The following is a 144,179-nucleotide window of genomic DNA, read 5'->3' on the forward strand; positions in this document are numbered from 1 at the left end:
ATTTGTTAGAAAAGGTTCTTCAGCTCATCTCACTTGAAAAAGCAAAAGGCTGGACTCCAGAGAGGAAAACCTTTTCATGTAAAATTTGCAACAAGAGATTTTCAGACGGAATAGACATGTAAGAGTACATGCTGTTGAGAAACAACAGCATGTACTCTTAGAAGTCTAATCTCTAGTTAAAGAATTAACCAGCGATAAGATCAGTATGAGAGAGGACACGAGAGGGTTGTTGGAAGAGGCAAGAGTGAAGAGTGAGAAAGTGAAAGTCATTAGTATTTTACATCGATATGGATAAAAATAAATTAAGAGGAAGGGCTAAGATGGAAAACGATTCAATGCGTTTTCTGTGTAGACGGAATGGAGCGAGTTTCTGGATATGTAGTGTGAGTTTGAGGGAAGATTGGATTTGTATAAGAGGGACAGCCTACACCTGAATTCGTTTGGTATCAGGAGTCTTGAAAAACTAATACCTAGTCTGAGAGCTAACACAGACTGTGAGGGAAAAAAAAAGTTGGAAGTAAAAGAAATAACGAATAGGAAAGAATAACCCTTCTAAATGCAGATGAAGTGAAGGATAGAGATGAAGAAGAGCTTGTTCACCTAATGAGTGCCCATTTTATTCAAATTATCAACCTGGTGTACCTAACATTGAGCTCAATGCTACCTCTTCAATGCTATTTCACTGAATAAAAAAAAAACTCAATGTGTATGAGGAAGAGGTATTAGAGCTGTTGCAAAAAGTGAATAAGAATGCAGCAATACGGATTGATGGGATATCAGCACGTGCGCTAAAAAAGTGTTCAGCTGAAATGACTATTCCTTTGACCTGGCTGTTTAGGATGTTATAACAATCTTACAATTGATCTAGTCAAGCGGAATGGATACAACATGATACTTTTTGGATTTTACTAAAGCTTTTGACATAACGCAGCATGGTAGACTGTTGCATAAATTGGATACTATAGGTTTGGATTATAGAATATTAGAGTGGATAAGAATGTGGTTGACTGACAGATAACAAAATGTGGTATACGGGGTATATGAGTCTGCAAGGTTTAAGGTAACTTGGGGTGTATCACAAGGATCAGTGCTTGGTCCACTGTTATTCAATCCGTATATTAATTACATCAGGAAGGATTTGACAAGCGATATACAGCTACTTCCCGATAATGAAAGATAGGTAGGGTAATCAGGAATGCTACTGGTATGTAGTACTTACAAAATGATTCGAATAGGCTGGAACGGTTGGCGTGGGGAAATGAATGTTAGTTCAATGTCAGTAAAAGAAAAGTCATTCACTGTGAGTTGATTAGATATGCAATGTCGAATTGCACTCATGAGCAGTTGATTTAGAGATACCTATCTAGTAGCGGGCTGTGCAGTGTCATGGATCAGTTTGGCTCCCCCAACGCTTCTGGTGCTTTGTGGAGTCCATGCCACACCGCATCGCCGCCATCATCGAGACGAAAGGGGGTGCTATCCGCTACTATGTAGGTATCTCTAATTCAACTGCTCATGAGTGACTAATTGGAATCTAATCAGGCCGCAGTAAATGACTTTTCTTTTACTGACATTGAACTAACATCCATTTTCCCATGCCAACAATTCCAGCCTATTCGAATCATTCTGTAAGTACTACATATCAGCAGGTCCCTGTATCGTTCGTCGGTGAGTGACAGTGGTAGATGTACCAGAGGGACACATTTCATCCCACGGTTTCATCTTGCTCCCTATAAGGGAATAAATTTGGTTGTTTTTTTTTTTGCATTAATATCTAATCACAATAAGAAACACAAACGGATGACTAGTTGTCAGGTGACTGATCCTTCCCTGTTGAACCACCTACTGAACAAATGGTTTAAGATGTAATCATCTAGTTAAAAAATAAAAACAATTAAACAACTACTGAATTTTATTCCCTTATAGGGAGCAAGAACTGGTCAAAGTAAGTATTTGAAATAAGTGCCACCAGTCAGGGGACTAAAATCGAACAACTTTGTTTTTCGAACACTGCTTTTTTTAATAGTTAATTAATGCCAGTACCAACTTGTACACGGAGATGAGCTGTCCACACTTCGTGCAAATGGCAAAGAAATTAATCAGCGATTTCTTGAGGAAATGTCAGACATATTTTTCACTGTTTTCTGAAAATGAATTTTTAAAATTGATTCTACTTCACCTTTTTGCATTTTATCATCAGGTAGGTAGATTATCTAATCCTATCTCAATGGCTTTAACAGGCCTTTAAGGCACAAAACCTTCCAAGCATGCTTGGATTTCGTAACAAGTACGAGGATAGGATGGTCACCCCTATACCTCTAGGCATCCCTCTCTCTACAAGTAGCAAGGTTTCTCTTAGGAAAAAAAAGAAAGAAAACTGTTATTTGATAACATTCACAATATTAGAATAATTTTTAACGTGGCTCAAAATATTAGAATAATGCGAAAAAATGCACACAAATTACAGTCAAAAGGAAACTGCATGATAATTAGTACTCTGGTGCATTCTATTGCTATTATTACTATTACGTGACACCTCCAGGGAGTCGAAAGGCTCATCGAGGGAAGACACCTACTCTACAAGCCTGTCTCCAGATACTTAATCCACCAACTGCAACTACACCATCTACCTCCCGCCACCACCACCACTAGTATTTAAACAGACAACCACAAACATATATGCCCATTGCCGGATTCGAACCTGTAGCCTATTGGCTGAAGAGCGAATACACTAACCACTCGGCCAACCAGGCCGTGCATTCCCCTAAACTTTTATGACCGTTCTTAAACTGTTTGGCATATTGCTTACTAGCGGTTCCCAGTCTTTTTTTTTTTTTTTAATAAAACATGCCCATACGGTCGGCAGACTAGAAACAAGTTCATTTTTGTCTCTTGGAGCAACTTCTTGAAAACGTTTCTTCATAATTCCCCGCAAATTTTCGATGGGGTTTAAATCTGGTGAGCTTGCCAGCAAAGGAATTATACTGATTTGCCTTTCTTTAGGCCATCTAGTAGCATTCTTGGAAGTGTCACAAAAAGCTAAATCATGCTTAGAACAATAACTCTAACCTATTCCACTATCTATTTCTTAAAGTGAACTTTCTACTGTCGAAATACCGCAATAGTGAGGTTATTCTTTTTCTTGCACACGTCCGAGTCCACAACTCCTATTGGCGCGCCTCCAGTTTCTTCGATCAAGCAGCTAGGGATGTTTACGAGGGTGGTCTGAAAAGTTCTCGGTCTAACAATGAAAAAAACGAATTTATAATTTCAAAAGTATTTCTATTTTTCAACATAGTCTCCCTACATTTATTCCAGCGATGCGCCAGCTCCATACTCCTCTAGTGATTCTAAGTAATATCTGCAAAATACCCCTCTACCGCTGCAATCACCTCTTGATTCGAAGAAACATGCTGGCCAGCGAGGAAAAGTTTTAAATTTGGGAAGAAATAGAAGTCAGACGGAGCAAAATCTGGGGAATAGGGTGGATGATCCAAAAATGCACTGTCCTGATGAAAGATGATATTTTTTTGCAAACAGGATCGTTTCTCGCGAATTTTTTCGTCTGGTCTGGTTAAAAGATATCTGAAAAGTATTTCCCGGTCATTGTTTTACCATTTCAAAAATAATTAATAAACAAAATGCCTTTAGCATCCGAAAATACCGATGCAATGACTTTGTCTTCTTTGGCGCTGAACAACCGGCTTCTATCCACTGTTTTGAGTGCTGTCTGGATTCTGGTGTGTAATGGTGGTCCAAGTCTCATCTATAGTAATAAATCATCATCATCATCATCATCATACGTATCAAGGATTTAGGCCTAGCATGGCCTGTTCCGGCATTAGAAGTCATCGTTGAATCGTTTAAGAGGACGTCCTGGTTTTCTTTTTCCTAATGGCTTGTACTTTAAGGCTTATTTTGGTAATCTTTCTGTTTTCATTCTTTGAACTTGTTCCATCCATTTATGTTTATATTTTTTAATTTTTTAAATTAATAGTAATAAATCGACGCACAAAATCAGATTTATTCTTGTTAAAACGCTCCAAGCACTGTTCAGAAATTTTCATGAGAGTCCGTTTATGATCTGCTGTGAACAAGCGTGGCACCCATCTTGCAGAAGGCGTTTTCATTTGCAAAATATATCCTACACGTTCTTTTGAAATGCCTGTAGACTCATCAATTTCACGCATTTTGACTCGCCTGTTACCCATTACCAAATCGAGCACTGATCAATGATTTCTGGTGTTAAACTTTTTGTACCTCCTTCACGTAGATCATCTTCAAGGCAAGTACGGCCACGTTTAAACTCGGTAGCCTATTTATTAATTGTCGAAAGCGAAGGAGAAGAGTGTCAGTAAACATTTGTGAACTTCGAATGAATTTCGTTTGGATTTAAACTTTCTTTTACAGAGAATTTTATAACCGCACGAACTGAATTTTATCTATTTCAAGAGATACAGACAACACGTTTGCTTCAGACAGCTGTATGAAAAAAAAAAAAAAACTTGATAGAACGACTTGCAATTTCACATGGATGCTGGTAGATGCTAAGATGTGCTAACTTATAAAAAAATCTTGCTGATAGTTTTGCTATCTATGGTCGAGGCCGAGACCATTTCAGACCATCCACATAAGTGTTGTCACCAGCAATATCCTATTTCATATCATCAATCTTCCTACCAGAATACCTGAAAATCCTCCACCAATTTGCCAACACACTTGACCTTTACTAACAAGCTCCCCTTCCAGGTATACTCTAATTGCTAGTTATCGTCTTGGAAATTCGGCAATACAAGTGAGCTATCTGGTAAGACCTCCATGAATTCTATTTCCCGCTTTCTTTCCTCTGGCCCGTCTGCTGATTCAGTTCTTCTGATCAAAACACCTGTTCAGACGTGTAACAGAAATCATCCTCACAAGAATGAAGGATTTCCTCTCTAATTGCACTTCAAATTCTCAGCCACCATAAGCGTTGGTTCTGAAAAAAGTGTGTCAATGCTGTAAAAGAAAACTTGTGCTTACCATGAATGGCTCAAGAAGAAATCTCCCGTTGTCCAATCTTTCCGTACTATTGCTCTAAACAGTTGTAAAAGAATCATCGATAAGTCCATGTCGAACTTTGAAAGGTCCAAATACTGCAAATTGGCCTGATGTTCAAATGGCAGTCCATTTGTCTGGTCCCTTGTCAAAGCCACTGGGCGCAACATATTCCCAACGAGGTTCCCTCTACTCTCACATCCGGATGGCAGTGTAGCTAGCTCACCTGAAGATAAGATCAAATTACTGGCATCACTTCTCTCTTCAAATTCCTGCACTGATGACCTGCAGAAAGTTCCTTTAAGTCCACCAACAATGGCTGCCTTCATGGCTTCAGGAACATAACTTGAACATAAACATGGAATCTAGCCCTGATGGTATCCCACCTATTGTGCTAAAAATTGTGCCCCAGAACTAACACCTATCCTGTATCGCTGCTTCATCTATCTTATTCAGCTGCGATCTACCCTACAACATGGAAACAGTTTCACATTCAATCCATCCCAAGGAAATGTGACAAAAGTAAAAATACGATTGATCTCAATTCTGTTCTCTCTAAAATTATGGAAGTCATCAGCAACCAACTCTTGAACTGCCTAGACGTTAACGAACTAATCAGTAGCCTGCAATATGGATTCTGCTAACCGAGATCTACATCTCGTCTTCCTTCTTTGTTTCGCTATTCAGAGCACAGATAAATTTGTAAAAATTCACATGGTTGCGCTTGACATTTCATAGACATTTGATAGAGTTTGACTCAGATGCGTACTTAACAAACCGCCATTCTATGGTCTCTCCTCCTCACACCGCAACTATATCACTCACTTTCTCTTCGGTCGCTCGTTACATATCATGGTGGATGGTTTATTCTCCTCAGATTTCACTAACAATGTTGGAGCACCCCAGAGTGCTGATCTTTCACCTGCTCTCTTACTCCTGTATATACAGGGTGTTCGGGATAAATTTGACATATTTATAATTAATTATATTTTTCCGTAAGTTACATGTATTAACACACACTTCTCTTCATTTAAAAGTTTGGACCCTTCTTCATTCATATACAAGATGTCAGAAAGGATGGATAGCTGGAACCCACCTGAATCATGGAAGAGAATAACTTGTATCATGATGATTCGTGCCCGCCATCAAAATAAGGATATTACGACTGCTGCCCAATGCTCCCTGAATACAGTAAAAACAATCAGGCATGAACTAGAGACTTGCAATGGTGACTACGAGGATGTAGCAAGAAGAAAGATCCCTAGCAGACGATCTGATTGCGTTCGTACAGCAGAATTCCTCGCAAATCTGCAGGAACAAGTGTTGAAGAACCCTGGCATTGGAATTCGGGCTTTGTTCGTGGAGTTGCTAACTGTAGTCAAGCCCTGGATAACAAGGGTAGCCAATGGTAGGCCGTATGTATGGCAGCAGGATTCGACCCCTTGCCACACCTCTGGGAAAAGTCAAAAATGGTTGTCTGAAAATTTCTACGACTTCACCAGTCCAAATGTTTGGCCTCCAAACTCCCCAGACCTTAACCCCATGGATTATTTTGTATGGGGCGCAGTTGAAAAAGACACCAATCGCACTTCCAGTAATACAAAAGCCCAGTTAATGGATAAAATTAAAACAGTTTTTGCGGCCCTTCCCAGGGAGACTGTAGCATCAGCTTGTTCGTGGTTCCGAAGCAGAATTGAAGCTGTGATCGATGCTAATGGTGGTTATTTTGAGTAAATCTTGTTGATAGTATTGTAATTAACTCTGCCTGTAATGTTTTTTGTCAATTCATTAAATTTAATAGATACAAAGAAGATTTTCTTTTTCCTTACGAAACTGTCAAATTTAACCCCAACACCCTGTAAATGAAGTGGTCTCTCAGATTTCCAATCCTTCCATAGCTTTGTCGATGACATTACACTCCATTCCTCCTTTTCATTCCACAAACCTTGTAGTGTTCAAGTATTAGCATCCTCAACATCTACCATGACCAGTGACATGAACTTGAATCTCCTAGCTGTACCAGAGTGTAGCAAGGATAACTGTGTAAACTTCAATGTCACAAAAACTCAGTTCTGTGTGATCTCTTGTAAGATCCATCTTGCATCGCTCCCCCTTACCTTCAGTAATATGGAGATATCAAACATGATGAGAATCTTCTTGAACTAACCTGCCCAGACGATCTCTCTTGGCAAATCTTCATTTCTACGGTAGCTTCTGCACCCTCAAAAATCTTGGTTTATTTTTTTGCACAAGACAATACTTCACACCTTCACAGCTGCTAACTCTATGCAAAGCCCAAATCTGTCCGGCAATGGAATATTCCTCCTGTATTTGGGGTGGTGCACCAAAATCCTCTGTAATATTGTTCGATTCTATTCAGATGAGAGCAATCCGAGTTACTAATGATCTCTTTCACATGTCCACTTTAATCCCTCTTTCTCTCTCAGATGTTCAGTTTTTGCCTCGTACCTCTTCTACAAATACTTTCCTAAACAATACTCTGCTGAATTTGCCACAGTTATTCTTCCACTCTCCTCCAAAATCATTAAAGAATAACCACTGCTAACTAACACTCTTTTGCAGTCCATCTTGAACTGACGTCACCGCCTCCTCCTGCATTCCATCTCATTCTATCCTTTGGAACAGCCTCCTTCACCTTCTCCAAAGATTACAACCCTCAGCTATTCTTGCAACATGTGAACAGATTCGTCCATTCTTCTCATCCTCTTGTCCAAAAACGGCAGTAATGTGTTGTTTGTCTTGTGGCCTTTCATGTGTGCATTAGATATAAAAAAAAATCTAGCGGAATTAAATTTAATGGGCGGTTCTCATTCGCAACAACTACTTCCCACATCAGATTCCACCCATCCCCCATTCTCGTAGCAAACAATCTGAAACTTACATCCCAACTAACTACACTCTTGCTTAACTTCAAACGCTGATCTCTTTCTCCTCTCTTAGGAACTTTTTCCACAAACCTGAAAGCATCTAGCCAGGTTTGTGGAAAAAGCAAATATAAATAAATTAATAAATATATTTATGTATCGAGAAAATTGGGAGTGCTGCAGTTCCGCAGTGCCTATGCATGAGCCGCCTCTGTCCGTATACCACGTTTTGTATCCGTCAGTCAACCATGCATTTATCCACGCTAATATTTTATAATCCAAACCCATATTCTCTAGATTATGAGCCTTAGCAAAATCCAAAAGTATCAACATTATTATAGAATGTAAGCCATTTGCTAAAAGATGATCTTCCCTTAGTAAACCCATGCTATTCATTGCAGAAAAGAGATAGACTGTCAACCTATTTCTGAATGCGAGCCCTAAAGATTTTTTCCAAAATCTTCACCACCACTCCTGAGATACTAATTGGTCGACAGTTAGATACACACCATCCGTGTGCAGTGGGATTACCATACATTCTTTCCACTCCTGTGGAATCTTCCCTGTTCTGAGACTCAAATTACATCTCCTGGGCAAAGGAATAGTCAGTTCAGCTGAACACTTTTAGCACCCGTGCTGAAATCCCATCAGTTCCTCTTGTTGAATTCTTATTCAGTTTGTGTGACAACTCTAATACCTCCTCGTCATACATATGAGTTTCTTCATTCAGTGAAGAAGTAGCAGTGAACTCAACATTGCATACACCAGGTTGATAGCTTTTAGCAAAATGGACACTCATTTGTTGAACAACCTCTTCTGCATCTGTCCCTTTCATATCATCTGAATTCAGAAGAGTTATTCTTTTATATTCATTCTTTCTTTTACTTGCAGCATAACGATAGAATTCTTGTCGATTGTCTTTAGCATGCAGAGCTAGTTACTTACTCAGACTAGCTTTCCGTACAACAATTATGACTCTTCCGGCCTGCTGATTGTAATTGTCATGACGGACATCATTCTTATGCAGACGGTATTCCTTCCGCATCATCCGTTTCTTACCAATCTTTTGCTTAATTAGATTACACATCCATTTGACTTCTACCCTATTTATTTGGAATCTCGGGACACATTCTGATATTGCATCATGTTAATATTTTTTAAATGCTTCCCATGTACTGCGATATAAAAATAAACACAGTTCAGTAACAAACAGTCTCATTTCGGGGAGAACATCTTCCTTCAGTCTTCACATTGATCTTCCTATAGGTAGCTACATAAGAAGTAACATTAATTGCTCCACAAAGCAAATATACCCGTACCGCGAAAAAGAATCTCAGTAAGTCCTTTACGCTCCTCACCGCTTACTTTGCAAGGGTTGGGCCTGTAGGATTGGTGATATTAAAATATGCTGCAATAATTTTAAATAGCTGACGTTTGCAAAACAACATTTAATTAGGAAATGGTTATTCACAGAATAGTTTAAGGAAAAGTAGAATACGCAAGAACAAGCAGAACTAAAGATGAAAACGAAGTAGCTCATGTATTGGCATTGAAGGAATCCGCAACATGTTCGAAAGTAAATAACTACTTTTATTTACACGACAAGAATGGAGCATCATAAGATAACAAGGCAAGAATAACAATCAGAAGAATAATTTAAACGAATTCTGTGAAAAGTACGAATAGTTTTAAATGATGCTATTTAAAATGGTTCCTAATACTTAATTTGACCTGTTCCCCTTAATATTAAATGCATTTTTTAAATCAAACTCTTATCCAAATAACATCTGGTTTTGCATTTTAATATTTGGGGAAGATTACTATTGAATAATAAATTGTACTGAATTTATTATTCAATGGTAATGGTTTTCCCATTCTTGTGACTATAATTAAAAATAGCTCTTCGTCAATTCTCTAAAAGTTGACACACGTTCTCAGATTGAAAGGACAGGGCTTCACAACGCTGACACTTGAGAAGACATATTACATAACAATACAGTCAGTTTTATTCGAGTACGCATTTAGTATTCAGCAAATGTAGTTTGCACACTGCACAGGCATGCATAGTTTGCATATGCTAAAATTAACACGATTGCTTTTTTCTAACAGATGGCAATTCAAATGATGACATTCTAGCGAGTTTCGTTTTGCAGATATTTTTCTAAAGACAGCAGCAGCAGAAACAAAAACACTTTATTATTATTATTTAGCAAATATCATCATGTTTAGCAAGCATCGGGATGCGAAAGAAGATTCCAATAAGTTATCTGGGTCTCCATATTTTATTTTTATTTTAATTTTTATTTTTTGGAAGCATAAGCAGTTTATTGTGCTTATTGCAACTGCATTTACCATGGAACATCACTTGCAATGGTATGATCTAGTGGAATGAAAAAGTGGGTTGTTAATTGGCAATCTGAAGAGTCATCCGTGCATTCAGTTAGCCATGTGAATCCAGAGCTGTTTGCTCCAGTAGAATGCGAGGTCGACAGGTTTCAGTTAATGCGGTTTATTGGACTTCCATTAAAAAAAAAGGAAAAACAACGGAAAATGTGATTGTTGATTTAATTGTGCTCCAAATTGTATTCCAGCAATCAGTCCTCGAATAAGAGACATGCCATCAATGCAAATCAGAATCTCGTCTTTCATCATCCTTCAGTAGCATCACCTGCCCTCCTGTTAAATCAAATATGCTTTCTACTCCTTTGAATGAAACATTTGGGAATGGGTCCTCACAATTATAGAGAAAAGATGCTTAGCTCTGGAGAAAACGAAGCCAACAGAAACGATATAGGCTAGAAGAATCTAGTTTCAGTCACTTCACATTAAATTTCAGCTCATTCAGAGTGAGACTTCCATTCTTAGAAGAGACTTACATCATTCAGAAGATACCACCAGTGATTCATAGATGAGCTCTGCAGAAACATCAGTCATCGGGATGTAATCCAGTGTGCATTCATGTAGAGGTGAAAGATCTTTGCCAGAATTTGCTGATCCAAGCACATATTCTTGCAGCGTCAATGTGAAACACAGTGAAATACTAGTGAAACTTCGATAAACACTGTAAGCAATACAAACGATTTTATAGCTGAAACTACATTTGTAGGCAGAAAGACTGATTTGTTCGTTCATTAGTTTTGGTGTCACAAATACTGCTTCAGTGATATAATTTCGTACGGATACAGTACAGGATAAAGCACACTTAAAATAAGCAAGACCATTTCCCTGGTGTACTATTCATCTGTCTCCAAATCCTAGTTCAGCAAAGCCTGTGAAGCAACGGTTTTTCTTTCACTGGTAAAATGTGGAGTTGTACACTTTCGGTTCAAAAGGGTTCAACTTTCATACACTATCTACCAAAAATTGTCCGGACACCCCTGTTATTCGAAGCTTATGGAACTTTCCAGGTTTGTTAATACCATAAACAGCGGAGTATATCATCGTAGCAGTTGAATACAGGTGGTGTGGCAACACGTCATGAACTCAGTGACTTCGAGAGGTGTCATCGTGGACTCTCACATTCTTGACATGCCCATACGTGCCATTGCCGCACGTATGAATATGTCAAAATGACTGACATGAACAGAAGGGTGGCACACAAAAACCGGCTAAAATCGGCAAAAACCATCCGCGATGAGTTCTAGAGCACCAGTAACACCATGGTGAGCACTAATACTGTACAAAAGCGAACTCCATTTACCTGCTTTCGACGGAAGAGCAACGGCACACAAGCCGAACATTAGATAAACTTACAAGGCGGCTCTTCTGGCCTGGTGCAAAGAGCGTGTGAACTGGACGGTTTACCAGTGGAAACGGTACTTTGGAGCGATGAATCAAGATTCACCTGTTTCTAGTCTAATGGCAGGGTGTGGGTGTGGAGGCAGCCTGGCGAACACTTGTTACCACAGTGTGTTGTAGCCACAGTAAAGTTTGGTGTTAGAGGAATAATGGGACCACTGGTCTTTGTTCGTGGTTCCACGAAGTACCTTGATATTCTGGATAATCAGGTGCTGCCTACATTGTGGAGATTTTATGGAATGGACCCATGTTGCTATCAAGATGATAATACTCTTGCCACAAAGTTGTAGTTGTGATGGAACAGTATGAAGAGATGAGTGTTAAATGACTGCCTGGCCTGTGCAGAGTCCTGACCTGAACCTCACCGAACACCTGTGCGGCGATTATTTTCCAAAGCAGCACGTCCTTTATCTGTAGCTGAACTCCCATTCCTCAGCTTTCATGGAGGAATGGGAGACAAATACCACACATAGAGACAGATGTCTGCTGCACATTGGTGGAAAGCCTCCCTCAAAGGGTGCAGAAGGAGAACAAAGCCAATGGTGGGCATACCCAATATTAGGTTTCGCCTGGTGGTATAAACTGTAAATTGCTAGTTTGTAGACAATTACTGGTAGATAGTGTATCATATGAAGGAAGTTTCACTTCTGGATATTTATCAGCCTACGAATATGTGTTCGTGGCTGAGAGGAATCCGAATTTCAGAGAAGCCTATTACAAAAATGAGCAAATTAGCAGAGAAGGTTATTTGGATGTTTACATACGTGCTGATTAGTAGGGATAAAGTAGTCATTATTCCTGTTTAAAATGTTTGATACACCCACATCTGGTGAAAAGTTTCAGCATTATTCCACGTATCAAAAGGAGATGGTATCACTGGAATTCGAAGCTGTGAGTTAAGACTGTGGATTTATCAAATCCTGACTCTCAGAGACGGGCGAAAGGTACTACTGTATGCAGAGGCACGCCAAGGGTATTTGTCGCCCTGGTGCAAACTTTTATCGGCCGCCCCTAATATTGCATTATATAATCCAAATTAGATATTAGCTACATAAAATGCCACCCTATCAATGTTGCCGCCCGGGTGCGGTGCATCCCTAGCACCCTCGGGTTGGCGCGGCCTGACTGTATGATCTTCCCTTTAAGAATTGTTACAGGATCTGCCTCAGTAGGATAGCTTAAGTTCGAAAACGTTTCTCTTAATCCACTTATATTTGATGTTCTTTTGCGGTTAGCAAGTATGTCGTGTCAAGTAATACATCAATTTTCAGATCAAGGTCGGAAATCTTTAATAATGTACTAAACACTTGCCTGCTGTACTTACCCTCTCATAATTGTGGAGTTTCTCTCCTCTCGTTGATTTAATCTCGAAGACAGTAAATTTGAAAGTGTAATTATTTCACTTATGTTCACCAACAGTGTTTTCAGGTGCCTTCCACTTCAATTATCAACAGTTCCAAAAACGAAGACAGTTATTAAATATTACATACACATAATATGTTATTATTACATTATATATTACATTATCATTCTGCTTCGGATTAAAATTATCTCCAATAGATGTCGCACATAAGTGTATAATTATCAATTCGATGGGTTTTTTTCTTGAAGAGGATCAATTTTTCGATGATTTCGAGCACTATTTCAATAAGTAATTTTCTTTAAGTGACGTTTATTTCTAACTCCGCTTACGATAAGAACTCTGTTCATTGGAATTTGTGAATATCTGCGACGAATACAACTCTTGAAATGGTGACATTTTTTGCGTACTTTGAAATATGCAGCAAGCATACAACGTTCGAATTCGCAATTTATATTTTATTATAAAAAACATATTATAATGCTGTATGATACAGTAATCTATTGTAATATTATATAACTAACTAGAGTATGCGGCATTACTCTTTAGAATATTCTAAACTTTGATTATAACATGCATGTGTATATATACCTTTATATGCAAATGACAAAATGTTATAATAGCATTCATATTAAAAGATAAACATAATTCTCAAGAAAAATGTGCCTGATCGTCTTTTCCATTTCTTAACAGTAAAAAACCTTTCGTGTTTTTTTCGTATTTCATAGGAATAAATAATAAAACTGTTGATAATAAAAGTATTGTACCTAAGTAAAGAAAACAGCAATTGCTAATCAATTAATGGTTTCAAAATACTCACTTCATTTCCTCCGTCTGTTCGAGGTCTCCTGGTACAATACTTTCGGAAGTCGATTCAAGTGGTTGAATACTCGTTCACAGAAATATTTCACGAAAAGTCCAACTTACAGCAGCTCTTCTTTGGTTGGAAATTATGCAGTACGCCTAGAAAACACTTCATGTGTATTGTTGTAATTTACGTTATTGAATCCCGTGATATCTTTAGACGGTACAAGTCTGCAGACTTCAGCTAAATCCCTCTGCTTCTCGTCTTCACTTAAGAATTTGACTATCTACAAATCGAATTGTTTCTTCTTAACAGATGGCATTCTTTTAAATTTCCACCAGGTCCTCTACTTTGTATCTTCTGTATTTAAATATTTCTTTCTTTCTTTCTTCCGTATTTCCGACTTTCTGGTTTAGTAGCTTAGAACCTCTTTTATCAATAACGAATAACTGGCAATTCTCTTTGTCTTTTTTTTATTATTATTTTACCTTCCAATATGTTTACAATCCATCTGTTATGTCTCCATACATTTCCCAGGAATTTCATCTTCCTTTTTTTGATCGGCTTTTTGAATACTCGGATTCTGTTTTACTTCACGCGAGAATTCTTCGTCGGTTTTCTTTGTCTCCAAATTACTCCAATTCTACCAATAGTAATTTGCGATCTCTTCACTATTTTTCTAGTCTTCTGCTGTAATAACCCAACTCTCGCAACCATGTAAAAAATCGCCCTAAACAAACGTCTCTATAAACCTTTTTGGTAAGGCTTTACATATCTTACTTGGAATAAATGATCGCTTTTCTCTTATTCTTCTTGTGACATAGCAAATCTTCTTTTTCGTATTTTCTGCTCACATTCTCCATTTTCTTGAACAGTTTACTCAAGATATATGAATTATTTTGCTTTTTCAATATTCTTATGTCTAATCACTATTTTAACTATCGAACTTTTGTTTTGACATTGCCACCATTAATTTTTGTTCTTGTTGTTTATCTTAAGTCTGTCAACAGAGAAACATCATCCATCTTAAATAACACTGGTTTTAAATCTGTTCATTCACAACTAATACAGCTATTGCATGCAGAGCATTTCATACGTGTACTCTGCCTGCCGTCATATGTTTTCAATTCTGGTCGGTAACTGGAATCAAACTTTATTTTTCGCTTAGAGCGGCCTTGCACTAGAATGCAAATACCTGCTGTGACCGATACACGCGATATTATACGCATGCTACGAATCTTTATTGCATTCAGAATGTAAATGTTATTACCAGTTTTTCTGTCTACTCCCTGAAAGAAGCTCATGACATATTGAGCGAAACATACACGAATAATAAATTGCATTTACTTCTCTCTTACAGGCGTGAAGCCGTTATTCAAAAATTCTAGAAATAAATATTTATTAAAATAAAGAGCCAAAAGGGTTCATTTAGGCAATGCAAAATTATATAAATCAAGTGGATATTAAATCTAGCATTATTTCAAAGCTGAATGTCGAAATTATGAAAGTTTAGTAAGAAAGTTGACCACAGAGATGACGGAAATACTTTATTTTAGCAAATACTCTACGCATGTCCGAGAGTTCGCTTACCAAAAATGCACCACTCGGACACTTCGCTTTCCTCAGTACTGAAGAAGGGATTTTGCTCTCTTAAGGGTTCTCTGAGGAGAACCAACCGTTTGAAACAGCTGTCAGGACAGTGAAACCTTATCAAAATGGACAAATAAAAGAGTTTTATATGGATGCTTGGGCAAGCAATCATGTCTGCTATATGGTCTGCGCTGGGGTAACTCGTAAATATCGCAAATGGGAAAAAGTAATGACCAGTTCCATAAGGAGGGTGTGGAGAAAGAGGCGCCCGCCACGGGCGCAATTAGGTTTGGGGCGCAGAACATAAAAAATAATAAATAAATATATATATATATAAGTATGTTATTTTATATTGTATTTTTAAATACGCCGCTTTAGACACACAAATTCTGCAATACAATGGAATTCATTTTGATGGGGTTTACAGTAAGTATTTAGTATATTGCATTTAGTAAAATTTCACTTGGCACATTTAAATTTTTCAAAATTTTTGTAATTTTTGGGTTAGGAGGCACAAGTTAGACACTTGTCACATGCGCTTCATATGCTCGTTACTGTACTGCTCAACATAATCTTTCCTCATTAAAAGTATTTATTTTATTTTATATATGTTGTGTCGTGTCTTCTGTTTCTATACTACTTATGAATTAGCTGTCACATAAGGTGGGAATATCCTATAGCTCTGGGAATCACAGCTGTTGTGAACGCAATGCGAACGAAGTATTGCTCGGTCGGAACGAGCGCTACTTCGTTTTGCTCGAGCCGGACCAAAGGAGATCATGTATTGGCGATCACTGCAGATGCTCAGTCATAGGTTGTATGCAATGCGTAGTGTGTATTCTCAGATCGTCTATTTAACTCTCCCCCGTACCCAATATTAAATCTGGAGTGCCCCCTCAGAGGATAAATATTACAAACCTTTTAGTGAAGAGGTGATTAAAATGTTAGTTAAAGACCGAACTAAAAAATGGCTATATCAGAATATGGTATGTTATGTGGGCATTATGTCTGTTTACAGGGGATAGATTTGGTAAAATGAATAAGAAGATGGCTGCCAGAGAGAAATCAAAGAGTAATGTACGGTGGTATGTCGCAAAAGCTCTCTTTCATATTTCAGTGAGCAGCCCAAATCCTGTTTAATTTTTCCATTAACAGTACTGAAGGTAATTTAATGAGTGATATTTAGTTCTATGCTGATAATGCTAATTTGAGGATGGCATGAGTAAGTGAAACAGACATAGATCTCATGACATAGATATTCCCTCAATAAAGTCCAGTCTGTTATCTCTCCACAATGGTTTTGACTTCTGTAGGGCCACAGTTGACTTAGCAATTCGGTATTTAATGTGTTTTTGAGCGACCATCTTGACTCATCGTGCTTTTTAGATAAGTGCACTTGTTTACATTTTCAATTTGTATCTTTAAGGATTCAATTTGAGGTTATCATTGTCTTTGTTTTTTGCAAGTTTATGTAAAATCCATATTTTTTTAATGTTCCGAAAACATGGCTGTTATCTCTTGTAATTCCTTTTTTACTTTCTGCCAGAAGATCGATATCGTCTGCAAAACTTAATTTGTTTATTTTTAGTCCGACAAATACTAATCCATTTTCATATTCATGAAGAGATTCATCTATGACATATTCCAGAAAACAATTAAAGAGGGGAAAAGATACATCCCTGTCTTAATCCCCTTTCTGCCTGGAACTGTTCACTGCTGTAATTTTTAATTTCAATTCTCATTTCAGATGAGGAATAAAGATATTTAATAATCCTAATGATTTTATTGTCTTTGCCATATACTTTTCTAATGTTTTCGGCCATATTGAGTCAAAAGCTTTCTGAAGGTCTATACAGTAATGACAGATTATTTTGTTATGTTTTATGTATTTTTAACCTACTGTATGTGTATGTATTGTAAAATATGGTCGATTGTACTTCTGAACTTTCGAAAAGTTGCTTGTTCATCTGACAGTCTGCTTTCTATTTTCTTTTCGATTCTTGACAATAATATTTTTAACAGAATTTTGCTTGGATGGCTAATAGGGTTTATTGTTTTATAGTTGCTAGATTTATTGCTATTTCCTTTTTTAGGAATAGCTCCATACATCCTGAAATAAATTTAGCAAGGTGCTATGATGATGTCATCTCCTTTGCGTAGCAGTTCCACTGTAACGCCATCAATTCCCGGTGATTTTTCTGTTTTTGAGGAACTAACTTCTACAATGACTTCTTTTAATATTGGGTAATCTCCTTCCTCTGAACCTACTGGCAAAATTCCCACCAAAATATTAGTCAGTTGGGGGTCCTTTAGAAAAAGCTTGGTTGTGTAACATTTCCATCTTTCAACTATTTTCTGGGTATCCGTGATAAGAGTTCCATCTTCTTCTATACTCCAATTAATTGCAGTAAAAGGTTTGGTTAATTTATTGATAATAAAAAAAAATCAGCTAACGCCTATTTGTTCCCGTTTAGGGAGTAGGCAAGGCCGTTTACCCTATCTAACTTTGGAGACTGAGTGGGCAGTTCAATCTCCACTGGTAGCCAATCAGAGAGATAGCTGACCCAAGGCTATCACTGATTCATCTGTACGCAGTGAAGAAGGCGGCAAGCTGGTGCCGCCTTTGAAAAGCATTTTTAGGATTATTTTTATTTAGATCTTCTATATTTATGCATCCCTGTAGTATCCAAAGGTTTCTAGCATGTTTGATTTCTCTTTTTAATAATCTTAGTAATATTCTGGTACTGCTCTCTGTTGTCAACACTATTAATATGAGATTTTAAATTTCTTCTTTTGTTGCATAAGTCTAAAATATTTTGGTTATCCATGGTTTATTGACTTTCCTTTTGTATCCAAGAATTTCTTCGGCTGTTTCAGTTAACTTTTGCGAGACGTATTTGGTTTCAGATTCGATATTATATTTTTTGAAGCTTGTGTCAAAAATTTGTTTTAATTTGTGTTGAAATGATGTATTTATTTGGGGTCTTTTAATTTTTGTACATTATACCTTTTACGAGTTGATTTTGTAAGTAATATTTCCCTCATTGTCATATTCATATTTGCAATAACCATATTGTGGTCATTGCTAGTGTCAGCTCCAGGAAATGATCTGGTTCTTGTGAGGTTGATGGAGTTTTTAAATTTTGTGCTTACAAGGATAGGTTGATTTGTTTGTGTGTTTTACTATCAGGGGAAGTCCATGTCCATCTTCTGGAAGGTTTGTGAGAAAACAGTGTTAGTAATGGTGAGTTCATTTGGTGAGGCAAAATTGATCATTTCAAAACCTCTTTCGTTTGTCTTCCCATACGGTCCAACAAATGGGAGAATATCTTTACCGATGTCTGTTCCAATTTTGGCATTCTAATCGCCCTGTATAATCAAAAGGTCATTTCTATTCGCTCCGGTGATTGTTGCATTAAATTGACCATAAAACTCCTCTAAATCGGAATCCTCATAGCCTCTGTTTGGGACATAGACTATATGATGGTGATATTTAGTGGTTTTCCTCTTAGGTGGAGTACAGCAATTCTGCTATTCATAGTATTAAATTCCATGACAGAATTTCGTTATGTTTTGTGTATCAAAAACCCAACCCCTTCTTTTCCACTGTAATCACATCCAGAGTAAAGAAGCAAATGTTCTTCATCTGTTGTTAGCTCTCCTGTTTCGGGCCCATCAAATTTCACAAAATCCAACATAACAGTCCATTCGTATCATTTTAGTTCATGCTGTAGTAGTTTGAGTTGAACTAATTGTAGTAGAGTCCTATCATTCCAAGTTCTGGTCATTAAATAGTTCCAGAGTCTGAATACGGATCAAGTTTTTTCATTATTTTTTTCACAGATAGTGATAGCATTTGTCACTAACTTCTCATTTCTACCCCTGGAGCTGCTTTCAAACAGCAACGTGGACCTTTTTGAACCGGGCGACGTCAGAGCCAGCATGGTATGCTGTGTTAAATCCATTGCCATGAATGTCTAATGGGCAGTAAATTAAGGCAGATGGTGCCCATCTCCTTTTCTGTCTTCCTGCTAGCTTTACCTGGCATAGTGGGAGGGCTTTCACACCTTTAGTAGCCCTACCAGGAGTAATAATACTACCGACGTGTTTCGCCCATCCCGCTCAGGGCATTTTCATTTCGTTTCCATAATACCGGTTTTATTATTTGGTAATGCAGTGATTGTGATATGTTAATAAATGAAATAATGCTGAAATTTTAATAATTGATCCTAAAACACGTGACAATTACTGTCGACTGTAAATGTTTCCAAAATAGAAAACATTATGAACTTTTTTAAACAGTCTCTTGAATCTCATCAGATACTTTTAGCCGATGTAAGTTTTAAATAATGGCCAACACTTCTTCGAATGGTTCTGCTGCACTTCTATAAATAGGTTGGATCATGTACAAAATGTTGTGGGTATGCTGTCATTTCAAATGAAACTAAACAATAGGGTAATAAAAATTTGCATACCAATAGAGCATCATGAGAGAAATGAATGAGAAACAAAATTTGAATTTGAAGTGATTATAAATGGGATAAGAAATTAGGTAAATGGCTATCATAACATAATTATATCCGTATTTAAATAAACCGATCAGGATACTCTGATCAGTTCATTTAGGTGAAGTTTCCTCAAGGAAGTTTCTGTTAAATTTCGATGAAAAAAAGTCAATGAGGAAGTACAGGCCTTACTTGGAAGTAGAGAACCGACTGTGTGTGTGATTACTTGATCTAATTTGCTTTTTTAGAATTAGATTTCAGTTATACCCCCAGAGAAACACCGTCATATCCGAAACCTATTTATTATAATTTTTAAAAAAGCTTATACATTAAGATGAGCATTTGTTAAAAGCAGTTATGTTATTAAAATATTCTCACAACTTCACAAAAATAACTGCATTTTATTAAATTTTAGAAAGTGAACCACCTCAGCAGAAATTGTTTAGCAATTACAATTTGTAATTCACATTTAAGCCATCCCTAGTACAAAAACAGACTAGAATCAGACTATATAATGTCTTGTCAAAACGAACTCCACTATACGGAAGCAAAACATGGACCATAAAAAGGAAAGATGAGAAACGAATTCAAACTGCAGAAATGAAGTTCCTTAGAAAAACAACTGGATATACCAAGTGGGGCCACAAAACAAATGAAGAAATCTTACAGTCCCTTAAAATAAAACCAATTAATTACTACTTAAGACAGCAGAAACAAAAATGGCTAGAACATTTAAATCGAATGGACAACAGACTACCAAAAATATTATATAGATACAAAATAAGTGCAAAAAGAAGAATCGGACAACGAAGAAAGAGATGGCATGAGACCGGAACAGACTATTTAGCCTAAATTCCATGTTAGGAAGAAGAATTCACATTTTATGCATAATAAATTGTCTGCAAAGCAGATGAATATAATTCTCATTTCAAATAAAATTAAAAAACAAAACAAAAAAAAACTTGGAACATATGAAATGGTAGTGAAAATATAAAAATAAAAAAATAAAATAATGAAAATGATAAAACTAATTAACTAAACTTTTATTCATTCAAAAAGTCACTGAAAAAAGTCCTCTTTGATATTTATAACGAAAAAATCTAAAACGCCTACATTGAAGTTGCGTACTGCTGTATACTAGTTGCTGCTCTTTCTCGACTTTCATTACTTTCGTGTTCTAACTAGTCTGACGGTCTTTAAACATATGAATCTCAAAGGATGGATGGGTAGTTTGGCTACACATCAAAAAGGTTTGGCAGAAACTTGTCATGGTTACTAGATATTGGCATGTATAAAATTCACCCGAGAGTTCTCACAGAAAAAAGTAATCAGAGTGATCTGACATATTTGTCATCTTCCTAGTGCCTCGTATGAGAAAAACTAAGTTCTTCAAATACTTCTTTGAAACAGCTTTTTGTTCTCTTTTCATCGTCAAGTGCGAAGCCATCGATTTAATTAAACATGAAGGGATCCGACCGAATACCTGAAAAAAAAAGAAAAGAAAAATCGTATCGGTTAGTGAAACAGTGTATCCATTCCTTCAAGAGAATTTTAATTCGAAATTAGTAGAAAAAATTAAGCAAAAAAAAAAAAAGTGAACCCTTGAACTGACTTAGGAAAACCCCTGCTTGGTATCAGCAGGTTCAGATAAAGAACCTTTCTTCAACACATAACACTAAACAATGTCTACAAGTGATCAATTTTTGTGCGATATTAAAATCCATTCAGTTCGCACTGTTTTGATAAATTTACGATGAATTTTCCTTCAGGCTCCATTACTTATTTTCGAAAAAAAATATAAACCTATTCACAACGGATACTTTTATGTTGTGCTTAAAAGGGAGACTTAGATAAATGCAATTATATAATTGTACATATCAAAGACCACTCACTAGCTATGTTGAATTCTTCAGTGGGTCACCAGATGTTCCTTTCGCAAAAATGTTTTCCGCACGTTGGAGAAATGAAAGGGTTCTCATCAGTATGTACTCTTAAGTGTCTTTTCAGACTCGAACTGTCAGAAAACCGCTAGTTGTAAATTTCAGAGGAAAAAAAGTTTTTCTCTGGTGCGAAAACTTTCGTGTCATTTCAGGTGATACGAGTCGAAAAATTTTTTGACAGATTTTGCATGCAAAGGAGTAAACTGTGCTGTGCCTTTTCATGATTTTTAAGATCCTTATTCAGAAAATTCTTTCCATCACACACGAAAAAAAGGTTTTCTTTAGTCAGATAATAGCGTTTTTCGCGCTTTTTAAGGGACTGTAAAGCCGAAAACAGAGCTACACATGAGACAAGATTTCTCACCAGTATGTCTTTCCTAATTTCGAATTAAAATTCTCTTGAAGGAATGGATACACTGTTTCACTAAGTATGTGAAAACCTCTTGTTGCAAATTTCGAATGGCAACAGTTTCTCTCTAGTGTGAACATATTCGTGTCTTTTCAGGTTAAACAAGGCGAGGAATTTCTCGTAGCAGATTTTGCATCCAAAGGAGCAATATATGGTGTGCGTTTTAATGTGTTCTTTTTTTTAAGATAGCCTGATTCAGAAAATTCTTTGCCACATTTTACACGTAAAAAGCTTTTCATCAATCAGATGGTAGCGTTTTGAATGCTTTTAAGGGAATTCTATAGCCGAAAACCTAGCGCTACTCACGGGACTAGTGAAAGGATTCTCACCAGTGCACTCTTAGACTCTTATATGTATTTTCAGATCCCAATTGTTTGAACATTTCTAGCTGCAAATTTAGCTTAGTAAAGGTTTCTCACCAGTATGCACTCTTAGATGTCTTTTCAGACTCGAACTGCCAGAAAATTTCTTGTTGCAAATTTCGCATAGAAAAGGTTTCTCACCAGTATGCACTCTTAGATGTCTTTTCAGATTACAACTGTCTGAAAACCTCTGGTTGCAAATTTCGCAAAGAAAAGGTTTCTCACCAGTATGAATTCTTATATGTCTTTCGATACTCGAACTATTTGAAAACGTCTTGTGGCATATTTCACATAGAAAAGATTTCTCACCAGTATGAATTCTTCGATGCTTTTCCAGACTACAACTGACTGAAAACTTTTTGTTGCAAATTTCGCATAGAAATGGTTTCTCACCAGTATGAACTCTTAGATGACTTTTCACACTCGAACTATCTGAAAACTTCTTGTTGCAAATTTCGCATTGAAAAGGTTTCTCACCACTATGAACTCTTATATGTCTTTTCAGACTCGAGCTGCCCGAAAATTTCTTGTTACAAAGTTTGCATAGAAAAGGATTCTCACCACTATGAACTCTTAGATGTATCTTCAGACTCGAACTACCTGAAAACGTCTTGCTGCAAATTTCGCATAGAAAAGGATTCTCACCAGTATGAACTCTTAGATGTATTTTCAGATCCCAACTGTTTGAAAACTTCTTGTTGCAAATTTCACATAGAAAAGGTTTCTCACCAGTATGCACTCTTAGATGTCTTTTCAGACTCGAACTGCATGAAAACTTCTTGTTGCAAATTTCACATAGAGAAAGATTCTCAGCAGTATGAACTCTCAGATGTGTTTTCAGTTCCGAATTGTTTGAAAACTTCTTGCTGCAAATTTTGCATTGAAAAGGTTTCTCAGTAGTATGTACTCTTAGATGACTTTTTAGACTCGAACAATCTGAAAACTTCTTGTTGCAAATTTGGCATAGAAAAGGTTTCTCACCAGTATGAATTCTTAAATGTCTTTTCAGACTCGAACTCCCAGAAAATGTCTTGTTGCAAATTTCGCAGAGAAAAGGATTCTCATTATTATGAACTCTTTGATTTATTTTCAGATATGAACTGCCAGAAAACTTCTTGCTGCAAATTTCGCATAGAAAGGGATTTTCATCAGTATGCATTCTTAGATGTCTTTTCAGACGCGAACTGCCTGAAAAACAACTTGTTGCAAATTTCGCATAGAGAAAGATTGTCAGCAGTATGAACTCTTAGATGACTTTTCAGACTCGAACTGCCGGAAAACCTCGTTGCAAATTTCGCATGGAAACGGTTTTTCTCTGCTGTGAATTCTTTCGTGTCTTTTCAGATTAAACGAGTAGAGGAATTTTTCGTGACCGATTTCGCATGCAAAGGAGCTATCTGTAGTGTCTTTTCATGATAGCCTGATTCAGAAAATTGTTTGTCACTTTTTTGACAAGTAAAAGCTTTTCATCAATCAGATAGTAGCGTTTTTGGTGCTTTTCATGGGATTGCAAAGCCGAAAATGTACAGCTACACACACAGGACTAGTGAAAGGATTCACACCAGTAGACAGTCTTATATGACTTTTCAGACTCGGACTGTCTGAAAACCTCATGTTGCAAATTTCACATGGAAATGATTTCTCTTTGTTGTGAACTTTTGTGACTTCTCAGGTGAGGCTAGTCGAAGAATTTCTTTTAACAGATTTCGGATGTAAAAAACTAATCATCTTAAATGTGCCTTTTGATGTGGTTTTTATGATTGAGAATATTGTTTGCTACGTATTTTGTACGAAAAAACTTTTCAGTCAGTGCATTGAGATCTTGGTGTCTTTTAAGGGATCCATAGAGTTGAAAACGGAGCTACACATGATAATTGGAAAGGTTTTCTTCAGTGTGAGATCTGAGATGCTTTTAAGGCTGTCTATAGCCATGTGATTTCCTAGAAATTTCACACTCAAACGGCTTATCTTTCCCACGAACCGCTCTGAAACAAAAGCTTTCTTTTACCATAAAATGTTCTGTCACATATTTCATAAAAGGTTTCTCCTGCAAGTGAACACCAACTATTTGGCATGTTTCTGAGAGAGAGAGAGAGCAAATGTCTTGTGGCATATTTGGGATTAAAAAGGCCTCTCGTTCGTGAGAACGGAGTTTTAAGGAATGCCGTCGAGGAAAATGATTTGCTGCTCACATCACAAAAAACACGTCTTTCTCTGGTAGGAACTTTGCAGATTGATTTGTGATCGGCTGTATGCCTGGTAATTTAATCAGGAAATGTTTGTAGCGTTGCTGAAGTTCCACAAATTCAGCTCAAAGGAACTAAAATTTTTAGTTCTTTTGAGCTGAAGGAAAGAAGGAAAATTTTTTATTCGGAAAAACAAAAACGTTTCCCAGTATATGAGCCAGTTTTATATATTTTTGAAGACAGGACTGTAAGCGATATGTTTTCTTGCATTGTTTGCCCTTGAAACGGTGTTCTAATGCGCGAAGCACAAATTTGTGTATCTTCAAATAATATAAACTCGAAAACCACCTCACGCATATTTCACATGTCAACAGATTTTCATTGCAGTTCACTGTAGACTTGTACTTCTTCCGGTGCGTAAAATAATATAAGGTCTTGTAATTTTCACATGAAGACAGCTTCTCGACTGAGTGCGTTTTCAGATGCTGTCGAAGATTTGCTGAATCGAAAAATTCTGACGTCGTACAGAAGGAATGTTTTTCCTTCTTCCACGTGCATTTTCTGGTGCCATTTTAGGTTGTCATGAAGATGAAAGTTTTGCTACATTTTTAGCATGACTGTTTACCCCTGGAGTCTTACTATTCGATTGCTCTGAATTGTCCCGTGCGTTTTAAGTTGATCTGATCGCTTAAAGGATTTGTGGCATTCTTTGCACATAGATTTTTTTTTGTTTATCCGACTGATTATGTGCGTGTTCTGATGTCCGTTTAGATTATTCTGATATACAAACTACATCTTGAATGACGTACAAACGACATACTTTTCCTGATTTTCATCTCAGTTAAGATATTTCAATAGGAAATGTGATTGAACCGTCTTCACTGTTGCAGGAGGAAAATTACTAATTGCTTTTTGAATTTGGGTCGTCAATTTCATTTTCATTTTGATGCCTTTCCGTTACACCACTAGAAGTACAAACCTCTTCGGAATTATTTGATTTTTATTTCGCAAATCCAGCATGAAATGTTTCCTACAACTTAATAGTCTTCATACATTGCTGCTTATCAGCTTGGTTTTAATGCATTAGAAGGCAAAATGTCTCATGGCAGTAAACTTATTCACAATCTATAAAGAAAAACGATGTAATTAATGCTAAATTAAAACTCCATTTAGTAAATAAAATATTCTCAAAATATTATCTAATATTTAATCGCAATTAATATATGAATTTTAATCAAGAAATTTAATATTTTTAATGAATAGTGGAAAAAACATAACGGTAAAATTTACAGTGGAAAATAATAGATTATTATTGTTCTTTAAAATGATTGTGTTAACAAATCTGATTTTGTTTCCCAAATGCATCATGACAATATAATAAGCTGAGCAGAGAGCCATGAGATTATTATATTCTTAAGTTGAACATGTCCTCAGGAATAACACTAAGGAAGAAGTTAGTTATGGACGTACTTCTTGCACACATGGAAACTGTAACATAATGGTCAAAGTTTAAAAATGGCTTTTCACTCCAGGAGAGAATTTCTTAAAAATTCCACTTTATTCAGTTGGTCATGTGTGAATTATTACTAGACGAGCAATTGTGATTTACAGCTGTAGGTAGCATGAACAGCCATTCTTCTATTGATATTATTTCCTTCTTTACATCATTCTAAGGGATTATCTCTGTGGAAATGCAGAATTTCCTCCTCCTCCTGATCACCCTATTTTGGTTTTCCTCTTCCGATTAATGTAAACACTTCCGCTAAGGATGTATTTCGGCTGTCCTCTTCCTCTTTTCTAGGTTTCTTCCCTTCCAACACGTCTATAATCCATTCATTGTATCCTCATGTGTGCCAGATGATTGTCTTGAATACTTGACTCTTTTATTTCTTGCAAAATGTATTCGTTAGTTTTCTTTTCTCTATGTCTTTACTAATCTTACTTGTTTTAAATGATTTTGTTTCTTTAATACTTCGACCTCAACCACTCTACACTGTTTTTAAATCCTGTTGATTCTCAGCTAATACTTTCCTAGAAATCAAATATTAGCCATAACCTATCAAGCAGGAATCTGGGAAGACAAAATCTGCAGACAAAAAACAATTCTTACAATTTCAGCAGGTATTTCATGTTCTCTGCATGGTATGCGTCTTCAACTTATTCCTTCTTTCTCTCTTTCTACTATCTCTCTGTTACTAGTAACTTTACTCTTTTTTTTTTTTTTTAATCTCGTCCTGTGCATTTTTGTTTCGGGAAAGTCTGGAGGAGTGAGCAGCAATTATTCGATATTCCTTATCAGCACTTTTTTCACATTTTAGTTTATATTTAACTTCGTTGTTACTTTATCCAATTCTCCTTTGCTGTTTTCTTGAAACCTTCTTTAATTTTGCTTCTTCGCCTTCCTTGCTTTTCACAGATTTTCTTTTACTTGCCATTTTTTCGTTCTTCTACTAACTGAAGTAATACAAGGGTTTCGCAGTAGAAGTTTTGTGAATCTTAACACTTTGTGTGCTGATCTTTTATTTATTTCTTTAGGTTTTGAATAACTTGCAAGAGAAAACTAAACATAATTTATTACTTCATTATATTTCGCTCAATATGTCAAGGTTGTTCAGGGAGAAGACAGAAAAATTGGTAAAAACATTTAAATTCTCGATACAAGAATGATTCATACAGCATGTGTATAATATCACATGTGTGGGTCGCAGCTATCCAGTAGAAGGAAACACTATTAGAGTTAAGAGGCGTGGGAATAGATATATAATTAAGAAATATTAATAAATTCATTTAGAAATAAATAATTAAATTCATTTAGAAATAAATAATTAAATTCATTTAGAAATAATTACATAAAACATTAAAAATTACACCCAATTAACATAAATCATTTCTCGCAACTTACAAACAGGCATACAGTCTTTCCAATTAAGATTAGGACGGTCGCATAGAGCTTCACTTGATTAAAAAAAAAAAAAAAAATCAAATTTGAACTCCCTGTTGTGTAGCATCTTTTACGGTTCCAGCGAACTCTATATCTAGTGTCGATTGCCTGAATCTTCAAAATCCAAACATCTTATATAAGCATGATGTTCTTCGATTCTAATAGTATAAAAATGGCCAATCTCTCCATATAAGCAAATATGACAAGAACAGGGTGTTTCATAAACACCTGCCAATGATAAAGATGATAATATATCTTTGATAGGTTGTACAAAAAATACAACTTCTTGGCTGGCTGGTTTGAAGGTGATGCACAAATGATATCTGTGGAAGTTCCTTGCTGTTTGTTCAGATGTTCCTTTAAGGAAGAGAATGAGAATCCTTTTAACATTAGATTGTAATCTGGAAAGGGGCGATAACTATCAAATAATTTCTCTATCAAGGGCTCGCTCTGTCTATTAAGTAATAATGTTTCTTCCTAGTGGATAGATGCGATCGACACACGTGATATTATACGCATGCTGCACGACTCATACTTATATTCCGAATTTAAATGTTACCAGCTTTACTTGTCTTCTCCCTGAAAGAAGCTCATGATATATTTATTGAGCGAAATATATAGAAGTAATAAATTAAAATTAGTTTTCTTTTATATGTCAGAAGCCGGTATTTAAAAAAAAAATGTATATAGAATATTTAACACGTATGTCTCTATTAAACAATTTGCAAGTTAATTTTATTTATTTCATTGACGTTCAGTCTTGTCCACTGTTATTTATGCAATATCTTTTTGAAATTCATTTTTTATATAAGGGTTGCAGTATTTCAATATTCAATTTTATTCTCTGCATATTCAATGTATTTTCTCATTTTCTTGATATTTTGTCATAACGAATGTTCAGTCACTCTCTATTTCAGCTCCTTGATGCTATAGTATGATTTGAGTTCGTTTCGTATCAATTCTTGGCCAGTAGGTAATTAATCTGTTTTCGTGGAAGATCTTTTGGCGATTTCCATGTATAGCGTCTTCGTTTCGTTATTTCAAAAAGCGTATTGCCAACTATAGAGTCAATAATTTATAGAAATGTGAGTCATTTTCCTCTTACATTCTCCCAAATCCTTCTTTTATTTCATATTCAGTGAAATTTCACATCCTCTGCAACCACTACATTCAGTACAACAAAAAATTGCATTGTACTGACATATAAATAAGCATGTAGCAAGGACCACTTACAATCTCTAAAATTATCAAGCATTCTAAGATTCGTAGATCTAATATGAATCCACGCATGAATTATCACACTATGACCGAAAAGTGTATCTGTAAAAAAGAGTTTCGTTCGAAACCTTTATTTGTTAAGAGAAATGAAATGCTTTTGGCTTTTGAGCTTCTTGTAGTTAATGTTTACTGGAATAAAATACAAATGTTTCTCCAAAGCAAGTTTTAGAGATTCACGAGGGTCTCGAATACCTGTTGATAAGAGTTATTAACATTCATAATATAAAGAGTTTTATCTTTAAAACTAATCTGTGTTCATTATCAGTGGGCTGCATGTGGTGATACAATTATATTCCCCTTCCCGCGTGCTGTTTTTCATGTTGCTCCTACCTACGAAAAGCTAGAGAGAAGACAATCTGAAGTGGAACAGAAACAAATGCTTGGATACGAACAACAAGTGTTCTAATGCTTGAATCCTACCAGAGACATGAGGTCTAGACACCATAAAGATGTCGATTTAGCATTACACGTGGATGAGGATCTTCGTGAATGTTGCTCAATGGGAGAAGATTCACAACTCGATTGTTGTTTGAATGCTTACAGGACGAGCAACTTCAATAATACAGTTAGGTCTACTAGTGAGGAAGAGAAATGCCTGCTGTTCGGATATTCATGTGAACCACAGCAAGCATTGCAGAGCTATGGGAAGGGTATTTGCATTCAATGCGCAAGACCGCCCGAAGCAAGGTAAAGCATGATTCCAGTTACCGACCAGAATTGAACTGATTAAGTAGGTAGAGTACACATATGAAATGCTCTGTATACATAGCTGTATTAACTGTGATTGAACAGATTTAAAGCCGATGTTCTTTAAGATGAATGATGTCTATGTTTACGGAATTAAGATAAACACAACAAAAACAACAAAAAGAAAAATTAATAAGTGGTGAAAATGTGAAAAGAACCAACGACGATAGTCAAATAGATAGATAAAGCACGATTAAATTTAACTGAAGTCTGCAAACTTTTGCCATTTAAAGATATTATGGGATTCAACAACTTAAATTATAAAGATATACAGGAAGTGCATAATTTCGAACTAATCGAGGATTGCTGTAAGTTGGAATTCTTATGAAATATTATTTCTGTGAAATAGTAGTCAAGGCTTTCACATAATCAATTTCCAAAAAAGTATCGTACCAGAAGATACCTCGAACAGATGAGATTGAAGAAGAACACCAAGTGAGTATTTAGAAACTCAACTGATTAGTAATGGTCGTTTTCTTTACTTAGGCACAATACTTTTATTATCAAGTGTTTTACTATTTATTCGTATGAAGTACGAAAAAAAAACACGTCCAGTGCATTCATTGCCAGCCTAGGGATTCTGGCGCGCCGACGTAATTTTAAGTTGTTCATCCCTTGCCTTTTTAATGTACTTAACATTTCGAGGTTAAAAATCCAAACATATATTTTTATGTGAAATTGTACTTTGAAAAATACATATATTATCCTCCTACCTGGCCAGGACATCTATATCCGTCCAGTAAAATTAGACATGATGCATGCTGCCTGCTGAAAGAACATGGATAAATTTGTTCGTCATGTTTATTTGAATGCGCGATAGTCCTTGACACTTAAGAGAAAATTTAACTAGCTTAACTCGCGATCATAGCTGTCTCAGTTGCCTATAACAAGAAACGCAGTTCCTTGTTCTATGCTGGGTAACTGGACTATTAGTTATATTGGATACACTAGAAATACAGTATAGAAATTATTTTATCTTTGTTTTCTCCTCTTATTGTGCAATTTTTAGTACCAGAACAAAATCAGATATCCATCATACTTTCTTCACTTAAATACTGCATCACCTTGGAGAAGCACTGTCATTTTTAATTATTTCTTCTAATTTTGCCTAGTCACTTAGTCGGCAATACATTTTATTTGTTCTCGAAGAACTTAATTGAAAATTAAAAAAAAAAAAAAATCTAAATATTTTTGAAAGAAAAAAAAAACGGCCTGTTCACGTTCCAGATTTTGTTATTTTTATTTCTGTTCAAAATCAAATTTCTAAGGATACTTCACAGATTGCCTGAAGGATTCGCCTTGACCACTTTGCTTTATTGATAATAATAAGAAAATCTTTAATTATATCAAATGTGAAGCGTACATGCTGTGAAAAGTGTGAAATGAGAAATTAGAAGAAAGTAGACATTCATAACTCATTTACTACGAGTGGTTTTGTCAGCGGTAGGATGGTTGGAATTCTTCCAAACAAACAAACATAAAATTTTAATAAATTCCGTATAGGACATGTCTCAGATAATTTCATCATATGTATATTTATTTACGCTGCTTCCACCCAAGAACGGTTAACAACGTGGCATGCATATTTCCATACATAATAGTAGTGCAAGGTAAAATCAAAAGTAAAGTTCAAACCTTATTTATTGCAATAAATTTTGCTTGATAGCATTTTTTTTCCAGAATATTTTAAAACAACTGTTTAACACAAGCGCGGAATAGGGCAGGTAGTCTCCCCACCCTAAAAAAAAAAGAAAGAAAAGAAAAGCTGAACGCTTCTGCAAACACATGCACTATTTTTTGTAAAAAAAAATAACTTTTTGATAATAAAATTGAAATTGTGGTTATTACAAATTAAGAAATTATTTTAAATAAATATTGTATCAGACACTATAAGAAATCTCGGAATTTCTATTTTGAATATAATTGAAAACAAAATAAGCCTGCTGATGTATTACGCACTACTGCTTGAGGCTCTTTAGTAACACTTCTAAAGAAGTCGGCTTTCTTTCGCAGCAGCTTTTAGCTTTTAAAAACAGCTAAGGAAATTATTGTTAAGACAAAAGTTATTTCCAAGCAGTAAAACTCGTCATGTTTGGAATTGTTTTAAGAAAAGGAAAAAAAAAAAAAAACGAACACTATTGAACTTTCTTTTTTCGTTCCATAGATGTAAACTATTTTTAAATGATGAAAATATAGAATATAGAATAGAATTTCTAAAACTTAGAAATAATGTCCACAAACAGCTGAACAAATGATTGTAGAGTGCAGAATAAAAAGTTGGGAATTAGAAGTATCTGCTTCGGTGGTTGCATCAATATTACTGGCTTACTTCTTTTATCAAACAGTAAAATGAAGTAATATTGAATACTGTCTGTGAAAACTTTCAAATCACTAGAAAAGTAAGAGTAGTTATTTATAATTTAGTTCAAGGAGTAACATTCTTTGAATTGTAAAGTCATAGGTTAAATTTTGAATATACTTACCTCCGTAAGAAAGAAGTACACATTCGTGATGTGTTTATCAGTCAACAATTCGAACAATTCGATGATTTACAAACATAGAGCCGGATACACGTGCGCACCTGACGTCATAAAAAGAAATTCAGTAGTATAGTAAGGGCGCCCCCTGTAAACCGACACCCCGGGCGAACTCTCGGCTTGTCTAGTGTTTCCACCAGCCCTAGACTACACAAACATGACCTGAAATATCCTGGCGCTTAACGAATTTGGTGAACTGCAATAAATTTTATTTTGACCAGACGGAAAAGTCCATCGAATTACGTCTTGAAGAACATAAAAGTGACGTCACAGTATATGAGTTGGTGCTCTGTCAAACCATACCTGTTGAATGAGTCCTGCATGTAAAAAAAAAGTCGGTAGTGTAAGGACGCCCTCTGGAACGATCACCCCGGATGAATGCTTGGCTCGTCCTAGTGCTTTCGCTAGATCTATACTATGCATAGCGAAAAACAACTTGCAGTTTTTGCAAAATGTTATTAAAAGTCGCAGTATTTGTTGCAATATATTTAGTGCATATCCACATTTAATAAAGGTTAATATTAAATGTGGTTTTATTTTATTTTTCTACTCACTTCAGCGCTCTTTGAAGAAGACACCCCGATGTGACGCATCACCTGCTTAACGTGTAAACCGGATCTGTAGTTATGCGCAACATCTATATACAGTGGACCGTCACCGAAAGAAATGCGATCTCAAAAACTTCAGTTATGCGCAACATCTATATACAGTGGACCGTCACCGAAAGAAATGCGATCTCAAAAACTTCACCCATAAAAATAAGTCAAACAAACAAAAAAATAAATAAAATAAAAAATAAAAATATCATAAAAAAACCAACTAAACATCATATATAAACACTAATTATTACAAAAAAAAAAAAAAAATTCACATCTGCTTCACCAAACATCCAAGGCCTACACAGCAATATAAACCATGTGTACCACAATCTACGGTCGTCTTAATCAGAATTACTGTTCCTGTCAAAACCCCAACTTCCAACCTCAACTGCTACTGTCCACTCCAACTTCTCGGACTAGCCATTACACAGCTCTTTTCATCACAAGGGCAGCACCTGTGCACTCAACAGAACCGACACACCATGCCAGAGTGGAAATCCTTAATTAGCTACTGTTGATCTGCCGTGGCTCAAAATTTCTCTAACAAATCAAAATGCACTTTTCATATGCTCTCTATCGCTCTCCAAAGTGTCAACCGCTCTGTCTAGAGCTGTAACCTCTGCCGTCGCAAACCGCAATAGTAATGCCATCCTTCTTGGAGACTTAAAATCCACAAATTGAATTGGCCCCAGTTTCTCCGGTGTTTTGGATCAAGCAGGCAGAGATGTTATGTTTGCCATCACCAATGAATACCTCAGATCATCAATCTACTTACCAGAATACCTGACAACCCCTCCAATTTGCCAACACAATTCACTTCTTCATAACAAGCTCCTTTCCAGGTATACTGTGCTTGCCAGTTCTTCTCTTTGTACATACAAGATTGCCATCTGGTAGGAACTCCATGAATTCTAATCCTCCCTCTCTCCCCTGGATCATCTACAGCTTCAGCTCTTCTGATCAAAACACCAGCTCAGACTGAATAACAGAAATCATCCTCACAGGAATGAAGGCTTTCATCTCATATTCCACTCCACATTCTAAGCCACCATAATGTCTGGTGCTCAAAAAAAAAAAAAAAAAAAAAAAAAAAGTGAATAAATACTGTAAAAAAAATATCTCTGCATATCGCGAATGGGTCAAGACGAAATCTTCTGTTGCCCAATCTGCCTGTACTATAGTTCGCAACAGTCGTAAAAGAATCATCACCAAATCGAAGTTAAACTCTGAACGGGTCAAATGCTGCAAACTCGCCTCCTGCCAAATGGCAGTCGGTCTTTCTGGTCTGTTACCAAGCCTATTGAGAGCAATAGCCTTCTTAACAATAACCCCCAATAGCAAAATGCAGTCTTATTAATGATTTTTTAAACTGGGATAATCACTTACTTATCCCTGTTGTCAGTGTGTTCTTCAACAACAATATCACCAGATGTGATTTTTGGCAACCCCTTTGCAATATGCCCTCAAAAGTTCTCTGTCCACAATAACTCCCATGACCCTTGCCTCATCAACTTCTTGCAGTTCAGTTCCATTAATATACCAAACAGCATATGAGCTCATCCTCCCTAAGTGTCCTTACACATACACCATCACCTTACACTTAGCCACGTTAAACTGACAGCCTTTTACCTTAGTCCATACTGTCAGTCTTTTAAATTCATTCTGCAAGATATCTACATCATCTGAATGGACTATCGCTCTTCCCAATTTTGCGTCATCAGCAAAAACAAGTGGATATTTCCTTTCGATTATTTCCAATATTAGTAATGTAGAAATTAAACAACAGAGGACCAAGCACTGAGCCCTGAGGGACATTAGTCACCCGCCTTCTTCTGGACTCAGCTCCATAAAAAACTCTTTGATATCTATCCACCAGCCACCCTCTATTATGGTCATATTCTTTCATTAGTATAATAGTAAATGAAATAAATTGTGTTCTTCTCTTTGTAGATTAGTGTACATTAAAACAAAACGCAACTTTTATTTTATTTGATATATTATAAATTTCATTTTTCTTATTGAGCACTTCAAAGTTGAATAAAAATTTATGCACATCATATCAGGCCAAGCGCAACACTGACTCCAAGTTCTTTCTTACCAGGGTCATCATACGCACTGGCCATCTTCGTCGACGTGGTTGGTGAGCCACAGGCAGCTCACCAACCACGTGGCCTTTGCTTTTTCGGAAGTTATTTGTTCGTGTTGCGGGCGCATCCATTTTGCAATAAATGAAAATTTTCTGTCTTAGATACTATATGTATGCTGCTTGTGTTCGTTCCGTTTTGATGCATGTTAGATTTCAATTTTCCACTGTATGGAAACCGATGGCTACTATATAACCCACTACATCCATAATAGTAATAAGATGTTGTGAACATGCGGCAGATAGTGTGTCGGCTGCAATTTCCCTCCAGCGAACTTACCTTAACATTACGTATGATACGGCCGCTTGGTTTACAGGCTTTATGTGTGGTGGCAGTATGTAGAAAACGAGAAGCCAATACGCTTAATTTTTGTACGTTATTTGTGTTATGTTGGTTTAATTGATATCCATTCCAGTATGCATATACGTACGTACACTTCCAGAATGGATAAACGAACATCTAGCAGGCATTATTCAACTAGCGAACCGTTTACCTCCACCAGAATTGTACGTCACCTTGACGTTAATGCATAACCTCTATTTCTTCCAGTAATGTCACATCCGGCTGAGAACGGAGACGAGGTGCCCTCTCACGCAGTTATGCGTCCGCTGAGATCTCCAGTCCACTGCCATGTTAACGAAATGACTGTTTGGAAGGAAAGAGTCCGATTTTTGAAATGGAATAATTCAGAATGTGCTGATGATCTATAATTTTCTTTAAATGCGCTATTATAATTAAAAGTTGAGGGACTACGTGATAAACAAAATTTTAAATTTAATGAAATTTCGTAGCTGCACTGGTATCAGGGCTATGGAAGTTTGCATGCATTTCCACTTCGGTTTTTTTGTCTTATGATATTTTCCTGCAAGACTTTCCCTCGGCCTTGCGCAGTAAAAATGACAGTTATTGTTACAGTCAGAGTTTACGCATCTTATAATAGTCTTGTTATCAACGGCTATTTTCTCGCATACTTTGCAGGGTATCGCATTTCTAGGATTAGCACTCCCCTCATACGTACGTCAGAAGGTTACTGCAATACTCGAGTTGAAAGTCTTTTTCATACACTGGTAGAATACGATAAGGGACACATAATTATCAATTATATCACTATAGGATAGTTGATAAGACATGACACAAGTAAAATTTACTTACTAATTCGCAATTAACCACTTTATAAATGTATAAATCGGGAGAGAGACACTTTTCATAGCGCCTCACTAATAATGTGCTTCACGATGCTTAAATTGAGGACTTCATTACATTCCTGACAAACGACATCGACTTGTTTATTCCACTGCTATGCGCGACACCTCTCGGAATTAAATTTAATCGGAGGCAGAACAGTAATGTAATATAAAGGGAAAACAAATATGTATAATGTGAAGTGATTAATTCCTCGATGTTGGATTAGTATTGTCTCCTCGATGTAATTGAAGTGGAAGATCTTGAAGAAACTGGTGATAGGAATAATTGCACTTTCATTTTTCGCGTGTTCGGGATGGTCTGAAATTCCATCATTTACCAGAGGGCAGGTGAGAGAACAAGAAATCGTTTCCTATATTACTCGAACTCTAGCGAAATTGACGATTAAAATTCGTCAAAATTCAGTGAACAAAAATTACCGAATTGTGAACTGTTTATGCAAATTCTTTACATAAATAATTCTTACATAATTTCTTATTCATAATAAATTTAAATTTGGATTATAAGACTGTTCGAAATTAGCATAAACTTGTTTGTAGTTATGAATTCTTTTGAAGAATTCATAACTACAAACAAGAAATGACTTGTTTATTATATTGTTGTGCAACATCTATACAATGGACCACAACCCAAAGAAAATGTGATTTTATTGAGGATCTCAAAAATTCTCCCACAAAAGTAGTTAAAAACCCTAAAAAGCAAAACAAAAAATCCGACATTAAAAAGACATTACATATCCAAGAAAACAATCCAACAATACTAATTCTTCAAAAAAAAAAAAAAAAATCAGCTAATGCCTATTTGTTCCCGCATAGGGAGTAGGCGGGGCCGTTTACCCTATCTAATGTTAACACTAATTCTTACCTTCACCAAATATCCGTGGCCTAAATAAAGAGCAATACAAATGACGTGTTCTAAGGGGCGATTGAGGAAGGGGAAACCCACACGAATAAATAAATAAACGATGTGCGCCACACCTATGGTCATCGAATACAGAATTACTATTCCTATCAGGAATCCAACTGGCAAGCTCAACTGCAACTGTCCACCTCTACTGTCCCAACTACTGATTAAACAGCTCGTTTTGTCACAAGGGCTGAACTTGAGCATTCACCAGAACCGACATCCAATGCAGACTGGAAATCCTGGATTCGCTACCATCTGATCTGCCTTAGCTCAAAATTTCTGTACCCAATCAACCTTTTCTTTTCGTATGCTCTCTTATCGCTCTTCAAACTCAGTCAACCACTGTAACCTGTTCAATTATCTCTTTTTAAAGGTGAACTTTCTACAGTTGAAACACCATAATAGTGAAATTATCTTTCTTGAATACTTCCAACTCCACATCTCATATTGGCTCGCCTCCAGTGTCACTGATGAAGCAGGCATGGATGTTTAAGCGTGTTTTCACCAGCAATATCCACGAATGGCTCAAGACGAATCTCCTGTTACCCACTCAGCCAGTTCTACAGCTCGGAACAGATCATCAATTTTCCTACCAGAATACCTTACAATCTCCCCACCTCTAATTTGCCAACACACTTGACCTCTTCCTAATAAGCTCCCATCCAGGTATCCTGGATGGGAGCTTATTAGGTCAAGTGTGGTTAACTGCCAACCACAGGTTGGCAGTTATTCTCTTGGTAAATCGTCACTATAAGGGTGGTATCTTATAGGACATTCATGAATTCTATTCCTCTCTCCCCTTGGTTCATCTACTGCTTCACTTCTTCTTAACAAAACACCTGCTCAGATCCCAATAACAGAAATTATCTTCATAGGAATGAAAGATTTCATCTCTTATTCCACTCCAAATTCTTGCCACCATCAATGCCTTGGTTCTTCAAAAATGTGTCAATGCTGTAAAAGAAAATCCTGTGCTTACCAAGAATGGCTCAAAATGAAGTCTCCTGTTGACATTCTACTTGCAATACAGCTCTCATCAATTGTAAAAGAACATTCACCAAGTGCACATCAGATTTTGAAAGGGTCAAATGTTGAAAACTGGTCTTCTGCACAAATGGCATTCCCTTCATTTGGTCCCTAGCCAAGGCCAAATGGGTGCAACTTCTGCCCACTGTGGTTTTCTCTACTTTCACATCTGGATGGCACTGTAGTTAGCTCACCTGAAGACAAGATCAAACTACTGACATCATTCAACTCTTCCAATTCCTGCACTGATGACCAGAAGAAAGTTCCCTTAACTCCATCAACAAGAGCTCCGTGCATGCCTTCCATACTCTTATGACAAAAAGAAATCCCAAGAATCTTTAATAACATGAACACACACAAGGAATCTGGACCTGATGGTATCCCACCTATTGTTAAATAATTGTGCCCCAGAACTACCACATATCCTGTATCGCTGCTTCAATCTATCCAATGCGGTTGCCATTTAAACTACAACAAGTTCACCCCAAAGAAATGTGATAAAAGTGAACCGATGATTGCTTTCACTTCTGCTCTCTAAAATTATGAAGGTGATCAACAACCAAGTTTTGAATCACCTAGACATACACCAACTAATCAGTGATCATCAGTATGGATTCTGCTGCTCACGATCTAGAGCTGATCTTTCTTTCTTTCACTGTTCCGCTGTGGACTCAGACAATAGATACATTTGGAGAAACTCACATAGTTCCTCTTGACATTTCAAAGGCATTTGATTGAGCTTAGATCAGGAGAGTTCTTAACAAAATGCTATCCTATGGTCTACCTTCCTCACGATGCAACTGGATCACTAAATTTCTCTTTGTTCACTCACTACATGGTATGGTGGACAATTTATTCTCTTCAGATTTCTCAACAATGTGGGAGTACTCCAGGGTTCTAATCTTTCACCCACTTTCTTACTCTTGTATATATATATAAATGAATAGGTCTCAGATTTCCAATACTTCCATAGCTTTGCCGATGACAGTACACTGCCTTCTTCCTTTTCATTCGACAACCCTTGTAGTGCTCAAGTATTAGCATCCTCAACATCTACCATGACCAGTGACATGAACTCTATATATCTGAAAATAGTGTGGGTTCGACGGCCGATTTTTGAGTTTACGGGACGAAAAACCCGCTAGCCCATGCCAGAGATCGACTAACTCTGGAACTGGTCGAGAAAAGGCTTAGAAAAACTTCCTCTAGTCGGCGACTAGATTCGAAGGCCTTTCGTCGTGCGGTCAAGCGCTGTAGAGCGCAAACGCCACTTCTACTGAGCTACACAGGTTCTTCACACAAAATCTCAATGGGGTTTAAATCTGGTAAGTTTATCAGCCATTGATTTTCCTTTCTTTGAAGCCATCTACAAGCGCTATTGGAAGTGACAAGAAGCTGAATCTTGCTGAAAAATGAAATCACCATCATATAAATTTTTAAGTGCTTTCTGTTACCAGCATCAGAAGATTTATCTGATGGCGATTTCCTTTTTCACCAAGATGGTACACTTTGGAATTGACTCATTCATTCACAATACATGGCCTACCTGGACCGTCCGTGGTCACACAAGCTCTTGGCCATGACAGAGGTGCTGCAAATTTCATCAAACGTTTCAGCATTCTTTATCAAATGCTTCTTTTTTAAGACGCCAAACGGGTATCCTTTGATGGCCATGTAGTATCTTAGAAAGTTTTAAGTGTAATTTTGCTATATTTTACACTGCACCACATTCTTTACTCAAAGAACAAAGGAAATTATCATTTTACATAGTGCTATACAACCTCAATGCTTTAGTATCAACTTCTGCAACATCAGTGATTACCTAATTTAACGTGTGAACTGTGAATCTCTGTTAAAGCTCGCGTGTCCGCCCCGTTATCGAATTCTTGTTTCCACGAAATTTTAATATCTAAATTTAAATCTTTTAGTCTAAGAGGTGCCAGGATAAAATCTTCAGACTTTGAGAAATTTAGTTCTGTTCTTTCCGTTTCTACTTTTCTCTTTTCTTTTTCCGCTTTTCTTTTTTTTTTTTTTTTTATTGTATTTGAAGCTACGTATATCTTTTTTCATCCCCATTATGACAAAAAATAAATAAATAAAATAAAGTATCTATTGAACACAAATTTGTCAAGACAAAAAGTAATTGTAAATAAAATTAATAATTCCTTAAAAGAAATGCATAAATTCTCCTTTGATTTGTAAAGCCATAGATTAAATTTCGAATCTACTTGCCTCAGTGTGAATTAACTACACATTCACGGTGTGTTTAGCAATCAAAATTTTGACGATTTACGAAACCACGCATGAGGTCTATTCCTCAAAGATCGCCTAAATGTCACTTCGTAATAGAGATTAAGCCGGATACATGTACTCGCCTCAGGTCCTAACCGGCGAATGCATGCTGCATATAATAAAGAAAGTCAGTAGTGTAAGGTTCAATTTGTTATACGATGCTGGCGAGCTCCAGACTCAATTGCTTCTGCCAACTCTCTATCAAAATCTATATATCAAAAAAAATTGCAGTTTTTACTAAATGTTACTAAAATTAGCAGTATTTAATACAATCTATTTAGTGCATATCCACATTTATTTAATGTGGATATGCGCTAATATTAAAACATGTTCTTATTTTATTCTTCCTACTCATTTCAGCGGCCTTTGAAGGCGGCGCCGCGATGCATCATCTGCTTACCGTGTTATGCCGACCCTGCACAGAAACAATTTCATCACATAAAAGTAGCTTTTTCCAGTCCTCTTGACCCTACAAAGTCTTTGCTTACACCATCGCATTCTAGTCGCCTTTTGCTTGAAAGTCATGAAGGGCTTCGTCTTAGGCACACGTGATTTAAGACCCAATTTTTGAATTTGTCCCAACATCGCAGATTTAGACACATTCTCACCTAGTTCTTGCCATCGCCTATGAAAATACCTCACGCTTTAGAAACGGTTTTTACTCGACATTCTTCAAACACCTCTCTCTCATCTATTGATGTAGTTATTACCATTCGATCGCTTCAACAGCAGTCGAAAGGTAATAATTAAGTTTGAAATTTCGTTATTATTTTAGTAATAAGTAGAGGTAATAACGAAAGGTTTGTGAACTCCGGCGATTAGAATACTATTTTAATACTCTACTCACGCTTGCTTGACTGCATATAAATTCCTTAGCTAAAATCTGTGGAGTTTGGCCTTCAAACAGAGACACAGTACGAAACTTCTTAGCTTCCGATATGTCACTCGTTTGATCCCTGTTTAGCAAACGATTCCTCACACACTATTCATCCCGCAGCTTAGAAATAAATGCTATTTCTATGCTCTTCTCAAAACCGATCGAAGAAATTTGGAATATTTAATACTTTGAATCACATTAAATTTCCAATGTTTTGAATGTTTTCAAATAAACATTATCTTGTAATTTAAATTATATGTATATATTTTTATGAAGAATTGAATGACTAGAACGGAGATTTAAGTAAAAAGGTTTTAATATGAAAACTACTAGTTTCGGCCTGTAACAGCTTTCATCAGGTGACATAAAAGAAAAAACACTGAATGTTAAAAGACTATGAACAACATAGTCTCTATACATAATTAGCATGAAAACGTTGTAGTTGTATTTAAAGCTGTTCTTTCGTTTGTTGCATTGTTGGGAGACTGCGTGCTTGCAGCATCACGTGAACGCCAGTACATGATTACAGCTGAATGACTACCTGGGAACTTGTAGCTCCCAGATAGTAATTAAATATAACTACAATGTTTCATGCTAATTATGTATAGAGACTCTCTATGTTGATAGTCTTTTAACCTTTAGTGTTTTTCTTTCTTTTATAATGTCACTTGAAGGCTGTTGCAGGCCGAAACTAGTAGTGTTTTTATTAAAACTTTTTTTACTTAAATCTCAGTTCGAGTCATTCAATTCTTCATAAAAGTATGTTAACCAAGTTAATGATCATTCTTTCATATATATATATATATATATATATATATATATATATGAAAGAATGGTTATATATTGTACCAAGTAAGTAGATTTAGACGATGCTAATGAATATTTTGTAATAATTATTCTTTGCAATAAAGTAGAATTGCAAATCATTCAACACATTTTCTTTGAATATTCTAATTTATTGATGGAGGTGTGGAACCTGTGGGTGACTTAAGTAGTGACTGTTATGTTTATAACAATCACTACTTAACGTAGTTGAATGAAGACAGTCTGCTTATGTGACATGCTATGGTTATTTGGTTAGGATTGAAGTAGTGAACAGCGCAACTGGAGTTTTAACTTTAGTACTTTGCAGTCAGTTTGAGAGGGGTATTTTCATGTCTTTCCATAAAACCAGTTTTATTATTTTATAATGCAATGATTTTAATATATATTAATAAATGAAATGTCTGAAATTTTAATAATTGACCTTATCAAATGTTTCCATATGAAAATTTTGAAACGTTCTATTGAAACTCATTCTATACTTTTTGCCAATGCAAGTTATAATAATGGCCAACACTTCTTCGAATGGTTCTGCTGCACTTAAAAAGTTGGATCGTCTACGAAACCATGTGGGGGGAAGAAAAATTTGCATACAGATAGAGCATCATGAGAGAAATAAATGAGAAAAGAATTGAATTTAAAGTGATTATAAATTAGGTAAATCGCTGTCACAAATATCAGAGAATACTCTGATCAGTTCATTTAGGTTAAGTTTCCTAAAGGAAGTTGAAAGTAAAATTTCCGTGAACAAAAGTCGTGGAGATAAGTACAAGTCTTATTTTGAAGTAGAAAAAAGGCAGTGTATGTGTGATTACTTTATCTAATTTGCTTTTTTAGAATTGAATTTGTTATATCCCTGGACACACACATTGCCATATTCGAAAAACCTCTTTATTTTATATATTTTTAAAAAGCTTATACATTAAAACGAGTATTTGTTAAAAGCAATTATGTTATTAAAATATTCTCACAACTTTACAAAAAGAACTGTATTTTATTAAATTTCACAAAGTGAACCACCTCATCAGAAATCGCTTAGCAATCACAATTTGTAATTCGCATTTTATGCATAATAAATTGTCTGCAAAGCAGAAAATAACGATTTTCATTTCACAATAATTTGAAAAACGAGAAGCATATGAAATAGTAGTGTACACTAAAATAAAAAAGCCAATAATGAATACAATAAAACTAATTAACTAAAATTTCATCCAAAAAGTCCTCTGATATTTATGATGAAAAAATCTAAAACGCATACAGTGAACTTGCACATTCCCGTATACTAGCTGCTGCTGTCTTCCCATTTTCATTAATTTCGTGTTCATACCTACTCAGACGGTCTTGAAATGTGAAATTCAAAGGACGATGGGTGGCATGGCTGCACATTAAAAAGCTTGGGCGGAAACACTTTATGGTTACTAGATATTAGCATGTACAAAATTCAACCGAGAGTTCTCACACAAGAAAATAACCAGTGATCTGAAATAAATTTTCATCTGCCCTCGTACGAGAAAAACCAAGCTCTTGAACTAGTTCTCTGAAACAGATTTTTGTTCTCTTTTCATCGTCAATTGCAAAGACATCGATTTAATTTAAACATGCGAGGAACCGACCGGATAAAAAAAATATCTCAGATAGTCGGTTAGGAAAACAGTGTATCTATTCCTTCAAGAGTAAATTTTATTTCGAAGGTAGTAGCAAAAATTAGGCAACAAAAAAAAATAGTGACCCTTGAAGTGACTTCGTAAAATCCCTGCTTGGTGTCAGCAGGTTCCTGGTAACACATAGCACTAAACAGTGGTCTACAAAAGTTCAATTTTTGTGTTTTAATAAACCCATTCAGTTCAAACTGTTCTAAAATATTTGCGACGATTTTTAAAACTCAACTAACACTAGAGTTTTAAAATATGTATTATTTTCGAAAAATAAAAAAAATAAGGAACCCATTCAAAAGGAATACTTTTAAGTTGTGCACAAAAGGGAGACTTGGAAAAACGCAAATATAATTGTACATATGACAAGGAGACATATTCATCCACCATTCATTAGCTGTGTTGAATTCTTCAATGGGTCACCAGATGTTCCTTTCGCGAGAATGTTTCCCTGCAAGTTAGATAAGTGCAATGTTTCTCACCTGCAAGTACTCTTGTGTTTTCAAATGCAAACTCTGTGAAACCTCTTGCTGCAAATTTCACATGGAAAAAGTTTCTCTGGTGTGAACATTACCGTGTCTTTTCAGGTAAGCCCAGTCAAAATTTCTTCTAACAGATTTTGCATGCAAAATATTAATCTCCGGTGTGAATTTTCATGTGATTTCTAAGATAGCTTATTCAGAGAATTGTTTCCTACATATTTCACACGAAAAAAGCTTTTCTTTAGTCAGATGGTGGCATTTCTGTTGCTTTTTAAGGGAGCTTAGCGTTGAACACATGAAAATTGAAAGGTTTCTCATCAGCATGTATTCTTAGATGTCTTTTCAGACTCGAAATGACTGAAAACCGTTTGTTGCAAATTTTGCATAGAAAACGTTTCAGTGGTGTGAACACTTTGGTGTCTTTTCAGTTTCGAGCTGTCTGAAAACTTCTTGTTCCAAATTTCGCATGAAAAACGTTTCTCATCAGAATGAACTCTTAGATGTTTTTCCAGACTTGAACTGTTTGAAAACTTCTTGTTGCAAATTTCACATAGAAAATATTTCTCACCAGTATGAATTTTTCGATGTTTTTCCAGATACGAACTGATTAAAAACTTCTTGTTACAAATTTCACATAGAAAAGATTTCTCACCAGTATGAATTTTTCGATGTTTTTCCAGATACGAACTGTCTGAAAACTTCTTGTTGCAAATTTCACATAGAAAAGGTGTTTCACCAGTATGAACTCTTAGATGACGTTTTAGATTCGAAGACACTGAAAACTTCTTGTTGCAAATTTCGCATAGAAACGGTTTTTCACAAGTATGAACTCTTAGATGACTTTTCAGATTCGAACTGTCTGAAAACTTCTTGTTGCAAATTTCGCATAGAAAAGGTTTCTCACCAGAATGAATTTTTAGATGATTTTTCAGATTCGAAACGACTGAAAAAGTCTGGTTGCAAATTTCGCATAGAAAAGGCTTCTCACCAGTATGAATTCTTAGATGACTTTTCAGACTTGTACTGTGTGAAAATCTCCTGTTGCAAATTTCGCATGGAAACGGTTTCTCGCCGGTGTGAACGCGTTGATGACTTTTCAGACCCCAACTGTGTGAAAACATCATGTTGCAAATTTCGCATAGAAAACGTTTCTCACGAGTATGAACGCTTAGATGAGTTTTCAGATTCGAGCTGTTTGCAAACTTCCTGTTGCAAATTTCGCATAGGAAAGGTTTCTCACCAGTATGAATTCTTCGATGTATTTCCAGTCTCGAACTGCCTGAAAACGTCTTGTTGCAAAATTCGCAGAGGAAAGGTTTCTCACCAGAATGAACTCTTTTATGTATTTTCACTCTCGAAATGTTTGGAAACTTCATGTTGCAAATTTCGCATGCAAAAGATTTCTCATGTTCCATGATGACGTGCAAAATTCTTTTCACTATTTTCATCTCAGTTAAGATATTTCAAAAGGAAATGTGATCGAGTCGGATTCTTCATTGTAGGAGGAGAATAACTCATTGCTTTTTGAATTTTGTCGTCTATTCCGTTCTCATTTTGAAGATTTTCCCTTATGCGACTAGAAGTGCAATCTCCTCGGAATTATTTGATTTTTATTTTGCAAATACAGCATGAAATGTTTCCAACAGCTTAACAGTCTTCAAACATTGCAGGTTATTCAGCTTGGTTTTTAGGCAATAGTATGGAAAATATCTCATATCAGGAATCCTATTAACAATCTGTAAAGAAAAACGAGGTAATTAATGCTAAATTAAAATTCCATTTAGTAAATAAATATTCTCAACATATTAAGTAATATTTAATAGGAAGTATCGCATGAATTTTATCTAAAAATTTATTATTTGTAATGAATAGTGGAGACAAAAAATAACGCTAAAAGTTTCAATGGACAATAACAGTGAGTATTATCGCTCTTTAAAATGGAGTAAGAAAAGCTGATTTCGTTTGCCAAAGGCATCATGAAAAAATAATAAGCTAAGCAGAGAGCCATTGGGTCGGATTAAAATCAAAAGTTGAATATGACCTCAGGACAACTAAGCATGAACTTAAATATGAACGTATTTCTTAAAAAACATGGAAAGTGCAAAATTATAGTCAACGTTCAAAGATGACTTTTCAATCTGGGAGTGAATTTCTTAAGAAATATCACTTTATTATCAGACGAGCAATTGTGATTTACAGTTGTAACACGAACAGCCATTCTCTGGTTCATATTATTCTGTCCTTATTTCTTCAGATTTCCTTCTCTTCATCATTCTAAGGGATAATGAATGTATATTTCGGTTGTCTTCTTTTCTCCCCAACACATTTATAATCAATCATTGACTCATCATATGATCATATGTGCCAGGAAATGACCAAGTGTCATTCGTTAGTTTTGTTTTCTCTATATCTTTACTAATCTTACTTGTATTAAATGATTTTTTCTTTTCTTTAAACTTCTTTTGCCATAGGAATTCTAGTTCATTTTATCACCACACATCATCCGTCATCTTGGATAAGCCTCTAAGATATGACTTATTTTACTGGATTATTTTTACCTCTAATTATAATTTTATCTTCTAAAGTGGTGGCCGGTGAAAATTTTAAGTGGGGATGCTGCATATACAAAAAAAACTTTTTTTTCCTAAACAGTAACGAATTTATTAATAAATAAATTTACATATTACAAATTGCTGTATTAAAAATATTTCATCCCACCACAAACATACACCAATAATAAAAGTTTTGTATCAATAGCAATGACAAGTGCAAATGAATATCGTCGTTAGATCGCAGTGCATGTTTCGTGTAATGACAATTGAAAAAATATAATTCTTTTCATATTTTCAACAGTGACACTCATCATAAATCAGCCTTGCATCTATAATAAATATGTTATTTTAACAAAATAAAATAAGATTTACGAAAATTAGTTCACCACGCACACACCAATAATAAACGTTTCATATCTCACAGAAATAAGGCACGTAAGCATACTAAAAATACACTGCTGTTTGAGCAGTTACAGTTGGGAATGACGTAACGTGCAATGACAAGCGCAAACGAATATCGGCATTAGATTGCAGTGCATTTGTTTAGTAATCTAAAACGTTAATCGAACACCAATTAACTATTCAATGAATGTCAAAACATAAGCTGCAACCTTTAACATGTACTGCATTTATATAATGTTGTAAGCACTGTTATTATTTATAAACACAAACAAAATTTAATTTTTTCATTTTTTCCTTGGGGGTCTGCAGTGTTGCAGTGCTTATGTGCCGCCACTGATCTTTTACTTCTTTTTGACACTGTCAGCATTAATTTAGTTTGTGTTTTATTCATTTAAAGCCAATGATCAGATACTACCTCATCCATTCTTTTGCAACTAGTTTAAAATTTGTTTTAATAATGTTTTAAAACTTGTTGAATCTCTGCTAATACAGTTAACTTTCCTAGAAAATAAATACTTTCTAATCCGAATCTATCCAGAAGGAATCTGGGAAGACGATATCAGGCAGGCGCAACACAACAGTTCTTACAACTTCAACAGGTGTTTCATCTGTTGCAGATCACTTTTCCAGATAACAAATTCATTCTTCTCATTAAATTTCTTCATGCAGTTTCTCTGGCCCAAGATTTCTTGTTTGGCAATTTCACTATTCATGTTTTGCTCACTGTATGGGTCTTCACGATATTTCCTCTTTCTACTATCTTTCTGTTACCAGCATGTTTCTTTTCTTTTCATCTCATTCTTTACTTTTTGGTTTTGGGTCGAACTGGAGGTTAGAGGGCCAATCATTCGATATTCCTCATCAACATTCAATTTATATTTAATTTCTTTATGATACTTTATCCAATTCTCCTTTGCTTTTTTCTTTAAGTCTTCTTTATCCTTGCTTTTCACAATTTTCTTTTACTTGCCCTTTTGTTTGTTCTTCCATTAACTGAAGTTACTTATTTGTAGAATATGAGGATTTCGCTTTGGTAATTTTGTAAATCTTAACAATTTGTGTGCCGATTTTTATTTATCTCTATAGATTTTGAATAATCTGCAAGAGAAAACTAAATATAATTTATTATCTCTTTATATTTCGCTCAATATGTCATGTCAGGAGAGGACAGAAAAGCTGGCAACATTTAAATCCCGAGTTCCTGCAAACTGGACCCGAGAACACACAGGATACAGACGTAGGATATAGTACGGCAAGGAAGACAATGGGAAACCACCTTGCTCATAGTCACTTCACTAGTATAGTAGCATAGCTGCCCCTAACATCCGTATGGATGAAAGGAAACTAAATCATAATCAAGATACAGGTTGAACCCTTTTCAACGGAAGTTACACAACTGCACATACAGTGAACATTGTAATGTTCACCCGATTTTGGCATATTCAATTCATTTTGTAATATCTGTTTTATTTACTCTTCTCATCCTCAAATTAGCATTATCAGCAAACAAATCAATGTTACTCTATGGAGAAATTAAACAGGAATGGACTGTTCTCTGGAATGTGGAAGAATAGAGCTTTTCGAACCACTGGTCACCAACTTAATCATTGACTACACATCACCATGCATTACTCTTTGATTTCTCTTAGACAACCATCTTCCTGTCCATTATGCCAAACACTAATCCATGCCCGCTATAACATACCATATTCGGATATAAACGTTTTTGAATTCTGTCTTTAACTTTTTAAGCTGTAATAACCTCTCCACTAAAAGGTCTGCAATTTTCAGCCTCCGGTGTTGATTTGCATTTAACCTCCCAACTGGTCCAGGAGGATGAAATAGCTAGTTCACCCTAGCTTTTTTCATGGATCAAAATTTCATCGGCATACTACCTTTTATGATGCCATTACCTCCCATTTCCCTTAATCCCACTGTGGCTATTTAAAAGTCATTAGTGGAGGAACTGTTGGTGAAGGACCTTTGTTTGTACTGTTACTTGGAATTTCCTTCACCTCCTTCATTGTCCTAAGATATTTGATTTTTTTTCCACCTCAATTGATTTATTGTGTATTCCCAAAAACTGAAACGTATTTCACATGTGCGAAATAATCAATCCTGAAATGACCACCGATCAGCCTTTGCAATCAATCTATTTAGTAATAGTAAATTTACTGCCTTTTATTCTTCAAATAAGTGCAAAGAAAAAATTGTACTGATTGTTCTTTCACTTTACTTACAATGTAGAAACCATTTTTTTCTCGAATTTTCAAATGTTTCCATTGAAAATATTTTGTCAAATATTTATATATTTAAATTTAAATAATGTTTACTGAAATAAAGACGACTTTATGCTTTATTTCCTAGCAAAATATCATTATATGGATCATCACATTTCAGTTTTAGAAACGATTTTTTTTTTTTGGTTTTTCGGAACAACAAATGATGTTAAATTGCATTGATCAGTTTCCAATTGCGAGTCCTTTTAGTATCAAAATTTATATCCAATGATATCCACTGCAGATATGTTGAAAATATAAAATGAAAGATATCATAGTTGGATGATTTAAAATTTATGCTCACTTTGAAAATTTTCTAATCCCCCCCATCCCCTGTTATCCTTTCCTGGAATTCAATTTCATCATCAAATTCCTGCCATGTACCCTCAAGGGGTGTACAGGATATGATAGTCATCATCATACGTATCCAGGATTTAGGCCTAGTATGGCCTGTTTCGGCCTTAGAAGTCATCGTTGAATCGTTTAAGAGGACGTCCTGGTTTTCTTTTTCCTAATGGCTTGTTTTGGTAATCTTTGTGTTTTCATTCTTTGAACGTGTTCCATCCATTTATGTTTATATTTTTTAATTTTTTCAATTACTGGTTCTTGGTTTAATTCTTTCATAATATCTTCGTTTCTTTTGTGATCAAATAGGGTATACTTTGCAGTTTTTCTCATAAACTTCATTTCTGCTGTTGTTAATTCTTGTTTGTCTTTTTGTTTTATTGTCCAGATTTCGCTTCCATACATTAAGACCGGTAGGGCTAATGTATTGTATACTTTTAGTCTGGTTTGTTTTTGAACTAGGTTTAGATTAAATATAGTTAATTACACCTGTTATTTTTAAATATTTTGCAATTTTTACGTTTATATCTTTTTCATTTTCATAAGTGATCATGCATCCTAGGTAGTTAAATGAATTCACCTGTTCTAAGATCTTGTTATCTAATACTATTTTAGTTCTTGCTGGATCTTGTCCTTTAAAGGCCATAGTTTTTGATTTTTCCGTTGATATTATCATACCATAATCTTTGGATATCTCATTTAGATTTAAAATAGCTTTCTGTAAGTTATCTTCAGAATTTGTAATTATTATTTGGTCGTCTGCAAAGAGGAGAGTGTTTAAGTTAACTGTAGGTGAAAGTTTAATTCCTTGATGTAAATTTTTACTCCATTTTATTATTATTTCATTTAAGTAGATATTAAAAAGAGTTGCTGAGAGGGGACATCCCTGTCGGACACCTTGGTTTATCTCTCTTGTATATGATAGTACTACATGAAAATAATTACATCATTACTAACTTCCTATCTACAATTTTCCTCCAAATCAGTTTGTTACTTGTCAAGACTCCAACATTATCAGATCTTATATTTCTATTGTCTAAATCACTTTGTGCCATATCAATTCACCTATACCTTGGTCTTCCTCTGGGTCGTTTTGCTGCCAACCTGGCAGAGAACACTTGTTTTGCTAATCTTTCCTTGCCCATTCTGTTTAAGTGACCATACCACCTGAGATTAGCTCTGCTAACGCATTCCTGGATGCTGACAATGCCAAGTTCTTTCCTAATATCCTCGTTTTTAATATGATTGCCATTGATACCATCTGTTCACGCCTATAATCTTTCTCAGGACTCTCATATCTGCCGTCTCTAGTCTTTGGTCAAGTGTTTTATTTCTGATCCAGCTCTCAGATCCATAAGTTAAAACTGGTTTGAACACTGTCTTGTATACAGCTAATTTAGTGTTCCGACTAATTTCTCTCTTATTCCATATGAATTTATTCAATTGACTTACCACCATACCATCTTTGCTGATTCTGTTGTTTATTTCTATATTTAATTTACCATCTTCAGTAAAAATCGTGCCTAAGTAGCTGAAATGTTTTACTTGTTCCACAGGTTCTCCATTCACAACACAGTTGACATTTTCAATGATTCTGCCTATTTTCATTGTCTTTTTATTGCTGACCTTCATACCATATCTATTACAACAGCTATTCAATTTAGTCAGAATCTTGCAGACTTGTAGCGGATTTATTTAGAAATATAACATCATCAGCATAAAGCAAAGAACTGACATTAACATCTCCAATTTTGATATCACAATTTCAACAATTTTGATTCAATTTCATAACTACTCTAAATTTCTACAGGTTTGAAAGCTTTTCGAGACAGTACTCAAAATCCATTACTTCAATTACCGTTTTGCAAAAGAAGTAAGGCAATAATATTGCTGTACCATGAAGCTTCTAATTCTGTACTATTTCTTTGCAATCAAAAATCGGTCTGTTCTACTGTCTGCTGAAATTATTTGAAATACTATGCCATATATTCACTATGTAAAACTGTTTATATACATACTACACAAAAGAAAGTTCAGTACTATTATTTTTGTTTATTTTTTTTAAAAAAAAATATATTATTACTATTTCTACGGCTGCTGCTATTTCTGAAATAATCTAAGTCTTAGAAATACTTGATTAATTCTCTTAACGGGAGGGAGTGCTAAAGGCTTATATTACTCTCACTGCTACTGAGAAAGAAAGAGAACACTTCGCCAGAAGTCATACTAAAGTGCCTCATGCTGTACATCAAGAATGTCCCATTTCGTTTTCAGTTGGTGATTAGCAAACATCCTGAACAGAGAAATACTGACATTTCTTTTACAGGCTGATACTGTATTTATGCTAAAATAATTTCTTAATTTATACTGATCAGTTTCACTTTTATTATCGAACAATTATAAATTAATTGATAAAATTATCTTGAAAAAAGAAGATTTGAATTATTTTTAAATTAAAGGAGCATATGAATTACATATTATTATTTGGGGGAGGGAGGGAGGGGGGCTATAGGCCTATTTCGCTCTGCATACATTTCAGAGAATTTATTTTATAAATCGTTTGCAAGACAACTGATACAAACGTAGATCCCTTGAGGAACATATCCATTCATTTTATTGTAAAATAGTAGCAAAAGTTTTAGGTACTTTAACAATGCCATGGATCAAAGCTAGAAGAAAATGTCATTTTATCTGTTGTTAGAACACTTGCATAAATAATTTTTTTCTGACATGATTTCTATATTAGTCATAATGTAATCAATTTAGATTTTTCCCTCAGTATTCTCCCATCTTATTTGCACTGATTTCTTCTTTGTACTACAAGAAAAAAAATCAGATAACAGAAGAAATATGTAGTTTTATGTCATTTGTAGAATAACAGTGAATTTATATATTAATTTCACCTCACTTTTACCCATATCACATAATTTCCTGATTTATAATAATCAGGAAATATGTATATTTTCTGATTTATAACTTGCTAAGTTATAATAATCAACAGGTAGTTATTGTATCCAAATATTCAACTTATGTGGAACAATTACTAGAAAAAAATAAAAAAATTAAATAAAAATTTCACCTATGTTTCATAACATCTTTCGGATGTGCGACAGTGAGGCAAGGGTGGGGTTAAACTGTCGAAGGCAAAATAAAGTTCAGTTCTTAAAAAACATGGAAATGAAATTTCACATTGATGCATGTACACAGAACCGGCGAAAGCGGGCATGCAGAGCATGCGGGTGCCGCTATGAAGGGGGCACTGCCACCGGGGCATCGTTCATAAGTTCATTTTCAAGAAACAAAATTTTTATCATGAAAACAAAAAATTCTTAGAATGATCAGTATTAAAATAAATAAGGCCAGACTCACCGAATAAAAATTAAAAAAAAATTGTATATTGCCGCCTCTTTGATCAGCCAGTTGTTTACAATTTTGCAGCAAGCAGGCTAAATGCTGCGTAAAGAATGTTGTGTCTACTGCAGTCTATCTAAAGTGAAATGGTGAACAGGTTTTATGTGCAGAAACGAATTTTCGTACAAAACATTTATTGCTAGTTAACCAGTCATATGGTATGCATCTCAGTAGGCTACTGACAGTAGTGCATTGTGGACTATTATTTCATCTCTGTGTCGTGTTGTGTAATAATTTCTTGTGGTTATAAAATAGAAATGGAATCAAAAATTTAAAAACGTTATCCGGTGCACAAAATCGTAAGAATCATGCTGCAAAAGAAGCAGATGTTAAGAAACAAACTGGGGATCTTAATAAATTTGTTAAAATATTAAAATATTCTGATGCAGATTGTAACCAACTCGATATATCAGAAATCAGAGTTGAAGAACTGTGCACAAATGCAAAAGTAGACATTTATAATTCATTTACTATGAGTGCCATTGCAGAAAAAAAGGGGAGGGGGTTAGAATACTACCAAATAAAGAAAATTTTAACCAATTCTGTATAGGACACATCTCAGATAATTTCATCTTATGTATATTTATTTACGTTGCTTCCACTCATGAAAGTTTAACAACATGCCATACATATTTCCATACATCGTTGCAGTGCAAGGTAAAATAAAAAGTAATGTTCACACCTGATTTATTGCAATAAATATTGCTTCATAGCATTCTTTTCCCAGAATATTTTAAAACAATTGTTTAACACAAGCGCAGAACAGGGCATGTCCCCCCACCCCAAAAAAAAGTGAACGCTTTTACAACACATCCAACTATTATTTTTTTAATTTCAAATACTTCTTTCTTCTTTAAAGAACTGCATCAAATAATTTATAAATTTTCAATAACAAAAGAAGTCTACTGATGTATTACGCAACACTGCTTGAGGTTCTTTAGTGTCACTTGTAAATAAGTCGTCTTTCTTTCGCAGCAGCTTTTAGCCTTTACCTGCAGCAAAGATTATTGTTAAGACAAAAGTTATTTCATGCAGCAGTAAAAGTCATCATATTTGGAATGTTTCTTTCTTTTTAAAAAAAACAAAAAAAAAAAACTAACACTCTGAACTTTTTTTTTTTTTTTGTTGCGTAGATGTAAACCTTATTTAAATGGTGAAAATATAGAACAGAATTTCTAAAACTGAGAATAATGTGAACATACCAATTGATTGTAGAGTGCAAAAAAGTAAGCAATTAGAAGTATCTGCTTCAGCAGGTATGAAAATATTACTGACTTACTGCTTTTATCTAACAGTAAAATGAAGTAACAGATATTGAAAACTGTCTGAAAACATTCAAACCAGTAGAAAATTAGTATAGTTATTTAAAATTCAGTTCCAGGAGTAACATTATGAAATAAATTTATTGAACCAAAAATTTGGTAAGACATAAAAAAATAAACATAAATAAAAAAAAAAATTAAAGCAATGCATACATTCTTCTATTTATTGCTAGTTAACCAGTCATGGTATGCATCTCAGTAGGCTACTGACAGTAGTGCATTGTGGACTATTATTTCATCTCTGTGTCGTGTTGTGTAATAATTTCTTGTGGTTATAAAATAGAAATGGAATCAAAAATTTAAAAACGTTATCCGGTGCACAAAATCGTAAGAATCATGCTGCAAAAGAAGCAGATGTTAAGAAACAAACTGGGGATCTTAATAAATTTGTTAAAATATTAAAATATTCTGATGCAGATTGTAACCAACTCGATATATCAGAAATCAGAGTTGAAGAACTGTGCACATCATCCAGTTTGCATGAAAGTACTATTGCAACTATTGAACAAGATAATAAGATGCATGATTTAAGTGAAAAACAGAAGATTTAGTTGTAGTTTACCACGAAACTAACACATTGTTAGTCTCTGTAAATCTAGATCCAGGTGAATGGGGAAATATTGATGAGAACTTAAAGATGTTTTAATTGAAATGGGGCCTGTTCAAAAGAAAAATATAACATATCCCAAGATACATATGGTCATAAATTTGGCAATACGAATTATAATAGAAAAATGGAAAACAGTGAGCTCGTGCCAAGAACATGGCTCGTTTATTCTGAAACTTTAAATTCTGTTTTTTCTTTTGTCGCAAACCTTTCGCACCTACTGAATCAAGTAGTCTTGTAGAAGGTTATAACGATTGGAGAAATGTAAGTACAACTTTGCATAGACATGAGACTAGTTTAACTCACATGAAAAATTTCTGAAAATGCAAGTAAATTGAAAAAAATTTAAAAAACAAAACTACTATTGATTGCCACTCTCAATGGAAAAGGAACATTGGACGAGTGTTTCAGGCCACTTGATTGAAATTATAAAATTCCTTGGTAGCCAAAATTTAGCTTTTTGCAGATCATCTGATAAATTATATGAAAGGAATAACGGCAATTTTTTAAAATTAGTCGAACTGTTTGCGAAGTTTGATCCCATTATGGAAAATCATGTTAAAAGGACCTCACAACGAAACAACAGAGTACACTATTTGAGTAAAGACAGTCAAAATGAAATATTGAAAACTTTAAGTAACACAATCAGGGATACAATTTTATTATCAATTCGAAAATTTAAATATTATTCCATAATTTTAGACTGCACACCTGATGTAAGAAAAACAGAACAAATGACCATTATTATTTGCTTTGTTTCTTGTGACAATGGGTCAAGATCAGGGAAAACTTTTCAGGTTTTGCAGATATATCAGATTCCACAGGATATGGTTTAGGTGCAACAATAATGGACTCCAAAATTTGCTTTAAAACAAAAATCCTCGAGCTTTTTACGTGCCATGTGCTGCTCATATTCTAAATTTAATCATTAACGATGCAGTCAAAGTGAATGCAGATACAATTAGTTTCTTTGCAATTATTCAAGAAATATACAATTTCTTTTCATTTTCTTACAAACATTGGGCAATCCTTTTAAAGTTCGTAAAAAATTAACATTGAAACAGCCATCAATAACGCAATGGGAAAGTAAAATTAACAATCCACCCCCTATGAAATCAGTTACGAGAAATTTACGATGCTATTTTTGAAATTTTAAATAACGAAAATTTTAATAAACTCACCATGAAGCACAAACATTATGTGCTAAAATAAAGGACTATGCATTTACTTAACAGAATAAACCCTGTGAGTAAAATGCTTCAAGACAAAAATATGAACATTACACTTGCTTTAGAATTTATCAAAAACTTAAAAACATTCTTACAAGAGTATCAATCAGATACAAATTTTAAAGAAGTTCTAAAACAGCAAAAGAACTGAGTGAAGAGGTGGATGGAGAACAAGAATTTAAAACTGGTACAGATGTCTGACAAAGAAAGAAGACACGACAATTTGACTACGAGCATCATGACAAAACGGCACAATTGCCAGAAGTTAAATTTAGAGTGAATGTTTTATACACTTCTACACATTGCAATGTGTTCATTAATAGAACGTTTTGAACAACTAAAAACATATTACGATAATTTCAATTTCTTGTATATATTACTACAAATTAATAATGAAGATATACGAAAAATTTGTGACGATTTAGAGATTCTCTTGAAGGACGGTGACAGTAAAGACGTAAATGCAATAGAACTATATGAGGAGTTATGTGCTTTCCGGGATGTTTTTCGGAAGGATACTTTAAATATTCAAAAGCCTTTCGATATTCTTAATTTTATTGTGTCCAATAATTTATCTTTCCCTAACTTTTCAATTGCTTTAAGAATACTATTAACCTTACCGTTAGTGCAGCGAACGGTGAACGTTCCTTTTCCAAGTTGAAATTGATTAAAACCTACTTAAGAACAAGTATGTCACAAAAAAGCTTGTTAGTTTGGCTTTAATAGCTATTGAAAATGATATATGCGGAATTAGATGTTAAGACCATTATTTCTAATTTTATGAATATGAAATCAAAAACCTTAAAATTTTAATTAAAAAAATTTCATGTATATTTATGTAATTTAATTTTTTTTCTGTAATTCTGTAAAGATGTTATTTTTTGAATACTTATATTAAATGTTCTAATTATTTCTGAATTCTTTTCTTATTTTCTCATCTATCTTGAGTTTCTTTTATTTTCCTAAAAGATAGTTCCACTTATAAAAAATTATTACACGTTACTAAGAATTTAGTAACTTGTAAAATGCAGGAATTTTTTTTAACTTTAGTTCAAATAAATTTTAACTTTAATTAAAATTCATTTTAATTTTGTTAGCAATTCGGGTCGGTGAGAAGGCTATAATCCCTGTATCATTATTCAACGATTAAAGTGAAGTGGCTTTATCAAAATTTTCTTTAACTTTTGAGAATTTTTTGAATATTCGGGTTTCTAACGATTATCCTGCCTAGTAAACACCCCCGGTTCGTTACATTAACGAACCAACGTTGATGTGGCTGTTCTGTCAAAATTTATTTAAGAAATTTCAAATCATTTAAATTTTTATTATTGTAAAAGAATTACACATGCCCGGATCGTTACAGGGGTGCTTAGATAGACATTGCATGCAGGTGGCAAAGACCCTAGCGCCGGCTCTGCATGTGCATATACATATTTTGAATGATAGAATATAAGCAAAAGTATCATTTACTTTAAAACTGGAGCATAATCTCTGAACTAGCAAAAAATATATACATATCAATTGAAATCATAACCGTTCATTTCATTTTGTAATAACCAATTATACAGGGAAACCAACAAGGTGAAAGTGCAAAAAATACTAAACTATGATATAAAGGAAAAAAATTAAAGTTAGTAATGATTTAAGAATTTCATATTATTCTCTATAAAGCAAAGTCGCCCAAGCATGTCCCTTCAGAAAATCTGTGCTATTGTTTGATTATATTATATATATTGTTTAATTTATACATAAATGACATAGGATGTGAAGAAAGACATTCAGTTGCTTGCTGATGCAAAATTAGGTAGCACAATAATTAACCAAGCTGATGTAGAAAGCTCAAGAGGATGAGCTATACAGGGTGGGTCAAAGTTCCACATACAAACACTGAGGGGAGGTTGAGAATATCAAAATCAACCATATTCACATAGGAAAGCATGACCTAAAATGCCCCCGGAAGGTACTAACAGGGACACAAAGATACAGAAATAACACAAGGCAATAAGTAGTGTAAAAACTTTATTAGGCGTAACTGAACAGTTCAATAGTAGTTGAATACATATTATGGTTTCACATCTGGTGTTGAAACGTAAAACATGCGTAAAACGGCGCATGTTCTTCGTACCACATTGAAAATTGAATGATGAAGTCCAGATTGCTCACCTAGGTGGTGCTGTTTGCCAGCACTCTGTTTCATGTGGCATTTCCAGTCATGCTTTCCTATGTGAATCACATGGTTGATTTTGATGTTCTCTACTTCCCCTCACAGTTTGTATGTGGAATTTTGAACCACCCTGTTTAAGCTGGCAATATGAGCAAAAGATAACAGGTATCAGTTCGATGTTGAAAAGTATCAAGTTACGCATTTTGGAATTAAAAAATTACAAGCAATGTATTGCATTGACAGAACTGTACCACAAGAGATTGAATGGGCATGTTCTTGGGAATGTTGGTGGAGAGGGAGTTGAAGTTCAGAGGTCATCGTAAACCCTTCTAGTGTTTTCTGAAATAGTGCAAGTTGTACGGTCAGTTTTCCATCCAGAATTTCATGGAAGGAAAAAATCCTATTTGCCTGTGATGAAAGCCAACTATCTGAAGAACACTTTCAAAAAAGGTATAAAAAACCTTACTCAGCTATTAGAATCTTCCATTGTAGTCATTGACTGCGATAGAGTTCTGGGACCCCGAGGCAATTTTAAGCTGTGCACCTGTTAGGTATTTTTAATGTACTTGAAATTTAACGGTTAAAAAATGCAGATGTATATTTTTATGTAAAATTGTATTTTCAAAAATATATATTAACCTCCCACCTGGCTAGGATGTCTAATACGTAAAGCAAAATCTAGACACGATGCATGCCATCTTTTGAAAGTACATGGATAAATTTGGCCTTCATTTCCATTAGAAGTAGCGATAATCCTTCACACTGAGGAAAACAGTAAACCAGATTATCTCGTGATCATAGCTGTGTCCCAGTTGTCTATAACAAGAAAAACAGTTCTCTGTTCAATGCTGGGTAACTGGTCTGTTATATTGGATAGACAAAAAATATAGAAATTTTATTTTAGTTTACCCTTTTTATTGTACAGTTTCTAATGCCAGAACAAAATCAGAGATCTTACATTCTTTCTTCACTTAAATACTGCTTCACCTTGGATAACCAACCATTTTTAATTATTTCTTCTAATTTTGTCTAATCGCTTTCTTGACAATAAATTTTATTTGTTCTCGAACTTAATTCAAGATAATTATTTGAAATATTTTGAAAGAAAAAAAAATCGGCCAATTGACTGGAGGAAGTGCTTTGACGACTTTGCTTTACACATAATAATATGAAAATCTAATCATCTCACATGTGAAGTGTACATTCTCTGGAAAGTGTGAAATGCAAAAGTAGACATTTATAATTCATTTACTATGAGTGCCATTGCAGAAAAAACGGGGAGGGGGTTAGAATACTACCAAATAAAGAAAATTTTAACCAATTCTGTATAGGACACATCTCAGATAATTTCATCTTATGTATATTTATTTACGTTGCTTCCACTCATGAAAGTTTAACAACATGCCATACATATTTCCATACATCGTTGCAGTGCAAGGTAAAATAAAAAGTAATGTTCACACCTGATTTATTGCAATAAATATTGCTTCATAGCATTCTTTTCCCAGAATATTTTAAAACAATTGTTTAACACAAGCGCAGAACAGGGCATGTCCCCCCACCCCAAAAAAAAGTGAACGCTTTTACAACACATCCAACTATTATTTTTTTAATTTCAAATACTTCTTTCTTCTTTAAAGAACTGCATCAAATAATTTATAAATTTTCAATAACAAAAGAAGTCTACTGATGTATTACGCAACACTGCTTGAGGTTCTTTAGTGTCACTTGTAAATAAGTCGTCTTTCTTTCGCAGCAGCTTTTAGCCCTTTACCTGCAGCAAAGATTATTGTTAAGACAAAAGTTATTTCATGCAGCAGTAAAAGTCATCATATTTGGAATGTTTCTTTCTTTTTAAAAAAAACAAAAAAAAAAACTAACACTCTGAACTTTTTTTTTTTTTTTTTTTGTTGCGTAGATGTAAACCTTATTTAAATGGTGAAAATATAGAACAGAATTTCTAAAACTGAGAATAATGTGAACATACCAATTGATTGTAGAGTGCAAAAAAGTAAGCAATTAGAAGTATCTGCTTCAGCAGGTATGAAAATATTACTGACTTACTGCTTTTATCTAACAGTAAAATGAAGTAACAGATATTGAAAACTGTCTGAAAACATTCAAACCAGTAGAAAATTAGTATAGTTATTTAAAATTCAGTTCCAGGAGTAACATTATGAAATAAATTTATTGAACCAAAAATTTGGTAAGACATAAAAAAATAAACATAAATAAAAAAAAAAATTAAAGCAATGCATACATTCTTCTATTTGTGAAGTCATAGGTTAAAATTTTAATATACTTACCTCTGTAAGAAAGAACAGAACTGCACATTCCTGGTGTGTTTAGCAGTCAACAATTAGATGATTTACAAACAGAGCCAGATACATGTGGGCACATATGTCCTAACTGGCAAAATGTGGACGGCACGTATAACAAGAAATTCAGTAGTGTAAGTGCGCCCCTGTAAACCGACGTCTCAGTCAAAAGGTCAGCGTCCAGTGTTTCTGCAAGATGTTATCAAAAGTTGCAGTATTAATTACAATTATACTGTAAAAATGTAATGATATCTAACTATAAATTACGAACTACAGTAATTATTATTAATATAGTGTACAAAAAAAAAAGTTGTATATCATTGTAAAAAAAACAGATCAATATATTTGTAAACTCATAATATATCCTCATAATTTTAGTAATAAAAATTACTGAGGTTTTTAATAGAAATCTAATGTGGATCTTCGTAAAATAACATGTTGGAATGCCGCTGAAGACGAATATTCTGTATATGTAAATATTTTTGAGATCAATATATATATATATATAAATATATTATTATTATTGGCATCTCCATGAAGTCAGAAGACTCATCGCAGGAGACCCAAACTATCCACACATCTATCATACTTCTTGAACTCATTCAAAGACGAAACACTCAAAACGAAGTCAGAGAAAGCATTTGATTCATTCAGGACTCTCCAATAGAGGAATACTGCCCTCACATCATTGTTATCCACAGTCGTACTTAATTTCCACGGATGACCTCTTGTTCTTCCACAATCCCACTGGTGAAATACTTCTGTCCACCCATCATATAAAAACCTTTTATGGATTGATTCAGGAAAAATATGTCAAGGAGATATGTTTTTATCATATTCTTTCTTCTCCGTATATCGAACTAACCTCTGTACTGCACAAATTCTCAATCTATCAATGTACTGAGCATTTTTTTTCGTCCACTCACCAAACTGCTCACTCCACTCTGAATCTTTTCTTTCCCTTCCTCTCTCCAAGTAATTCAGAATACCATACCTGAGCACAGTAATCCAGATGTGGAGGAATTAAGAACTTCTTTATCTCTGGATGTTAGTGTGTTCTTCAATAACTAAATAAAGTTATGAGCTAGATGGACACCTTATCAATACACCCTCTGAACTTCAACTCTCTATCCACTATCACCCCCAAAGTCCCTGGCCTCATCAATCTCTTGGAGTACAGTTCCATCAATGTGGTGCACAGCTTGTAATCTTTTAATCCCAAAATGCACAACTTGACACTTTTCTGCTTTGAACTGAAATCCTTTATCTTTTTCACATATTGCCAGCTTATTTAAATCCTCCTGCAAGCTCTGTAGATTAGCTTGATTAAACACTGCCTTCCCCAACTTGTAATCATAATCAAACATCTGAATATCTTACTTCAGATCATTTCTTCTATCGTTTATTTACAAATGGAACAATAATATTCCATGCACAGAGCCTTGAAGCATACTACTGGTGACCTGCTTCATGGATTCTAATTCTCCATACAATGCTTTTGGTGTCTGTAGACGAGACATTCTAGTATCCACATCACCAGTTTAATATGTTTCAAGTTGTTCTTACTTGTGTGACAATATTCCATGGGGTGTCCTACCAGAACATTAACAAAATCCAGCAGTATTACGTGTTGCCATTTTCCTTGTCCAACTGAGCTGTTACTCCATTAAACAAAGTTAATAAATATCGGGTTGTGAGACTTTAATTTTTAAGCAATTAATTTTAAAGATATTCTTATATGCAAAGTTCGGTAAAAAAAAAAATCATAGAAACAGTTCTTATCTGCACTAAAAGCTTGATTTCTTTATCGTCTGACATATCTCTCTCTTTGCTGTTGCAGAATGGTATTCAGAGAACCTCCTTGGAAACCTTCATATCTGTAGTGAAACTAGTTCTCTGGGGAAGTTTTAAGTATGATATCAATAAAGATTAAAGCGATGGTTAGTCGTGAAGACCATTACATCTTTCTTACCTCATTTCTCTGATTGGATTCAAGCATTGGGACACTTGTTATTCATATCCAAATTTTTATATCCGCTCCGCTTTAAATTATCATCTCTTATCACCAAGAGTGTGTCCATCTGCCAAAAGGTTTGCTGGTAATTTAAACAATCAAGCATATAGCAATTGGCTATTCTTGAAATTCCATTTCCTTTTCTGTTTATACTGAACTTGAAAAAATATCTCCAACCAAATTATCGAGATATCTAAAAACTGATTTTCAAAGAACCAAAAGCAGGAGCCTTAAAATGTGTCCAGATGGCAATTTTGATTTGCGACCACTGACCAAGATAAACTGGTCTGAAACATTGATCAACGTTCCTGTTTTGCACTCGAATGAATCTCTTTTATTTTTACTGCAAAATGCAAAAATCTGCCTTTTTACTTTACGTGTCGTTCCTCATTGACGATCTTGTAATGTCCTGTTAACATCAAACAATTTCAACCTTTGATTTTTTGGTTTCAAATGTTAGGTGGAAGATGAATTTCATGGACCAGGACATTATTTGCCATCTTCAATAATTATGGCTAAATTCACTTGAAAATTTTTGGCTGCTTCTTCATCTGCTGCTGCAACCTCGCTTGTAATCTTCACTTCATGAAGTGCATTCCTTTTTAAAAACCCGGTTAACCATCCTTCGCTAGCCAAAAAATTTTTTTAGCAGCCTGGGAAATGGAAGTAGATGCTCCAATTGCTTCATCTGTTCATAAAACCGAAGAGTTCTTTTTTTTGTTTAATTAAATAACCATTTATAAGAATTCTTATTTGAGTCAATTCTTCAATCCAAATTATGAGTGCTCGTTCCTTTTTTCCTAATAAAGGATCTCTTGAGTACGATGATAATTTGGCACTTAGTTTTGTGTCAGAAATGCCAGATTTTCTTATTGCAACTTCATTCTTTTTGATTGCTGTTATAGTAGATTCACCTAAATTAAAATATTTACCAACTGCCGTATATCTCTCTCTTTTTGCTAAGCGATGTAAAATTGCAGTTTTAATTTCCAAAGAAACTGCATTTCTTTGGTGCTTTTTTTTCTCCATTGGGCCAAATTAAATCTTTAAAATAAAAATTAGCAAAATTTAGACTGTTGATAATGAAAAGACAAACATCACTCACGTGCAAAATTAAACCTAACAGATTCAAAATTGAACTCTCTGAAGTTTAATTTTACACATTACTCATGTTATGCCAGAATGTGCTACAACACGCTGTTCACTATGTGCAATGGTACATACATTTTGAAGTTATGCACCACATAACTTAAAATCCGCATAAAAAGAGACCCGAGTGTACATTATTTTTCATTAAAAAAAAAATAATACTAGTAGTTCTCACTTTACGAATTCCCCTTAATGAATTTTTATCTTTATGCATTTAACCCACCCACAGTTGACTGTCATGGAGAGGTGAATGGAGATGTAGGTGAAGTATGTTGGAACCTTGGTCTTCCAGAAGGGCCACCCTAGGCATGAAGGCTACATCAATATTCCTGGCTAATGTGGGAGGTGTCTGGTGATTGGACTAGCAACTTGTCATTGGATGTAAAATAATACTGCTCAAGAAACCAAGACAAATATGAATCAGATGGGAAAATTGGACATCGATCGGAAACGGAAAAGAATACCATAAGGAATAATAAAACTAGCAACATGGAATGTAAGAGCATTTAATGGAAAAGGGGAAGAACTTATTCAAGAAATAACCAAAAGGCACATTAAAATATGCAGCATAACAGAAACAAAAGCAAAAAAAAAAATGAAAATTAAAATAACAAAATAGAGCTGAAGCTGGAGTAGGAATAGTAATATATAAAGAGTTAAAATAAATATAGAAGCATATATATAAGAAACAAAATTAATAGTCAGGATAAAAACAAAGTGGTAAAATAAATATAATTACAGTAGAAAAAGTATAATATAAGAAAATAAATATAATTTCTCCAGAAGAAGAGAAAAAAAAAAAAAAAACAGAAGCTTTTATGAAATAAAACCAAATGAAAAATTAATTATAATGGGAGACTTAAATGCAAGAGGAAATATACCAATACATGGAATTATGCAAAGATTTAATGAAGAAACTGACACAATTCTGTGCAAATAAGTAAAAAATAATGAATATATTTTATTCACATAAAATAACATTTGGAAACACAAGAGAACCAGAAGAAATAAAGATTATATTATATGCATATATGCAATAAAGTAATACATCTGTTCAGAAATGGCAGAGGTTTGCGTTAACATCAGCAGAAAGTTACCATAACCTGTTAATATATAAACTACAACTTATATGTAATATGTAAACAAGAAATGGCTGAAAATAAAATTTAAAGTGAAATTATTAAAAGAAAAAGCATTATACTACAATAGATTGAAACAAAAGTTCCAAGATAACTCACTAAGCAGCGAACAACATCTAGAAGATAAATGGAAGATTTTTAAAACAAATTTAACTGAAATAGCAACAGATGTATTAGAGGTAAAAAAAAAAAAAAAAACATGGACTCCATGGTTTAACGAAGAAATAAAAATATTTAGAAAAGGAAAGCTGAATAGTTGAAATAAACGTAGAACTAGGTAAAAAAAACAAACCAAGAAGAAATAAATACAACAGAGAAGAAAATTAAAATAACAGAAATGGAAAATGCAATTAAAAAACTGAAGAATAGGAAATCACCAGGTCTGCATAATATTAATAAGGAATTATTAAAAAAGGTAAAGAAATTATAACTCAGAGTTTAGATATACTATATAATCAAATAATAAAAGCATAAAAAAAAATCCAGTAGAATGCGAAAAAAGGTATAATATAATATAATACCAATATTTAAAAAAGGAGATTAAAAAAAATATAGAAAATTATCTTTTTCTCTTCCACTCATGAGGTTTAGTTCCTCAAAGACGAATCTGCGATTTCTTTTTGTCTGCTCTCTTTTTATAAAGTTCTATTATAGTTTAAGTGGATGCTCACTTGAATGTTGTCAATCCATTTCTTTCTTGGTCTTCCTCTGCCAGGCTGTCCTTTGAGTCTACCATTTAATAAGTTGGGTATTCTTGAAACATGCCCAAACCAGCTTAACTGGCTCTTTTTAGTGCAGTAATTATTGTTTCTTTAAAGTTAAGTTCTTCTCTGACTTTTACATTTGTTTTTCTTTCAGTGCAGTTGGTTCTATTGATTTTTCTTAGGCATTTCATTTCAAAAGCATCGAGTTTATCCATTTCTTTCTTTCTTAAGATCCAGCATTCTGAGCCATAGAGTACTGTGGGAATTATCATTGTTTTATATCTTTATAATAAATTTAGTTTAATCCTTTATCAAAGTGTGTTTATCCATTTGTACCACCTTACCCCAGTCCTGAAGATACTTTCAGGTGCAAACTTTGTTTGCTCACACTTGGATAAAGGATTAAACTAAATTTATTATACTCTAACCAGGTGAAAAATAAACTTTCAACGTTTTATATCTTTAATTTGAGTTCCCTGCTTAATCTTTTATTGTTTCATATTTCTTTGTAGTCTGCCCATTGTTATCCATTCATTACTGATTAGGTGTTTGATGGTTTCGAAATAGTCTAGATCTTCAGTGATCATTGATCCTAGGTAATTGAACTGCTTTACTTGTTCTATATTGTTTCCTATTTTCATTTGGATTGCTTCCCTTTTTCTTCCTACTACCATTAGTTTTGTTTTACTAAAATTGATTTTCATATCATATTTGTTACTTGTTTGATGCAGCTTGGTCAGGATATTTTCTAATTTTTCTTTGCTGTCTGTAGTGATACCTATATCATTAGCATACTTTAAATGTGTTATATTTCTTCCATTTACCATTATGTCTTCATATCTGTAGTCCATGTACTACTTCTAGGTACAGCTAGAATAAATATGGTACAATGAACAGCTGAGCAAAACTCCTTTTTTAATTGCTATTTGAACTGTTTTTATATTTCACTATTGCTTGTGTTTCTGAATAGTAATTCTTGATACAATTTAATAGGTATTTGTCGAACCCTCTGTTTTTTTAGAACTTTAATGAGTTTGTTTCTGTTTATTGAGTCAAAAGCTTGTTTGAAGTTGATAAACAGCAGTAATTTTTTTATTTCTGCCTCTCATAAGATCTGCTAATTTGTTTAACGTGAAAATTGCAACTGTTGTGCTTCTGCTATTTCTAAATCACATCTGATCTTCTTCCATCTGTTCTTCATAGAAATGTTTAACTGTGTTTTCAAGAATCCTGATGAATATTTTATAGCAGTGGCTTAGAAGGGTGATAGGTTTATATTTAGAGCAGGATCTGACATCTCCTTTTTTGTGGATGGTGTGATCTAGCCTGTTCTCCATTCTGTTGGTAAACTTTCGTTAGTATTTTGTTGAAGTTTCCTTAGATAATTTATTATGCTTTCTCCCCCCCCTTTTTTTTTTTTTTAGAGGAGACTATGCCTGCTGCTTTATTATTTTTCATTTGTTCAATTGCTCTATGTATTTCTTCATTTAGAATGTCTTTTGTGTCAGACGTTTTTTTCAGGGTTGAACGCAGCTTGATCAATGTTTTCATCATCAAATTCCTCCAATGTACCCTCAAGGGGTGTACAGGATATGATAGTATTACATGAAAAATTTACTTCATTATTAACTTCCTATCTACAATTTTCCTTCAAATCAGTCTGTTACTTGTCAAGACACAAACATTATTAGATCTTTTTCAACCTTTTTTGAGGTCTCATCAGTGAGTGGCTAGACTTGGATGATATCAAAGTTTAAGTGAAAAGAACTTGCATACCTACACTATACGAATGCCAGAAAAGTGTGCCCATATATATTATATTAATAATATAATATATGGGCACACCTTTCTGGCATTCGTATAGTGAAGGTATGCAAGTTCTTTTCACTTAAACTTTGATATCATCCAGATATCAGATCTTATATTTTTATCTTCTAAGGCACTTTGTAACGTATCAATCCACCTATATCTTGGTCTTCCTCTGGGTCGTTTTCTCTGCCAGGTTGGCAGAGAAAACTTGTTTTGCTAATCTTTCCTTGCCCATACCACCTGAGATTAGCTCTGCTAATGCATTCCTGGATGATAACAATGTCAAGTTCTTTCTTAATATCCTCGTTTTTAATATGATATTGCCATTGATGCCATCTGTTCATGCCTCTATTCTTTCTCAGGACACTCATATCTGCAGACTCTAGTCTTTGGTGAAGAGTTTTATTTCTGACCCAGCTCTCAGATCCATAAGTTAAAACTGGTTTGAACACTGTCTTGTATACAGCTAATTTGGTGTTCCGACTAATTTCTCTCTTATTCCATATGAATTTATTCAATTGACTTCCTACCATACAGCTTTGTTTACTCTGTTATCTATTTCGATATTTAATTTACCATCTTCACTAAAAAACGTGCCCAAGTAGTTGAAATGTTTTACTTGTTCTACAGGTTCTCCATTCAAAAAGCAATTGACAATTTTAACGATTCTGCCTATTTTCTTTTTATTGTTGACCTTCATACCATATCTATTACAACAGTTATTCAATTTAATCAGGGAATCTTGCAAGCACGTAGTGGATTTATTTAGAAGCATAACATCGTTCGCATAAAGCAAAGAGCTGACATTAACATCTATTTTGATATCAGGTTTAATATCACTTTCCTTCATAATGTGATCCATATAGATAATGAATAACAAAGGGGGATCATGTACATCCTTGTCTCACACCAGATTTAACATTAAACCATCTTCCTGTGCTTCCTTCAATTCTAACTGCTGAGTTACAACTCAAATAAAGACTAAGTATTACTTGATATAATGCCCCATTGACACCATATAAATGTAGAGTCTTGAACAGCTTCTCTCTTGGCACCTTGTCATATGCCTTTTCCAGATCAACAAAACTTAACTACAGATCTTTGTTATACTCCCATGCTTTCTCGACTATTTGTCGTAAAGTGAAGATCTGATCCTGACAGCCTCTATTTGGCCTGAATCCAGCTTCGTCTTCACCAAGCTTTTCTTCCACAATTCTTCTCAAATGTTTCTGAAGTATACTAGGATAAATCTTACCATGAACACTCAGTAGAGAAATACCTCTGTAATTCTTATATTCAGTTTTATTTCCCTTTTTATATATGGGTATATGAGAACTCTACTCCAATCATCAGGAATGGAATTCATTCCTCTGTCCAGGCCTTCTGATCTATGTGGTGCAGCCACTGTAAGACTTTTATACCACCATACTTCAGCATTTCTGGTCGAATATCATCTACTCCTGCTGCCTTTTCACATTTCAAGCCTTTGATGGATTTTTCTATTTCAAGTATGGATATGTATTCCTGATTGCATTCCTCTTGAATGCTATCTACAACCATGCTGTCACTGCTTGTTTCATTTAGCAATTTTTTAAAGTAATTAATTACTCCATACTTCAAGGATATCTTTTTCTCCCTTATATATCTTTTCATTTTGCATTTATCATCTCTAACTCCTTTTACAACACTCTTTACTCCATTTCTAAGCTTCTTCAACAATCTTCAGAATATTTTGCCACTTCTTGATATTTTTTTTCTATGTTCTTACCAAAGTCCTCCCATGACTTTTTTTAGCTAATTTTACACAATGTTTAGCTTTCTTACATTTGTCTCTGTATTCTCTAAGAGCACATGCTGACTTATTTGCCAAGAACGTTTGATATGCTTTCTTCTTTTCCTTCACTGCCTCTTTAACTTCTTGTGTCCACCATGGAGTTCTGATTTTTCAATCTTTGCAGCCTACCTCACCACATGCCTCTCTGGCTGAATCAATCAGGGTTTTCTTCAAGGCTTGCCACTGACTCTAAGATTTGGTCCCTGTTCTCAAACTCTTTCATCTTTTCTTCAATAATCTTTGTGTATTTTAGTCTACAGTTCACACCTGAGAGCTGTTCAACTTTTATTTGCTTTAAAACTTTCTTACATGTTATTCTTTTCAATATGAAATTCAATTATTTCCTGCTCAAGACTAAACGGTGATCACTTCCAATTTCAAATACTCTGTACACTCTGGTGTCCTGCACCAAGAAGAAAACATCACTATCAACAATAACATAGTCAATGAGACTTTTCTTATTCCTTGCCTCTTCTCTCCATGTGAATTTGTGCACACATTTGAGTTGGAACATGGTGTTGGTAATAACCAGTCCATGTCCTGAGCAGAAATCCAACAGGTATTTGCCATTATTATTAGCTTTGCTCTTTTCTCCAAATTTTCCCAAAATATTTTTGTATGTCTGACAGTCATTTCCAACTCTGCTATTTAGATCCCCAACAAGGACCAAGTTTTCCTTTTTTATTGTGTCAGCTGCTTTTTCAAGAGCCTCAAAAAATTCCTCCACTTCTACCTTAGTAGAACCTTCTGTGGAACCATAGCACAAATCAATCTAATTGTCCAGTTCCCCATTCTGATATTTGCCCACATCACTCTACTTGAGACTGCCTGCCATTCAAGAAGATTAGCCTCGTATTTAGTGTTGAATACTATGGCTACTCCTTTTCCTTGATTGCCATTGCCTGGATATAACATTTTGTATTTATTGCTCAGAAAAATCTCACCAGTTTTTGTCTTTTTTGTTTCAGTCACCTCTATTATGTCGATCTGCTACTTAACTAATTCCTCAGCTAGCTCCATTTCTTTGCCATTCAGGCTTCTTATGTTGATAGTACCGATCTTTAAATCGGTTGATGTTGAGTTGGGGTGTGTTTTCAATTAGTTCCAGTAGCAGACTTTTTTGCTATTTGCCCTGATGAGAACAAAGAGGCCTTGCTTAACAAGGTAACGCCCCAGCTGGTATGAAATTTTGTCATGTTGTACGATTATTTTGTATTTTGGTTTATGCCAAAAAGAATACAATTTGGTTAGTTAAATCCCAAATTGCCTGCCCATTTCTCGTTCGTTCAGTATCCAGGTAGATACCCGACAGGGTGCACCATGAGAAGGTGAGGATTGGGCATTAGGTCAGAAGCCATGGTAGGTTCTCTGCATTCCTTTAAAGGCCATGTGGAGGTCTTCTCTGAGTTATACAGCTTTGACCCTTAAGCATTAATGTTTTCATCAGCTGCAAATGTTTTTATAAAATGATTAGTCCATATTTCTTTTATTGTTTCATTGCTAATTGTTGTGGTTCCATCTTGTTGCAATATTAAAACTGGGTTGGATGAGTATGCTCTGGTTCTGTCTTTAACTATTTCATAAATGGTCTTAGATCATCATACATTGCTGCTGTTTCTTCTAAATATGTGATTTCTGCTAATCTGAATTTTTTTGTCATATTCTTTTTTCAAATTTTTGTATAATATTCTATATTCATTATTTTCTTTTGAGAGGTTACTTTTGAGTATTATTTTTCTCTCCCATAGATCCAAAATCTCTGGTGTCAGCCAATCTTTATTTACTCTTGTCTGATAGCACAGGTGTTTTGTTGCTGTTTCTTAAATAATTTCTTTACCTTTTTTCCCCAAGACTCCAGGAACTGTATCTAAAGCAACATTATTTAATTTTTCTTTCAGTGATCTCTGATAGGTAGATCTGGTCAAGCTATCATTGAATTTTGATATCTTGTTTTGTGTTTGGTGGTTTATTCTCTTTCTTTTGAAACTGATTTTTAGTTTGGCTGATAGTAGTTCATGGTCTGTATCCATGTCAATCTTTTTTAATATTTTGACATTTTGGAAGGAATCTTTCCATTTCTTATTAACAATTGTATAGTCTATACAGTTCTTGATTTCATTGTTTCGTGATGACCAGCAGTAATTGTATTTTGACATTTTGGAAGGAATCTTTCCATTTCTTATTAACAATTGTATAGTCTATACAGTTCTTTATTTCATTGTTTGGTGATGACCAGCAGTAATTGTATTGTTGCATGTGGTAGAATAAGGTATTTGTGATTAACAGTTGATTTATTTTCCAAAAAATAATCAAGTCCTCTCCTCTTTCATTCATCTGTCTATGACCAAATTTTCCCATTAGTTATGTTTTATCTTCAGAGTACTGACTGATCTTTTCATTAAAAAAAAGTACAGGATATCTCTTGTACTTATTTACTTGATTTCTTCTAGCAGTTGTTCAAGAAATTGTTCTTGATGTCATAAAACAAGGAGACTCCTTAAGTCCAACAATATTCAATATAATAATGGATGAAAAATACAAAAAGTTAAAAAATGCAAAAAAAAAAAAAAAAAATTAAAATAAAATAAATAAATAGAAATGCAAAAAAAAAAAAAAGAATAATAAGACTTTATATGTTATGCAGACAATGTAATATTAATTGCAGAAAATAAAACCCATTCACAAATATTACTACATGCATTTAATAAAGCAACAAAATTATATAATATGAAGATATCAAAAACTAAAATGAAATGAAATGATTGACACTATCACAAGAACCACAAAGATGTAAATTAAATAGGAAGGTACTATTATAGAACAAATAACACATTACAACTATTTAGGAATACAGCTGAACTCAGAAGGAATACCATATCTAGAAGTCTTAGAACAAGTTGTGAACGCTGCAAGAATATGAGGATGCTTGAATGAAACAGAATGGAAAAATAATCATCTTAGAGTACAGAAAACAACCAGAATATACTATGCCATATAATTGAGAAACAATAGCAGGCACTATGAAAACAACAGAAATGTTGAACACAGGTGAAATGAATATATTAAGAAAAATAGTAAACAAAACTAGACTAGATAAGATAAAAAATACAGATAAGAAAACATGAAATACAAGCAATAAACAATTGGCTTTCAATCCGAAGAATAAAAGGGATTGAACATGTGTAGAGAAGTGAAGAAAGAATAATAAAACAAGTCTACAGTTGGAAACCAAAGAATAAAAGACGAACAGGAAGACCTAGAAAAAGATACCATTAAAAGAAGATGAAGTCATGGTCGCAACAGATATCTAATGCATGAAGAAAAAGATAATCATGTAATGAATGAACCTAAGCCATTCACGAGCCTTAACGACGCGAGTGTGTTATTTATAGTTTTCTTCAATTACTCCTGAATTTTTATTGTTTTCTTTTTAACTTACCATTTCACTCTTCCATCAATGTCAAAAAGAAGCAACAGCACAAAACCAAATAATGAGAAAAAGAAAAGCACATTAGAGACAAAATACGAAATTATCACCAGCAATCAAGAAGGGAAAATGCCAGAGGAGTGGGTGAAATCAATATTAGTAACATTATACAAGAAAGGATATAAGCTAGAATGTAAAAATTATAGAACAATTGTCTTGATAAGTCACCTTGGTAAAGTGATGATGATCATATTCACAGAAAGATTGAGAACACAACTGGAAGCATACCTTGCATACTTTTGCATTATGGGAGATACTGGGATAGGAGTGTTGGTAGCTTGCTCCACTTTTGCTACGAGTTGCCTTAGTGTTGTACTACTTACCCAGGTAAGATAGTACACTATATTCAGTCCTGAAGATATTTTCAGGCGCAAACTTTGTTTGCTCTCACTGGGATAAAGGATTAAACTAAATTTATTATAGTCTAATCTAGTGAAAAATAAACTTTCAAAGACAATGGTATTTGGTGAGAAGAACATGAAACAAAAGATACAAGTGGATGGAACTGATATAGAAAATGTAGAAAAATTCACATATTTGGGAAGTAAACTGACATATGACGAACTGTAAAAAAGAAATAAAGATCAGGATTGCAAAGGGAAGAACAAATCTGAAAGCCATGGATAACATCTGGAAAAGTAAAGTGATCAGTCTGCAAACAAAACTAAGAAAACTGGAAACATGCATCTTCAGCGGTGTACTGTATGGATCTGAAACGTGGGTAATAAATAAAGAATCAAGAAAAAGAATTTTGGCATTTGAAAGAACTTGTTACAGGAAGATTCTAAGAATAGGATGGGTACAGAAAATCACCAATGAAGAGCTCTATCAGAAGATACAACCAAAACAGAATCTAATGCAGAAGATTATAAAACGGAGGTTGCAATTATTTGGACACATCTGTAGAATGAGTGAAGACCGGAAGATAAAGACATTTATGTTTGGTATTTTGGATGGTTTAAACAGAAGAGGTAAACCATACAGAGAATGGATAGGCGATATAAAAGACTAACGTGTAATGGGTGTACAAAAACTGCGACACTGTGCACTGGACAAAGAAAGGTGGAAGAAGATAGTGAAACAGGCATCAGACATCAATGGGCAGTGAGCCCATGGTTCGTGATGATGATGAATCAAGTGGGTAGCACTCTTAAAGCTAAGAAATCTACTCTTGTCGCTTCTACAGTTTGCACCATTTTTGAGTATAAAGCAAAATATTTGAAAGAGTAAAAAATGCGAAATCTATGCAGTCTGCATGGGTTGCATAATAAAGAAAGAGGTAGTATATTTCCTCATAAGGAAAAACTCCTTGAATCGGAACTCGAGTAGCGAGCCGTTATCCTCCTCTACCTCTGGCAGAACTGTGCTTCAACTAGTGCTTGAATGCAAAACTTCTATTTCGTTCCCCTCCTACGGTGACGTAACATACGGATGACAACGTGCGCTCTCGGGCAGTTATGCGTCCGTTGCGATCTCCAGTAGGCTCCTGTGTTAACGAAATGATCATTTGGAGAGAAAGAGTCCGGTTTTAGAAATGGAATAACCCGAAATGTGCAAATGAACCCTACTTTTCGTTAATTGCACTCAACTAAAAGATAAGAAAGTGCATGATATGCAAATTTTGAAATTTAATAATGGCATTAAATGGCCAGCAAAGGTTGGTTGATTGGTAGAGCCTCTGCTACTAATGGCTCAGTTAAGTAAGTTTGATCGCGATTAGTAGTTGGAAGGGAAACAATCGTTCGATGCTGTTGGCGCACACTCCCTCGATGAGTCTTTGGACTCCCTGAAGATGTCAAATAATACTAATAATAAGATTCCGTAGTTGCAACAGGTGTCAGTGCCGAGTGACACATTTGCCTTCGACCGCTGTGAGCTTGGTTCCACTCTAAATTTTCAAGTAATACAATGACAGGTCAACTTTGTCTTTTGATAATTGTTGTGCTCACTTTCATCCAGTCTCGCGCAGTAAAAAAGGATTGTTTTTGTTACAATTAGAGATTACGCACCTCATAATAGTCTAGTTATAATCGGCTATTTCCTTGCATAATTTGCAGCGTATCGCCATTTCCTGAGATTAGCACCGGCCGTGTATGTAGGTCAGAAGGTCATGGTAGTATTCGGATTTGGAGATCTCTTTCATTGACTCTTAGGATATTAAGGGAACACAATTATTGGTTATATCACCTTGTAGGATAGTTGATTAGGTACATGACACACGAAAATTTACTTACAAATTCGCAGTTAACCACCTTAAAAATATGAAAATCTGGAGACAATCTTAGAGCTACTTACCGATACTTTGCCACCTGGCTACACTACTGCAACTAATGACAACTTGTTTATCCAGTGCTATGCGCGACACCTATCGGAGTGAAATTCAATCGGATGATGAACAGTAATATAATATAAAATTATATATTTTATACATATTGGTGAAGCGATTAATTCCGCGGTCTTGGAAGTGTCGATATTTGAAGTGGAAGGTCTTGAAGAAACTGGTGATAAAAATAACTGTATTTTCATTTATACTGTCTTGGGGATGCATATTCTATCAGTAGGATGTGAAACATGAAATCATTTCCTACATTTCTCGAAACGGACGATCAGAATTCGTCAAAACTCAGGGAACCAAAAGCATACAATTGTGAGTTGTTTATGCTAATTATTTACATAAATAATCCTTAAATAATTTGCGATTACACTAGTTTTCGAAATGGGATGAAATTCAAGGCATACGTTCAAGCAACAAATCACACTGCATGTTTATTACATTGTTGTTCACAGCATCTATGCAATGGACCCAAAGAAATTCAACTTTACTGCTGATCTCAAAAATTCTTCCACAAAAATATTTCAAAAACCAATAAAAACGAAACGAAAAATCCAAACATAAAGAACCACATTAAAAAAAAAAAAAAAAACCATCAAAAATCCAAGCAAAAAACCTAACACTAATTCTTACCAAAAAAAAAACTTTCCACATTAACTTCACCAAATATCGATAGCCTAAAAAGTAGTATAAACGATGTGCAGTGCCACCTGTTGTCATGGAAATCAGAATAACTCTTCCTATAACAACCCCATATGGAAAATTATTCATTGCACAGGTCTTTTTTCCCCAAGGGCAGATAAATGAGTAAAGACTTTTCCACAAGAGAGCCAACGAACATCGGTATGGAAAAGAAGTTGTGTATAGTTGTTTCCCATTTCTTTGCAAAGTTGAGAGAAAAGTCTGGTGTTTAGAGGATGGCCTTTAATATAATTTATGATTTTTACAGCTTCATCAAGAACATTTCTTAGTTCTGTAGACACCATATGTGTAGCCAAATCCTCCCAGCGTATGCAGCAATGTGTCGACTTTGCATCTGGTGCAACATCTTGAATCCTTGAAAGAAGCCCTTTTTTAGATCCGACCATGGATTTCGCTCCGTCCATGCTTATTCGAATACAACTTTTCCAATCAAGCTTGTTTTGATGCATAAAGGTATTTATACTGTTGAATATTTCTTATCCTGTTGTATGTTCTGGCAAGGGTTGGCAATATAAAAGGTCGTCATGAATTTTATGATTTTTTTCGTTCCTAACGAACACCAGAAGATTTGCAAAATTTGTAATGTCGGTTGCATTCATCTACCTGCAACGCATAATAACGACTCTTACGTATATCGGATAACAAAGTGTTTTATATTTTCAGCCATTTGAGTGATTCTTCGATGAACAGTACCAGGGTCGCACCGTGCAGTTGTACAGATTGTGCGCCGCAAAAGGGCGCTTGAAAATAGGGGCACCATTTCACCTCGGGAAATAATAAAAAAATATATAAATTTTCTTATTCTTGAATTATATCGTACTATGTAAATTACACAATTACAAATTGTATTTAATGCAATAAAAATGAAATTTTAAATCAGTCAAATTATTATGAATTCTTAATAAACTAAGAACATTTTAAACTTAATTACATCACCAGTTTTATTATAATTTGTTTGAAGTGAAACGTTATCAATATTACGACTCAGCGAAATTGTATAAATATTCTTGATTTTTTATTATATTTTAAGTGGAAATTGTTAGTTTAAGACAGACCATGAATTCATTCTTACGCTGTGCTTTGCCCCGTACCGTCGACAGGATGTATCATAGAGGTAGTATGCCTCCTGCTTAATAAGGGCCTTCATTCAGCCATATTATGGCAACAACATATTTTACAAAATACAGCGTTTAGTTTACCAAATAAAAAAGGCGCCATTTCCCATTGACAGTTAACTATGTGCTTATTATATTTTATTAATAAAAAAATTATAGTCATATATACTAAAACTAAACATTTTAGAACCCACTTATTAGATACTTAAGGAAACAACCCATAAAGTTGCTTACCAGCAATAAACAATATGCCCTCCACAACAGCAACTATACTACAGAAACACGAAAACCAATTAGTTTTATCATGTCACTGAATAAAGTTCACAGACATTTGCAGACTGTGTAATATATTTCTCAACAAATAGAGTGATTACAGACAACTGGGAATATAAACACTAACTAATTAATCACATCTTTCCTCCAACAGAAACTGCTATATACACTCAAGCAAACCACATGTTGCAGGTGCAACATATGGTTTTGCTTGACACTACCCCGTCATGAACGTGTTAAAACTAAGAAATATATAGTGAATGCATTTCAGATATTATGGAAATCGGTTTATGAGAATTGGCATTTCAATTCAATTATCAGCTTGTTCTGTTTGGGTAGCGCAATCTTTTGTTAATACCCACCGATCATATGCACTTCTTAATAGCAGCTCTTTCTCTACTGGCCTACAATCACGCACATCTTTCACTTCTAATTAGTAATTTGCAAGGATTGTTCATTACGTATCTCAAGTCTTAAATTACTGGTAATTTTTGCTTGATATAATGGGGACTCTATTTGGGTAGATAACTTTGATTGCACACAAGGAAACCACTCTCGAGGACAGAAGAAGTGATAGAGAATAGAAGCTTCTTGGTAAGTTATACCCATTTTCATTTTTTTTTTCTGAAAACTTTAGTTTTCGAAAATCCCCGTATATATATCTCGCACCACGATTTTTTAGTTTTAAATTTGGGAAAAAAAGTGCGAGAGTTATAGATAAAGTACGGTAATTTTTTTTCGCTTTCAAACTGTATAAAAGACTGGATTTATAAAACGCACAAAAGAGAGCAATATAGCAGATATAGAAATAAGCAATTCCACTCCTCTCATTGATGATAAATCATTTATATTAAGTAAAAATGAATAGTACCTTTATAAATTTTGTTCTATTAAAATTAAATCATATTTTTTTGTTTAAATGTACATCTAAATTCAAATAAAACAGACATTTACAATGAAATATATTTTTATTTATTTATTATTATAATTATTATTTTTATAAGGGTATTTTGAAAAGGTACTTGGTAATAATGAAAATTAAAGAAGGGGTACACAGATATCTACAGTTTCAGAAACACTGCTCTATCCAAAAATATTTAGTCTGAAACATAAGTGTATATTATGATGTTCGTTTTCTTAAATTCCGCTTCGAATTTGGATAGACGAAATAGCGTCTATCCAAACATGCACTTACATTTTTTTCAGCGTCATTTTCAATTTTGAATGTGAAACATATTGAGCGTATTGAGTGACTTTGGATAATTTTTGACTTTGATTGTAATTGTTTATTTGTTTTTGGATTTTTGATAGACAAATAAAATTTTAAAGGTAATAGTTTATAAATCATATACATATTAATCGGCGCGTCAGGCTGACGCGGCTCGAATTAAATTAATAAACATAGGTTATTTATGAGCCATAAAACTCTTTAGATGATCTAGGTTTTCTTATGCATACCGCAATTGGCCGTTTCTTGATACTTTTATGATGTCTTTTGCATCATTTCATTTTGTGCGTTACAGTGTTACTGTGCCTTTTGTTGTATAAAATATTTTTTGTCGTTTAGTAAATTTTTTATGATTTTGGTTTATAATTCACATAAAGTAAGTACGTCTATTATATTTTTGCAAAGTTTGAAAATCAGTTAAATTGTTTAATTTTAGTTAATTATCTTACTTTCAAAACAATGGATATTTATGTTATATTTTTGGGTAGAAAATAAATAATTTTCATTAAGTGATTTATTTATATCACTATATTATAAATATATTTATTATATATTTATATTTCTTCTTGTTCTTGTTGGAACAGGAAGAAATATATAAATTTCTTAATTTTTAAACAATTACGAGAATGTAAAATGTATTAAATAAATATCACTGAGAAATCAATCACTGGCTAATATATCTACATGTTAATTTTCAAAAAATACCTAAAATGCAAGCATATTTATTATTCAAAACATCTGAAAAATCAAGTTCTAAAAAAAAAAAAAAAAGTCAGTCTTGGCCCATTCACCTTAAAAATAATAGTTGGTTAAGGGGTTTAAAAATAAGTTTAAGGGAAAATTTCAGAAATTATTATTCATTTTGTGGACAACTTTTACCGCTCTTCTTATTTTAAAGTCTAACCAAGTGTGTTAACCCCTAGATGTCGGGAAAAAAAGCCAAAGAAGTTATCTGGTGCACAAAACAGGAAAAGACAATTGCCCCGAGTACAAGGTACAAGTGGAACATAAATTGGATGGATCGCTGAATAAATTTTTAACTTCAGGACCACATAAAAAACGAACAGAAAGTTCTGACGAAGCACGTACTCCGTATAGCTCTACTACAGAAAAAGAGAGGACACAAGATAAGTATGAAGAAACAAATGTTATATGCGAAAACGAAACTGGTCTGACTGGACGGTCCACAGAAGTTGCAGCAGAAGAAATATTGGATTCCGATTCAGTAAAACACGAAACTTCAAATTTTACTTTAAATTTTAATGTTAATGATCCAGAGCTTGTGTAGCTCAGTGGATGTGGCGTTTGCATACCACCGCGCTTGGCCGCACGAAGGAAGACTTGGTTTCGAGTCTAGTTGGCGACTAGAGGAAATTTTTCTAAGCCTTTTTTCGACCGGTTCCCGAGTTAGTCGATCTCTGGCACGGACAAGCGGGTTTTTCCTCCCGGAAACTCGGGTTTTTCGTCATGTAAACTCAAGAAAATCGACCGTAGAACCCACATTATTTCAGACATTAAATATATTGTGTTAGGGTTAGGGACCACGAGATGGCGGCACATTTGAGCCATCTCTCTTCACTGCGTACCGCTTAATTAGTGATAGCCTTGGGCCATCTGTCTCTGATTGGGTACCAGTGGAGATTGAACTGCCCACTCAGTCTCCAAAAGTTAGATAGGGCTAAATGGCCTCGCCTACTCCCGTATACGGGAATAAAAAAAAAAAAAAAAAAAAAAAAAAGGCGTTAGCTGACTGATTTTTTGTTAATGATCCAGTTACTTGGCCGAAACATATAACTACCCAAGTTAGAGTTGGTTTAGTTGAGCATTGCCCGCATCAAGTAGTTAAAGAATTTCCCAAAGATGAATCTGGACGCAAGTTTTCCGATTCATACTATTATCGAACTTTAGCAAATAGAGAAAATCTTTTGCGAAGTTATTTAGTTTATTCAGAATCGCGAAATTCTGTTTTCTGTTATTATTGCAAAATATTTGGTAGTCAAAATTCCCAACTTACTAATGAATACGGTTGTAACGATTGACAACATTTGAGTCATATACAAAAATACACGAGACAACTTCCACTCACATTAAAAACTGTTCAAATTACAGCGAACTTAAAATGTCGTTGATTAAGAAATGCATTATTGATTGCACACAACAAAGATTATATGAAACTGAGAAAAAATTTGGTAATCTGTTATAGAACGGTTAATCTACATAATACAATATTTATCAAGACAGTGTATAGCTTTTGAGGTTCTTCACAAAAACTTTTTGAAAATGATAACGGCAATTTTTTAAAATTAGTAGAAACTGTCGCTAAATTTGAATCGATAATGGCAGAACACTTGCATCGCATCCAACCATCACAAAAAGGGAACATTTAGGTGATAAAATACAAAATCATCCGTATAATTTCTGATGCTATAAAACAAAAGATTTTAGAAATGGGTAAAATGGCGAAATATTATTCATTAATTCTTGACACTACTCCGGATTTAAGCCACATAGAACAATTACGTGTTGTTATTAGATTTGTTAATCAAAATAAAGATACAAATATAGCAGAAATTCATGAACATTTTTTGGGTTTTCAATTTGTAGAAGATACCACTGGGCAAGAACTATTTCAATTTGTAAAAAATTATTTAAAATGATTGAATATTAAGATATCGGATTTACACGGCCAAACTTATGATAACGGTTCAAATATGCGAGGTAAACATAATGGACTGCAGAAAAAAATCCTTGAAATAAATTCAAGGGCTGTGAAACTGTAAAATTTTTAGGGGTAATACAGCAATTATATAATTAGTTTTCAATATCTGTGAAGCGTTGGTCTATATTAAAAAAAGACACACTCGTGTTTTAAATTTGAAACCACTTTCTGCTACTAGGTGGGAAAGTAGAGTAGAAGCAATAAAGCCACTTAAAAATAATATCAAAGAAATTTAGCAGGCTCTTTTTGATATTACGGAAGATGAAACTAAAGATATCGATTCTCGAGTTCAGGCAGACAACTTAATTTGAAAGATTTATTCGTTTAAATTTATTTGCTCTGTTCATGTTTGGTACGAAATCTTAAGTCTCGTAAATGTTGCAAGCAAAATAATGCAGAATCCGACATTTGATGTAGGAAAAATTACAGAAAATCTTGATTATGTTATACAAGAATTAAATACACGCTGGACAGACCAATATTTTGAAAATATTATTAGAACTGCAAAAGAAGTAGCAAACGATCTCAAGATTGATCCTATTTTTCCAGACATTCGCAAAAGAACAACAACAACAACAACAAAAAAATGTTTGGTTACGAAGCATCAGATGAGACAACGCATGATCCTAAACAAAATTTTAAAATAAATTTTTCTTCGCGATTTTAGACACGACAATAACTTCAGTCACGGAAAGATTCATACTCTTAAAACAACATAGCGAGGACTTTAAAGTTATAAGAGACAATAGCAAATTAAAAGATTGGAGCGATGAAGATTTAATGAACATTGTAAAGATTTGCGCTTAAAGCTGAGCGACAATCACGATATTGATGGTATGACTTTATTTGAGAAATTAAAAACTTTGCAATGTTTTATTAAAAAAGAGTCGGCTCCTCAAGATGATTTAAATTATATATACGAAAATATATTAACCGACACGTTTCCAAATATTGCGATTGTGATGCGTATTTATTTAACATTACCAATATTCGTAGCATCAAGGGAAAGAATTTTTTCAAAACCGAAAGTAATAAAAAATTATTTGCGGTCAATAATGTCTGGAGAGCGTCTAACGGATTTATCAATTATATCAATTGAAAAAAATATTATGGATTCATTAGACATTAAAGATATTATTAAAAATTTTGGCAGCTAAAGCAAAACGGATAAATATGTAAAATAAACCTACATTTATACTAATTGTTATATACTTAAAAGCAAATCTCCAAATTTTCTTTGTTATATAATATTTATTTTTATATTAAAATAAAAGTAATTTTTGTTTATAAATTTTCAAAAATAAACATTTTTGAAAATTTTCATTATTAAAAATTCCTTATTAATGAATTTCAGTGATTACGATGTTCTACTACTGTTAAATAAAATTTATTTTAATGTATGCGTATAAACTGTTTTGTACTTTTAACAAAGTAAAATTTTTCACAAACATTTTTCATGGAAATTTATTTTATGGGGGTACTGAAAAAAGTTTTGCACAAGGGCGCCTCCTGCCCACAGCGCAGCACTGAACAGTACTATTTGAAAGGCAAATCCGATCAAAAGATCTTCTTGCATTATATCCGATCATAATTTCTGCTATACTTTTTGCTGCAGGCTTGACCAAAGTTTCACCAATTGTTCCCGCTGCATCACTTTTTGCTATTAATAGCGACACACGATATGAAGATCTTAAGCCTTCATATTTTCACCTCCTGATTACAATCGACATCACTTTTTGAGATTCTTTTAAATTTTTTAGTTTATTTTGAAAAAATTCGACAAGTTTGTCCTTGTATTCATTATGTTTCGATTCAAAATGGCGATTTAAATTAGATGGTTTCATGATTTCATTTTTTAAAGTTTCACCGCAAATTTCACATAATGGAATAGGTTCCACTTCATTTCCCATCCATGAAAATCCATATTTCCAGTAATTTATATCGTACTTACGAAGTTTTCTCGTCTTCTTTCTAGTTGATTCTTTAGCGGTGTCAGACAACACACCGTTATCAATTTCACTTGATCCACATACAATATCTGCGTTTTCTTGTTGCTGACAGCTACTTGTATCTGCTATGTTCCTCTCTTTTGTGCATTTTAAAAATCCAGTCTTTAACCAATGATCAATACTTAAGAATTTGAAAGCTAAAAAATTACCGTATTTAACGAACAGCACTTCAACAAATGGATAGTGAAAGCAGAACTCGAAACAAACAGCAACGGTAGGCCAGTAGAGATAAAGCAGGTATGAAGACGTTCATATGATTGGTGCGGTATTAACAAAAGATCGCGCTTCTAAATGACAAAGGCAAGCCGACAGTTGAGTTGAAATGCTAATTCTCTTCAACCGAATTCCTTATATAATATCTGAAACACATTCACTATATATTCTTAGTTTTAACACGTTCACTCAAACAAAACCATATGTTGCAGGTGCAACATATGGTTTTGCTTGAGTCTACTATGCAGCATTTTATGTGGAAAGGGATATGCGATTCATTACTTAGTACGGTTTTTATTCCAGTTGTCTCTAATTGCACTGTTTGTTGAGAAACACATTACACAGCCTGCAGATGTCTCTGTAATAACTTATTCAATGATACAATAGGAGCGTTTTGCGATCTCGAACTTCACGGATACATTCAATTTTATTCCATGGGTTAATGATGCATAGCCGAAAATTGCCATGGATCCCTTGAACACCTTTCATTTACCCCTAGGGGTACGCGTACAGTGGCGTAGCTAGTGGGTGGGGGTGGAGGAGGGGTCCGCCCCGGGCGGCACTTTGAACCTTTTTGAACTTTTGCAGTTAATTCTAAAATACAGTCTTGAGAACTCAGTTCCAAATATTACAATGCTACTGCGAATTTTTCTCACAATTGCTGTAAGTGTTGCTAGTTGTGAGAGGAGTTTTTTAAATAAAATTTGATTAAGAATTACTGATATTACTATAAAATAACTCCGCCAATGTCATCGACGATTTTGCAAACAGAAAAGCAAGAAAAATATCATTTTAGTTGAAATTAAAGTTTTACTTCAAAAATAAACATAGTGTTTTAATTTATCTCCCTAAACGTCGTTTTGAATTTTTGTAGTATTTCTGGTGTGTATTAAGAGGGGCAGCAAACTCAGGAACCGCCCCAGGCAGCAACTGCTCTAGCTACGCCACTCTACGCATACCACACTTTGAGAAACGCTGTCTTAGACAAAAAGAAAGAAAACTGTTATGCAGTGGTGATCGGTGAAAATTTTAAGTGGGGGTGCTGCATATACAAAAAAAAAAAAAATTATTTTTAAATAATAAATTCTTTTTTTCCTAATCAGTAACAAATTTATTAATAAATAAATTTATATTGCTTTATTAAAAATATTTCATCCTCACCAAAAATACATACCAATAACAAAAGTTTCGTATCTCACAGAAATAACGCGCGCAAGCATACGATACACTGCCCAAAAGAGCAGTGTCAGATTCACTAGTTACGTGCAATGAGAAACGCAAACGAATATTTGCGAGTCTGGCTGCAATTGGTTGAACGTGATAATTCGACACTGTGTTACTCGCAGTGTATTTGTTTCGTAATCTAAAGCGTTAATCGAACAATTCCAATTATGGACTGTTCAGTCAATGCCGAAACATAAACCTTTACCATGTTGTATTGCATTTATATAATGTTGTAAGCATTGTTATTATTTATAAGCGCAAACAAATTTTAATTTTTCATTTTTTCCTTGGGGGCGCTGCAGTGTCGCAGTGCTTATGTACTGGCCGCCACTGTTGTTATATGAAGAAATTTACAAAATTAGAATAATTTTTAACGTGGTTTAAAATATTAGAATAATGCGAAAACAAATGCAAACAGTTACAGTGAAAGGGAATCAACATGATAATAGGTAATTTGTTGCCTCACCCCTTTAGATTTCATGATCGTTCGAAAATGGTTCGGCATATTATTTACGCAGTTCAGTCTTTTTTTATCGAAACATGCACATATAGTTCTGCAGACTAGAAACAAGTTCACTTTTGTCTCTTGGGGCAACTTCTTGAAGACGTTTCTTCATAATTCTCCACAAATTCTCAATGGGGTTTAAATCTGGTGAGTGTGACGGCCGAGGAATTACATTGATTTACCTTTCTTTGAACCGTGTAGTATTGATCTTGGAAGTGTGACAAGAAGTTGAATCTTGCTGAAAAATTAAATCACCATCACATAAATCTTCTAATGCCGGTAACACCATGATAATTTATCTGATTAATGTTGGCGTATTGCGCACGGAACAGAGAGTACGAGGATAAACCTTCCGACTTTTTGAGCAATTTAGTTAGCTGTTCTTTCTTTCACTTTTCAAGTTCTTTTGCGGCTTCTTTTTCTTTTTCTTTTTTTTTATTTGCAGCTACAGATAATTTTTTTTTCGTTTCCTTTATGCCCAAATTTATTCTTAAGTATTCTTTTGAACAAAAATTATAATAGAAGTAAATGAAAATAATAATAAATACTTAAAGAAATGCATTCCTTTTTCGCTGATTTGTAAACGTTTAGTTTAAATTTTGAATCTACTTACCTCAGTGTGAATTAACAACATATTCACTATGCGTTTAGCAATCAACAGTCGACGATTTACAAAACAACGCATGAGCTCCATTCCTCAAAGGACGCCCAGATGTCACTTCATAATAGTTTAGCATGTACGTAAGCGCTTCAGGTCCTCACTGGCGAATGCATGCTGCATGTTAAAAAGCAACTCGGTAGTGTAAGGCGTCCCCCTGTAACAATACGGCCCGTGCGAGCGCGTGGACCGTCAAGTTCTTCCGCCAGTACTATACTATACATAGCAAAAATCAACTTGCAGTTTTTGCTAAATGTTATTAAAAGTCCACTATTTATTACAATCTATTTAGTGCATATCCACATTTAATAAACGCTAATATTGGAATGCGTTTTTATTTTATTATTTCTGTTTACTTCAACGGTCGTTAAAGAAGATACCTCGATGTGACGCATTGCATGCTGACCGTGTTAAGTCGACCCTGCACACAAAACATACTTTTATCATTAGATATATGAAGAACCAAAGGCTTCAATTATTAGGACACCTCTCGGCAATACTCATAGAAGGGTTGTAAGTTCTGTTCGCTACAAACTTGATATTAACTAGGTCTACCTACTCACTGATGACACCTCAATAAAGGTTGAAACCGGTCTGGGTAGTAACCTTCTCTCATAATGTAGAACAGAAATACAGCTCCTAGGAGCTAAGTTCACATTATGGGTAAATATTAAGAATGGTGATCGGAGCTTGCTCCACCTTAGACATGAGTTGCCTCAGCTTGCACCACCTTAAGGGTCAGTTGCTGCAGTATCCAGCTATTTGCTTACGCTTGGAATCGCCGAACTTTATATAGTTTCTACTATATTCGGCATGAAACTTTTTGAGTTTCTTATTCGGCTAAGAAACGATATGGGATGTAATATCCCTTAACTTAAACATACTTTCATCGCTCAAACTACCTTTTTCTAGCTCTTTGGACCACACAGCAGTCTCTGCTTACACCATCGCACTCTAGCTGCCTTTTGCTTGGAAGTCATAACTGGTTCGTCTTAGGCACACGTGATTTAAAACTGGATTTTTGAAGTCTTCTGAAAGTCGTAGATTTACACATATTCAAACCTAGTTCTTTCCATCTCCTGTAAAAATATCTTAAACTTCGGAAGCGGTTTTTCTTCGCGATATTCTTCACTCATCTTTTGATGCAGTGTTCGACCACAGATCTAAGACCCTAGTCTGGCAACTTGCCAAGAAAAGTTAATTCATGTTGAAAGGGAAAAGGAAATAAGTTTATGTACTAATTGGTGACCAACACGCAAAATCACGTGCTTTATACGTAAAATCTTCCAACTGTTATACTAGCAAAATAGTTACCATTTTAATATCTACAACGTTCATAAAAGAAAAGTTAATTTTCCGCCGTGTAACAACTTATCCCAAAAGACGGATTGATTACTCTATTATCGGAATGGATTCTCCTTCTTCTGACATTCGCAGAAGTGTCGAAGGGTCTCATATCTGTGGGCGTACATTGCAGCGATTACTTTGAAAACTTTGGTTATTGGAATACTGCCTTGATACTCTACTCACGCTTGAGAATATTTCAATTCCTTAGCTATAAACCAGTGTTTCTCAAACTTCAGATATCCGTGTACCCCTGCTTAAATTTTTATTATTAGTACCCCCTTACCAAATTAATATATAAATAAATAAATAAAGTATATTTCATTGTAAATGTCTATTTAATTTGATTTTGTATGTTCAAGTAAACAAAAATTATGATTTATTTTTTAAAAAAAAAAAAAAATCAGCTAACGCCTTTTTATTCCCGTATATACGGGAGTAGGCGAGGCCATTTAGCCCTATCTAACTTTTGGAGACTGAGTGGGCAGTTCAATCTCCACTGGTACCCAATCAGAGACAGATGGCCCAAGGCTATCACTAATTAAGCGGTTCGCAGTGAAGAGAGACGGCTCAAATGTGCCGCCATCTCGTGGTCTCTAACCCTAACACAATATATTTTTTTTTTTAATGTCTGAAATAATGTGGGTTCTACGGTCGATTATCTTGAGTTTACAGGACGAAAAACCCGAGTTTCCGGGAGGAAAAACCTGCTTGCCCGTGCCAGAGATCGACTAACTCGGGAACCGGTCGAAAAAAGGCTTAGAAAAATTTCCTCTAGTCGCCGACTAGACTCGAAACCAAGACTTCCTTCGTGCGGCCTAGCGCGGTGGTGTGCAAACGCCACATCCACTGAGCTACACAGGCTCCTAAAATATATTCAAAAACAAATAACTTTGGTAGATTTGTTAGCGTAACCACAATTTAACAAAAAAGCTGAGAATGTCAATCAGAAAGTGTCAATCACTTATTTTCAGAAAGTGAATCTCCTCATCAGAACTTGCTTACCAATTACAACTTGTAATTCGCTTGTAAGCATAATAAACTGTCTAAGTAGATGAAGTATGATTTCGCACTAAATTAAGCAACGTGCAACATTTGTAATGGTAGTGAAAACAAAATAAAAAAATAAACAAATAACGAAAAGAATAAAACTAATTAATTAAATAAAAGTTTGTTCATTCAAAAAAGTCACTGAAAAATTCCTCTTTCATTTTTATGATGACAAAATCTAAAATGTGTAAACAACTTGCGCACTTTCGTATACTAATTGCTGCTGTCTCTCCACTTTCATTAGTTTCGTGATTTTACATACGCTGACGGTCTTTAAACATACGTTTATCTTCAAAATCTTCAAAGGATAAGGGTTAGTGTGACTACATATTCAAAAGGTTGGGTAGAAATTTGTCATGGTACTAGATATTAGCAGAAGAATCGAGGATGCCGTAGACACGCATAAAACTCACTCTGGATTTCTCACAAAAGAACATAAAAAATAATTATACTGATCTGAAATATTCTTCATCTGGCTGGTGGTTCGTATGAGAAACACCAAACTCTTAGAAAACTACTTTGAAGCAGATTTCTGTTCTCATTTGATCGTCAAATGCGAAGCCATCGATTTAATTTAAACAACATACCAAGATACGCCCTAATACCATTAAAAAAGAAAAGTGCATGTGTTGGGTCAGGGAGACAGTGTATCCATTCCTTCAAGAAGATTTTGAATCAAAACAACAACAAAAAAAAAAAAAAAGTGAACGTAAGAAGTGACTTGGGAAAATGCCTACTTAGTGTCAGGAGCAAGATTTCGATACCTCATTTTTAGTCATCGAATTGCAATAAATAGTTTTCTACAAGTGTTCGATTTTTTCTGTCACATTAAAACTCATTCTTCGCAATGCTTTGATAACTTTAAATTGTGATAGTTTTTATGACTTTTCCTTTAGTCATTGTAGGAACGATAATTTTAAAACTCACCTTATACTTAGAAAAACCAATATATATATATATATATAAAGAAAATTTTTCTAAGCCTTTTTTCGACCGGTTCCCGAGTTAGTCGATCTCTGGCACGGGCAAGCAGGTTTTTCGTCCTGTAAACTCAAGAAAATCGACCGTAGAACCCACATTATTTCAGACATTAAAAAAATATATATTGTGTTAGGGTTAGGGACCACGAGATGGCGGCACATTTGAGCCGCCTCTTCACTGACTACCGCTTAATTAGTGATAGCCTTGGGCCATCTGTCTCTGATTGGGTACCAGTGGAAATTGAACTGCCCACTCAATCTCCAAAAGTTAGATAGGGCTAAATGGCCTCGCCTACTCCCATATAGGTTATGGAAGAGATATAAGGAGATGGGTGAACAATATAAGACTCAGGCCAGAAGAGTGACGAGTATGGTAAGAAAAACTGGAATATGAGAAGAGATTGGCCCCGAGATCAAAAAAAAAAAAAAAAAAATTCCTGAAGAATTCTTTCGTTATGTGACCGGTAGGAGAAGAATTCGTTGTGGAAAAATGACACTGTTGGATAAAAGTAGCAAGAAAGTCACACACATTCCCTCACCACTCACTGCGTTGAATTCTTGAGTAGGTCTTTAGATTTTTCTTTTGAGTGAATGGTTTTCCGCACGATAGACAAGGGAAAAGTTTCTCATCAGTATGTACTCTTAAATGTCGTTTCAGATTCGAACTGTCTGAAAACCTCTTGTTGCAAATTTCTCATGAAAAAGGTTTTTCTCTGGGGTGAACTCTTTCATGTCTTTTCAGATCAGACGAGCAGAAGAATTTCTTGTGACAATTTTCGTATGCAAAGGAGTAATTTGTGGTACGTCTTTTGATGTGTTGTTTAAGATAGCGTGCAGAAAATTGTTTCCCACATATCTTACACGAAAAATGGTTTTCTTCAGTCAGTTCGCGTGGTTTTTGGTAACTTTTAAGATACCATGTAGTTGAAAACAGAGCTACACAGGTAACAAATGAAAGGTTTTTCTTTCGTATGAGATCTGAGATGCCTTTTAAAACTTTGTCTATAGCAATATGATTTCCTACAATTTGTGTCCACCCTTTGAACAATAGATTATGAAAGGAAAAATCAATGAGTATTTCGAGTAAGAGAAAACTTAAACGGAAGAGATCGAAAGATATCTTTGGATCTATTCCCTTTACATTTTCTGTATTTTTCGTTTAAGTAAAACAGAGAATATAAGCAAAGCAATAACACTAGGTGGCGTAATTTGACGGTCATCATTATTTCTAATTTACGGTAGTATGGCTCTTTTAATCACATTAAATTTCGACATCCATTTTAATAACACTATCGTATAACAAACAATAATAGGGGAAAATACAACCGGAGAAGTGGTGATGCATATGAAATTCAAGCCAGAAGAGTCACAAGGACAGAAACAGCAAGTTGAAGTATGAAATGCTATAAGACAAACAGAGAGCAGAAAATTAGAGGTAGTTTATCTTCTATTTGCTATTAAGAGAAAGAATAATGTGAGAAGTCATTTCGCTGGATGGAATGGTGGGATGACGAAATTTAGCAGATAAGAGTGGTAATTGTTAGTGATTATAAATATTTATGATTTTGATACTGCTGGAAATAATATTGTTCCAAAAGGGAAGAGAGCTTTCGGAATGAATTTGATTTAAAAAATAATGACAAATATAAATTAATCTTAAATCATGTTGCAATAGAAATTGACTTTATTTCGCCAGTGTTGTGAAAGAATGAAATTCACTGACCTTTGACTTGCTTGTTGTAATGGGAATCTTTCATCTCAAAAGTTTGACGAACAACTGAGAAAACCGAAAGGGCATAAATTTTCCAAGGGTAGAAAAATTAATCAAAGTAGCAAACCCCACTTCACATTCTTGGAGTGGTTGTTAAAGTATTTGGGGAGATTGATGTGGGAAAGGATTAAAGTTTTTCGATTAGTGAAAATATTCTCTGTACATTAAATAAACAAGTTCCCTGCTGGTAGAAGTCTGCTTTCTAATTATTCTAATTATTATTAGTAGTAGTAGCAATCCAGTCTACAATTCTCCATCTCCATCATTTCATCCTCATACCACACAGAACTGCTACTATTTTCATCATCTACACACAACGTACTCTACTGCGCTCCTCCCCCACCAACACCATTAGTATTATTTGTCTGTAAATTGCAACTATTCTCATGGCTGATTTGCATATACGGGGGTCGAAAAACGATAGCTTAAGGGAGAACATAAACCGTGCTACCTCCGTATCAGCTTGGCTGACTCAATGAAAAACAAAAAAAAAAAAAAAAAAAAAAAAATCCATACAAAAGAATCTTCTCGTCTCAACGGGAATCGACCTTAGCCTTTTCCAACCTCAGGACTCAACGTACCATCGTTCTTCAAATTTGCTTAATGACGCGCTAATGTAGTCAAATTCATAATAAGCTGGCTATAATGTGAATAATGGTGTTTTTGCCTGTCGGTTGGTTGATACATAAATTGTGGCACATGGGTGCGAATCAAAGGTTTCCACTAGTCTTCATATTAAGTCTGCTGTATTTTAATATTAATTATAAAGAAGTCTATAGTTCATTGGCAGATATTCTAAAATTGCGGTGTATTTTAAATTTCAGCAAAACTGTATATAAAGAATGATATTAACGCCGTACCAATTGAGAACGATTTGAACAGACTGGTCACGTGGATGCATTGATAAGTTTGAGTTAGAGAGACTACTGCAGCATCGATGATGGAAATAAATGTAAATACTCTGTATTACATTGAGGGTACTATCTGGTAATGGGGGGAAAGATTTTGGTGAAAACAAGGAATGGGGTGTTGTAAACCAAGTAAAAATAACACTTCAATATGAACAAACATTGATTTCGTTGGCCTGCATTTTGCAATTTAGAACCTTGGAAAAGTTTCAGATGGAGATTAAACAACATAGTTGTGTGTAAAATGTTGAGAATAAGTACAGAATGAGGGAAATTAATTCACAAATCTTCACAATGAGGAGAAGGGGTGTTTTAACTGAAACATAAATTGTAAGAAAAGCTTCCCAGAGGGATTATTTTCCAAAAGTTACAAATAATCAGAAGATATATAGAAGAGATAATCGTTCAACATTACGTAAGGGTGTTGAGAGTATTAGAATGAGGCTTATCCTGGCGTGGGAAAGGGTGGGTGACTAGAACTCGTTGTCAGATAAAATCGTAACCAGACAATGAATCTTTAAGGTAAAGTATTAGTGGAAATTTGCCGTTTATATCACTCGCTTTTCTTAGTTACTCCCATGATGGGTCGTCATGTGACGTCAGAAGGTCTATTTTTATTCATTATTTATCACACAAATATTGATATTTATAGACTGATCCAAAAGAATAGCATTCCAACCCATACTTTTGCAAACCACTGAAGTCCTGTATGTACTGTAAGTTACGTTTTCTGGAATAAAGAATAAGAGAGTGAATTATTTTATTGACCTCTTTCATTAACTAAACATATTAGCCAAATCCATTGCACGTCTCACTCGATCTTGCTGTAGAATCTTCTGTGAAACCCTTTCGGTAAAACTGCATCTCCAAGTATTTGAGTATTTGAGATTCAACTACTAAAAAGGTATAATAAATGTCGATTCCTCGATGGTTGTTCTTCCCAGAATTGATACGCATCTGTGTCCCTGTTTACTAAGTTGGCAGAAGAACACACACACACACACACACACACACACACACACACACACACACACACACACACACACACACACACACACACACACACACTGGGTTCTTAGCTTATACGCATTCCAGCCAAGAGGCTCGGGGTTCGAATCCAGTGAAGTTCTTCGATGTTTCTGATTGTCTTGTCCTTCTAACCAATTACCATATGTATGGCTGTGACCTGTACCAAAAGGGTTTCACAGAAGATTCTACAGCAAGATTGAGTGAGGAGTACCATGGTTTTGGCCAATATATTTATTTAATGAAAGAGTTAATAAAATCAATGAAATAATTCACTCTCTTATTCTTAATTCCAGAAAATGACACGTGATATCTTTGGGGCATGAAAATCAAATAAAGAAATCAAACCACACACGTTGAACCATGAAGATATGCATGCCCCAGTGCGTCCCAATGAATGAAATGATTTTTTTTTTGTACTCACTAGTGATTAAAATGTTATAAAGTTAATTTTTACATTTCTTTATCAGGGAAATGGCATGAAGCGATGTTAGTAAAATAGCAAACATCGTGATACCCTTACCTCTAATTTGCCTTATTGTACGACAATAATTAATGTTACTTCATATGTCAATGAGATAAGGTTATACATTTGCTTGCGTGGGAAATTGTATTTCTAATATTAAGTGTTAAGTATTTCTGGGAACTTCACCATATTTGTGTATGTGGCGGGGAGAGAAGGGTTGGAACAATTTTTTATCCGATATAACATTAAACGCTTTTGAAAGAAGGCAAGGATTTTTTTTAAAACCACAGTTTATTATGGTTCCATGAAAATTCTTCGAAAAGCAGTTAATTGAAAGACAGTTTATCAAATGCCATTCATCGAAAGACATTAATCGAAAGCGCAATTTGCCGAATAAACAATTCATCGAACAAAAATTAAACGAATGCCAATTCACCGAACGACAATTCATCGAAAAAAAAAAAACAATTCACCCAAACTTTTCGATAAAATCTTTCATAATTCATTGAAAAGTAATTTTTCTTTAAACTATTGTTTATGTGTTCGATAATACCTAACGTTATTCAAGATACAAACAACAGATGGAAGTGGTCTCTGAAACGTAAAAAATATTTTGTTGCATTTTATAACATTTTATATAAGTGTCCATACTGCTTCATTGTGCAGAGAGCGATTTATCTGTAGAGAACAAATTTCATACTACCAAATTTTGTCACAATAACACAAGTCAGACTTCAATTAAACTTTAATATATATCTAAAAAAAGAGAGAGAAAATGGTTTAAATGATAAAAATAATGAGGAATTATTTGTAGGAAGTGAGATCGCTAGGTTGCGCGCAGTGAAACAAAATGCGCAGCGGTAATTAGAGCACCTGCAAAACTCTTTCCAGAGTGATTCGGCTAACGTAAAAAAACAGTGCAAGAATGAGAGAGTTTCTGAAATGAAGGAAAGAGTGTTGTATGGTGACTCGTTATTAAGAGGGGTGATAGATGGCAGTGTAACTAAATCGTAATTACCGGGTGCGAAATTTAAGGATGTAAGTGAGAGTATTAGAGGGCAAAAACAGAGGGTGAAAGAATTAATAATTGTGGCGGGTACGAATGAATTGAAAGGTGATAAATTTTTTATGAGAGAGGACTTAAAAGTATTGTTAAAGGTAGCGAAAGAAAAGAGTGACAGAATTAGAATGGTTAGTCTGTTGCCGCGGTATGACAGAGAGGAGTTTAGAAGGAGGGCCATAATCGCAAATGACATTATGCGTAGGTTATGCAGACGGTGTGGTGTGGAATTCGTGGACGTGTGGAATGAGTCTGATGGGCGAAAGGACTTATACAAGATGGATGGCCTGCATTTGAATGGACTTGGTGTGCGGAGACTGGAAAGAGTGTTGCTGAATGAAGTGAAAATGGATGTGCAAAACCAGGGAAACTAGAACTACCAAGGGGGGGGGGGGAATGGATATGCAGACATCAGTGAGACAGATGAGTGTAAGAATGTATATAATATACCCGAGAAAGCACTAAGGACAAAAAATGGGAATGGGTCATTTAGAATAACGCATCAGTATAGGGGTGGGACTAAGGGATCACTGCATTTCATGCATACTAATGCCAGGAGTATTAGGAACAAGAAGGAAGAATTTTTGGCCTTGATTGGCTCTTCCTGGCCACAGGTTATTGGCATTAGTGAAACATGGCTGACGGAAGATGAGATAGTTAGTGGGATAGAATGTGTAGGTTATAGTGTGTTTAGGAGGGACAGAGAGAATAAAATGGGAGGAGGGGTATTATTGATGATAGCTGATGAACTGCAGCCAAGGAGAATTGAAGTTGTATCGCAGGATAGTGAAAGGAGCTCATTTGAAGCTATTTGGTGTGAGATTGAGACCGGCAGAATAAAATATACAGTTGGGTGCTGCTATAGACCAGGTGATGGAATAGATGGTGGAGATAGTATGCATAGGGAAATTGATGAAATGAGTGGAAGGAGGGTAATTTTTATGGGGGATTTCAACTATGGTAACATTGATTGGAAGGAGGAGAGGACACATGTGATTAAGGAAAAGGATTTTATTCAATTATTAAGGGATAACTATCTGAGACAGCATGTAATTGAAAATACTAGGGGTGTGAGAGTGCTTGACCTGGTAATAGCGTCTGAGAATTTGACTGTAATGAATATGACCATGTTACCACCTATTGGTGAGAGTGATCACCAATAGGTGGTAACATTCTTGACCTGGGAGGTGGCTAAAGGTGTGGAATTTTCGATTAAGACAGGGTATATGTGGAAACACCGTGCTGGCAAGTATGACAAGCTTAGGAGATTGCTTGGATCAGTGCCATGGCATGTACAACTGCAAGGGCTGGACGTCGATAGATGGGAAGTGGTCAAGGAGCATTTACAGGAGGTTATGGCTGATTGTATACCTAGGGTCCGAATAGTAAAACAAATAGGGGTTAAATGGATGAATAACACCATTAAGCTTGAGCTGCAAAAAAAGAAACAACTGGGGAGGGAATTTAAAGAAAGGGGTGACCTGCAGGGACACGAACGGTATAAAGTGCAGGCCAGAAAGGTAACGAGTGTGGTAAAAAAAAGCAAAAGCGGATTATGAAAGGAAACTAGCTTTGCAAGCAAAAGAGAATCCCAAACAGTTCTTTCAATATGCTGCAAGCACGAAAAAAACTGTACACGGCAAAATGATTTTAAGGAATGACGATGGTAAGGAGGTCACTGAATCAGTCGATATAGTGGAGTTACTGAGCGCGCACTTTGCAAAAGCATATCATCCAGGTGGTGACATTGAAAAAATGAAGGAACCATTAGTTTATACGGGAATAGTGATGAATGAAGTGGAGGTGACTAGTCTATTACAGAACCTTAATGTGAACACATCTGTGGGATTGGATGGTATACCAGCACAGGTCTTGCGTGAAGCGGCTAAAGAATTATCAGTGCCCTTGACCATGTTGTTTAATCTGAGTCTCAGGTTCTGCTTTAGTCCCGAAGGTGTGGAAAGAGGGGGGAAATAGTTTCACTGCATAAAGGAGGATCCAAGACTACGGTTGCAAATTACCGACCGATCAGCATATCAGGAGTCGTTGTCAAGGTCTTGGAGAAAGTGGTAAAGGGAAAAATACAGGAATGGATTGATGAAAACGAGATACTGTACAGGGGACAGCATGGCTTTGTGAAGGGTAGATCATGCTTCAGTAACTTGCTCAAGTTTTATAACATGGTGACGGCTGAACTGGATAAGGGAAATGGGTTTACAGTGATACTGCTGGACCTGGCAAAGGTGTTTGACAGGATACCACATGGAATTCTAATCCGTAAACTACAACATATGGGAATGGATATAGGGTTCGTGAGATGGATAGGTGGTTGGTTGATGGAGAGATATCAAAGAGTAGTTTATTCAGGAGTAGAGTCCAAAAGATGGCCTGTGACTAGTGGTGTGCTGCAGGGTTCTGTTCTTGGACCACTGCTGTTTAATATGTTCATTAACGATATAGGGAAGGATCTAAGTGGAACAATTCATTTGTTCGCTGATGATGCAAAGTTGGGTAGGGCAATAGTGAATGCAGAAGATGTCAAAGTCTTGCAGGATGACTTAGATAGATTGGAGTTCTGGGCTAAGGAGAATGGATGTCAATTTAATGTGACAAAATGTAAGGTTATGCATTTTGGGGTGAAAAGATTAGCAGCAGTATACCACATTGGTGGAACTGTACTACAAGAGATTGATGAGGCCAGGGACTTGGGAGTGTTGGTGGATAGGGAGATGAAGTTTAGGGGGCACATTGCAAAAGTAGCTAAATCAGCTCATCAACTCACTTGGTTGTTGTAAAATACTTTGACGAGGAGACAAGCAAGTTATTGTACCTCTGTACTGAGCCTTGATAAGATCTCATCTCGACTACTGTGCCCAGATTTGGTCACCTAGGTTTCTTCTTCGTCACCTAGGGGAGGAGATGGAGAGGATCCAGAGGTGAGTGACCAAGATGATAGCAGGTCTATGCAATGAACCTTATGAGAACAGGTTGAAGATTTGTGAGTTGCAGAAATTAGTTGATAAGCAGAAAAGGGGAGATATGATTGAGACATTCAAATTGCTAAAGGGATTTCTATAGGATTAATTCAGAGGATATTTTTGAGATCAGGACTGGTGGTGGGAGAACTAGGGGACACCTATGGAAGCTGGGCAAGAGTGTGGTTAGCAGGGGTGTTAGAGCTGGGGTCTTTACTTTTAGAGTGGTAAATGAGTGGAATAAGCTGCCAGAGTCTGTTGTGTGCTATGACATGTTGTGTGGGTGCTATGACAGTGAACGAGTTCAAGGCAAGGTATGATAGATACTGTGAGAATGTAATCGCATAGTTGTGTGGACATGATGTTTAGGGCCTCCCTCGATGAGTCTAAGGACTCTTAAAGTTGCCCGAAATAATAATAATAATAATAATAATAATAATAATAATAATAATAATAATAATAATAATAATAATAATAATAATAACTGTAAAATTTCATTAAACTACATCCGGTCTGAGCGGAATTACTAAAATCGTTTCGAAACTTCTTTACGGAAATGTTGTGTTAAAAGTGATCTATTCGGAACTAAAACTGAACCGTGCAGATATCTTCTTGTACCAACGACTTCTGAGAATTCCCTTAAGTTGGAGAGTTATTGTAATACATAATTTCGAATAACAGGCAAACTCTTTGTAACCCCGAATATAGCTGAACTGAAAAATGAAAGGGTTCGACAATTTTTTCTAAAAGTTCAAATACCGAATCTGAATAAACTTATGGTTGTCTTGTCCTTTGAAGAGTCTTAGATGTTTCTGTGTGCTCCTTGAACTGCTTTGGCTATGTCGGTAATTTTGTTTGTATAGAGCTGTTGTTCAGGATTGGAGTCTGTTGCATGCACGGCTGCTGTAATTGCTGGGCAGGTAAAAATGTGAGTGGATGTCAGTTCAGTATTAGGACAGTTGTTACAGTTTCAATATATTCTTGTATCATCTGTATGTAATGTCCCATGTAATGTCCTGTTCGTAGTCCTGCTATCGTTGTGGAGGTCTTTCTGTCAGCATTGATTTCGGGAATTTGATGTTGTGTCACTGATTTCAGTGGAATTAGTTTAGCTTTTGCCGGTGCGTTAGCATAAGCAAGAGTTATCACATCAGTTTCTTGGTTGAGTTTCTCTGGCCTCTTTTGCTAATTTATCAGCTGTTTCATTGTAATCAATGCCTACGTGAGCAGGAATCCATTGTAAAATGCAACTTTTTCCTAAACACTTTAGTTGATTTAAGAGTTGATGGGTGTCTTGTGTGAGCATGGTATTGCCATTTTTGATTGCCTCCATAGCTGCTCTTGAGTCACTGTAAATTATAATTCCCTCTGATTGTTGAGATGATGATAATTTTAAGTAGGCTTCGACTGCTTTATTTATTGCATAAAGTTCGCTAGTGAAATTTAAAGCAATTCTCCCAGATCCAACTTTTATTGAACGATTTTCACCTTTTGGGACCAGCTACTCCATACTGGTGTCTGACGATCCATCGGTATAACAAATAACCTGTTTGGAGGATGAAAGAAGGTTGATAGTATTTAGGCCTTCTTCTTTGAGCATTTCTTTTGACTCTTTAATTTTTTGTACAGAGTTTGGTTAGGTTTAGATTTATGGAGGTATTTGGAGGTAAAGGACTGGAAAATAGAGGTTCTTTGCTTATGGGGGAAATCAGCTCATCAAGACCTATTTCCTTCCTGATAGCGTCATCATATTGTAAAGTTGATGATCTGTGAAATCTGCATTTTTGATTCCAATGTTCATAAGTTTTATGGAGATATGATCGTTTTGGTAGCTTCTGATATTGTTAATGAATTTTATGGTGGAAATTTTCGTCTGTCTTCAAGAAGGTCAAGCCCACATTCGTGTTGGCCTCTGAATTTGTTAGTGGATGAGACTGCACCAATGATACTCTTGGATGCTTTTGCTTGTACTTTGTCTAATTTTTCCTTTACCGATGAAGTAGAAGATGACCAGATTGGTGCTGCATATTCCATTATTGGCCATATTTTGTCAAGTAGTTTTGAGGATTTTTGGCTATGCATCCCAATTTGTTCCACAAACCCTTTTCAGTAAATTTAATCTTTTGATGGCTCTGTTGGAAGTATTAGAGATGTGTTCTGCAAAACGTAATTCCTGATCAAGCATAATAGGAAGGAATTTTGGATTTTTGACTTTTTCAATTAGCTTGTTGTTGATCATGAATTTGGGATTCTAGGAATGTCTATTTTTCTTATCTGTACTAAAGTTGCTTAATTTTAAAAAGTTATTTTTTTACCTTGAGTATATTATGTGTTAAAGATACCAAGCAATTTTATAAATAAACTTGGTTTTAATCCTATTTCCCAAGTAAGCAAACAGACAACTAAGTCAAGTTTGCTCCTGGACATAGTGCAAGTCTGAGGCAACTCGTGGTAAAGGTGGTATAAGCACGATCACTATCCTTAGTATTTTCCCTCTAATGCAATGCACTTCCCCTTGCAGACATGTATGAATCTATGCATTAAAAGCAAGGGCCACTACCTAGACCGGTTTCGGGTGAGAAAGTAAAGATGCCATCATCAGCATATTGAAAATAAATGGGGTCAGAGTGACCTTGGAGAGAAGAAAAAGAAGGGCAAGAAAGTAACAGAGAGGTTGGGATAGGGTGCTGTGGGGAGGGGAGAAGGAGAGGAAAGGGAATAGGATGGGAACAGCAGGTGGGGAGGTGGGGAGTAGGGAAGAAGAAGAAAATAGGCCTAAGCTCATAATGCTCCTCTTGTTAGCTCAATGCTATCTGATGATAACTGTTCACCTGAAACATGTCTGTCTTATGAGCTGGAAAGGACCACTGAGGTAACCAGTGCCCAGGTGATCGCCCCTTCAGGGCATCCCACCTCGAGGTAACTTTTGTCTGTTTTTTTTACGTCTGCTTTGTTCTGCTTTGTTCCCTGGTCTCCCAGGGAATAAAGCAGACGTAGAGACCAGAAAAATGGCTGGAAGTGGAGATGATACTGCTGATGCAGATGGAGATGTTAGAACAGTGGCAAACAGTACTAGATGGTGTTATTTCTGTTAGTACACAGGACAGGAGGTGAACACCACTTGTTGTTAAATCTGGTGTCACCTAAAGCCTCTCTTTCTAGATGTAAAATTCTCCTTAAAGAGCTGTAGAACTTATAGAGGATGATTCAAGAGACTTCCAACAGACTGGGAGGATTAGCATAGTCAGAAACATTTTTCCTTACCTTCCAGATGTGGAATTTAAGTTTGTTTATGATAAATACCACTAACTTGTGCTAGTGGTATTTATCATAAACTAGTGGAGTGAATTGCAGGAAGATGACTTACTCCTGCAGCAGGAAGGAGTAGCAGAGCACGTCACTAAGCCTGCTCCAGATGGCGATGGATGCAGGACACTCATAGAATTCATGCCCTATGGTGTCCAGGCTCCAACAGAGGTCACAGAAGGGGTTCTGGGTGTTGTGGAACTGCCAGATGTTGATGTTCACTGGAAGGTGTCCATAGACTATCCTCCATGCTAGGTCCTGTCTCGACGGGTAGTCTCGATGTTTGGAGAGATGGCCAAAGAGGATGTTGTTCTTATTAACCCCTAGATCCAGAACATCAGTACAGAGGATGTTGAGGAGATGTTCGTACCAGGAGTGGCGGTTTCGAATCTGGCAGTGTTCACACCCTACAAGGGGAGTTGTTGCAGTCTCTTGCTACAACTTGGTATTAACTAGGTCTACCTACTCACTGATGAGACCTCAATAAAGGTTGAAACCGGTCTGGGTAGTGACCTTCTCTCATAATGTAGAACAATAATACAGCTCCTAGGAGCTGGATTTCACATTATGAGTAAATACCAAGAACAGTGATCGGAGCTGGCTCCACCCTTACTATGAGGTGCCCATGTTGCATTACCATATTGACTATCCAGGTATTTGCTTGCGCTAGGACTCGCCAAACTTTATATAGTTTCTATATTCAGCATGAAACTCTTTGAGTTTCTTATTTGGCTGAAACAATATGGGATGTAATATCCCTTGACTTAAATAATTTCACGTTGCCGAATTGAAGCCTTTTGCTCTTCATATTATTAGTAACATTTATTTATTTATTTCTAAAAGAGATTTCTGAAATCTAGAAAAAAAAATTTTTTAATAGCGATGATCCATAATTCGGTTTGTTGATCATGGCAGGATTGTTTATAACTATGCACCCATGTTTGTAGAGCTGGATTTGACAGATTCATCTGTAGGTGAAAATGAACAACAACAACAACAACACACAGGTCATGGGGTTAGTCCTCATGTTACTGTTACTGGTGTGACTGGAGCAAGTCGCGATCCCCACCCTAAATTTACATAATTTACATTCAGATTCTGTATCTAAAACTAAACTCTCTACTGCTACAACTGAACCCTCACTCTATAGGGATTTTAATACTGTTTCGATGGGGCAGTCACGGTTCTCTATCAAAAATCAAACTCACCAAGTGGAGTACCAAATTAGATTTTGTGACCTTGAACTCCTCCCACCATAGTCGCGTTTTGAAACATTTCGAGATATGCTTAATGAGATCATTCAGCGTTTATCGAGTTTAGGAACTTTTTCTCACGTTCGGTTGGACGTTAGTGCATTCAGTTTAGAAAGCAATATTAACTTACCATTCATGTTGCTTTCTGAACTAACTATCCAAAAGATAGTTGATGCATTTTATGTTGTCACCCAATCAACATGTGAGTTTCTTTTGGGAAAATATCTTGTTATTGATGTCGTACTTATCAATATAAATAACAAAGGTGGTGGAAGAACCAATGTAAAAAGAAGAATGCTGATTAGCCTGGACGAATTTGTGAAAATAAAAAAGCTATTGTGGAAATTAACAACAAAACAATCTTTGCATGTCCCAAGCACTGTATTTCTGCACACACACTGATGATGTCCAAACATACAGACAAGTGCGGTTAGATAGTAAAAAGATACAAACAAAGAGAGCTTTAACTCTCCACAAAATTGAAGGGGTTACGATCATTTCTTGCGGTATTCCAGAAGCAGGTCTCTTTCAAAAGCATTTGACTCCGGAATACCAAATCGTATTTTTTTCTGCAGATGTGGAATTTTTTTGTGGTGTTTCAGGGATCAAATGCAAATAAACAGATCTGTCTTTTATACCGTGACTCTCATTACGATTTAGTGCATAGTATGCCAGCTCTGTTTGGGGTATCTATTATTGCCCCAATTGTTTTCGAACATTCGAAGACTCTATCGAATAGCATATGCATAGATATAAAAATCTGTGCATATGGTGCCGCCACAAATGCCACTCACAGTGTGCAGAACCTTCTTTTGTGTGAGTTAGGCAATAGATTTTACTACAGCAACGAATGTCTGAATTTGCACATACAAAATAATATTTGTCCAAAAATCCGTCGTTGCAGATAATGTTTAGCTGCTTTCTCTACAGATAAAAGCCACATATGTCCATTTGAAAATTACTGCTTACACTGCAAGTTAGTACACCCAAAACAAATGTGTTTTGTGCAAAAATGGGAGGTATCAAATAAGCAGGTTTCTATGATAAATTTTGACACAGAAACTATTGCTAAAAATCATCGTCATGTTCCAGTATTATGTATTGCTGATTTTGGTAGTCACGAACCCGTGTTCTGGGGTGAAAACTGTGTGGTCAGTTCCTAGAAGTTGTTTTCTGTGAAGAATATCATGAAACGGGAGATCCTTTGGACTGTCAAACCAAATTACGAAAATCTCCATGTGATTGCACACAATTTTCGTGGCTTTGATGGGTATTTTATTTTGGAATATCTTTTTGCAAAGAATTTCCAACCCCATGTAGTGTTTGATGGATTGAAGACACTTGCAATCTATTATGACGCATTAAACATATTTCTTGATAGCTTTTCATACATTTGTGTGGGTCTGAGGAAACTCCCAGCCATGTTCAATCTCCTAGAAGTTCATAAGGATTTCTTTCCTCATAAGTTTCACACATCTGATTCTCTGGATTATTGTGGAGTCTTCCTCGAAAAATCATATTTCCAGACAGAATTTATGAATGAAGAAACTCGTACAGAGTCTAGAATTGGTATGAAAATTGGCTAGACACTGAATACTGTCTGAGAGCGGAACCATTGGCTTATACAAAAGATGATGTGCGTGGTTTGCATGAGAGTTGCAATACTTTTCACAGTCTATTCATACAGCTCACCCAGATTGATCCCTTTCTCCATGACATTACAATTGTAGGAGTATGTTTGAGAGTGTTTCTCCAGAACTTTTTGAAACCTAACACTTTGGCCATACTTCCTGCTTGGGATATTACATAGGGGAAAACGTGCAAAGTCGAAAGGCTTTGGGTTGGCTCAAATGGCAAGAACAACAGAACAATATAACCATACAACATGCACATTCTGTGTGGGGAGGGGAGTCTGCATCGAACCTTATTTTGTCGATGAGAAATGTGAAAGCTTTTTATATGAATTCTATGGCTACTTCCATCATGGATGTCAGGAATGCTACAGAGCAAATACTTTCCAACCATACAGAAACACAAACATGATCACCCTTTTTGAGCAAACAAAGGATCGCGAAAACTATTTTTGTAGCCTCGGATTCAATGTGATCTCAATTTGGGAATGTCAATTTAATGCAGAAATTTTGGAAAACACAGCCATGAATAAATTTATTGCTGCTCTTAAAATTCCAGATCCCATTTTAGCTCGTAGTGCTCTGCATGGTGGCAGAACTGACTGCTATAAAATATATCACAAAACTCAGTCAGAAGGGGAAGTTATACACTATTTGGACTTCAATAGCCTTTATCGATGGGTGATGAAATACCAGGTATTTTCTAAAGGGAATCCCGAAGTTATTCTCGATAATTTTGACTATTCTCCTGGGGTATACTTTGGTATTTGCCATGAAGAAGTGGAAGCACCTGCCAAACATTATTTACCGATTTCACTCATCATAGTGAAAGAAAAATTAATCTTCCCCTTGTGTGGAATGTGTGCTTGCAAATGGCCCGATTGTGCTCTCATATGTACCGATCTTTTTCAGGTTTTTGGTGCACTCCAGAATTAGATATAGCACATGCTGATGGTTATAAAGTTATTGAATTTTACAAGGTGTGGTATTTTTCTCAAAAATTTGAAGGTGAAGAAAACTTCTTTGCTCACTATATTGATACCTTTCTGAAGCTGAAACAGGAAACATCTGGATGGTCCTTCGGACCATCCAGATGTTTCCAAAACCGAAAGTCTTATCTGGATGAGTTTTTGCTAAGGGAAGGTATTATCTTAAATAGTGAACACATTAAATCCTGTTAAATGTTTGCTTGCTAAGCTTTGTTTGAATTACCTATGTGGAAGGCTTGGTATGAGAATGTTGAAAACTCAGACTCAGGTGATTTCCTCTTATGAAGACCTCGTAGAACTTTTTTTTAGATAAGAGTAAAATTATCCAAGATGCCAGGCTAGTTTCAGAAGAGCAGATGATGGTTTCGTACTCTCCTATTGATGGTACTGAGCCTGAAAATAGGAAAAAGAATGCTGTCTTCTCTTTATTTGTAGCTGCCTATGGTAGGATAAATTTATATGAGGTCATGAAAACTTTGCAAAGACGGCTTTTGTATACAGATACCAATTCTGTCATTTTCAGTGAAAAACTGGGCGATTACTCACTCCACTAGTCGGTCCAACTTGGAGAGCTAGGCGACGAACTCGAGGGTGACTTTATAGTTGGGTTTCTTACCACAGGCCCCAAATCTTATTCCTACAGAACATGGGGTGGGGGTAAGATTGTGACCAAATGCAAAGGCATTACTTTAAATTCTCGCGCAGCCACTGATATTAATCTGGAATCAACGATAGCAGCAGTAAGGGGTAAGCCACAAAACATCCAAATTCCTGTACTATTTTCTGTCCACAGAGACAAATGGAGCTGTCAACTCAAAACGACCTTCGTAACAAAAAGATTTGGATACACTTTTGCGAAGCACATAATGTCAACAGATACATGCACTTTTCCCTATGGGTATTTTAAAGGATAATTCTTTACACTCACATATCCCATAAGCAAAAGATGCCATCTATGAGACAGAAAAATAAACAACATTCTACCTGGTAGGTAAAAATCCATGATTGTTTCTCAACACGATAATTTGCAGTGTCCCCGTTCTCTTGTGCAGTTTTCACATCAATGTTACTGTTACTATTATTCCACAATAGCTCTTTGTTTTCTTAGAATTTAAAAAGAAAAAAATTCATCTTCGAATGATTACATGGTGTCTGCGATAAAATTTTTTTTTTTTAAATGTTGATGGTAAGATTTTTTTTATATAAAAAACAAGTATGTATCTATTTTTAAATGATCTCTGATTATATAAAAATAATCACCGTCTTATTATGTTATCGTTTTCGCTATGTTTATTCATCCATTTACACGCATTATTTCAGGAGCTACTCAGTCAGGAAAAACAACATTCGTGTTGTCTCTCATAGAACATTGTAACCAACTAATCAAACCATCATCAGAGCGAGTCGTTTACTGTTACAGTGAAAATCAGGATAAATTTAAAAAAATTACAACGTAAAATTCGTGAATGGTTTGAAGTTACCTGAATTTGATTCAAATGTGAGAAATGTACTCATAATCGATTATTTGGTTCACCAGGCTAAGGACAGCACGGAAATAGCTAATGTATTCATAAAAGGTTCACATCACCAAAACCTCAGTGTCATTCTACTGACACAAAATTTATTCTGTAAAGGATCACATTTTTGGACAATTTTTCTCAATAGCCATTATGTTATTGCATTTAAAAATCCACAAGACTCTTTACAATTTTCTCATTTAGCTTCCCAAGTATTTCCTGGACAAACGAACGTGTTAGTTCAGATTTATGAAGATGCAACACGGGAACCCCACTCATATTTAATTTTAGACTTCAGACAGAAAACACCTGATATTTTACGTTTACGGTCACGGATCTTGCAGGAGAAGAACACAACACAGTGTTTAATCCTGAATGGCTGATAGACTCAAAATACGAATATCTCATCAAGTACTTTTCTCAGTCCTCTCCCAAAATGATGCTCTAAACCACTGCACCTCCAGTCAAATCACCACGCTTTCTGAAATCTGCAAAAATGTTATATCTGCAGATATTCCACTAAATAACCACCAGAAGTCACGTCTACGAAGGAAAAAAAATTATAAGAGCACTAAGCAACAAATTGCTTCCCTTCATTACTAGAAGAAAACTGGTTTTATAGCATGGGAGAGCACTTTTTCCATTATTAGGCAGTATCATTGTTCCTTTATTGAGTTCACTTATTAGAAAATGAATCATATGTTTAAAAAATTTTCTCTTCTACATTCACCAGAACAGAACGAACTGTACTAGATGATGGGATGAGTGCCATTTTAATAATGAGAAATCAAAATCCAGATGAAAAAGTAAAAGCATCTTTAGTTGTTTTGCAGAAGTATTTAGGTTTAAAAAACCAATTGGCTCACACAGAAGAACAGCAACAGGAACATAGACTGCCAAATCCAGAACCTACACTGAACAAACCGAATACGCAGACGCTTTCCCATTAACCATCAACATCGCCCAGTCCCAGTGAGGAAAATGCTTCCAGTCCACTCCCCGCCTGCAGAAGAGCTCGAAGAACCATTACCAATTTGGTGTTTTTATATCTTCCTGAAAGCTGCGTGGGAATAAGAAACTGGTTTGGAAAAAATGGTAAGTGAAAAACAATTTTTTTTAAATTATTTTTTTATTTTCAGTAAATGATCTGTTACAGAATAAGTGACAACAATATCATTTAATCACAAATCATTAGAATAACATTTGCTAATAATAATTTGCATAGAAAGACCACGACATCTCAATATTAAAAAATATACACAGTGCAAACCACACGCGACAGATTCCTTAGCTTGTACAGCTACAGAATTATAATACCATTTATTAGTGTTGATATTCAGAAAGTTAACAATATCGCTTTCGGGTGGACGACCTAAGCTATCGAAAAAATCACCGTGTTTGTCTTTGATATAGATAGCTTGCCAATGTTGTCCTGGCAACCAAGTCGGATCTGCGTTCACGACGAACATCAACTGTTGTTGTCTGATCGATGTTGTGGCAATTAATTACGAGCATAAACTCTTAAACCCACTTTTCTTGTGGTGGGTTCTAACTCTAGTATGCTTACTAATTGTTCAGTGTTCATAGTCCAGTAACACAGAACGATCCTTTGTTATTGATAACGTACACTCAAACTGTGCATAAAGAACTACTGTAATGTTTTCAGGAAGAGGTTGAGCAAATTTAACTTCGAGGCGCACACTTCTTCTTCTTAACAGACTGACATGGGGGGCAACGGCATTTTGATCTGCGATAAGTCACATCCATAGAAAACGTTTCCCTTTACGTATTCTTCATAAGAAATGTCATTACCACAGTCTCTGTTACATTTATCTAGTGATGTGAACAGTGACATGTAACATCTGCTGCAATGCCTTACTTTGAAGTTCGGAGTCAAATGTTGCGAGGGATACTGAATACCGTCAGCTGTCACCACAAGAAAATTCAGATTGAAATGATGAAAATTAAATGGATTTCTGTTGAAAGTGCTATTAAATCCATCACTAGCGACTAGTCCAATAATTAATCTAGATGGTATTTCACCTAGATACAAATTGTCTCGTGCGACATCTGACATACCCTTGGGAATCGAAAAATAAGACGCTTGCACTCGATTGATGGGATATACCATGTTCTAACACAGACAGGTGAGCCAGTTGAATCTTTGGGTTTATTTTAACTTTGCGAGTCAAAAAGTGTAGTCTTTTCAATTTGTACTTTAGCCTTAACATCAGTAAACAAAAATCGGGAGAACTGCGAACCAAAAGAACAGGGACAGAAATGTTGTTGATCAAATAGCGGTCTTGATGCATGATATCAGCATGTATTCGCCCAAACATCTGAACACTTTTCGATTGGTTAATTCGAGCTTGTCGTCTACGCATCCCACATTCACTTTTGGTGAACATATTATTAACCTCAGTCACATCATCTTTAACAAATAGCTCGCTTGTCAGTTGACTGATTTTAGCATCTCTGTCATAATTTAGTAGGCTTCCAATGTAAGCCCTATAAGGATACGTGTCTGATGCCACATTCACTAGTTTATCTTGTAGAAAAAAGTCAATTTGACTGAACAGGGAATGGAAAAAATTGTTCACGACACCTACTGAAGAATCTTCGATAAGTTTATTTATCATTGTCAGTGATGCGCACACGAACGCATAGGTATGATTTTCCCAAATCCAAATATTCTTCATATGTATCTGGTATTCAAAATTCCACAGGACCTCCACTGTCAGTACTGGATATTGGTTGGTAGGTGACAGAAGAACTTTTTTCAACACACAAGTTGACACGAGAGTGGGAAAAAAGATCTAACTCTGACATTATATCATCAGCAAAAGATGTCATCTCGCTTGTGCTTTTTAGTATTCGTTTTCTTCTTGCTTCCTTGACCTCTGTCTGAAGTAATCGGCTCTGAGCTTTTTCGGCAGTGGTTTTTCCAGCTTATTATGCTCTGTTTATAAAGGCTCGACGTACGGGTACTCCTTCCAATACATCTCCTATCATATGCTGACCGGCTTTCAAGGCTTGACAACCGACAAACTGAGCTGGAAGTTTTAAAAGTGGACTTAGAAAGGAGAAGGCACTTCTGAAAATGCTACCTAATCCATACCCACACTGTATTGGGGGGGCTGTAAACATTTGAACCCCACCTGCCTGCAGTGTGTAATATCTGAGATAATCAGTCATCTTTCACTTGTCGGAAGTGTAATTTAACTATTGTCTTTCCACCACGAAAGTGGAACAACTCGCCGCTGTCAGAACGAATTTCAATGCTGATTGACTGAAATGTTTGTTTTCGTAACGGATAATAATCAGGTTGAGCAAAAACGAAGGAACACTTGGTGCTGCACTGAACAACTCGTATCAATGGTGCACATGTATCACCAACTATCTGTTCTTGGATTAAATCAGAATAAACAAAATATGTGGCTACACCCTCTTTATATCAACTGGATATTTCCCAGTGATTGTGCCTTTCAGTCTTACACCAATCTGATTAAACCCAGTAGAAGCCCCAACCCCAGGCCTTCTTGGGAAACAAAAGGTTATAATCTTTTGGGACTGTCAGAGAAATAGTGTTGTTTTGATTATTTTTTCCCGTAATCACAGAACTCACATCAAACACTGCTTGAAGAAGTTCAGCGGGTGAATTGTAACTCCCATGGGGAATCTTGTACACTTTGTAAAATCCTTCTTTAGACTTTTCGAAAACTTTATTTCCTGTGATGTTGTTATTGTCGATAGTGTTGACTCCTCCTCCAACTGCAAGTATCATATGAAACTCATCGTAACCGGAATCGATGTTATTAAATTCTCCCGGAAGATTAATTTCGGCAAGAGCAACTTCCGATTTACCTTTAAGTCTGATCTCGTGTGGTAATTCGAACTTGAAATTTCGTTTGCGTGTTTGTAGGAAACATTTTCATACTGGCGTTACTGGGAAGGGTTAAGTAAAACATCTTCGCTACGAACCAAAGAATTATAGGATGAGGGATAACCGAGCCACTTAACAAAATGCTGAAGCTTTTCGTTCTGCTTACGGTTTTTAAGTACTTGTTTAAATATTAGATACACGTCTTCTGGAAGTTCATTGGGCATATCAGCCTTTTGCAGTTGAGGTTCATAGAAAGTTCCCTCTACTATCTCTCCATCCCTACCGCGAACTCTATATACTACAGGGTTTCTATTAATAACCTGTGCAATAGTGAACAGTTCTCGTGTCCAGTTACTCCAAAACCCTTTTACAAATTTGTGGGTATCATCACTTAAAACCACGCTATCACATACTTGAAATTTTGGTTTGGTAGCCTCCTCTTGGGTTCCGTACAACTATTTCCAAACACGATTCTCGTTGTGAAGATTAACTTCCGAAGGAGCCATACCGATAGTGCAGTGTGGTGTAAGGTTATAAGTATGTACAAGGGTCGGCAAAACTTTCGTATAACTTTTTCTTTTAGTATACGTCATCCATTTGTAGATCTTTGTTTTGAATGTTCTGATAAATCTTTCTGCAATAGGTGCTTTCATTTCGCTCCATAATATTCATTTCTCGTCTAGAAATGAATATTATGGTTCTTAAACAATGCACGAACTTTCTTGTTGCAAAACTCTTTCCTTGATCTGTGTTTATGTAACATGACACTTCTTTAAAAATAGACTCGAAAGCATTAATGTCTGCTGATTTCTTCTTCAATGTTCGAATCCACGCAAATTGGGAAAAACAATCAATGCACACAAGAAGGAAACACACGTCCCCATTCCCTTTTGCATGGGATGACATATCTGCCAAATCACATTGAAAAGTGTGTAAAAGTGTCGGGACTGATTCGATTGCATTTAAACGTTATTCTAATGGATTTGTCTCACATAAGTATGTTGTGTTGCTAACCAACTTTTCACGGTTTCATGTGGCAAATTTGTGTTTCTGTAAAGCTTTGATACTTCCAAAAATAACTACTGTATTAGGATTATAGTAATCTGCTAACTCTGCTATCACTAACAATAAACTTTTTTTGTTTGCAGGTAAAAATCAAGAACCATCGCAAATGTGGCATATGTTTGTTTTGATAGCAATACTATTTATACTTGTTTATTTTGAAATGTCTATTCTCATATGGGAAGTAGTATCAATATCACCCAATAGCACATTTCTCATCAGAGAAATGTTACGACAAGAAAAATACCACAGGCAGTGGTGATGTCTTAAATTCCTATTTGTGCATATTTCATTGAAAATAATATCTGTGAAATAAGATGTGTAAACTTAAATGAACAAATGGTGTCGTTGAAGTGTTATGCATATTTAAGTAAGATCACTTTGGAAATCACAGTGAATTCACACACAATTTATTTATTTATTTATTTATTGAACTTTAAGATCTTAAATTTTAGACAAATCAAAATATTTGGATGAGTTATAAATAAAATATGAATTAGAATTAGAATATGAATAAAGAACAAAATATGTATGAGTAATGGAAAAAAATGTGTGTGTTTGAGGGGACATCATCATATAATTAATTACTCACAAAAAGATCTAAACGCTGCCATCTTCTTCACTCTACTCTAAGAATTTCCATAGCCTTTAACAGGAAAGAAATACCCTGAATTATATAGGAAAATTAGTACTGCCATCTATAGAAAAAACTTGAAGACAATGACGGATGTGTGTCACCCTGGGAAATTACAAGATATCATATCGTAAAAACATCACCCACAATTCCATAGGCAAACCAACACACCACATGATGTCATTGAGACATATGTTCCCCAGAAATTTACAAACACATAACGTCACAATTCCTTATCTCTAAAAACACCCACAATGTTTTTACGCGAACCAAACACACTGCATAATGTCCCTGAGAGAAGGGAGGCCCCAAGCGAAATTCCAAACATTTCAAACTGTATCTTAGCACTAACCATCACCCATAATGCCATACACGAATCATTTAGTTTTCTACGACTCATAACAGCACATATCCATGACACTGATATCGCTTCCCCCATTCACCCTACCCCTGTTTGGTTTAAAGTGTCCCACCAATCACGACACTAATCCTTATCCACTAATATATCTTCCTTTTCCATTCAAACAATAATGTCACTTATTTACAACTAACAAATTACGTCACTAATCTTCATCTGATAACAACACACATCCATGATACTAACATTGTTCCCCCATTCACCCTACCCCTATTTGGTTTAAAGTGCCGCACCAATCATGACACAAATCCTTATATCTACCATCACCCATGATTCCATAAGCGAACCAAAACACAAGAACTGGCGTCACTGACACATCTGCCCCCCCAGGGAAATTCCAAACATTCCACACTGATGACATCACACACACACACAATGACGTCATCATCTGAAAAACCAATCATGTAATGATTACTTATCTTATCTTGATCTTGATCTGGTCAGAAGTGACTACCATACTACTAACCTAGTAGTACAGTCACAGTACTTCCAGTCAATGGTGAGAACTCTCCCTTCTGCATCCCTCTGGATGTTATGGAAGGCTATGAGGAGGTGGACTTGCATAAGTACCCCTACTCCGGCGCTATTTCTGTTGCCGAAGCTTCAAAACGATTTACAGGTTACTTATGGCTCAGTTCCTGCATATCCTTATAATGGAAGAAATGTGTCTCTTGCAGGAACAAGAGCCAGATGTTAAAGGCTAGCATTAGCTTCCACACCTCCTCTTGATTAGATGGCGAACAGAGCCCTCTGATGTTATGAGAGGCAAAACAGAAGGAGGTGACAGCATTTTGATTTTTATACCCAGCCTAGGTCTTTGATCTGTAGTTGTTTGACATATTTGATTAGAGAGTCGATTTGTAGGGGGGAGGTAGAATATCCAGCACCCTACAGACCGGCTTCCAGTTCTGCACACGAGCTGGAAAAGACCTCGAACTCATGGTGACTGTTCTTGATCTTGAAGCTTGCTATTTTGTTGTAATCAACTTTCTAATCATAGAAGTTAAACTGGGAGCTGGTAAATTTTTATTTTTATTTTTGGAATTTATGCTTTCTTGACGGTGAGAGACGGATTCCACCTCCATTTCTGACTCGGATGTTGTTGAGTCCATGCTTCTCCTGGAGCGGCTTCGGTGTTTTTTTCCAACTTGGGGGAAGCCACTTCCTTCCTCTTCTTAGGAGGTTCTTGGGGGGGGGGGGGTGGAAGATGTGGTTCCCCCTCCAACTTGCAAAAAAAATTCCACCAATACCACCTGTTCCACCCCCGCCAGGGGGATAGTTGGTGGAATGCTATCCTTAGCTTCATCTGTGCCCTCAGCTATTTGTTGTTCTTCCAGCGCTGGTGGTCATGTGGTGGAAGCAACTGAGGGGAAGTCTGTTTCTTCAGCGGATGTTTTTCTGGGGGGGGGGAACAGTTTCTTCTGTGGTTGTTGTTGCAGGACGCTTCTTGATTTTTCCCAGAACTGTCTTGGTGAATGTTTTCTCCGCACTGTTGGTGGGAAGCCCTGGAAATTCCCTGGCATCTCGAGCAGGGTTGCGGGGAAAGTGCTTCAATGGGCGCCCCTTGCCTGCTCTGCAAATGTGCGCAGAGGACAAGATATTACTCTGTGCTCCATACTGGAGTATTTTCGGCAGGTGCATTCACTCTGGCTGGAAATGTGCCCAACACCAACGCAGTTGAAACACTTGGCTCGGGGTCAGTGACTCCCCAGGTGTTCGATCGAGCCACATTGGAAGAGCTGCCTCTATACCTTGGGATAGTTTACAATAACACTGACATGCTGATGGTAACAAGGTTGGGCACAAGATGTCACATGTCCATTGTGAAGGTAACTTCACTGGAGTACCAAGCAGGGTCCTCCTTGAAGATGCTCTTCTTTGTGTTGCTCACTTCCCCCCACTTATTGAATGTCTGGATGAGCATGTCATCTCTGGCTTCTAGGTATTCCATAGGGAAGCAGTCGATCGTTAGTTGGCACACTTGCTCGGTCACCTGCTTCCCTATGATGGGGAAATCCTCGAAGCATATTATTAAATGGTAGAATCGAAGGACAATCCAGCAGAGGAAGACCAAGAGAGAAATGGATTGACAACATTAAAGAAAGCACCCACTTCAACTCAATAATCGAAATTCATAAAAAGACAGCAGACAGAAAGAAATAGCAAAGATTCTTCTTTGAGGAATTGAATCTGAGGTTTTTTTTTTTGTTGTTGTTGTTGTTGTTGTTGAAATATTGGTATTATTATGTTATTTTCTCATTCTACTGGAATCTTTTTTGTTTATATTATTTGATTATGTAGTATATTTAAACTCTAAGTTAAAATTATTTTACCATTTTTAACAATTCATTATTGATATTATCGCTAGACCTGGTGATTTCCTATTCAGCTTTTTAATTTCATTTTCAATTTCATGTTTTTTTCAATTTTTATCTCTGTTTCATTTCTTTCTTCTTCTTGGTTTGTTTGTTTTCCTATTTCTACTTTTATTTCAACTATATAAATATAAATGTTTTAAAAATAATTTTCTAATTCTTCTATTTCTACTTTTAATATTGCAATATCTTCTACCTCTTCTTTCTTTTGTGTATTAATAAATCTCCACATTTGTTTCTGTCTACCATAAAAATCATATTCAAGTTCTTTTGTGTATGATTCCCAAAATTGATTTCTACTTTCTATTTTCTTCGAACTTGTTTGCTTTAATCTGTTGTAGTATAATGTTTTTATCATTTCTTCTTTTAATAATTTCACTTTAAGTTTATTTCGGCATTGTGTTGATTTTCTTTAAATTTTGTTTTCACCCATTTCTTCTATAGTCGTAGTTTACATATTAACACGTTCATTGCCAAGCTGAAAAATGGGATTTCGTGTGGTGGCCTAATGTTTTTTACTTGATAGCGACATCCACGCGATATCGCGTGATTGGCAATGAACGTGTTAGCAGGTTATTTCACTTCCAATTTCTGCTGAAGTTAACACTCTGACTTTTTTTTATTCTGGAGCATATACAGTAATTATATTTATTTTATCTCTATCTGTTTTATCCTATTGATATTAACTCTTTATGTATTGCTATTCCTACTCCAGCTTCAGCTCTATTTTTTTTTTTTTTTAATCCGCTGTACATAAATATATAGGCTTATAAGTTCATTATTCCATTTCCTTGTTTTTTGTTTGTTTCTGTTATGCTGCATATTTTAATGTTTCTTTTGGTTATTTATTGAATAAGTTCTTCCTCTTTTCCATTAATTGCTCTTACATTCATTGTTTCTAGTTTTATAATTCCGTATAGTTTTTCTTTTCCTTTTCCGTTTTTGATCTATATCCAATTTTCCCATCCGATTCACATTTGACTTGGTTTCTCGAGTAGTATTGTTTTACCTCCAATGACGAGTTGCTAGCCCAATCACCAGACCCCTCCCACGTCAGCCGAGAATATTGATGTAGCCCTCTTGTCTAGGGTGACCTTTCTGGAGGACCAAACTTCCGACATACTTCACCTACATCTCCCATTCACCTCTCCACCACGATGAGGTGTGGGTAGGATTTAGGGAGGTACGGTATTATATACTGCCTAATTCCCTGTACACGCCAGTAATTGCTTTCACCTCACACAATTTAAAATAAAAATTCCAATCCAAAAATGCTTGGAGGTAAAAATTCGTTAGGCAGGAATTCGTAAAGTGGCAAAAAGTTGCAACTACTTGTATTGTTTTATTTTATTTTATTTTTTTAATGAAAAACTGTGTACTTGGAAAAATACATTATTATTATTATTATTTTAATAATAATAATACATTATTATTATTGAGAACATTATAATTATTGACAACATTAAAGAAAGCACCCACATCCCAGAGTGCATCAAAGAAAATTGGACTGGCGAAGAAGAAAAGATCCTCGCTAATCATCAGATCGAGTTGACGGATCGAGGGATCAAGAAAATCAATGAGGCATTATTTAAGGCGTTCCCATTACGATCTTTGGATGCCATCAAGTGTCATACAGTTAAAGCTAATTAAAAAACCCTAGTTCAACAATTGCCAACCGATCTGCCACAGGGGTTGGGACAGGTAATATCTCCGTATCACCAGTCCCTGCCTCTCCATCTTCCAGCCACCATCCTGCTGTTGAAGAAGAGGTTTTGATTCTCAGACTGACATCATCTCCAGATGATTCTCCTCTTCTGGAATATAACCATCATATTCTTAAATCTCTCATCCAAATTCACCTTCTGGGAATGAATATCACAGATCAGTTAAATGACTACCTCCATGCTGAATTCTCCGAACACTTGATGTCTCATCAACATCAGTCTACGTCTCATTTTACGACTTTATCAAATAGGAAGCAGAGGAAATACAGAAGAAGCAAAGTAAAAATTAACCCTCAACAAGAAACAAAATGAATTTCGTTCGCTTGGATTTTTTTTTATCATAGCGGCTTATGCAGGCCATCTATAAAAAGAATAGAGGGCAATGTGCCAAAACCATCCTTGGCGGTTCTTCCCCTCCACCTCTAGCAGACTTACATAATGATTTTGCTAAATTCTGGAGTACAGACTTTTCTGTTTCACCTCCACACTTCCCAATGATGATGATGATATTGAGGTCCATTCCTATCCTTCAGATATACCAGCCGGTCTCCATTCAGGAGATTAAAGCAGCTCTTCCATTCAATTTCTCCGCCTCCAGACCTGATGGCTTTCTTGAGTCTAAAGTTCAGACGGTGCCGATGAAGATACTTCAAAACTTATTGGACATTCTCCTTTCCAGTGAAGCAGATAAAACGGAAAGATAATATTGCTTTCCAAAGACAGAAGAAATGACCAAATCAGCAAACACTAGTTGAACAGTTTTGGAATGGTTGTTGAAGTTTTGAGGCTGATTGATTTGGAAGAGAATGGAAGTTTGAAAAAGGGTGAAAATTCTCTGTACATTATGAAACAAGTCCTCTCCAGGTATGAGAAGTCTGGTTTCATTATTATTATTATTATTATTATGATTACGATTAGTAGTAGTAGCAGTATGTGACAACTATAACGAGTCTGTGGACTCATCAATGGAGAGCACTCTTCTGTAAAACTCTCCATGTCTGCCATTCTATCCCCTAGTCAGTGGCATAGCTAGAGCTTTTGCCACCCGGGGCGATCTCTGAATTTGCCGTCCCTCTCAATACACACCAAAAATACTACAAAAAGTCAAAACATATAGGGAAAGAAACTAAAACACTATTTTTATTTTTGAAGTAAAACTTTAATTTCAACATTCTAAAATGTCATTTTCTTGCTTTCTGTTAGCAAAATCGTCGATGATATTGGCAAAGTCTATTTCATAGTAATGTAGGTAATTCTTAATAAATTTTATTAAGAAAATCTCCTCTCACAACCAGCAACACTTACAGCCTTTGTGAGGAAAATTCGCAGTAGTATTACAATATTGGGAACTGAGTCCTCGAGACTGTATTTTAGAATTAACTACAAAAGTTCAAAAAGGTTCAAAGTGCTGCCCGCGGAGCTCCGCTCCCCTCTCGGTATGCCACTGCCTCTAGTACACAGAACGCTAATACTACCCTGACCGTACACATACCACATAATCTCCTGCGCACATCCACCACTAGTATTTTTTGTCTGTAAATTGAGGGTATTGGCTTATGTGAATTAAGGCCTCAAAACTCTCTTCAAATACGCGTTCGAATTTATACCGACATCTGTGTGGAAGGCGTGTTTCAGACCAGAGATTGTTGTGCTCGGCCTCTATCTGTGTTCCATTAATCCAGACTTATCGGATTTGTTGTGAAGAATATAAGATTGATGTTCTAGCATTATTTTTTTATTGAACGTTCGGTTTGTCCAAAGTAAGAAAGATGGCGGTCACATGGAACTTGGTATACACCAGGAAGAGACATAGTTGAGCGTTTATCTTTAGAAGATGGGAAATAAGTGGAGAGTATATTAATAGGAATATAAGTGGCTACTAAAAAAAATTCTGAAGAATTTTATTTCCTGGTAGGGAGTAAGAAGTGGTTCAAGTATGGCTTAGAAAAAAGTGACTCCAGTCTGGAAATAGAATCGAACATTGTTTTTCGGCTGCTTTTTTTAATAGTTGAACAATTCTCATCAGTACCCACTTGTACACGGAGATGACCTGTCTACACTTATTACAAATGAAAAAGATATAAATCAGTGACGTCGTGAAAAATTCTCAGACATGCGGTTTGCTGCGTTCTGAAAATAGATTTCGAAAATTCATTACACCACAGCTTTAGACATGTTATCATCAGGTAGTTAATACCCTATCAGGATATGTTACTGTCTGATATAATGTGGGTACTACGGTCGATTTTCTTTAGTATACGGGACCAAAACCCCGAGTTTCTGAGAGGAAAAAAAAAAAAAAACCTGCTTGTGCTAGAGATCGACTAACTCGATAACCGTTCGAATATTGACTTAGAAAAAGTTCCTCCAGCTGACACCTAGACTTGAACCTAAGTCCTCGAGCGACCAAGCATAAGAGCCTGCAAATTCCACATCCACTTTGCTACACAGATCATAATGTAGTGTAAATTATAAGAAAATTATTTGAAATCATTCACAATATTAGAGAAATTTTTAACGTGGTTAAAAATATCATAATAACGCAAAAAAATAATAATAAATGCACACAAATTATAGTGAAGGGGAAACAATATGATAAACAGTACTTTGTTTCTTCATCCTTAGCTTTCATCATCGTTCGTAAACGTTCGGGTATATTATTTACTAGCCGTTCAGTCTTTTTTTTTAATCAAAAGATGCCCATGTGGTCTACAGACAAGAAACAGGTTCATTTTTGTCTCTTGGGAATTCTTCTTGAAGGCGTTTCTTCGTAATTCACCATAAAATCTCAATGAGGTTTAAATCTGATAAGTTTGCCAGCCATTGATTTGCCTTTCTTTGAAGTCATCTACAAGCGCTATTGGAAGTGTGACAAGAAGCTGGAACTTGCTGAAAAAGGAAATCACTATCACATAAATGTTTGAGCACTTTCTGTTACCGGCATGAGAAGATTTATGTGATAGTGATTTCCTTTTTCAGCAAGATGGTATACTTTGGAATTGACTCTTTCGTACACAATACACAGCCTACCTGGACCTTCTGCAGTCATACAAGCCCATACCATGAGAAGAGGTTGCAAATTTCATCAAACGTTTCATGCATTCTTTAACGAATGCTTCTTGCTTAAAACACCAAACCGGTAACCTTTGATGGCCATGAGACACACATTGTGTGTGTGTGTGTGTGTGTGTGTGTGTGTGTGTGTGTGTGTGTGTGTGTGTGTGTGTGTGTGTGTGTGTGTGTGTGTGTGTGTGTGTGTGTGTGTGTGTGTGTGTGTGTGTGTGTGTGTGTGTGTGTGTGTGTGTCAGCAAGTATCTTATAAAGTTTTAAGTGCAAATTTGCTGTATTTTACAGTGCACCACATCCTTTACTCAAAGCACAAAAGACATTATCAATTTCTTACATAGTGCTATACAACCTCGCTGTTTCAGTATTAACTTCAGCAGCATCAGCGATCACCTAATTTAATGTGTGCGCTGCTCATGTGAGTCTCGCTACCGGCCAGACATCTATAGACGTCAAGGTTATCACGGATGCGAAGTGCTTATTAAAATTGTAATACCATTGATATTACATTGAAATATATTATTATTATTATTATTATTATAGTTCCGGGAAACTCCAAGGAGTCGACAGACTCATCGAGGGAGGCCTTAACATCATGTCAAGAACAACTATTCAACATTCACACAGTATCTATCATACCTTGCCTTGAACTCATTCACGGTCGTAGCACCCACAACAGATTCTGGAAGCTTATTCCACTCATTTACCACTCTCCAAGTAAAGAACCTAGCTCTAACACCCTTGTCAACCACGCTCTTGCCCAGCTTCCATGCATGGCCCCTAGTTCTCCCACCACCAGTGATATTTTCAAAAATATCTTCTGGATCAATCTTATAAAAACCCTTCAGTAATTTGAATGTCTCAATCATATCACCCCTCCTTCGCCTATCGTCCAATTTCTGCAACCCACAAATCTTCAACCTATTCTCATAAGGTTCATTCCACAGACCTGCTATCATCTTGGTCACTCGTCTCTGGACCCTCTCCACTTCCTCCCCATCACGAAGAAACCCTGGTGCCCATAGCTGGGCACAGAAGTCCAGAAGGGGTCTTATCGAGGCTCGATACAGAGGAACAACAACTTGTTCGTCTCTGCATGTTAAAGTATTTTTCAGAAGCCAAGTGATTTGATGAGCTGTTTTAGTTACTTTTGCAATGTGCCCCCTAAACTTCAACTCCCTATCCACCAACACTCCCAAATCCCTGGCCTCATCAATCTCCTAGAGTATGATTCCACCAGTGCGATATACTGCTGCTATTCTTTTCACCCCAAAGTGCATAACCTTACACTTTGCCACATTAAATTGACATCCATTTTTCCTAGCCCAGTCCTCCAAACTATCCAAATCATCCTGTAAAATTTTGACACCGTGTGCACTCACAATTGCTCTACCCAACTTTGCATCATCAACAAACAAGTGAACACTTCCTCTCAGATCCTTTCCAATATCATTGATGAACAAATTGAAAAGCAGTGGTCCAAGAACAGAGCCCTGTGGCACTCCACTAGTGACAAGATGTCTTTTAGACTCCACTCCTGAATAAACCACTCTTTGATATCTCTCCTTCAACCACCCTCTTATCCATCTCACCAACCCTATATCTATACCCATCTGCTCCAGTTTACTGATTAGGGTTCCATGTGGTATCCTATCAAAGGCCTTGGCAAGGTCCAGAAGTATCACTGTAAACCCATTACCCCTATCCAGTTCAGCCGTCACTGTGTTATAAAACGTGAGCAAGTTACTGAGGCATGATCTACCCTTCACAAAACCATGTTGTCCCCCATACAATATCCCATTTTCATCTATCCAATCCTGTATTCTTTTCTTGACTAATTTCTTTAAGACCTTGACAATGATTCCTGATATGCCAATCCGTCGGTAATTTACAACAGCAGTCTTGGAACCACCTTTATGCAGTGGAACTATTTTCTCCTCTTTCCACCCGCTCGGGACTAACCCATACCCGAGACTCAAATTAAACAAAATGGTCAAGGGTACTCAATTCTTTAGCTGCTTTTCGTACAACACGAGCTGGTATACCATCCAATCCCACAGATGTATTGCCATTGAGGTTATGCAATAGACTATTCACCTCCACTTCATTAACCACAATTCCCGTATAATCTACTGGATTATTCGTTTCTGCAATGTCACCACCTGGATGATATACTTTTGCAAAGTGCTCACTCAGTAACTCAACTATCTCAACTGATTCAGTTACCTCCCTACCATCGGCATCCTTTAAAATCAATCTGCCATGTACATTTTTCCTTTTACTTGCTACATATCTAAAAAACTGTTTAGGATTCTCTTTAGCCTGCATGGCCAATGTTCTTTCATAATCCTTTTTTTCTTTTCTTACCACACTCGTCACCCTTCTGGCCTGCGCTTTATACCGTTCATGTGCCTGCCGGTCACCCTTCTCCTTAAATTCCCTCCATAGTTGTTTCTTTTATTGCAACTCAAGCTTAATGGTGTTATTCATCCATTTAACCCCTACTTGATTTATTATTCGGACTCTAGGTATACAGTCAGCCATTGCTTCATGCAAGCACTTCTTAACTACCTCCCATGCACTATCAACTTCTAGTCCTTGCAGTTGTACATGCCATGGCACTGAACCAATCAAACTCCTAAGCTTGTCATACTTTCCAGCCCGATAATTCCACATGTACCCTGTCTTAATTGAAAATTCTACACCTTTAGCCACCTCCCAAGTTAAGACCCTATGATCACTCTCACCGATTGGTGGCAATGTGGTCATATTTGTTACAGCCAAATCCTGAGATGTAATTACTAGGTCAAGCACTCTCTGACCCCTAGTATTTTCCATTACATGCTGTCACAGATAGTTATCCCTTAATAACCGCATAAAATCCAGTTCCTTCCTCCCATGTGTCCTCTCCTCACTCCAATGAATACGACCATAGTTGAAATCTCCCATAATAATCACCCTCCTTCCACCCATTTCTTCTATTTGCTTGTGCATACTGTCACCACCATCTTTTCCATCACCTGGTCTATAGCAGCACCCAATTGTATATTTAGTTCTGCTAGCCACAATCTCACACCAAATGGCCTCAAATGTGCTCTTTTCTCTATCCTGCAATTCAACTTCTATTCTATGATCGATACGAAATATATGATGGATACGAAGCGTATGAGGATGCGTATTTGATCCATAATGGCCGGTTGTTCTCCACGTTATCGTATTCTAGTTTCCACGAATTTTTAATATCTAAATTTAAATGTTTTAGCCTAAGAGGTGCGAGGATAAACCTTCAGACTTTGAGAAATTTAGTTAGCTGTTTCTCTTTTTCAAGTTCTTATTCCGGTTTTCTTTTTTCATTTTATTTCAAGCTCCGTATAATTTTTTTCGTCCCCATTATGCCCAAAAAATTATCTTATAGTACAAACCTATTGAACAAAAATTTATTAACCACGCTACCGGCCAAGACGTCTATAGACGTTCACTTTATCATGGATGCGAAGTGCGTATTAAAATTTTAATACCATTGTTGTAACAATGAAATATATGATGGATACGAAGCGTATGCAGATACGTATTTGATCCACAAAGGCCGGTAAGGTGGTTAAGACATAAAAATAAATATTAATAAAAGTAATCAATACTTAAAGAAACGCATAAATTCTCCTTCGATTTGCAAAGCCATAGGTTAAATTTTGAATCTACTTATCTCAGCGCGAATTAACTACACATTCACGAAAATTTGACGATTTACAAAACCACACGTGAGGTCAATTCCTCAAAGAACGCCTAAATATCACTTCGTAATAGAGATTAAGCCGGATGTACGCACCTCAGGTCTAACTGGTGAAAGCATACTGCATGTAAGAAAGAAAGTCGGTAGTGTAAGGTTACCGCTGTCACACGATGCCCTGGGAAAGCTCGGGACTCATCCATTGCTTCCACCAACTCTATACTACACATAGCGAAAAAAGTTGCAGTTTTGTATTAAATGTTATTAAAATTCACGATATTTAACACGATCTATTTAGTGTATATCGACATTTAATCAATGCTAATATTAAAACATGTTCTTATTTTATATTTTATACTCACTTCAGCAACCCCTAAAGGCGCCGCGCTGCGATGCATTGCCCGCTTACCGTGTTATGTCCAACATGCACACAAAACATAATTTCATCGCATAAAAGTACATTTTCTCAGTCCTCTTGACCCTACAAGGTCTTTGCTTATATCATCGCACTCGAGCCGCCTTTTGCTTGGATAACACAAAGGGCTTCTTCTTAGAAACACGTGATTTAAAACCCAGTTTGTGAATTTGTCCCAACATACTAACCTTTAGACATACTCACCTAGTTCTTTCCATTTCCTATAAAAATACCACAACCTTAGGAAACGGTTTTTCCTCGACATTCTTCAATCTCTTCTCATCTTGATGTAGTGATTACCTTTCGATCGCTTCAACAACAGTCGAAAGGCAATAACTAACAGTTTGAAATTTCGTTATTACTTTTAGTAATAACTAAAGGTAATAAGGAAAGGTTCGGAAACTCCGGTGATTAAAATACCGTGTCAATACTCTACCCACGCTTGCTTGACAATATTTCAATTCCTTTGCTAAAATATGTGGAGTTTGACCTTCTTTGCGTAGAGACACCGTACGAAACTTCTTAGCTTCCGATATGTCACTCGTTCGACCCATGTTTAGCAAAGGATTAACTGAAATCCACGCGCAAACAATTCCTCACACATGAATCATCCCGTAGCTTAGGAAATGCATGCTATTTCTGTGTTCGCGTCCAACGCGATCCAAGAAATTTGGAGTATTGTAATACTTTGAATCACATTAATTATTCTAATTAATGTGATTAGAATAATAAATTACATTTATTATTCTAATTTTTTGATTCGGAGGTGTGGAATCTGCTGGTGACTTTTAAGTAGTGACTTTTATGTTTATTACAATCACTAATTGACGTAGTTGAGTGAATGCAGTCCACTTATGTGACATACTGATACGGTTATTCGGTTAGGATTGAAGTAGTGAGCAATGGAACTAGAGTTTTAACTTTAGTAGTTTGTGTTTTGTCTTCGCGGCCAGTACGATAGTGGCATTTTCATTTCGTTTCCATAAAATCAGTTTTATAATGCAATGATTGTAATATATATTAATAAATGAAATAATGCCTGTAATTTCAGTAATTGACCTTAAAGCAATTAGCAATTACGTTCGACTGTAAACGTTTCAAAAATAGAAAATAATATGACCTCTTTCAAACGTTCTCTTGAATGTCATGAGATAACTTTTGTCAACACTTTTTCGAATGGTCTAACTGCATTTCTAGAAATAGTTTGGATCATGTACAAAATCTGGTGGGTTTCGTGTCGTCTTAAATAAAGCTACATCATGCAGGAAAGAAACATTTGCAAATAGTAAGAGCATCAAGTGAGAAAGCAATGAGAAAAGAATTGAATTTAAAGTAATTATAAATGGGATTAGAAATTAGGTAATTCACTGTCATAAATAAGAGAATATTTTGATCAGTTCATTTAGGTGAAGTTTCCTGAAGGAAGTTGTCAGTTAAATTTCGATGAACAAAAATTCGATAAGTAGTATAAGTAATTTTTTGAAGTAGAAACGACTGTGTGTGTGTGTGTGTGTGTGTGTGTGAGATTACTTGATCTAATTTGTTTTTTTTAATTAAATTTCAGTTATATCCCCAGAGACACATTGTCATATTCGAAATCTCTTTATTATAATTTTTTAAAAAGCTTATACATTAAAACGACTGTTTGTTAAAAGCAATTATGTTATTAAATATTTTTACAACTTTACAAAAAAGAACCTGGAATTTATTAAATTTCAGAAAGTGAATTACATCATTAAAGACTGCTTAGAAATCAAAAATTGCAATTGACATTTTAAGCATAATAAATTTTCTGCAAATTGGATGAATACAATTCTCATTTCACACTTAAAAAAACATGGAACATAGGAAATGGTAGTGAAAACAAAAATAGAGAAAAAAAAGAAACAATGATAATAACATATCTAATTAACTAAAATTTTATTCACCTAAAAAAAGTCACTAAAAAGTCCTTTTTGATATTTGTGATGAAAAATCTAAAACTTGTTGTACCGTGAAGTTCCGCACTTCCGTAAACTAGCTGCTGCTATCTTCCCAATTTCATTACTTTCATGTTCTTACCTACTCTGACTGCCTTTAAAATGTGAACTTGAAAGGCCGAGGGGGTAGTGTGCTACACATTAAAAAGGTTGGGCGGAACCTTGTCATGGTTATTAGATATTAAAATGTACAAAATTCACCCGAGAGTTCTCACCGAAGAACAGAAGAATATAATCGGAGTGATCTGAAATAATTTTCATCTTCCTAGTGCTTCGTACTAGAAAAACAAAGCTCTTCAAACACTTCTCTGAAACAGATTTTGTTCTCTTTTCATCGTCAAGTGCGAAGCCATCAATTTAATTCAAACAACTTGCGAGGAACTGAACGAACACCAACAAAAAAAGAAAAGCGCAGGTAGTCGGTTACGGAAGCAGTGTATCCATTCCTTCAAGAGGATTTTTTTTCGAAGATAGTAGAAAAAATTAAGCAAGAAAAAAAGAAAACCCTTGGAATAACTTCGGAAAATCCTTCCTTGGTATCAGCAGATTCCAGTTACCATATAGCACAAACAGCCTCTCCAAGAGTTCGATTTTTGTGTGATATTAAAACACACTCAGTTTGCACTGTTTCGTAAATTTGCGATGACTTTTCCTTCAGTCCAAATATGAATGATATTCTTAAAACTCAATGAGAGTTGGAAAAGCAGTTTCTCACTAACGTGTTATTTATTTTCGAAAAACAAACAATAATAAACCCATTCACAAGGAATATATTAAAGTTGTGCTAAAAAGGGCGACGTGGAGAAATTCAAATTTAATTGTACATATGTGACAAGGACACACATTCACCCACCACTCATTAGCTGTGTTGAATTCTTGTGTGGCTCACCAGATGTTCCTTTCGAGAGAACGTTTACCGCACGTTGGACAAATGCAATGTTTCTCATCAGTATATATTCTCAGAATGTGTTTACAAATGCGAACTCTGCGAAAACCTGTAAATGCAAATTTCACATGGAAAAAGTTTCTCAGGTGTGAACACTTGCACGTCTTTTCAGGTGAGACTAGTCGAAAAATTTCTTTTGAGTGATTGTCATACAAAGGAGTCATCTTAGATGTGCCTTTCATGTGATGTTTAAGATAGCCTTTTTCAGAAAATTGTTTCCCACATATTTTACACGAAAATACCTTTCCTATTGTCAGATGGTGGTATTTCTGGTGTTTTTTAAGGGAACTTAGAATTGAGTTGGACAAATGCAATGTTTCTCATCAGTATATATTCTCAGAATGTGTTTACAAATGCGAACTCTGCGAAAACCTGTAAATGCAAATTTCACATGGAAAAAGTTTCTCAGGTGTGAACACTTGCACGTCTTTTCAGGTGAGACTAGTCGAAAAATTTCTTTTGAGTGATTGTCATACAAAGGAGTCATCTTAGATGTGCCTTTCATGTGATGTTTAAGATAGCCTTTTTCAGAAAATTGTTTCCCACATATTTTACACGAAAATACCTTTCCTATTGTCAGATGGTGGTATTTCTGGTGTTTTTTAAGGGAACTTAGAATTGAAAACATAAATCTGGACAAGTGACAAGTGAAAGGATTCTCATTGGTATGTATTCTTGGATGTCTTTTCAGACTCGAACTGCCTGAAAACTACTTGTTAAAAATTCCACATAGATCAGGTTTCTCACCAGTGTGAACTTTTAGATGTCTCTTCAGACCCCAACTCTTTGAAAACTTTTTGTGGCAAATTTCGCATAGAAAAGGTTTCTCACCAGTATGAACCCTTAGATGTTTTTTCACACTCGAACTGTCTGAAAACCTCATGTTGCAAATTTCGCATACAAAAGGTTTCTCACCAGCATGAATTCTTAGATGTATTACCAGATTGGAATTGTCTGAAAATTTCTTTTTGCAAATTTCGCATAGAAAAGGTTTCTCGCCCGTATGAACTCTTAGGTGTCTTTTCAGACTCGAACTGTGTGAAAACATTTTGTTGCAAATTTCGCAGAGAAAAGGTTTCTCACCAGTATGCACTCTTAGATGTTTCTTCAGACTCGAACTATATGAAAACGTCTTGCTGCAAATTTCACAAAGGAAAGGTTTCTCACCAGTGTGCACTCTTAGATGTTTTTCCAGACAGGAAGTCCCTGAAAACTTCTTGTCGCAAATTTCGCATAGAAATGTTTTCTCACCAGTATGAACTCTTAGATGATATTTCAGACTCGAACTGTTTGAAAACATCTTGTTGCATATTTCGCATACAAAAGGTTTCTCACCAGTATGAACACTTAGATGTCTTTTCAGAATCGAACTGTTTGAAAATTTCTTGTTGCAAATTTCACACAGAAAAGGATTGTCACCACTATGCATTCTTAGATGACTTTTCAGATTCGAACTGTCTGAAAACTTCTTGTTGCAAATTTCGCAGAGAAAAGGATTCTCACCCGTATGAATTCTTAGATGTCTTTTCAGACTCCTATTTTCTGAAAACGTCTTGTTGCAAATTTCGCACAGAAAAGGTTTCTCACCAGTATGAATTCTTATATGAATTTTCAGACTCGAACTGTCTGAAAACTTCTTGTTACAAATTTGGCATAGACAAGGTTTCTTACCAGTGTGAACTATTAGATGTTTTTTCAAACCCCAAATGTTTGAAAATTTGTTGCTGCAAATTTCGCAGAGAAAAGGTTTCTCACCAGTATGAACACTTTGATGTTTTTTCACACTCGATCTCTCTGAAAACCTTTTGTTGCAAATTTCGCATAGAAAAGGTTTTTCATAACTATGCACTCTTAGATGTCTTTTCAGAATCGAACTGTCTGAAAACCTCTTTTTGCAAATTTTGCATAGAAAAGGTTTCTCACCACTATGAATTCTGAGATGTCTTTTCAGAATCGAACTGTCTGAAAACCTCTTCTTGCAAATTTCGCATAGAAAAGATTTCTCACCAGTATGAACACTTAGATGTCTTTTGAGAATTGAACTGTATGAAAACATCTTGTTGCAAATTTCGCATCGAAAAGGCTTTTCACCAGTATGCACTCTTGGATAACTTTTCAGACTAGAACTGTGTGAAAACATCTTGTTCCAAATTTCGCAGAGTAAAGATTTTTCACCAGTTTACATTCTTAGATGCCTGTCCAAACTCAAAGTTTTGAAAACGTGTTGTGGCAAATTTCGCAAAAGAAATGGTTTCTCACCAGTATGCACTCTTAGATGTTTTTCTAGATTCGAACTGTCTGAAAAATACTTGTTGCAAGTTTTGCATAGACAAGGTTTCTCACTATTATGAATTCATAGATATCTTTTCAGAATCTAACTGTCTGAAACCTCTTGTTGCATATTTCGCAAAGGAAAGGTTTCTCACCAGTATGAATTTGTAGGTGTATTTCCAAATTCGATCTGTCTGAAAACCTGTTGTTGCAAATTTTGTAGGGAAAAGATATCTCACCAGTATGAACATTTGGACGTATTTCCAGATTTGAACTGACTGAAAATTTCTTGTTGCAAATTTCGCATAGAAAATATTTCTTACCATTATGAAAACTTAGATGTCATTTCAGAATCAAATTCTGAAAGTTTCTTTTAAAAATTTTGAATAGAAAACGTTTCTCACCAGTGTGCACTCTTAGATGTTTTTCAGACTCGAACTGTTTGAAATCTTCTTGTTGCAAATTTCGCACAGAAAAGATATTTCACCGGTAGGAATTCTTTGATATTTTTCCAGACTCGAACTCTCAAAAAACTTCGTGTTGCATATTTCACATGGAAACGGTTTCTCTCTGATGTGAACACTTTCGTGTATTCTCCGTTGAGAGCAGTCGAAGAATTTCTTCTAACAATTTCTGATGTAAATGAGTAATCATCTTTACTGTGCCTTTTAATGTGGTTTTTATGATTGAGAATATTGTTTGCCATGAATTTTACACGAAAAAAGTTTTCTTCAGTGATTGCGCGAAGATCTTGGTGCTTTTTAAGCGACCGTAGAATTCAAAACCTACAGCTACACAAGAAATTAAAGTTTTTTATTTCAGTACTATATCTGAGCTGCTTGTTGAGGCATTGCCATATGATTTTCTACAGATTTCACACTAGTTTGGCTTCTCTATTCTGTAAACCTCTATGATGTGAATCAAAAGCTTTCTGTTTTCATAAAAAGCTCTGTCACATATTTCACAGGTGAAATGATTCTCCTTCAAGTGCACACTAGCTACGTGGCATTTTATTGTCTGGGAGAAAGCAAATGTCTTGTGGCATATTTGGGATTGAAAAGGCTACTCATTCATGTAAACAGCGGAATATCTTTTAAGAGATGTCATTGAGGAAAATGATTTGGCACTCAGATCACAGGAAACATGCTTTTTTCCACTAGGAACTTTGTAGATTGGTTTGCAGTCGGCTGTATTTGCTTTCTATCTGCCTGGTAATTTAATCGGGAAGTGTTTGTCGTGTTCACAATTTCTCAAATGCTGCTCAAAAGAATTAAAATAGGAAAACTCCTTTTTACATTCGGAAAAAGGAAAATGTTTCCCAGTATGAGTCAGCTTTATGTGTCTTTGAACACAGGACTGTAAGCGACATGTCTTCTTGCATTTTTCGCACGTGATTTTCCGATGCATGAACCACAAGTTTGTTTATCTTCAAATAACAAACCGGAAAACCGCTTGTCACATATCAACATATTTCACATGTCAACATATTCATTGCAGTTCACTGCAGCCTTGTGCCACTTCTGTGTGTAAGCAAGTAAATGTTCTTGCTGTTATACTCATATGGAAATAACTTCTAGATTGAGTGCGTTTACAGATGCTCTGGGAAATGTGCTGAAACAAGGAAATTCTTCTGATATCTCGTTTCGAAGGAATGTGTTTCTTTGTCTTTCAAGTGCATTATATGACACCTTTTTAGGTCCTCACAGAGATGAGTTTTTCCCACATTTTTCGAATGACTGTTTACTACTGGATTCTATTATTGTTCGATTGCTCTGAATTGTCTCGTGCGTTTTAAGTTGCTCTGATCGCTTAAAGGCTTTGTGCCATACTTTTTACATTAAGATTTTTTTTATTATTCTACTGATTATTGTGCGTTTTCTGATGTCGGTTTAGGCGGCTCTGATATACAAACTGCTTCTTGCATGAACATATGCGAAATACGTTTCACTATTTTCATGTCAGAAGATATTTCAATAGGAAATGTGATTGTGCTGTCATCACTGTGGCAGGGGGAGAATTTCTCATTGCTTTTTGAATTTGGATCGTCGATTCCATTCTCATTTTGAAGATTTTTTCTTACGCCAATAGAATTGCAAACTCCTCGGAATTATTTGATTTTTATTTCGCAAATCCTGCATGAAATGTTTCCAACAACTTAACAATCTTCATTCATTGCTGCTTATCAGCTTGGTTTTAATGCATTAGTATGCAAAATATCTCGTCAGTAACCCTCTTAACAATCTGTAAAGAAAAATGAGGTAATTAATGCTAAATTAAAACTTCATTTACTAAATAAAATATTTATCATATTACCTGATATTTAATAGCAATTAATGTATGAATTTTAATCTAGAAATTTAATATTTGCAATGAACAGTGGACACAAAAATAACGCTAAAAACTTTCAATGGAAAATAACACTGAGTATTATCGCTCTTTATAATAATGGAGTAAGAAAACCTGATTTCGTTTGCCAAAGGCATCATGACCAAATAATAAGTTAAGCAGAGAACCATGGGGTAGGATTATAATCAGAAGTTGGACATGTCCTCAGGATTAACTAAGGATGACGTTAGATATGAACGTATTCCTTGCACACATGTAAAGTTCAAAATAACGGTCAGCGTTTAAAGATGGCTTTTCAATCTGGGAGTGAATTTCTTAAGAAATTCCACTTTATTCAGATGGTTGTTATTACCAGACGAGCAATTGTTCTTTCACTTCACCTGCAATGCAGAAACCATTTTTTTTCTCGAATTTTCAAATATTTGCGTTTAAAATATTATGACAAATATTTATATATTTAAATATTTACGGAAATAAATATGACCTTTTGCTTTCTTTCGTAGCAAAATATCATTATATATCATCTCATTTCAGTTTTAGAAACGAATTTTTTATGTTTTGTTTTTAGGAACAACAAATGATGTAAAATTGCATTACTCGGTTTCAGATCGTGAGACTTTTCAGTATCAAAAATTTATATCTAACGATATCTTAGCAGGGACTCTTCGCCAGGCCCGGCTCGAGGCAGGGGCGGAATGGGCGAATGCCTCAGGCAGAAAAGTAAAAGAGCGAAAAACTTAAGTTTATGTTACAATTATACTGGAGGCAGAAAAAATTTTTAAAAAAATTAAATTTATATATACATATTTATAAAGATAATTATAATTTATTCTAATTATATAAGCTCCAAATAATTATTTTTATTTTGATAATCCCTAGGACCAGTACCGTCGACAGGGTGTAGTATAGAGGCGGCCTGCTTCATGGCTCTGCTTAACACTTGGGCGCTCGCATCTGATCTGACAGATGCATGCTAATTGTTCACATGAATATTCTTTAACCTATCTATTGTATAGGTTGAAGGTCATGAGTAGCTGCGCATGAGTATATTACGAGTGCTATTTTGCACTTTTGTTGCTGTCAGTTTGGTTTAACATGTGTTATGCAAAGATTTGTGATATTTGACCCTGCGGAGGTCCCGGCAGATCTGACAGATACTTGCTAATTGACATAGATATTTTATTGTGTAGGTTGAAGGTCATGACTAGCTGTGCGTGCGTATGTTACGAGTGATATTCCGCACTTTTTTTTTTGCTATCAGTTTGGTTGAAAATGTTTTTTTTTTTTTAAAGGTTTGTGATATTTGATAGTAAATTGTATCTGAGAGATACCGCGAGCTCCGATGTCAGTATAGCTGATAAATATAAATATAAATGGTCAGATTATTCATATGCTGAACAACAATGTGAAAATACGGCGCAGAATATTTATTAGAAATCTCGTAATGCAGTTAGTGTGAGAAATAAAAAGGCATTCAGAAATCTCTACAAGTGTGAAAATGCCTTTACACTTGAAACTTCATCAATTTCACACACAATTTGAAGGAAATTCTAATGACGACATAGATACGGATCCCTCGACAAACAGAAAAAGAAAAAGATGTTTTATGTGCTATGTATCCAAAACGAATCTCGTATCAAAATATTTTTGCAAGCATTGTAAAAAGTATTATGCTTTCAGCATAGCAATGTTGTTTGCGATGACTGTTATAACGTTTTGTAAATCCAATTATTGAAGATTCTGATTAATTAATGTTAAATGCATTTGTTTAGTTTTATTTTCTTTCATTTATCGATGTTTGCGTTATTTTGTAGCAAAAATTTTTATTCTTTATATTTCTTTGTTTCAATAATTTCTAGATTGTAACTGAAAATAAATAAACCATCATGTATTACTGAAATAGAGAGCCAAAGGCTTATTTATCATACATGTCCTCTAGAACAGTTCTTCCCAAACTGTGGGTCGCGGTCCCCTTGGGAGCCGTAAGTTTTGTTGAGGGATCCGTGAAATAATGAAAACAAATTTTAAATGTTTTAAGACTAAGTAGTTCTTTTTTTTTTAATCTTAAAAGAAACATTTAATTTATTATTATTTCTTTTATATTATTTTTTTATATTTTAATGGAAAAAATCACACATTGGTGTTCGTTCACAAATTTTGCTTCCTGCGTATTTCGGTGCTTAATGAATATTAGTAAATATATATTTATTCATATAAGTTTCATTTAAAAGGTATTGATAAGAAGGTATTTAAAAGGTATTGATAATGATTAACACAAAAAAAGCTTACAAACGCAAAATCTTGAATATAAACTGTATTGAATATAAATACAATAAACATAATAATAATATATGTCTATTACGATATTTTTTAGATGGGGGGCGTGAAATATTTTGATTTTTCCAAATGGGGGCCTTTACATCCATAAGTTTGGGAAGCACTGCTCTAGAAGATGTGCTTTACATTTATGTAAAATACTAAGGAAAGTGGTCTGAGGGTTGCTCAACCTTTACTGCGAGTTGCCCATAAGGCACTACTTATGCTTGCATCCGCTGAAACTTTTAGTTTCTAGATATTCGGCACGAATCTCTTGTAGTTTCTATATTCGGCTGAAATAATGTTGGATTCAATATTCACTTAATTTGCACCATCGTGTATTATATTTGCAGTGTTTTTTCTTTGTTTTTTGCATTTTAGCACATACTAGTAATGAATGTATCTCTCAGATATACCGCGTCGTACGCTGCAAAATTACTGCTGCGAGCTCCTGAGTGTTAATAAGGGCACTCGTTCAACCATATTATGACAACAATATTTTACAAAAAATACAGCATTTAGTTTACTAAATAAAAAAAGGCTCCATTACTCATTGACAGTTAAATATGTGCTTATTATATTTTATTAATAAAAAAATTATAGTCATACATGCTAAAACTAAACATTTTAGAACCCACTTATTAGATACTGAAGGAAACAACCCATAAAGTATCATACGATGTGAATCTCATAAACTTTTATAGCCTATATATATATATATATATATATATATATATATTAAATTATATTATGTATGAATTCTCCTCACTCCATGCAGTAAACAATATGCCCTCCACAACAGCAACTATATTGCAGAAACATGAAAAAAAATTACTTTTATGTCACTGAATAAGGTTCACAGACATCTGCAGACTGTATAATATATTTCTCAACAAACAGTGCAATTACAGACAACTGGGAATATAAACACTTACTAATGAATTACACCATCCCTCTCCAAAAGAAACTGTTATATAGACCCAAGCAAAACCATATGTTGCCGATGCAACATAAGGTTTTGCTTGACACTACTCCGACATGAACGTGTTAAAACTAAGAAATATATAGTGAATCTATTTCATATATTATGGAAATCGGTTTAAGAGAATTAGCATTTCCATTCACTTGTTGCTTTTTGTTTGGGTCGCGATTTCTTTTGTTAATACTGCACCAATCATATGCACTTCTTAATAGCTGCTTTTTCTCTACTGGCCTACAATCGCGCAAATCTTTCACTTTTCATTAGTAATTTGTCAAGGATTGTTCATTACGTATCTCAAGTCTTAAATTACTGGTAATTTTTGCTTGATGTAATGGGAGAGATGTCTCTATTTGGGTAGATAATGTTGACGTTGCACACAAGGAAGTGCTCTCGAGGACAGAAGAAGTGATGGAGAATAGAAACTTCTTGGTAAGTCATACATATTTTCGGTTATTTTTTTTCTGAAAACTTCGGTTTCCGAAAATCTCAGCATATATCTCGCATCACGATATTTTAGCTTTAATTTTGGGAAAAAAGTGCTAGTTATATTCGAGAAAATATGGTAAACTTTTTAGCTTTCAAATTCTTACGTATTGATCATTCGTTAAATACTGGATTTATAATATAAAAGAGAGCAATATAGCAGATATAGAAATAAGCAATTTCACTCCTCTCATTGATGATAAATTATTTATATTAAGTAAAAAATTTATAGTATCTTTATAAATTTTGTTCTATTAAAAATAAATCTTTTTTTTTATTTAAATGTACATCTAAATTCAAACAAAACAGACATTTACAATGAAATATATTTTTATTTATTTATTATTATTATATTGATGGGGTACTTCGTAATAATGAAAATTAAAGGAGTACATGGATATCTGAAGTTTCAGAAACACTAATCTCTCCAAATATTTAGTCTGAAACATAGGTGTATATTATGCTGTTCGTTTTCTTAAATTCTGCTTCAAATTTGGATAGACGAAACAACGTGATATGTACTTACATTTTTTCAGCGTAATTTCAATTTTGAATGCGAAACATATTGAGTATATTGTGTATTCTGTGTTTAAGTGACTTTGGATAATTTTTGACTTTGATTGTAATTGTTTATTTATTTTTGGATTTTTGAATAGACAAATAAAATTTTAAAGATAAGAGTTTATAAATTATAAGCATATTAATCAGAGGCGCATTTTATTAAAATGCCAAAATCGCTCGTGGCAGCATACTTTACATCTTACATTGCCCTCAATAATTATAGTTAACTTTTAATGATCAAATTATTGTATAAATTATTATTTATAGTAAAAATCTGTAGAAGGCAACTGTTTTAAATCGATTTTTTAAAATAAGATTTAATTGTTTTAAAACTCTTAAAAATAATAGATTAACTCAAAATTAATAATTAATAGAAATAGAATCATTTATCAATAGGAAATTTATTATCATTTAGATCAGTAATTTGAAAGAGAAAAAGTTATCGGGAGCTACTTTTCTTAAAAGGAAAAGAGAAAAGGAAGAGCAAGTAAAGAAAGCAACAAGCGATATAAGGAGATTTGGAATTTGTGTGAGCAAGGTGTGCTCACCTTGCTCACACAAGGGAGTCAGGAGCAGGTTTTTTGCATGGAGAGTGGTGAGTGATTGGAATACATTGCCCGAGAGTGTGGTGAGCACAGAGACAGTAAATATATTTAAGGCCCGGTATGATAAGCTATGTGTATAATAGTAGACCTCCCACAATGAGTCTTTGACTTCATGGAGGTTTTTATAAAAATAATAATTAGTATTATTATAAATCTCATATAACAGCAAAATTTTCTTACATGCTAGTTCGCTCTCCCTGTATTAATGTGTATTATATTATTAGCTTGCTGAATGAATTTTGTTACCTCGTATTTATGAAGGTAAGTTTGTAGTTAAATATGTGATTTATCTTAGTAATGAATTTTTAAATAAATTATTCATTTCATTTTCTTTGTAGCTATAGCTGTGTTGTTTTTAACTTGTTATTTTACGAACTCTTGCCTATATTTGAAATTGTGCCCATTGATTACTATATTGAGTTTTACGTTCGTTAATATTCAACAAGGTAATTTTTAATTTTATTTTGCTAATTTATTTGTTTTCTTAATGCAGTAAAATCGGATAAAAATTATTTTGTAAAGGGGCTAGACTTGGCAAATGATGATTCAATTCTAAATTTTTTACTTTGTTTTGGGTCCATACTTTATTAAAAATAAATAGTTTTTTATGATTTCAGAAACAGACAAAAATGGCAAAAAGAGAAATAAAATGAAAACCCTTTCTGGTCATCAATACAGAAAAAGACGAGCAGAACGATAAGTTATTGGAGCTCGGCGAGAGATTTAATTGAGGAAATTTTTAAAATTATCAGAAACAAGAGTCAGTGAAAGCGACGTTCCTGTGGAATCCCCCACTGACAATGAGTCTGAAAATTCGAATTTGTGTTTAGATGATAATCAGGCTCTTGAGAAACATCCAATAACTTCGACTTGAAATACAAATACCTGACCACTAAATTACGAGCTTTTTGACGACCCAGCTTTATGGCCAAACTTGTCCAATTCAATAATTGATATATTAATAAAACGAGGTCCTCCTGCTGAATCAAAAGAGACTTTTTTCCCACCCGATGAACACAAATAGAAGTTTTCATGTATCGCATTATAATAGGATTTTGAGTAACGGAGAAACCATTAAAAGATCTTGGTTAATTTACTCAAGTTCAAAAAATGTAGTATTTTGTCTCTGCTGCAAATTATTTTCTAATATTCGAACTATGAACTTAATTTCGGAAGGAAATAACGATTGGAAACATATGTCCCAAGTTCTTCAGCGCCACGAAAAATCTTAAGAACATTTTAATAATTTGGAAAAGCGTATAAAAAATGAAACTACAATTGATCACCATCAGCTAAAATTACTCAAAAAAAAAAAAAAAAACTGGATGCATGTTTTAAAACGCATAATATCGGTTATTAAATTTCTTGCAAAAGAAAACATTGCGTTCAGAGGAAGTTCAGATCCTCTATATACAAATAATAATGAAAAATTTTTGAAACTGACTGAATTATTCGCCGAATTTGACAACGTATTACAAAAACATGTAGAACGCATAAAAAACAATGAAATTCACGTTCATTATTTAGGGAAATATATACAAAACGAAATCATTAACATATTGAGTAATGAAAATTTAAAAAAAATTGTATCTAAAATGATGAATGCTAAGTATTTTTCAATAATTGTTGATTGCACCACTGATATTTCGAGGCAGGAGCAAATGTCCGTAATTGTAAGATATATTTCTATAAAAGAAAAAAAAATGCAGAAACCCAAGATATACAAATAGAGGAAAGATTTCTAGATTTTATTAAAATTAATAATATAACAGGAAGTGGTATGACTGAAGCAATTTTAAAATTATTAGAAGAAAAAAACTTAAATATTAAAAATATCCGTGGTCAGGAATATGACAACTGGTCAAATATGAAGGGGAAGAATGCAGGGGTACAAGCACTTTTAAGGAAGAAAAATCCTAGAGCATTTTTTGTTCCGTGTTGTACGCATTTCTTAAACTTGGGAGCGATGCAGCAAGCGGCAATATAGATACGGTTTCATTTTTTGACATTATTCAGTCAATCTATAATTTCTTTTCTTCATCAAGTCATCGATGGGAAGTTCTAAACCACATCCAAAATTTTATTTTAAAACCTTTATGCACGAGGAGATGGGGAAGTCGCGTTGAAGCTGTAAAAGCAATACGAAATCAAGTACAAGAAATACATGAAGTTTTAATTTTCATCAAAGAAGATGACAGCTTAATTGGGTAACAAGGCATTAAAACAAAATTGGAAGCTAGTTCGTTAGCAATAAAAAAAAAAATAATAATTATTTCAAGTTTAAATTTGACACATTTGTTTGGTATGACATTCTAACTGAAGTCAATCCATCTAGCAAACAATTGCAAAATATCTCTTGCAATATTATGGAAGCCTTGAAACCATTAAATGTCACGAAAAAATTCTTGACGTCATACAGAAGCGAAAATAATTTTTTGACAGATAAGCACCAAGTCCATAACTTTGCTCTAAATATTGGGTTAAATGCTGATTTCCCAACTAACAACAGCACACGAACTCGACATGAAAAATTAAAATTTAAATTAAAAACTCAATTCGATTATGAATGTCCTGACGAATCAATTACTAATTTTGATCGACAGTTTCAATTTAATTTTTTAAATGTAATTCTTGATCCAGCAATAACATCAATATTGAAAGATTTGAAGAGCTAAATAAATATGAATCAATTTTTGGGTTTCTCTTTAACATTAGTAACTTAAAATTTGATAATGATATACAGTAAAAAAAAAAAGCGTGTTTCGACTTAGAAACTGTTCTGTCTGATGGTGATCAAAAAGATATTTCAGCAATAGATTTATTAGATGAATTAAAGATATTGTCTCGGAGGATATCAAATAATTATTCTCCCAAAGAAGTATTAAATTATATTTGCGCAAATAACTGCATAAGTCTTTTTCCTAATGTGTACACATCACTACGAATTCTTTTAACAATCCCAACTGCAGTTGCAAGTGCAGAGCGCAGTTTTTCTAAATTAAGACATTAAAAATTATTTGAGGTCCACAATGTCCCAAGAGAGATTAGATGGCTTAGCCACTTTATATATTGAAAGTGATATAGCCGAGACAGATCTTGAAGAAGTAGTAAAGTCTTTTGCCGAAATTAAGGTTAGAAAGGTTTCTTTTTTTTTTTAAATAATTAAAACTGTTAATTCTTGATATAGATTTTTTCATATTTGTTTTGTCATATTTAACGTGATTTATGTAGTATTTATAAATTGTGTTATATATATATATATATATATATATATATGTGTGTGTGTGTGTGTGTGTGTGTGTGTGTGTTAAAGAGGTACACAAATAAATTAATGAAATAAAGAGCCAAAATGCTTCACTTCGGCGATGTAAAAATTTATCTTTTATAGCTTGCTATATTCGGCATGAAACTCTTTGATTTCCATCTTAGAGTTTCTTATTCGGCTTTGAAATAATGTGGGATTAAATATCCCCTTAATTGGAATAATTTTTACATCGCCGAAGTGAAGCCTTTTGGCTCTTTAGTTTATTAATCAAAATAACTTTTTGTTAGTTAAAAGGAAATTAACTGAAAACTTCATATATAGAATCAGACTTTTAAAAAAAAAATATATATATATACAGGGTGTTCGGGATAAATTTGACATATTTATAATTAATTATATTTTTCCGTAAGTTACATGTATTAACACACACTTCTCTTCATTTAAAAGTTTGGACCCTTCTTCATTCATATACAAGATGTCAGAAAGGATGGATAGCTGGAACCCACCTGAATCATGGAAGAGAATAACTTGTATCATGATGATTCGTGCCCGCCATCAAAATAAGGATATTACGACTGCTGCCCAATGCTCCCTGAATACAGTAAAAACAATCAGGCATGAACTAGAGACTTGCAATGGTGACTACGAGGATGTAGCAAGAAGAAAGATCCCTAGCAGACGATCTGATTGCGTTCGTACAGCAGAATTCCTCGCAAATCTGCAGGAACAGGTGTTGAAGAACCCTGGCATTGGAATTCGGGCTTTGTTCGTGGAGTTGCTAACTGTAGTCAAGCCCTGGATAACAAGGGTAGCCAATGGTAGGCCGTATGTATGGCAGCAGGATTCGGCCCCTTGCCACACCTCTGGGAAAAGTCAAAAATGGTTGTCTGAAAATTTCTACGACTTCACCAGTCCAAATGTTTGGCCTCCAAACTCCCCAGACCTTAACCCCATGGATTATTTTGTATGGGGCGCAGTTGAAAAAGACACCAATCGCACTTCCAGTAATACAAAAGCCCAGTTAATGGATAAAATTAAAACAGTTTTTGCGGCCCTTCCCAGGGAGACTGTAGCATCAGCTTGTTCGAGGTTCCGAAGCAGAATTGAAGCTGTGATCGATGCTAATGGTGGTTATTTTGAGTAAATCTTGTTGATAGTATTGTAATTAACTCTGCCTGTAATGTTTTTTTGTCAATTCATTAAATTTAATAGATACAAAGAAGATTTTCTTTTTCCTTACGAAACTGTCAAATTTATCCCGAACACCCTGTATATTAAAAGGCCTCCTAGTAGGCATTTTGTAGTTTCTTCATTATCGGCACAAAATTTAAGAATTACAATTTTTTTTTCTTAGTAAATGAAATACGAAAGCGACCTAAAAATTCTGAAAGTTATGCACGTCTCGAACCACTTCGAAGAGAAAAAGTCCTACAATGAAATCTTTTCACTCTTCATAACAACATTAAAATATAACAAAGGTTGTTTATTGCCACTCTGAGAACGATCTGATATGTCGTCGAAGGTATGCTACTTTTTCCAATGAATTTGTACTCATTAAAAAAAAAGAAGTTTTCTTCAATATTATGTCGCTTATTGTTTAAAGCAGTGTTTCTCAAACTTCAGATATCCGCGTACCCCTTCTTAAATTTTCATTATTACCAAGTACCCCCTAATTAATTAATTAAAAAGTAATTCATTCATTAATTAAAAATTAATTAATTAAAATTAAATATCTATTTTATTTGAATTTATATGTTCATGTAAACAGAAAATATGATTTATTTTTAAATTTTGGTTCTCTAGAGATGTCAGACGACACACCCTTATCAATTTCATTTGATCATGATGCAATATCAATATTCTTGTTGCTTACAGCTACTTGTATTTGCTACATTGCTCTCTTTTGGGGGTTTTATAAATCCAATCTTTAACCAATGATCCATACGTAAGAATTTGAAAGCTAAAAAAAAAAAAAAAATACTGTATTTACTCGAATATAACTTTTTTTTTTTCCCAAAATTAAAGCTAAAAAATCGTGTTGCGAGATACGTGGGGGAATTTTCGGAAACTAAAGTTTTCAGAAAAAAACTGAAAATGGTGCGACTTACCAAGAAGCTCCTACTCGCTATCCAAATAGCATCATCTTCTTTCCCATTATTTCAAGCAAAAATTACCAGTAATTTACAAGACTTGAGATACGTAGAGCAGTGAAGAACTGCATAAGATTGGTGCGGTATTAACAGAAGATCGCGCAAACCAAAGACAAATTAGCATTTCAACAGTTGAGTTGAAATGCTAATTCCCTTCAACAGAATTCCATAATATCTGAAACACATTCACTATATATTTCTTAGTTATAATACCTTAACGACGGGGATGGTGTCAAGCAAAACCATATGTTCCACCGACAACATATGGTTTTGCTTGGTCTACACAGCAGTTTCTGTTGGAGAGGGGATGCGATTCGTTAGTTAGTGCCGTTTTATCCCGGTTGTCTCTAATTGCACTGTTTGTTGAAAAATATGACTCCTTTAATTATGCATAGCCGAAAATTGCTTTATTGTCTTAGGCTGAATACTTATGGCACAGTCTAACCGATAAATTTTCCATTGTTCATAGGCATATGACTAGTAAATACAGGTGGATAAACATAGTACGCAGTAGAATAAGTGAGAAATAATTAGAATAAAGATATTACAAAATAGCTACAAATAACACCTTACGTTACAGTTGCCAAAGGCGCCAGTGATATGCTGTGTTACCAACTGTGTTACATTGCAACTGTGTAACTATATATTACGAATCTGTCTAGAGAGATAAAAGTCTAGCTATGCTGCCGAGTGTTCCACACGCTCAGATAATCTAATATCGCAACTACTGGAATGCTTCATTCCGAATGAGTGTTAATCTCAGCGGTGCTGTGTAATGTTATTAATGGATGAAGAGAATGGGAGGTGGGGGTAGTGGTTAACAGTTTGCTAAATTCAACTATGAAACTCAGTCGCTTTAATACGGTATCAAGGGTTTCAGAAGTTAACTATGCTATACATAGAAGTGACCGTAATAAAAATTTATCATACATACAGAGCTTACAAGAATACAATTTTCAATAAAATTATGACTCAGGTCAAATTTAGGAAACTTTCATAGTTTCTACAAATATTCGTTTTGAATTCATGTTGCATCTTTAATATCCACTATTTCTATGTAATTTATTATACAATTTCTTGGCTTGTGATATTTTTCATTTACCTTTTAAAAAGGCTCCATCAGTCTAAATTTTTCATTATTTTTATCCCAATGTATGATAGATCATATGGATTCATTCAAGTGCAAAAATCCGGAGCAATCCGCGATCATTTTTCGATCTTTCAGATATTTCAGAAAGGAAGTGCATCGGTAGCATAGCATGATCATTGGAGCCTTTGAAAAATTCGTAGCTATACGCCTTCTTTCAGTGTCCCATAAAATATCGTGTTAGTAGCACCCTTCTGACACCAGCCCAACCATTGTGTTCCTACCTCTACATAACGATATATCTCTTAGCCTTAATGGGAAAACGTTTCTGTTATAACAGTCGAAGTTTCTCATGGTAGTACGTGTGATATAACACAAGTTAACGAAATAATTTTGTAACATTGATTTATTTGCCAAGCAACTTTCGTTTACAGTAGCTTGACTTTAGTTACTGTTGAATTAGAACTTCGTCTGAAAAAAGAAATCGGCAAACAACACTGCTTAAGTCAGCATGGTGAATACATTGCAGCGAAATGAATAACCAGTGTGAGGGAAGTTTGGTTTTACAATTTGAAGTGCCATGATGTTTTTATAAAAGTAGAATGCTCAAAAAAAAAAAAAAACATTTGCTTATACCGAGAGCATGGGGTGGAGAAGAAAGAAAAAAAAAAAAAAAAGACCATGTAATTGCTTGATATGATAGCCAGAAAAAAGAAAACACCACAGAAATAAAGTGAACTGGAAGTTAGGTAGCTCTAATGTAACAACTGCCGATACTCCTGTGATTCATTTACCAGAATTTATCATTTTAGTTACCTGTAAAATTATCGTGAATTTTTATTCCCCCCACCCCTCTAACTCATTAGACTAGCAGAGTGGACACTATTATCTGCTTACTACACATACATACAGAGTATATATTTTAATTCTGACCATTTTGAATTGTATTGCCTTTTAAAATTTGAAATGTATTTCTTTACATTTTTTTCTTTTCTTTTCTAAAAGAGTACAACAATTATTATTTATTATTATTTATTTTTTGAATGGAAGGGGATTTAGAATTTTCCATTTGATTGAAAGGATGTAAGTTATGTACAGTTCAAGAAACCTCTCTCCATTAGAAGCAGACTAAATGCAGCAAGTCAAACTGCCGTTTTTGTTTATAGTTTGTTCTGATAAATATTTCTCCTTGCTTTGGGAATCATCTAACAGCTAGCTTCTTTCGCTTGTTGTGAGAACGACATTACGGCGAAAATTGCTACTTTTTATTTATTATTTTTATGTTTTTGTACGAGGCTTTCCAATTATAACCAGCGCCCATTTATACGATGTATGTGTGAAGGGTCTGATGAACATCCACAAGAAAAATCAATTATTTTTATGTTTTCTTAGATATCCTAAAAGAAAAAAAAAATTATCACAATTTGATGAAACATGCGGTTAAAGGATTTTAAGATATGTTCTTTCTTGTGGTTATATCAC

General features: G+C 35.1%; 3 protein-coding genes and 1 long non-coding RNA gene across 4 annotated transcripts; all 4 read right to left on the reverse strand.

Moving 5' to 3' along the window:
* Positions 1–21,002: 21,002 nt before the first annotated feature.
* On the reverse strand, positions 21,003–22,101 carry LOC150093467 (uncharacterized). Its single transcript, XR_016550449.1, has 2 exons — positions 21,873–22,101; positions 21,003–21,463 (listed from the first exon to the last, which is right to left on the reverse strand). It is a non-coding gene; the product is annotated as an uncharacterized LOC150093467 (long non-coding RNA).
* A 175-nt stretch (positions 22,102–22,276) lies between these two features.
* Positions 22,277–39,932, reverse strand: LOC150093468 (uncharacterized). The gene is made up of 2 exons (XM_090413627.1): positions 39,805–39,932; positions 22,277–23,557 (listed from the first exon to the last, which is right to left on the reverse strand). Exons 1-2 carry the CDS (start codon positions 39,930–39,932, stop codon positions 22,726–22,728), a joined length of 960 nt encoding a protein of 319 aa, XP_090269753.1. The 3' UTR covers positions 22,277–22,725.
* Positions 39,933–43,135: 3,203 nt separating this feature from the next.
* Positions 43,136–61,195, reverse strand: LOC150093469 (uncharacterized). Its single transcript, XM_090413840.1, has 2 exons — positions 61,001–61,195; positions 43,136–46,119 (listed from the first exon to the last, which is right to left on the reverse strand). Exon 2 carries the CDS (start codon positions 45,829–45,831, stop codon positions 44,701–44,703), a length of 1,131 nt encoding a protein of 376 aa, XP_090269966.1. The 5' UTR covers positions 45,832–46,119; positions 61,001–61,195; the 3' UTR covers positions 43,136–44,700.
* A 66,027-nt stretch (positions 61,196–127,222) lies between these two features.
* On the reverse strand, positions 127,223–128,771 carry LOC150093470 (uncharacterized). The gene is made up of 3 exons (XM_090413629.1): positions 128,555–128,771; positions 128,135–128,425; positions 127,223–127,837 (listed from the first exon to the last, which is right to left on the reverse strand). Exons 1-3 carry the CDS (start codon positions 128,769–128,771, stop codon positions 127,341–127,343), a joined length of 1,005 nt encoding a protein of 334 aa, XP_090269755.1. The 3' UTR covers positions 127,223–127,340.
* Between the last annotated feature and the right edge of the window lie 15,408 nt (positions 128,772–144,179).

Source organism: Typopeltis vanoorti, chromosome 24, assembly GCF_054136105.1.
Source record: "Typopeltis vanoorti isolate ZY-2024b chromosome 24, IOZ_Tvanoo_1.0, whole genome shotgun sequence".
In the NCBI taxonomy this organism is placed as follows: Eukaryota; Metazoa; Arthropoda; class Arachnida; order Uropygi; family Thelyphonidae; genus Typopeltis; species Typopeltis vanoorti.

Coding starts and splice junctions, on each gene's coding strand:
- LOC150093469 (XM_090413840.1), bottom strand. CDS start 45,831: ATGAAAATAGTGAAAAGAATTTTGCACGTCATCATGGAACATGAGAAA.
- LOC150093468 (XM_090413627.1), bottom strand. CDS start 39,932: ATGGCCATCAAAGGATACCCGTTTGGCGTCTTAAAAAAGAAGCATTTG. Junction 23,558..39,804: donor TGTGACCACGGACGGTCCAG/GTAGGCCATGTA, acceptor CAAAATTTGCAG/CAAGAAGTTTTCAAACAATT.
- LOC150093470 (XM_090413629.1), bottom strand. CDS start 128,771: ATGTTTTCACACAGTTCTAGTCTGAAAAGTTATCCAAGAGTGCATACT. Junction 128,426..128,554: donor ACATCTCAGAATTCATAGTG/GTGAGAAACCTT, acceptor AAAGGTTTTCAG/AGAGATCGAGTGTGAAAAAA. Junction 127,838..128,134: donor ACATCTAAGAATTCATACGG/GTGAGAATCCTT, acceptor AGAAGTTTTCAG/GGACTTCCTGTCTGGAAAAA.